The sequence below is a fragment of the Alternaria triticimaculans genome, assembly GCF_023758025.1.
Source record: "Alternaria triticimaculans strain BMP 0046 chromosome Unknown scaffold_1, whole genome shotgun sequence".
Taxonomy (NCBI): domain Eukaryota; kingdom Fungi; phylum Ascomycota; class Dothideomycetes; order Pleosporales; family Pleosporaceae; genus Alternaria; species Alternaria triticimaculans.
In genome coordinates this window covers 1,337,488-1,446,580 of record NW_026055958.1, presented here as the reverse complement: position 1 = coordinate 1,446,580, position 109,093 = coordinate 1,337,488, and the positions used below count along the sequence as shown (strand labels likewise).

Sequence of the window (109,093 nt, the reverse complement as noted above, 5' to 3'; positions counted from 1 at the left end):
CACGAGTGATTCACCCGCCTATAGGTTTTCAGATACACTCACTTCCACCAACGCTCACAAAACCCCGTCGTCTTACTTCTTCTAAACCCTTCATCCAACACCCACCACCCACGCCTAGCATCTCAGCTAAGCTCATCTCACCTCACTCACGTTTCTCGCGAAACGTTCGCCTCGGGCCAGGCACGGGACATGGCCCGAGCAGAACACCAACCGACCGTGCGATGCGTAGTAAGCATTTTCCCTCAAGTACAAGTACCGCTCCGGCTGATTGGGCTAGCATGTGAGTCATGGGTGCTGACGAGACGGTGTTGGATGGGTGATGACGTTGGAGTGGGATGGAGGATTCGATAATGAATCTAGATCACATCTGGTGTAAGATCCAGGGAAGATAGTGTGGCGGTAGTTGGGGTGCTTGGTTCACATAGTGTGGAGGTAGTCCGTGTAGTGTGGGGGTAGTGCGAGGTTATGATGTGGGGTAGCGTGGTATCATGATGTCGGATGTAAGCTACTATGACCAGTATGATGTCGTAGCGTGCCGGATACAAGCTGAGTTTGAGTATGGAATTCAGGGTTGAATGCTTGTAGTGGAAGAGACGTGCCTGACTGTTTCGGGTGTGGGGACTAGTGAAGTTTGTTGTCGAGACTGGGACATCGTGGTATGGGAGTGGGAAGGGGTTGATGAAGCTGTCTGGGGGATAGGTTGTGTTGTGAGTGAGCTTGATAGTTTGTGGTGACGTCGTTTGATGGATGCATTGTTTTGCGTGTATACCGGGTAGTTTTTTTTGACGACGGTGTTCCAAGGACACGTTGTGTTTGACGTGCAATTAAAAGTATTCAATACTGTCATTGGAGAAATAGGAACGGGTCGAAAATGAATATAGAGTTGGGTATATATTTAATTGATGCATATCTCATTACCGAATAGTAAAAGCCAGCCAGCCTCGCGGCTATGTAGCCGTCTGCACCGGAGCCCACATCTAAACCCTCCTCCAGGAAAAAGTGCCAAAATACAGTATAGTATTGCAAGTCGCAAAATTCAACAGGGAATAAGAAGCAAAACAAAGAGTGGTGAAGAATACTGTGAAACCGAGAATCAAGACACGCAGCGATCAACGCGCAAAAGAGCCATACCAATGTACAACCCGAAGCATACAACGCCACATCAAGTACCCAAACCAAGCCCGCTAAGTGCAAAGAAGTAAGAAGATGGAAGAGGAGAGCGAGGCGCTCTAGTTCGAGCCTGAGCTACCCCTCCGGCTGTCGGCTGGTGTGCTGGGGAAGCTGAAGTCGACGGGCGATGGCGGTGGTGCAGGGGTCTCGTTGACCTCCATGGAGCGCGAGCTCAGGCTTGATGATGCCTTGAAAGCTGCGCTGACATCGTGACCGAGAGTTGAGTTTGTGAAGATGGAGAGGCGCTGGCGGGGGTTCAATGCGGAGGCTGCTGAGGCGGGCATCTTGTTGGTTGTTTGTGTGGTTTTGTGAAGGTGAAGGTTTGTTTGTTTATGTAGATCGATGTACTCGGTACGTAGACGACGATGAATCTTGTAGGGAGTAACAAGGAAGACTGGCGGGTGAAATGGAGGGTGTCCGGAACAGTCGATTAAATAGTTCGCAGCGGAAGCCGAAAAGCTGGTACGGGCCGGAAGTATCGATGCGCTGGTGCAATGCAAGGTAGGAAGTGCAAGTTTCGCTCGGGGGAAGGCGCAAAAGATATGTGATGTGCTGTCTCGGGCTGTGACAACAACTAAAACTTCGGGGGGCTGACTCGGTTACGAAGACGGGGGTGTGAGCCTAAGGAAGGGTGAGTCAGATTTAATATATCAGGGTAGAATGCGCTGAGGGCGAGGGGCTGTTTGCGACAGGGCTGATGTGTGGTTTGTGCGTTGGCCATGCAGGGCCGCCATATTTGGCGGAGCCCCGGACTTGAGGTGCTCGGGTATGGGGAAGAGTGTTGCGTAGGGGGCTGGGCTTACTTTTTGGTAGGTGCGTGTCACTGGGCGAGGCGTGTTACACAAGTTCGGTGTTGTAGAAGGCTCGTGTGTGAGGAATGCTTTGGTGGTGTGTTTGAAGAAAGCAAAGAGGTTTGACGTAGATGTGGTTTTTGAGTATCAAGTAGTATTGGGCTTTGGGCTGAGTTGTGCTTTGCGATGTGTTGGAGAGGGCGATACCGCGCCGAAGGGGGTAGCTCTCTTATACAAGACGGAGTACAAGACCAAAGTACTGATACGATCGCTATTCACCGCCGAAAAGACAAACCCTGACTCGCATCATTAGCCAGGGTAGTAACGGAATCTCGGAAGGGCCATACGTTTTGAGCTAAAAGCAAAAGTATAATCAGCAATCAAATGCGGCGGCAACACGGGGAAGCGGACGGTTGCAACTCCTTGCTTCGCAACCATCGTTGCACCTGGCGCGCAGAGTCCACCCCACGCCCTGATCCTGTTCCAGGGTCGCAGAATCAAGGCTGTTCTGGGGCGTCCTGTCATCATCGACGTGTCTGAGACGATGTTCTCGAAGCGAGGATGCGACAAACAAGGCGCACAAGCCCTCAGGCCCTTCTGCAGCCTCCTACGCATTCCTCGACAGCATCAGGAGCTTGCTGGGTAAAGAAAGGGTGCCTATCGCTGTATCGTAGACGGCCCGAACCAGCAAACCAATACCTTGCGATACACGGCGGCGGTCCGCGGGTAGGAGCCGACAAGCGTATGACGTGGGCCAGCAAGACACCACAGTGTCCTTTGGGCGGCTGTCGCAAGCAAGGCATCATCAAAGCCGGACCGAACAAGTCAATTCTCTGACCGCTTGTCCGATATGCAAGTGTATGCACATCCCACGCGAGGGCTTGCGGCAGAGCAAGATGGGGTAAGTGGAGCTTCCGGGCTGCATTCCCCGGATACCAGCAGGCTGGGATTCGCCCACTCGAAAAGGAAGACGAGGCGTCTGGAACTTTGTCTCTCCACCTTTGATCAGCGGGATGCGCATTACTGCTTGATTTCTTGATGCCCATCCAGGCACAGCCTTTCGCATTCGCAACGGCTTTTTCTACCGCTTATCATCGACTCATGCTCCCTGTGAGTCGGACGCACCCAGATAGGCAAGCCGTTTTGGGTTGCGACGCGGAAAATAATCTCTGCAATGCAACGGTTGCCCGGCTGGAATGAGCCTTCGAGAACGCTGTTGGAAGGACGCTCGAGCCGACAGGTGTCACGACCAAGGCGTCACTGACATTTGTGCCATCGTGCCGCCCCTTTTCTACCGGTCGAAATTGCGGCAGAAGAGTGACATCTCAGATCTCAGACCTCTCTCCGTCCTGCGTTGGCCGCCCTGCGCAAGGCTAATCCAAGTTGTTCTCGCCAAAGGTCCAAGGAATCGCTGATCGAAGACTGATCGAACAGGTTTGGCGCCGCAAAAACTCGTGTCAGCGCCAGTCGCGTTGCGATCTCGATGCGCGACGCGTCCTCTGCAAACAGTCTTCTCTCCGCATCATCCGAACCATGAGTCCATGTTGTCGTTGAATATATCGACATTATTACCGGGCGACTATTCCTGGCGCGAACTTTCTTTGCTTCTTCGTGTCTAGCAATAGCCTGAGCCAAGCTCGCCTGTCATGGCATCATATTGTCGAGACGCCGAATAGGAAGCCATGGAAGCCGCGGGTTAGACGCGAGCTAACGCGACCTCAACGTCGTTTCATCGTTGGTAATACGACGTAGCCATTGCTCTTTGGCAACATCCGACATGTTTCGTCCAAGCCTTATCCTCGCCGCCCGCTTTCCCCGGACTGGCGTATAGCCTGATCTGGGGAAATTGATCCTCGTCCTTGCCTTAGCCCTTGGTGGATCAAACTTCCCCCCGCTATACTGCGCAACGTTGCTTACCGGGACCACGGAGGGCAGGTCGTACGATGCCGCGCCGCGTCGCGCATACGTAAATTTGTGTCGCATCCGAAAGCGGGTTGTGCCATTAGCGAGATGGTGATTCTGAGATGTCGCTGTGGTTTCCCGATCGTCTGCAGCGTCCCGACGATATTCCGCGCGTTATCTGACCGACTGTTGAAGGGCTTTCACCGCAACTTGATCGACGACGCGACGGGAAAAAAGTGAGAGAAAGTGGAGTGGGCCGTAGACGAGGTGTAAAGAGAGGGGAATGAGGCTTCGCGTCAATAGGCGCACCTTCCTTGGGTGGTTTTGATAGTTGAGGGAAGCGACACCTACAGGGACCACAACCGACCTACACGCTGGACTCACTTCAATAGCCAAACGTCAATAGTGAACGATTCTGGTATGTTTGCCCCGTTAGACGACATCAGGTAGGCACATGTCGTTTTGCGCAATTAGTTCAGCAGCATGGTCTTTGTCGCTGATGCAAGCCTATGTCGTCGCGTTGGTGAACGCGGGGATGTAGCGGTATGAGAGCGCTCGCCTGACGACCGTTTGCTGTCGCGATTTGGGGGGAATTCCTCTCACTTGCGCCTGTTTGCGAAAACCGGCGCTGCAGCTAGAGTCATTTTCTTCTACGTCTGCGCACAACGATGCAATCTTTTCTCAATTTCCTCGCCTCTCTTTTGAAGCTCTGAATCTGTCATCATCATCGCCAATCGAACCAGACATGGAGTCGGCCGATCAGTACCGGCAGCGGCTGCAATCACTCCAATCTCTGCCCGAACCCGAAGCATCTGAGGCACTGCGCCAAGCGCTACTCAAAGGTACAAGGTCTGGCGGTCTTACATTCACAAGAGCAACTATCTTCACTACTTCGAGCACGTACACCATTACTTCGGCTGCCCAGAAGACGACCCATGCGACAAGGACATACAGAAGGAACCATTATGTTGGGAGAAAGCCCTCATGATCCCGGTGAAGCACATCATCGATGAGAACGCCAAGTGCGATGCCCTGGTGGCCAACCTTATGGTTTGGTCAACTCTTTGTTATATCGTAATGAAGTTCGAAGGCGACATTCGCGCGCGTTGGCTCAAGAAGTCTAAGGCGCAGCGGAAGGCCATCCTCGAAAAGGCTTGGCCATCACAGCTACCAAAGAATCATCGCCCCGATATCGACAGGTCCGTTCTTAATGCGTGCCCGCACCAGAGGCATTCGCATGGCCTGGCGCAGTACGCCTTTCCCCATCTCAACCTTGAGGATCTCACCAAGCCGCATCCGTTGCTCATCCTTCTTAACGCACGTGGCCGACACGCAATGTGGAAATTCGCCCTTCTGGATTACGAGTTGGCTCCTCTGGTTCATATACGATCAGCACTTCTCGAGAAGACAAAGTACACTATGCAGCTGAACTTAGGAGGATATGGGCAGATAGTTCAGTGGAATACGGAAGAGGACGCCGCTGAATCGATGAGCAGAGGGGATACCATACATCCTTTGCCTGGCTCACACATTATGGCGATGCAGAACATGGTATACCAATTCCTTCAACTCTGTGTTGGCGAAATCTTGTCAGATAACGCTATGGTGCGACTAGCCATCACCGAGCAATCGTGCGTAAATCTACCTCAGTTCGACGAACCTGCTCCTGATTCACCCGAGCCTCCAGCTCTCACTTGCAGCGACCAGGACTTCACCTCGCTCAATGCTATCGTACGCGAAGCATGCTATCGTGTACCCACATTGGAAGATCTCGGTCGACTCGAAACACTGGTGTCGGCATGTCAGAATGCGACGGAAGACCACATCTGGTTGCTCCGAGAGGATCCAGGATACTTTCGAGAGTCTACACTTGAATGCAAAGAACATCGGCCTGAGCTACTGCCAGGTATTCGTTGCAAACAAACACACAGGAGTGCGCGCAACGAAGTTCTTTGGCCTCGTGTGTTACATAGTATGGCCACCGACTGCTACATTGATCTGTTCATGTGGAACGAACTACGTCAACGTATATCTGAGCTCAATCGTCTTTCCTTGCTATACAAAGACGGGCTTGGGTTTGGGACGCTTGGTGGCAAAGAAGAGCTCCCGAAAGACTTCTCAGAGTCACTCGTTGAAGCATGGTCTTTTCTAGAATTCTTCCAATTGGAAATCATACAAGAGCTGAGGGCAGCCTGGTCATCCTCTTTAGAAATTCGCGCCTATTTCTCCCAAGAATGCGATCACAGTGTGGAAGATATGGTGGTGGGTATCAAATTCACCGGCAAAGGTAGTCGCAAACGAGACAAAGAACTGGAGCGCGTCTTCACTCTTTTCAAGTATCTTTGGGAGCCACCCGTCCGACAGTCGTTAAAGGTGCACACTCTGGTGGAGGCACTGGACAACCTCCTGCAAAATAACGAGCGAGCGAGGGACTTGACTTCCCCATTCGCAGCTTCCCTCCTTTCAAAGCTTTCCATAGTCTCGGAATGTCTTCGTCAACTCAGCTTCTTCCTACCATGGGCAAAGCGAGTTCATTATCTAGCCAAACAGCGACAGACAGAGCTCATGACAGCCTATGCTATCAACCTCTCTTGGTGGCACTCAACTTTGAGCACAACCTTCGAGGGAACCAACCTCGCTGATCTTGGGAAGCCAGGCGCAAGGTTTCGCTATCCAGTCAACAAGCGACGAAGCAGGATGACCGTCGAAAATCTCAGGAGTGCAGAGGCGGCCCTGGACGCGTTCTGGCATGCTGCAGATGTTCGATTTAGAGAATGTACTGGTACTACGCCTCGCGACATAGTCTCCGGTCTTATCAAGGAGCGTACTCTACAGCGCACGCCGCTTTGGGTCGAGCCCGAGGAGGCTTCAAACTCCTCTGCGCCAATTGAATACGTATACGTTCCAGTCTCCAATGACTTCCACGACCCTACAAAGCAGATCACCGGCGCATTTGACAAGATCAATCTGAGCAATACCAACAAAGCAAAGTCTCATGGTCTGGCAGCCCTCAACACCGAGGATGGTCATGAGAACAACCCGAACGTGCCAGAAGCCCCCACCAACATCGACGAACAACCGACTTTCCGTCTCGATAAGCGCGCGCACAAAGTCTTCAAGGTCTTTTCCATTCACCACTTTCGCGCGACCATCCTGGTGATATCCCCTGGCACGACTTCCTATACGCCATGGTAGCTACTGGATTCGCCGCACAGAAGCTGCAAGGCTCCGCCTGGCAGTTCACCCCGCGAGACCTAGATGTAGAGCAGCCCATCCAGTTCCATGAGCCTCACCCGACACACAAGCTGCCTTTCACATGGGCTCGACGCTTCGGTCGGCGTCTTGTGAGGACGTACGGCTGGAGAGGTGATATGTTTCAGCTCGCTTGAATATCTCTTCCTGAGGGACGATGTAGGGGAAACCCTATTCGTCGCACTTGTGTTGGGGTGTCATTCACGGTTACGGCGTTCATAGACTCTGGGTCTAAGAACTTCACTCAAGATGTAGACTGATGATAGACGGGTCGATGGGTCGATGGGTCGGCGCTGGATGGGTGCAAGGTCAAACATTATGCTAGAAGAAATTACGTAGGCATGTAATCATCTGTGGAGATATCGGACGTAAGTAGCTCAATGTTATCCCTTCCATTATTTGGCCAGTTCTCGGTGACTACCTGCATTGCGATGGCTCTAAACGCCCCGGAAATGTGATCTCGATTTACCTGAAGTACCATTCATGGTGACTGCCATCGGACTGACTTCGTACTACCTTGATGAGTGCCAGCGCCAGCGGCACATTGCTGACGGCATTAGTCCGTTTCATATTGACACTGCCATCGAGTTCAACGCACGCGAGGCTGCTGTGCCATGCACCTGAAATCTCTCTACGCAAGGCGGAGAGAAGGATTCAGATGCAGGTGCAAACGAGTGAGCCTACTCTATTTTGGGGCGTGTCAGAGTGGGGCCACAGTGGGCCAATCACGTCGGTCTTGCTGTCTGACATAATCGCCTAGCGCTCTCACGGGTAAAATGAGCTCACATTACGGCACAGAACCACATCACTTTCCCCCCACTTCTTCGTCGACAGTAGGTGCCGCCGCCACAAGTTTGCATCGGTTGTCGTCGATTCCGGTCGCAGATTCATTGTGCTTCATTCGAATCAGGTCCAAAGCGACCTCATCATGGATAGTGCTCAAGACAGGTATGCTGTCATAGCTTCTAGGCGCCGACTTCTACGTTTGAACATGGTCTTTCTTTGGACATCAAGACGGCGAAGTAAAACTCCAAGTATAGCAGGATCGTAATCTCGAGCGTCGCAATATGTCTATAAGAGCGGGCACACACTGAACTGTTGCTATCTTCCATTGAGCCATCTCACATCTAAAAGATCCCACAATCTTTTTACTACCAAACTCCTCCATACATTTTGTCCCAAGAACTTTGTTCCATCAATTTCACATCATGCGCTTTCGCTTCTTGTTCCTTGCGTTGATACCAGCGGTCATTGCAAGTCCGTCTCCTGACGGGAACAACAGGGAGGTCGACATCTCTTCAAACGTGGAACCAATTACAGCCACTGTCTTCGTATACCCATCCACCGATGAATTCAGTCGTGATCGCCAGGATGAAGAGACTGAGTGCAACTTAGAGGCTTTCTACGGAGATCGTGTCGAAAAAACCCACGATTCCAATGGAAAGCCGTGTTGGAAGTTGTCCCTGATCGAAGGCGAGACGATTGATGATCTCCGGGGTTGGAGAGACATCGATATCCCCGGTGTGAGCTACGAGGAGCGGAAACTGAGATTCACGAAGAGGAAGGTACCTCCAAAACCGCCAACATATTGGGCAGTAGCCAAGGATCCGGATGCCACCGAGGAGAATGCAAAGATTTTCGCGTACCTCAAGACCAAGACCAAGCCTGGGGAGGATATCTATGAGCTCACGTGTTACGGAGGACTGAGATGGGGCCCGCTGGATTTGAGTCCAGAGGGCGTTTTGGAAGTTACGCAGCATCCCGGCATCCTCCCAGAATTACATGTATCGCTGCCGCTCATCAAATGCCGAGCTGTTTCTAGAGATACATCGCACTATTCCAATCTCACTGGCAACGACGAGTTATCATCATCATTGTACGACCCAACAAAGATGATCGCGAAGAGATCGATCACTTGGAAGAGACAACAAAGAGCCACGAAGGATTTGATGGAGGACAGCAGGTACGAGTAAGTGTGGTAAAACCTTGAAATCACTGCGACAGCTGACTAAGCTTCCTAGTGGCTTGGGTGGTAACCTGAAAAGCTTCATCTACGATGCCAACGCCGGAAAGGGCACTTGGATATACGTCATTGACCAGGGTGTGGCAGTTGGCGTAACTAATGTTCGTGGCTCTGCTGTGTGCCTCTAGACTACGCTGACTCAGACGCGCCAGGGCAACCTCAAGGATAAACACGAACTCGTCGTTGATGTAGAGGACATTCTACAGACCGAAGCCTCCAAGTTGAAGGGGCAGTCGAGAGACACAGATGACGACGCACCACCTGAAGGCACTCCTGCGGAAGGCTCACACGGTACAATGATGGCTTGTAAAGCTGCGGGGAAACGATATGGCATAGCTAAGCAAGCCAAGATTGTCCCTGTCAAGATACTCCATACCGCCGATGATCTCCTCGTAGGGTTGAAAATCGCTTTCGCCGACATACGCGACAAAGGTCGAGCTCTCAAGAGTGTTGTCGTGGTTTCTCAAGCCGTTCCTGGGTCCACTACGCGCGACCAGGCTTTGAAAACCGAGAGAAGAAGAGATTTCTTGAACGCAATCAACGATATCATTGCACTTGGCACACCAGTCGTCCTTGCAGCGGGCAATGAGCGTGATGCAGATGAGGGCACACGCGAGGACATCGATTTGCTGCCGCAGGTTTTGGAACATCCGGATATGACGCCCATCATCAATGTCGGTGCCGCGACAATCTCGGGAGATCGAGTCGAAGACTCGCAGGGGGGACCTCAGCTATCTATTTACGCGCCTGGCAACCTGGTCTTTTCTCTTACGAGGGACAGCAGAAGTGAAATCTTCCAGGGCACCTCCGTCGGTAAGCTACTTTGCCCGTACCCATGATAGGATCGCTAACTATACATATAGCTGCTCCTGCTGTTGGAGGACTTATTGCGACATACTTAGGAATGGAGGATATCCCTTCCGAGTTCCGTGACTCAACCGGAATTGAGCGAGTCAAAGCGATTCGTGAATACCTCAAGTCCGACAAGTCAAGCTGGGTGCATAAACCAGGGACCGAGGTTCGCATGATCTGGAACGGAGCAGACGAAGACGCACATCGCGTCAGATTCGATTGTTACCCGGAGGTCAGTAGCGAGGATGATGGTACCGGATCCAGTGACTGTCTTGAATACATGCCTGCAACCCCGCCAGTTGTTCCGGCTCCCGAGCCAGAGTCCGTATCGGCTGGCTGCAGCGTCAAACCGTCGTTCGGTGGTGGGGAGTATACTGTATGGGGGGCAGGGTGGGCAGACGACGATGGCGCGAGACTAAAGCAAGACCTTGGTGGTGCCGGCGGCGGAGTCCAAGACTTCGTCTTCAATCGAGGTGCCGGAGATGGAGGACGTGAGTGGACGGCTACATTCGTCGGCTTGTTTGAAGCTTTGGCTGCTGAGGGTGTCATCGATGCTGTTGCAGGTCATGGAGTCAACGTGGTGTGTGCTGCTGCTTGAGCATACGATTGCTCGACCCAGCTGCTCCGTTTTGGAAAGTTGGCAAGCACTTTTCTTTCTGTCTTGCTTTGATCGGTCTTTTCTTCGGTCATTATCTTGGGTATCTGGGGCGATTGCTTTCATTCTAAGAGAGACAATTTACCTGTTCATGTCATGCCTAGCAGCGCTTGCACTGCGATTGCTGTTGCCAGGGTATCTGCCTTCGTCCTTGTTTGCCACCTCTGTAAGAATGACTGAACACTTCTCTTTGGCGTGTTCTTCTCGATTATACACAAGCGCCAATAACTGTAGAACTAGTCCAAGATCAGTTAAATTGTCCACCCCCTCCGAGCAGCGGGTCGCCCTCAGGAGGGGTAGACGGCGCTGTTGTCGTAATGCAAGGCCGCCACCTCTTTGCTGCCTGTCGAATTCACTATCACCCACAATGTATATATCTACTCGCTTTAAGAGTCTTGGTATTATATACATAACGATCATCAGAAAATCTATCCGGTCATTGCCAGAAGATATCTCCCACTGCCACTGGCCTTCACGAAAGGCAAATAGTCACTCTCAACATGCCCACTTCCGCCCCAACCAGGAGCCTGAACGAGATCCTCGCTATCATTCACAACCCCAACTTGACAACTGGCTACCCCATCGGCGAAATCACGTACTACGCTAAGAACCTTGGAGCCGAAATCGTTCACAAACAAATCCAGCTACGCAACATCCTGTCGCCACAGTCAGGGGTTTTCGCAACACGCTGGGCTACGAAAAGAGCGCACCAACGAGTTGGAATACTCCAGCGAGTATACCCCGATATTCCCAGATGTCATCGTCCAGAGTGCTTCGGCGAGGACGGCTACCACTCCCTGGTGGCCTTTTCTGGCGTACCTTCTTTGGAACGAACTCTACCGTTCATCAACCTTGAGGACTTGGGCGACAAGACAACACTCTCAGCTCTAGTCGAGGCTCGCAGTCGTCAGCCGCCTCATACTTTTGCCACAACCGAGCGCTTATTCATGCCTTTGGGCTTTACGGACGATCATCGCGCGCTCTCACATGTGATTCGCCTCTGCGATAGGGACGGATACGGCGAATCGGAAGGATTTGAGAGTGTCACTGAGGCTGTAGACTTTGTAGACGATGGATTTGGCTTAGACCTTGGCAATGGTCTTCAAGTTCTACACGCTCAACAGTTCCTCTACTCTTTCTTGCTCCAGTGCGTTCGAATCGTCTTGTCGGATCATTTGGAACTATTCGAGACTGAGATCGATGACCCAGAGCCTGACGCGCTGGACATCGTTGATGAAGAGGATAAGGACATTGCGTTCTCCGAGGCTACTGCCATGACACCTTACCGTGGTCGCCATGGTCTTCATCTACACAGACTACGTCGCTGGACGTCGAACGCAGCCAATACGGCCAAGGATGAGATCTGGCAACTTCGCGAAGATCCATCGCAGTTCGAAAAAGCCTACAACAGTGCTGTCGACCATGACGTTGCTCAGGTGGCCGATCGCCACGGGAAAGCGCATCCTAATATCAAGAGCAAAGGCTTCGTCGCTAGCACCCTGAACATTCTAGTGGCTCGTCGTCACCGACGGTTGGTATGTTGGGATCAACTTGACGCTTATGCTTGGCGTATCGGTGAGCTTTTCTCTCTCCACCCGGAAGGTGTGCGCGCTTGGTCACTCGAACCCGAAGAACTCGTGGAGGCTATCCAGTCGTTCCACGTGCTACTCGAGCTCATGAAGCGAGACGTTCTCGAAGAAATGAGTCGATATTCGGCTAGCGAAGAACTTCGATCGCAGTTTGTGAGGCTTCCGCTGTCAACCGGATCACACCTGTCAGCACACAAGAACTTCATGAAAGATCAGAACAAGAAGGAGATTTGCCTTCTTCTTCAAGAGTTATGTGGTGAACTCAACAACAAGAGCGAGCATACAACGTCTTTTCTTGAAATCCGAGTACGTCTTGATATCTTAGAGACTTTCCTTCAAAAGAAGCCCAAATTACGAGACCTGCTTAGCACGACGATCAAAGAGGCAATTGCACGGCTCTCGGTTCTGACGGAGTGCTCACATCTCCTTGAACTTCAACCGTGGAACTTCAAAGTCTGGAAGATGCTAGCAGTGACCGAAAGCGTCAAAGCCAGGGTCAACTCACGTGTGGCTGAGCCCTTGCAGGTGTGGGACCGTGTCCTCATAGCGGCCATGGATACTGGGTTTATCACTTCCCCAGAACTTGGTGATCCTTCCGATGGAAAGTTCACGTACCCTTACGAAGAAAGCAGACGGAAGAAGAAGGTAATTGATGCGCTGCGTAAAGCAGAGGCCAATTTAGACAGGTTCTGGAGAAGCTTTGATACGGATTTTCGGAACCGATCTGGAGGAGAGGACCAGGAGACCCTCCGCCGCCTTCTCGAAGAGCGTGGTGCTATGCGGCGAACAAAAGCGTGGGTAAACGATCGTCCCGAGAAAGAGACCGGTCACCTCTCTGCGGAAGATGTTTTCGAACCTCAGCCGGTATCTCAGATCTTCCACGACCCATCGAAAGAAATTACGGGAAACCTGGATAAATTTGCCATAGCAAAGAAAGCAAAAGACAAAACCCGTGGAACAGCTGCCGCCGTGCCCGCCGACGAGCCTGACATTGAAGATGAGCCCGCTCCCGATACGTTTGTCGATCCTCTTCGGCCGTGGACCCGTCTCGGAGACAATTCATATAAGGTTCTCAAAGCGCTTTTCTTCATCCCAGATGAAGACAAAGTACCAGGAGTGACCAAGTGGGCTGCTTTCCGTACGACGATGACCCATCTTGGCTTCTCCGCTGAACAAATGCAAGGTTCTGCGTGGCAGTTCACTCCATCGGAGCAGCTCAGACAGGACAGAAGTCTTGACAGGGGCATCTGTTTCCATGAGCCTCATCCGGGCAACGAGATGTCGCTTGCCATGATGCGGACGTTGGGTGCAAGGCTGACTCGCGCGTATGGTTGGGATGGCTCGATGTTCAACCAACAATAAGGTTGTCGATATAAACAACACGCGGTTCACTATCTTACACCAGCGAGATGTACGCTATCATCAATCTCGCGCGAATAACGAGTTGCCGCTAAAGAGAGCGAGGATCCTTGGTCGGAGGCTGACGCGGGCTTGCAATCGGGATAGCATCATGTTCGTACTATCGCGAGTGGAAAAACGCAGCGTCCATCTCGCGAGACAATTCTGAAAAACAGGATTGCGGGTAGTAGTAGGTTACATTCGCACAATAGGTTTGACAATGTCTAGCATCTAGTCGCGCTGGAACGCGTCGGAGCCAATGAGATCAGCGCAATATAAATGTGCAGCATGCATTTGGCTGGCGATGTGACAGCTGCTGTTGTAGTGTTTAGCTTACCCAAAACCTTTAACGGTCCTTCATGAGTGCAGATAGCCGATAGTCGATAGAAGCTTTCGAAGTCGTGTTTTGTATATCGTTCACGAGATCGTCGATCGACAATTCCGCCCCCAAACGCTTTCCCCTTTGGGCTCTAGCGCTGACGCTGACCCCCTGTGGAACCTTGGCATCTCCTCCGCACTTCGCGACTTCCGTCTTATCGCATACAAACAGATCTCTCTCGCATTATTACTGGGCAAACACAGCCCGCGTCTTATATGTCTAACGGCTCTCAAGACTAAGAGGCTCTGCCAGGTAACCAGCGGAGATCGGGCCGCCATGAGTGGGTCGCCGGGCGTAACGAGGCTATGCTGCTGTTTGTGACCGCTGCATCCGCAGCGCGTAACATGGAGCCAAGTCTTCCTGGGGTTACTATGGTTGCCTGAATGCACTCAGCCTCTAGATATGTCTTCCCCAAATACCTAGGTACTCTGCGCGATCTACAATTCCAGTCAGACTGCCTAATGACCTGCGTGGGAGCCGCAATCCGGAGTTTAATGCGCAAACAGCATGTCGCATTCAAACACTAGTCCATCGTCAGAACCGCGCGAACGTTATTCATGGATATCGCTTCCTGAGAGCGATACCTTAAGCGGCATCACGCAGCATGAACACGCCGAACAGGGCGACGGCGTCGACCGCACTCGCAGGCCTGAAACCCGAGCTCAAGAGCAACGCGAACACACCGATTCGTCTCCTCATGCTGCTCAGGAAAACGAGACGCTTCTCTCCAGCCGAGCATCTACCGCACTCAGTGGAGCAATCGATGACCACTCGCTGGATGAGCCGCAAACAAGGAACTTCGATGATACCCATGAGCGTGAGTGCAACGCCGAGTACCCCAAGTTACTATGTCCGACATCTTCTGACGAGCTTAAAGCAAAGTTTCAAGATCAAAGCCTGCGGACATCCACAGATTGGGTGCCATACACGCTGCGGCGCCCATACCTGATCACTCTTAGCCTAGCATCACTCATACTCTCGACCGTATTAGCAGCCCTTAGCTGGCACTCTTATAAAAACCATGGACTCGGAGATGAGGATGGGTCTACTGGACTACTCATTGGATGGAGATATACGCCTACTATCGTCGCCATTTTCTTCACGCAGGCTGTTGTACAGGTTGCAGAGGATGTAAAGAGGACTGAAGCATACGCACGCATGGCCGGCCCCGAATCTATCGAAGCCAAGTTCACCCTATTCTATCTGCCCAAGGTCTGGTGGAAAAGCATCTTTGTAGGTTTCTCTCGAAAGCGGAGCGGCGGCCACCGGAGATGGAATCTGGCCTTGTCTTCGCTCGCAGCTGGTATCAGTGTGCTCAGCATTTCAACCTTCTCGTCGTCCGTATTCGTTGCGAAAGAAATCTTGTATGAGGAGGATGTGCAGCTTCAACGGTATGCCGCTGGCCAGACAATTGGCGAAGACTTGTCACCCATTCAGCTTTCACCTCGAAGGGATACGTATCTCCGAACTATAAGTGGATATCTCTTCAACGTATCTACATCTATCTGGTCGTCGAATTCGCAAGTCATTGTACCTTTTGGAGCATCAAATGGCGACAAGCGCCATGCAACGCTTCCGAACGGTATATGGCAAGCAGATACTGAGGTGTTCCATCTAAACTACAGTTGCACATCGATGGCTCTGGTCGAGAAGGACATAATCGATATTACCTACAAGTATACAGACATCCCGATAACGTCATGTCCAAACGACACATGTACTGTCTCCTCAAAGGGTTTCAAAGTTCGATCAGAGGATGGTTGTGAGGTCCAAATCCAAGGTCCAATCGCTCAATGGGATGCTTTGGGAGCCGAGTTGAACTCCGATGGCTTCATTAGCGATACCTTTACAGATGATGGTGGCTTGCTCTGGACCAACATGTCTTCCAATTACGTGTCGTGGGAGACACTTATTCGAGATTACGGTCAGCCTCCAGCAATTCGCTCCATTGGAGAGAAGGTCCTCGAGCAATGGTCTCGCACGTTCATTTATGGTTTCTCCGATCAATGCATTGGGCGTGACCTGCTACTTGTATCGCCTCAATGGATTGTCCGGCCGTCACCTGTCGATGTGCCCGTGGGTGTATGGGAGAAAGAATCATGGGACAACCTCACGATACGGGCACAAGTATGCACTCCGGAATATCATACAGCTAGCCTCCCAGTCTCTGCATCCATCGACGGCGCTGAAACTTCCATGTCCTTCGATGTATCAGAGTTTGAGCGACGCAGGCAGCCTGTGTCGAAACAAGCCATCGATTTCGACTTATTGGATGATCTCACTTTTCGCAGTGACAGTTGGGACAAGGTAAGTTCTGACTGTACGAAGTGCATGCGAGACATATACTGACATCGTACCTCTACCTCCAGTACATGGCCGTACCTCGTAATGTTCATGGTTCTTTTGAGGGTATATCGTTGCTTCTTGCTTCAACTTTCGCTCACAACGTATCCAATATTTTGGAGAACGTCACGTTAGAGGAAGAAGCTAGCAAACTTCGGATGCACTTCACAAAAGAGCTTTTGCTCTCTTCTCTCATAGAAGCCGACAACCCACAATTGGAAGATACAAAAGGGCTTGCTACACGCGTTAGGAGACGGATTCTGGTCGTCACTGAGGTTGCAATAACACTCGCAGTATTGTTCATGCTCTTGGCAGGCTACATTGCAGTAGCTGTATTCTACACATCGCCCAGGAAAAGACCACTCAACCTCCATTCAGATCCTACCACCGTTGCTGGAACATCATCCCTCCTTGGCAGTACTTCGCTTTCTTCTACCACGTTCAGTACATTCCTTGGATATGAAAGATCGCGCACGCAAGGTCTTATCCAATCACGGGTATATCATCTACAAGGCGGCATCATTTCAGAGAAGGAAACGACAGGGGAGTCGATTGAAGGTAGAAAGCCGAATGTACTCGGCAAGACAAGCGAGCTTTCAGTAAGCCATCCCAGATCAAAAGATGGCTCTCAAGATGACTGGAGGCCTTCAATGCTCCTCAAACGATGGCTTCTTACACTACTGGCTACTCTGATCGCTGTCGCAACAACCATGTTCGTTCTTCGCAGATATGCACGAGAAGATAAGCTTTCCCAGACTGCTTTTACCTACCAGGTCGATTTGGGTTTATTCGACACGTCGTTCTCTCCTCACTCTGTCGTTGCAACGCTAATCGCCGTTTGTATTGGATTGAGTTGGGATGGTATCGATAAACCTATGCGAATTCTGCAGCCATATCTCTCGTTGTCGCGGAAACCCGTTGTCCCAATACGAGGAGCATCGTTGACTTATCAGTCTTCATACTGGATATGGGCCGCGGCAAAATCAGCGTCGCGGAAACATTGGATGCTTTGTCTAATAACTACTGGTACAACCTTAACACAAATCCGTAAGCATTTTCTCGCTCCGTTGAGTCGTGTAGCTAACCGTGTAGTCATTATCTCCATGGCAGCCGTCTTCGAAAGACAGACCGCATTGATTAGTCGGGAAACTTGGGACCCATCACATATTGATACACTTTGGGTGACAGCACCTTTTGAGCTTCTACAAGAGCCTATCGACTTTTCCAACCCAGGCGAACGGACGCGCAATTTCGACTTAGACGAGCATATGTTGGACTCATCCAATATTCAGTGGCTCAACCACGCGTTGGACGAGATCCTTCTAGAAGCACCGCAACTGGCGTGGACTAAGGACGAATGGACGTTTACCCCACTTGATATGCAAGAGCTGCCAAACGTCACAGTGTCCTCGAAATCGCGTTCCGGTTCTGGTAGACATACAAGCTCCAATTCTATAGCGTCACCCGCAAACGCGTCTTTCATCACTTCCGCTATCCGAAGTCGATTAGAGTGCTCTCCGATCGCCGTACCAGACTCCGGCTGGCTTGACCAAGCCGCAGACGTTTTCCCCAATCGTACCAATGAAGCGCTACAAGGATTTGCATTACCAACTACTCTATTCGACGGCGAATCGTACAACACCTCTGTCTTCTCGGCCCGGAGACGGTTATCATGCTGTGCCAATGGCACAGATCCTGGTCAGCAAGCTGTCGTTGCGTATTGGAGCAGCAACAGCTCGATGATTGAACGTGTGGATCCCAATTTCTTCATACAAGAATGCACTTATGAACAACTTACCAATGGCAACTGCACGAGTGCCAATGCGCCGTCTGATTCCCTCAGCGAGGATGGACCAGAGGATGTCATCGTTCAAGGCTCTTGGTGCCGTAACTTTACCATCAAGTGGATCGTGGGGCCAGGTGTGACTGCGAAGATATCTGGAGCTAATCCAGCTGCGAACCCGAAGGTACAACAAATTAGCGCACCGTACGGCTCTGCAGATGAAGAGCTTCTCTACTTCACGGAAGAGCCCAAGATGGCTATAATGGACTGTATCATGGTCATCGAAAATACATCCGCCAGTGTTACTGTAGCTAGGAGTTCTGGGAACGTTTTGGACTACAGCTTGGTGGCGGACCCACAGCCTGCTCTGGACGCATGGGATTACGCCTGGGATATCCTGTACCCTAGTCCAACATCCTACACAGGAAGAGGAAATGTCAGGTAAGGCATCCATCCAGTTGAGTCGCTATCTCGAGCGTGTTCACCACAAATCAAGTGCTGACCACCACCGCTACTAGTTACGGCCATCTATTCATGACGCAGCTCCTCACCGCCCCACACATCATCACACCTCACATAGCACATTCCTGGCTATCCTATAACCGCAGCATCGAAGAAACAGCAAGCGAACGCTTCAACATTCGCGACCGGGATCGTGGCCTCAACGTCGACTTCATGTCCTACGCAAACTGGAACCTTGCCAACAAAGACACCGAATCCCTGCTAAATGCAACAACGCTATTGCGACATTCCGAGAAGACTTTACAAATCTTCTTCAAACACTTTGTCAATAGCGGGTCGTCGAGTCTCAGCGGGCGCTGGTCATCTTCAGGGCCTGAGAGAGCAGCCTACCAGCGGGCCTCGTCACAGCCTGTGAATGGGACGTTTACGAAACGGGTTGAAGTTCTTGCTATGAATGAGACAGCAACGTGGCTCTCGCTTACCATACTCATCCTACTTATCGTTATCCTGGTTGTTCTCATTGTGAGCTTGCAGATCGTATATCCGAGCTCATGCATGCAACATCGCGTCGAGTGCTTGGCAGACGCACTGGCTATGGTTGCTGGAAGCGAGGGGCTGATCGGTTTGATTGAAGAGCAGGGTGTTGAAGGCTTTGCTAAGAGTGGTAGACTGACTAAATTGGGTTGGTTCAGAGACGCGCGGGGAGATGTTAGGTGGGGTGTTGAACTCGTGGATGCAGAGGGTGTGGAATGGGTTGACGGACCCGAGAAGGTTGTCTCGACTGGACACGATGAGGAGTCATCAATTCAGTCCGGGGAAGTAGTCGATGCGAATAGTGCGCTTCTGGAAAGCGAACGAAGGTCACCTTCCCTACGGCATTCCGTTCAGGAGCAACAGACAGAGCCAATGCTGGAACCCAGCGATGTCGCCAACAACGCATCGAGGCTTTAGAGCAATGAGACCCTTGACTCTTGACTAACTGGCCATATCTATTCCGGTGCTGTCTACGTGTATCCCAAGCCCTACCCCGACACGTGTCCATCGACCTACCATACATGCATTCACTCGCCCAGCACAAGTGAGGCAAGCGAGGCGGACAGGCCAGCCACACCGGAAACACTCGGCAGCCAGGCCCACGCCAACGCGTACAGTACCGGCACTTTCCATTTTCCTTACCGTACCGAGGCCACGGTATGGAATCTTGGGAAAAAGGAACGGTGGGTAGCGTCATGCCCGCAGTTGTAGTGTGGGGGTGAAACGACTACGTGCTGTAGCCCGAATTTGGATGTCGCCCTATGCGGTCAGACAAAAGCATACACGCAAGCTCAGGTCAGTGCTGGCGTCCTGCATCACATTTGCGGTGAACCGGTACAGGGTAACGGTGAGGAGGGTAGAAGAGATGTGATTGTGATCATATCCTACACGATACCAGCAGGCTAGCTGCCGTATCCGATCTGAATAAATCCCATCATGCCATCCACCCATCCCAACTCAGCTATTTAGATAAAGAATAGAGAAAGAAAGATCCATCGCTGCGTAGTTCATGATCCATACGTCCATCATCATAAGCGTCGTAGCCGTTGCCAACACATCGACCTCTTGCTTACTTTTTTTGCGAAATAGCGGAACGAAAAAAAGGAAACCCCACCAAACATTTCTGCCACGTACATGATCCAGCCATAACAAGTAGAAAAGGAGATAAGGGTATTACATCCGCCAAAATCGAGAAAAAAAGTGCCGAAAAGCCTCCGCGAGGAGCAGGTATAGTGCAGGGTAAAGAAGAAGTAAGAAGAAGGGGGGAATAATGTGGGGAACGCTCAAAAAAGGGCGCGACGAAAGGCAGGAAGAAGATAACCGTACAATCTGATCGGTCCAAACAAGAAGTTCAATGGCGGTGGCCGCCCTTACGCATTAGATGTTGGTGTGCGTGAGCGTCCCAGTCTAGCAAACCATAGTAATGTGACCTGCACTGTCGCAGGGAACGCAGCAAACATACAAACATGAAATGCGAGTGGACAATAATGCCAAAATCGAACTTTCGATGAAGAAACCGATCCGAACTTTTTTGTTGAGCAGGTCTGCCAGAAAGGCCTGTCCGCGCTCGTAGAAAGCTTTTGATAGGAAATCATCCACCCAACGAAGATATGAAGAAAGGAAAGAGATCTGCCGCGCGGGACTGAGGATAGGGATGTACGTGTGGCCTGCAGAGAAGATAATCAAAGTCGAGCTGCGCACCTTCGTTTCGCGCGCGAGTGTTGGACGTTCGGAGATTCTCAGTTGTAATACGAACTGGTGTTGGCGCGGCGACGCAAAGGTCGCTGAACCTCAACAATCCGATCGTCGTAAGGATCTCGTACTGGTCGGCTTTCGCGCCTTCTACGGTCGCTGCGCATGCTTGCTTTGGTCATCTCCTCTAGCTGGCTCCGGGTTACAAGTGCCTGTCCGTCACCTGCGTTGCTGCCCCTTTCACTGCTGTGATAATTGCTTTCGTTGTCACGACTTCCACTGATGACGAGTTCTGCCATACCGTCCTCGGTCGGGATGAGTTGCATGGTGCGACCCTCCATGTCGCCGTTGAATTGCAGGCTGAGTGGGGCGTTCGCATCAACTCGGAGGCGAATCTCGTTGTTACCGTTGCTAGTGACAGCAGTGCGGTTAGACTGGCTTTGCCTATCGCTTCCAGAGGAGCCGGAATGAGAGGGCATTGACGGCACCCTCGAAGCTCTCTTTGCAGCACGATGGATGTGATCGTTCAACGGGGCATCCGTACCACGTTGGTTGTTCATGTAATCTATCGCCTGAACTTCTTTGGGTCTGCGTCCCCCAGCATCAGTAGGACGACGGCGGGGAGCAATTGGGGCTTCGGGGACGACGGGAGCGACGGGTTCGTCAGATTCGTACTCCGACTCGCTATCATCGAACGCCGCAGGAGGCTGGTAGTAGACCTTGGAGTTGCGCTTTTCACGTTTGCGCTCCTTCTCGGCCCTTGCAGCCTGCTCAGCCTGGAAGCGATCCTCGAGAAGCTGTTTCTCGGCTTTTCTTTGACGCCTGGCGGCCTTTTCCTCTTGCCTGGCTTGCTCTTCGGCTGCGAGGCGTGTCTCCTCCCGCCTCACCAGGGCATACTCCGCATATGCCTTTTCTTGGGCAGAGTGTCCGTAGTGAGCGGATCGACGCCGCTCAGCCTTGGTGCTATCACCAACATAGACCGAACCACGCCGTGCGGGGTATTCAGTCTGGGTATGAGCTGGTGGAGGAGGTCGGCTGACAGACGCTCGGCGGGATGGCTCGTTTGTGCTTTTTGTAGATCGGTGACGGGGGCGGTCGTCGACGACAACAGGAGTCGACACCGAATGGCGGTGGTTGCGAACTTGCTCCACAGTTGTGATTGTGTGAGCGTGAGGCAAAGGGGGCCGTTCCGTCTTCTTGGGCTTAGTCTTTGACTTGGATTTGGTCCGCGAAAGCTTGGAAGGGGGTGGGGGCATGAGCGCACGGCGGGCACGTGGGTCCTCGGGATTGATCTCAGGCTCTGGCTCATAATCATCTTCTCCATCAGACGATCCAGTCTCGGATTCACCCTCGCTTGTATAGGCTTCATCCTGGATCTGGAGTTGATTAGGGTATGTACCTTGAGGATGGTTGCGCCTCGTTGAGTATTGCTGCTGATCGCGGGGAGCTTGGATGACAGCGGCTTGAGGTGCTGTGCGTGCGGTATTGAATGACTGCCGTGGCACCATTCCCGGCCTCTGCATTGCGTCGTAGGATTGAGGCATCTGCTGCAAGTAATGAGGAGGGTAGCCAGGCGACGTCCCATAGGGCATGGACGGATGAGCCATCTGGGGATAAGGTTGCCGGAATTGAGCAGATTGGGAAAGAGGCGGACCATGCTCGAGGTGTTGTGGTGGGTATCCAGGCCCACCATGGGCCCAGTGGTGGTACTGAGCCCCGGGCTCACCGCTGTAGCTCATGGGTCGAGTAGCGGCTGACGGGCGACGAGGTCGTGTCGTGGCTGGCTGGATCACGGCGGCTCCTGCGTGGTAGGACTGGCGATAGTGCGTAGGGGAGGGCGGAGCCTGCTGGTAGGAAGCGGGATCAGAATGCATTGAGCGTGTGTCTTGTGGGATTGGACGCACGTCGCGAGCGGATTGAGATGGCAGTATGTCAGGGCGACGACGGACAGCTGAGGCAGGGGCGTTGGGGTCGTACTTGGTGCGTCTAGGCTCGGCACCATCCGGTTCAACTCTGCTGTCACGACGATCTCTACGCTCCGGGCGGGACTCCTGGGTAACGGTCGGCCGGCGTTTACGTTCAGGTGGCTGTTGTTGGACGATGGCGGGAGTCTTGGACGAAGCAGTGCGAGCGCTGGGCTTGGGTCGTGAAGATGAAGAAGACTTGGAAGTCTTCTCTGTCTGGTCCGTCGGGCGTCGTCGGGCCTTTGGAGCCTCAGGCTGGGGAGGCGCTGGGGCAGCGGCGGCAGGCACCTGGGGCGGGCTGCGCTGGGGAGGAGCACTTTGAGCGGAATTAGTGCTGCTGACGGTGGCGGTGGTGTAGCTGCTGTACCCTGAGTCGGAGCGAAGGTCGATGTTGGTCGGCGCCCTCTCCTGCGCGGGCGGCATTTGTTTATCCAAGTCGGAAGGGTGCGAGCGCTTGGTGGAGACGTTAGCGGCATTGGGCGACCGGCGGCCCTGGAAGGGGATAGAGCCGCCTTCGCTGTCATCCGAGTAGCAGTCCTCGACAGTAGGCTGCAGTTCCGCCATGGTGGCAGCAGCAGTAGCAGTAGTAGCAGCGTTTGTTTTGGGGGAGAGAAGACAGGAGTCGGCAAAATATCTAGCGGCTCCAGCAGCGCGCTCTATCGATAATAAAGCGTCGCGGGGCGATCCTGGACAAGCAATCAATCAGGCGAGACGGCGAAAGCGCATTATTCGCACGGGCATAGGGCTGGCTGCTACCGTCTCATCAAGGCGGCGGGGCGTGGTGTGGGTGAAGGGGAAAGAAGATCAGAGCGGAGGGACGAGGGAGGCAGAGGGATGAGGGATATGCGAGGCGCTGCAGAGTATGACGGGCGACTTGGTGTGCAGCAGACAGGCATGCAGGCGTTGTTCGGGCTTCGACACACGAAAGTTTTCCCCCGCCCGTAAAATTCAAAACGGCGTGGTACTATAAACTGCCTTATAGCGGGCTAGCTCTTTCATGCAATGCGTCTAATCGTTGGGCGCGCACCGCATCCGTCGCTGCCCAGTCAACCTCCAACACCTAGTGGTTGGCCGAGGGGCTGCTCTGCCGCCCTCAAGCTCCTGGCTGTCGTCAAGTGGTCGCTGTCGTGGTGACGCAGCCTCCACACCATACTTTGGGTGGCTGCATGCAGACGCCCTCGTTGCCAGCCGCAACACTGCCATTGCCATGCTGCTGTCTGCACCGCGACCGCGACCACGTCCAAGTAGTCTGCTGGGAAGGCCTGCTCTCCGAGGCCGAGTCTGCGACAGTTTCGCCATGCGTCCACACTGCTTCACCCTGCCGCCATGCCACCCTGATGCTGATCACGTCGTCCGGGTCGTAATAATAGCCAGCCGCCTGGCCATTGGCTGCCTCAGATGCGCAACATCCATCGGTTTGAGTGGTCGTGGATCGTCTCCGTTCGAACGACATGAAACCGGGATTGCCCGGCCCTCGTAGCTGCGAGCCGTTCGCCTGGAGGGCTGAATGGGCGAATCCACCTCAACGCACCACCTCACCGCCCTCTCGCGCGTCACGACATTTCGTCAAAACCACAGTTCAACGCGCTCCACGCTCGATCCAGCCCTCATGAAAGCTTGTCGCCCGCCTGCTAGACGGAATTGGCGGCCGCTGCTGCTGATCACACTCCGCCTTGGCACTGTCTATCGTGTATTACCACGACGCCCTCGATGCTCTGCAGCATCACACGGTGAACGGTTGCAGGGCAGAATTTCCTAGCTCCATCGAACTTTTTCCTTGCGCTTCCTCGCTTCCTCACGGTTCACGTCATGGAGCCTCAGCACTGCGTCGTTTATTAACAGCTAACTCGTTTGCTCCTGGCTCGGCCACGTCAATCACGCTTACCATGCAGGAACAACAGAGCACTCTCACCATCGTTACCTTCATTAATCTCCAGGACGCGACGCATAACATGTGTCCTTTCGCCACTGCGAGTCCTCATTGTCCGGTGTCAAGCATGGCTGGCGTTGCGTCCTCAGAACCACGCAAATCACAGCCTCCCAGCTCTTGCCCTGCCCGGCACTAACGCACTTGCCAGCAAGACAGCGTATCGGTGTAACAATCCCATCGAATCGCCTCGGACGCAGCTCTCATCACGCGGCCCGTCAAGCGTTGCTTACTCGCCTAGTCATCGACACTACCCCACCAAAGCTTCCGGTGAACAGACGCACCGCATCGAGCAGCGCAATGCCCTCAACAATTCTGGCCAGAACCAGAACAAATGATGCGCCCTCGAATACGCCCAATCCGGCAACCTGCGGCTTCCACGGCACCGCGACTCCAAACGTCACACGCACGACGACCGTTATCGTATTCCGAGGTATTCGCCACTGCTCTCCTCCCTCATGTCCCTCATGCTGTGTTCGACCGGCGTCATGGTACACAGTCTGCAGACAAAGTGCAGCGTCTTGACTTTTCGTCGTTGCTAGATCAAGCTTCAGACATCCGCCATAAACACCCCACCACCAGCTACCATGTGGTGCATCCTTGACAGCTTTGCCATTCGCTCGTCCCGGTCCTGTAAGACGAAATAGTGCAGTGGTCCGTAACGGAAGGGTGGCCGCTCATCCAATGCTCCTACACCACCAGGCATGACGTTGAGTTTCGTGCAACTGTGGCTACCCTTCATCCACGCCTGCGCCAGATATGTGCTGTGATGCTTGATAAATGCCACTCAGAACCATTCGCTTCGGCTCAGATGCAGCACTCTGCGCGACACCAATTTGTGCCGACCGCCAGGTCTTGCAAAGCTCTCGTTGCACACATTGAGTGATCAGCCAACCTTCTACGTGACCTCCAGCAAATCTGCGGCGGGGTAGCGGACAGATACGGCATGACAACACGCTCGAAAGGGTCTCCGCATACAGTCGTCTTCCACTGACGTCCGTTTAGACTCTTGGTGTGACCGGCAGAGCATCGGGGCTGAATCATTTCGGCACATCGCACACGCCCTGCAGACATCAAGATCTTTGGCTTGAAGCCTGTGTCAGATTGATGCGATATCGGCAGCTCTTGTGCCACAGTGACACAGTCATGTGCATGGGAACTGTAAAACGCCATCATTCTTCTCAAGAAAGGATGGTGGGAGTCGATGCTCGAGAACTTGCGATTGATCGTCGACGTAAAGACGCGATGGGCGTTCGATGCCGCCATGCGCAATGGATGTGTGATGGATGTCAGTATCACTTGCCTTAAGCATCATGCAGGTAATGTACCCACAATCTCAGAATAATCTACGCCACAGCCCCTCTTACATGAACTCCTGCAAACTCCTTATTTCTTATTGTCAGATATTCAGATTGCACTTTTCGTTATATCAAAATCGTGGTCGCGCCTTCCTAACCATTGTCGTCTCCGCCGTTTGGCTAGCGCTGGTTGGGTGGAGGAACGCGTGGGAACTCGCTAAGCGCAGCCCACCACAAATCCACCATCTCGTTGGAACCCGAGCGAAATTCAGCAATGGCATTCTAAACGCTTTCATTTCACCGCGCTATCCAGCTTCAGTTCGTTCGCGCGAGCAATTCCTCTCTAGAGACTACGTTTCGATCAGGACGTGTGACTCACATGCGGCATGTCACTTCGTCTCAGCAATGAATCCTTCGCTGCCCAAAGTGTCTCCAATTGGATCCCGAACACTTGGTCTTGCGGCTCTCGCTGCCCTACGGACCCACTTCTGGCGCTGACGCCATGGACTTTTGGATCTAGGATGCCCAAAAGACCCACCCAGCGGCTATTGTGGGCGAAAATTCATACCCTCCGCTGTCAACTACAGGTACCACGCGACGGGGGAGCGAAAAGCAATAGTAACAATCCCGAGCTTTTCCATCATGATCTACGAATGGAAGCTTTGAATGAGGACGTCTCGTCGGAATATGTCTCAGCTCAACAGCATTTGGTCCAAATTTTGCTGTACACGTGGGGGATCACCTGTCTGGTCAGGCGTCAGTCCTGGTCTTGTCCAGCTGACGTCACTTGCTCCCCAGATACTCCAGGTGTTTAGTGTCCGTTGAGGCCTGAATGGAGACCCTCATACAGGTCTACGGGAGTAGGCCCAGTCATCCCGTGGTGCGTGCGGCAGCCTCGTCAGCCATGGAATGCCTACTGCTGAACACTGGCCTCACTAACTACCTCGTCCAATCCACGTCAACTATCGTGCCGTAAGGGAGGACACATTTTGGGATCTTTCTTCCGTAATGGGAACCGTAGCCTTTACGCAGCAAAAGCACACCTCATGTATCTGGCTCACTCATTGTCCGAGGCCGATGAAGCGTGGTGCAAAAGTTCAGACGTGACTGAAACGGAAAACTCGGCATCATACAGACTCACAAAGAAGCTTTACACTTGCTTCTCGAGATCTTCCACACTCCGGCATAGACAAAAACGGGGTGCGGGGTGCTTGGTGTCGCGACTTCTGTCACCAAGCCTGTCACCCAGGTAGCTGACTCGAGCCGCAGAGTCACGTGATTCTGTCACGACTCAAGTGCGGCTCGGCACGAACATGGGGATCACTGATCAGCGACGCCGGCAACCGCAACACACCCTCGGATCTGACCCCAGCTTTCGGTAAACTAACTACATAGACCTGCACAGACGACATCTTCTTTTTCCACCTCGCTTCTCACACCTGTTCATCCTGATACTCATCTTCACAAGCAGACTCGTCCTGCCTCGGTACGGCTTTGGGCAGCACCCGCCCAGCTCAGCTAGAAAAAGCGCACTGGTTGGTCTTCCAGTAGCGACAGGCTAGAGCCATACGATGACCGCCACACTTTGGATGAGAAACATTTGCATCGATACCCTTTTCGCATGTCGACACGCTATGCAAGACGAAGTATCCACCAAAGAAAAATTCCATCACCAGACGACACCCTACACCGGAGTAACAACAGTAGATGCTGTTTGCAAGACGCGTGACAACCACACGAAAATTCAAACAACAATATGGCTGCTGATACCTTTGGCGTTTGGCGAATCTAAGAGACCATGCGAACGGAGAATCCCGTCAAAGATTGTGCTAGTACAAGAAACTTTGAAACAACATCCTACAATATCCGCCATTGAAAGTGTCAAATCGTGGAGACATGAGAGCTACGAACCGGAAGAAGGGCCGGTGAGACACATGATCAGATCACGACCATGGACAGTTCCGCTTCTTGCGCAAAACCCAGATGAGTTCAGACGACAATAACACAGTGGCGAAGCTGAAGGCCTACTGGTCCAGCTATACGAACGGTTGTATTAAAGTACAGCGGCAGCGTATGTGTAGCTATACGAAGTACAGCCTCATGCACTTACTTTCACCGCTCGACCAGAAGGCATCGTCTTCACATGTATCTAGGCATCGTGGAACGCTTCCGCTCGTAGTACATCAACACCTCGATAATCAGTCGATGAGCCAGCGGAAGATGTCCTGCCAATGTTGGATGGCAATGGCTGTCGGCAATTTGTCTAACAAAAGGCCTTGGTTTGAGAGTCTGGGCCCACGCCACGTGCTGGTAGCGCACAGCGGACACCCCGCTAAGTGCTTGCCCAGGCCCCAAACCACCAACAGCCTACCCCATTTGTCGCAGCCACCTCCGGATTTCCATCATCACAATGGCTGTTCACGCGGGGTATAGGCTGGGCGTGACTGTCGGAAACGCCTTGACATGCGCCTGCGCGCTGTACCGGAGTCAAGACCGCCAGACTGCCGGGTCCAGACAGCACTATCGCGGATGCTATGCTGCTTGGAGCTCCTTGGTATGAGTACTGCTAACCGCTGTGGTGAATCGTCTCCGGAGCTATGGGCTTGAGGCTCCGTGCCAGTGTCAATTCGATAGGTTGTAGGCGAGATAGCTTGGAGAGCTTGTCAGTGTCCAATGCAAATTGCTAAGTTTTGGAGAGTCTGGGGTACGGTGGAGCCGACGCCGCAAAGAATCTGGGGAAGGCGAGATCAGTAGTCTGGGGAAGCCAATGTGTATATGAGGTCGAGTATCCTGCAGTTGTGGATTTGGTTCTCTCTCATCCTTCTCCACCACAAGTCAGATCTTCTTTTCTCTTCTCCCTTACGCCTTGTTGATCTTCTCGTCGTTCATCAAGGTCTACATCTTACCCCCTTGACGGGCCTCAGAGGACTCCGAGAGTCTCCAATAGCTACCATGGCATCTTACGCTGAAGAGAAGGGCAACGTCGCCACCCTAGAACGCATCGAGTCCGACACAACCGCCAGCAATGCCGCCATCAGTCGTTTCACACCCGAGGAGCAGAAGAAGATTGTCCGCAAGGTCGATTTTCGTCTTATCCCCACACTCGGCTGCATGTACTGTGTCTCTCTCATGGATAGAACCAACCTAGGTGTCGCCATGGTTGCCGGTATGGGTGTCGATCTCAAGCTCACTGGCGAGAGATACAGCATCATCGTGCTACTCTTTTTCATCACATACGTCGCACTCCAGCCACCAGCTACCGTTGTGCTGAGGAAGCTTGGTCCAAGACTCTTCCTGCCATCTATCGTCATCATCTGGGGAGCAGTCATGATTGGCTTCGGTTTCGTCAAGGAATGGCACACACTCATCCCACTCCGTCTACTCCTCGGTATCTTCGAGGCTGGTTTCTTCCCCGGTTCTGCATACCTCCTCTCATGCTGGTACAAGCGATTCGAACTCCAGAAGCGCAACACCGTCTTCTTCCTCATCGGTATGCTGTCGTCTGCCTTCTCAGGTATCCTCGGCTACCTCTTCTCTCTTCTCAACGGCAAGGGCGTACAAGCGGCATACTGGCTTGGTCCCCACTACGGACCCACCAAGAAGGCGCCCACCACACCCGTCAGCTTCGGACCTGGTCTCTCAGGATGGTAAGTCCTAACTATACGAAGTGCATGTGAGACATATACTGACTTCGTACTTTCACCTCTTTAGGAGATGGATCTTCATCATGCAAGGAGTCATCACCGTTCTGATCGGTGTCGTTGGATGGTACTTCATCGTTGACTTCCCCGAGCTAGCAGCCAAGCCCAGTGCGACCCAAAAGAAGTTCCTTGAGCAAGACGAAGTGGACTTCATCGTCGCCCGCATCGAAGAAGACCGCCACGATGTCATCGCTGAGGAGTTTAACCTCAAGAGCTACCTCGCGGGCGCCATGGACCTCAAAGTTTGGGGCTTTGCTCTCATCTTCATGTTCACAACCACCATCACCTACGCCATCGCCTACTTCCTGCCCATCATCCTAAAGGACGGTATGGGCTTCAGCCCCGCCGCAGCAAACTGCCTCATCGCACCTCCTTACGTCTTCGCCGCTTTCGTCATGGTTGGCTTTGCCTGGGCAGGAGACAAGTACCACATCCGCAGCCCATGGGTCATCGCCAACGGTGTCCTCGCTCTCATCGGTCTTCCCATGATCGGCTTCAGCACCAACGTCGGTGTCCGATACTTTGGTAAGTCATTCATCCCCATTGCCCTCTCTGTACATGCACTAACAACCCCTCTCAGGCGTCTTCCTCGCTACCGCCGCTGCAAACGCAAACGTCCCCTGCATCCTCACCTGGCAAGCCAACAACATCCGCGGCCAATGGAAGCGCGCTCTCTGCAGCGCTACACTCGTCGGCGCCGGCGGTATCGGTGGTATCATCGGTGGAACTGTCTTCCGTACCCAGGACGCACCTTCCTACGTCCCTGGTATCGTTGCTTGCATGATTGCGTCGGGTATGATCATTATCATCTCGCTGTTGCTCAACTTGAAGTTCTGGATGGCGAACAAGCGTGCCAACAACGGAGGCAAGATCATTGAGGGCCTTGAGGGCTTCAGGTACACTCTGTAGATACCCATTGTGTTTATGTGGGAGGGGATGATGATATGAGTAATGAATTATTATGTGTTCAAACGGTCTCTCAAACTATCTTGCAACTCGTGAAATCCGCAAAACTCAACTACCCTCCCTTCCTTTCGCGGAAACCCAAGCCAGCGTCGACGTCATTCCTTAGCCACGGCGACGCCCAAGCGGGATCAACCATCCATGCCGCTCGCCCGTCTTGGCCCTTACTTCCCCCCTACCTATCCCGTGACGAGCAGCATGGTTTGGAAACGTACCTAAATATTCCTTCTTGGAAGACGGACACGTCCTCTTGGTATACTTTACGTTATGAGCCGGGATGAGGTAGGGGAGCGATAACCGAGGCGGCGCGGGGATGACGCAGGTACGCAGTCAGACCGTGAGTGAAGAATGATGTGTGAGCGCTCTTTGGTCATAGATGACATAAAAGACCGACCTTCCCTCTACATCAAGCACAAGATCACACCGCGCAAACATCGACTATTTCTTCAGCCACAACTGCGACCAAGATGCACAACACCATCGCCGCCGGCCTCGTTACCCTCATTTTGCCTTCTCTAGGCCACGACGTCCAATTCTATACCGGCATCCATTGCCGAGGCGAACGTCTTGGTGGAGTAGTCGGCTTGACGCCAGATGATGGTTGTCAGGACGGCAGCTTATACAGCACCAACGCTCAATCTGTCTACATCGCCCAAGGAGATACCGATGAAGACCTTATGATCGCCTTCTATAAGGGTGACAACTGTCCTCTCGATAACGCTGTCGCAAAAGGAAACGACGGTGCGTGCCTGAGCGTCGGCGGGGCCTACCAGCAGTTCGGTTCCTACAACGCTCTTCCCATCATCTCGGCTCAGTCCCAAGTGAATGATATTCCTTCGAAGCTCCAGCATGGGGCTTTGTTTGAAGATGATGGTGGTGTAAGTTGCAAGACGAGAGCCATGATGCTGTTCTCTATTTCGGGATGCGATCGCTAATACTGTATGTGGAAAGGTCCAATGGCGCCTGCAGCAGATAGCAGAGAACGCTTTTAGAGGCGTTCGTGCAGATGAGTGGTCTTCCACCATGCGCACTGCCAACACGCAGCCTCTGCCCGAGTTTGACGACATGCACACCAAGTCGCAGAAGACCCCAATAAGAACTCCGCCGAAAACGCAAGAGTGAGCGCTGTCGCATCGTTTCGAAGTCCAACCCGAGCGCACGAGGTCGAACTTGCGCTTTTGCTGCTCCTTACCATTCAGCTCATCCTAACCGCGATCTCTTCATGCTTCGTTGCTATCGGTGGCCTTCATGGATAGTACTTTCCTCGAACAACCCAGACTGTGACTGCCCAGATCCAGCGTCGCTTCCAAGGTTTTCGGGAATGATCAACCGTGCCGAGCGGGCTTTGCTGGGCAACGTGCCGGTTCCGGTCGCTTATTGAGATGCACGTGACTGGCCTGAGAGTAATCACCTAGGTAGTCTCCGGTCTTTGTTTTTAGTGTAAGGCAGACCACTGAATATGGTTTAGGTAATGAAGATGAAGTGGTGAGAACACGAGCAGGATGGCTCAGTACGAAGCTCTGGTTGGCAGTCCATACTGCACGCGTGCTTCAGAATGCCAAGAATTCAGCCTTGTCCAGGGCTGTGCCACTGCCTTGACGTAAGAACCAACGCCGATCATCAAGCTCTGCTCAGGTAGTTGATTAGAACCACCGTCGCTGTGTTTCCTTCTCTTGAGGTGAGCGAGGACTTATCTCATTTTGCTTAGAAAACATGTCAACGAATTCGTTCCAAGACCACGGTGACCGCGAGGAAAAGGCACCACTGTACGCGCTTTCGCAGCCTGTCATCCCAGAATCTGACGCTCTTCCGACCGATATTCGCGAGTTCTTGACCGAAGTTCTATCTGTCTCTCGCGGACTCTCTCGTGAACATGCAAGCGCCATAGCGGACAAGTGGAGGCTTGGCACTGGACGCGAATTGCGCGACTACCCTCCGAAGATGTATCTCGAGATCTTCGGTCCGGAGGAGGGATGGTGTGTGTATAGAGAGGTTAAGACCAGACTCCTCAGCCAGAAAAACCAACGTGCATTACCTCGTGAAAGTCGCGCTATCTCAAGTATGTTCCACATGTCGGCATGACTACGACCATGCGCTGACCAATGTTCTAGTTGGCATAGGTGTTTTCTTCCTGGTAACAGCCTACTACCTGATTCCTGCGTTCTGGTCGTCATCACGTGCGCTACCTCTGCGGGTGATGGCTTTTGTGGCATTCTCTTTATTTGGTGGTGGCGGCTTGATCTTGTGCATGGCGGCCGTGTCATCACCACCCACTGTTGATGAGCAGGTCGAGCAGGAGCTTATGAAGGCGTTCGTGGGAGAAAATCTAACTTCCAAGAAGTAGCAGAGCTTGGAGTAGTCATGGGTTGATAGAGAGAGAGAGCAGCTCCGAGAATTGGACGACCTCTGCATGGATGCGATCATAGGGGCGACCGGGCTGTCTCGGTTAATACGCGGCTTCCATTCAAACCTTCAACTTTCTTTTCCTCAGTGTGAGACAACATCATGTCTGACCCCGCGGAGCAATATATCTCGCATGACGCCCCTGGACTAACGGACCCTTAGAAAGTTTTCGTCGCAGCCTCGAGTTCTGGACAATGGACGGGTGAGCGGCGTGTTGCGTCGCGCGGAACCGTGCCTGCCGGCACTCGCAACGTCATGCTTACCAGCCCTATGAACGGACCGGACCACCAACAGAGGCCATCAGAACCCGAGAGCTCGAACACCAGAAGGCGCCTGCACTCATTCGTCCGTAAAGCGTATCCGAAGTCATTCGGGCCTTTATCATCCATCTCAGCCGCAGCCTAGCAGGTGAGCGTTTGTGGATGTTATCGCGACAACAATCTGTCCGTCGCAGCTTCCCGACAGTCCTCGCGCCGCGGAAACTACCAAAGTCATTGGAGGAACAACTCTTTTCTCTCGCCCGAAGTACTACGAATAGCGAGCTGAATCACAACGCCTCCTAAACGCGTTATCGCAGCTACCGAGCGCCAGGAACTGAGTTACCAAGCTTTCCGGCGCGCCACTTTTGCCCGCTAGTCGTAGAGCTTGTCCCACCTGGTACCAGATCCGATGCCCAGAACACTGGATAGGCCTTCCAACCCCAAAATGTCGACTCTGGACGCTTATCTGGGAAACGCTGGGTTTTCGCGATGCCCTCGTGGTCTAACACAGGTGCATGGGTCCTTCTCCAGAAAGATTTCCATATCCACATCACCCTGGTCCTTAGAGCTCCAGACTGCCGATGCATGGGTGGATCGTATGTACAACACACCACTTAGTCGATCAACGCCGGGATGAGACCTGCCTTCTCAGTACCAACTCTGTTTACTCATGAGTACCGCCGCGGCTCGATGTTGAAGTCCCGCCTTCAAAATGTTCGGGTTAGGGGCTCTTTCGCGCGGTGAAATTGGCCGGACCGACACTGAACCCAAGCCACGTCGCGCTAACACGCGTGGAAATTCGTCAAGCAACGGGCGACGCTTCTAAGATTGTTCCTACCCAGACGAACGCCATGCAGGAACGCTCTTAGCTTCCCATAGTTCTTTGGGATCTTACTTTCGTTCCTGCATCCTACGCCCATTAGTAGGTACCGCTTGGCTCTAAAGCCGGCACCATCAATATTGATGGACAAGACTATCTTCCCAACAGCGGCATCTCATCAGCGATGGGGGTTCGATCAAAACGGATTGCCACCGTGAGGATCTCACACGGCAGCAGCTATCGATTGTGGCTTTTGTCCCCTGGCCTCTCTGAAGAGACCCACCGGCTATCTACCCTGTCAGATGTACCTACGAGTCGGGCGACAAGCGTGAAAGCGGATTTAACGAGATGTCAGATTGTAATCGGGATCCAGACCACGTTGTCGTAGTATACCCAATTCGGTGTCAGCCCCGTGAACCCTTGGTGAGGATCTTCGAGCTTAAGTACCATCTAATATCATGTACTTCCGATCTCCATCGCTCGCTTCTCATCCTCGTCGATTGATCGTCATTCGTTATGCGCTCGTTCGCTGTTGCCGCCCTGCTCGGGCTTGCGGCTGCTCAGAGTAGTGCCTCTAATGCCACTCTGAGTATTGCGAGTCGTTCTTCGACATCGTCGACGCCTCTCACAACTACTTCGGCTACCTTGACAGGCCCCAGATCGGTCATCACTGTCGCCACCGATGGATCTGGGGATTACACCGCCATCAATGTAGCCGTAAAGGCTGCACAAGATAGCGGTATCGCCACTGTCTCCGTTCTTCCTGGAACCTACTCCGAGGCTGTCACTGTCATCGGACAGGCTACTGTTACGATCGCCGGACCCTTTCCTACAGCTGCGGATGATTGGTCCGAGAACAAAGTTACAATCGCTGCTACTACTGTTCCATTCAGCATTGGTACGGACAAGATCAAGGGTGTGACCGTCCGCAACATCAACATCGTCAATTCAGCTGCCGTTGGCCCAGGAGCCAATGCGGCAACCATTTCGCTCAGAGGAAGCAATGTTGCTTTCTATGGGTGCTCCATCATCTCGCCTGGTGGCACTGTAGTCTCCGCTACCTACGGAACGGCCTTCTTCGCCAATTCGTACATCGAGGGCTCGAACTATCTCTTCTACAACTACCCGACTATCTATCTGTACAAGTCCACCATCGTTCCTCTCAGTTCGAGTGCTCTTATCGTGTACAGCAAGGGTGGAACCCCTAACGGAGGTACCTTTGCGAACTCCACGGTCGTATTCGATTCGAGCTCGATACAGCAGAAGACAGGATATACAAACAACAATGTATTCTTGGCGGCGCCAGCTGCCAACGGTTCAGTGGCAATCTACAGGAACACAGCAATGGGAAATTTGATTGCCCCTGCTGGATTTCACCCTTCAGCGGCTACCACTCCATCTTTCTACGGCGAGTTCGCCACTACCGGTGCCGGTTCTTATAGCAAGAACGCCGCAGCTCGCCCTAGCTACGATGTTCTTCTCTCGGCTGATCAGGTGTCTCAATTCACCATCGACAAGGTCTTCGGAAATGCTTTCTACCCTTACGCTAGCTCTTCGCTTGCATGGGTCGATCAAAACGTTATTGCGTCATTGAAAGCATCGAATGATGCTCAGATTGCTTCCGCTTCATCTGCTGCGTCGACTGTTTCTTCTACAGTGTCTTCATCAGCTTCATCGATGGCTTCGCTGGCCAGTACCGCCAGCTCCATCTCGAACGCTACTATTACTGCTTCCACAATGACCAGTGCTACCCCAGTAGCCTCTTGCACGATCGCAGCCGCAGCCCCGACTCTGATAGTCTCCAAGACACCCGGACCATGCGAGTTCTCGAACGTCACGTCAGCTATCAGCGCCCTCCCCAACGACGGAAACCCATATACGATCAAGATTGGCGCGGGTACATACGTTGAGCAGCTTTCCATCACTCGCAAGGGGAAGGTCACTTTGAGGGGCTTCACCGACTTCACCAATGACTACACTATGAACAAGGTCCGCATTGAATTCTCCAGGGGCGAGCTTACCAGTGTTGGCAAGAACGAGCAAACACCTGTAGTATACTCCAAGCCCAGCGGCGATTCGGGAATGGCTTTGTACAACATCGACTTTGTCAACACCTACCCTCAGACTTCCAACACCGCAGCACTGGCTGCCGACTTCTACGGAGCGAACATTGCTGCCTATGGATGTTCCTTTGTTGGTTTCCAGGACACCCTACTTGCTAACAAGGGTACACAAGTGTTCAGCAACTGCTATGTTGAAGGTAGTGTTGACTTCATTTGGGGTTTCTCCACCGCATACTTCCATCAGTGCATGATCGTTAGCAACACGCCTGGCGCTTTCATCTCAGCACAATACAGGGCCACCGCAGACGCCCCCGGTGGATATGTGTTCGATTCTTCAGTCATCACATACAGTGCTACCTACGGCAACACCTTCGGTACGACCTACCTTGGCAGGCCTTACAGCCAATTCTCTATCGCTATCTACACGAACTCGTACATCGACAAGCATATCTCTAGCGCTGGCTGGACCGTATGGCAGACAAACAACCCTCAGACATCAGGAGTCACATTCGGCGAATACAACAACACGGGCCCTGGCAGCTGGACGGACACAGCCAAGCGGGCCGACTTTGCCACAAAGTTGACAGCGTCCCAGGCTGAGAAGTACACGCTTGCTGCATGGATCGGCAGCACGGCATGGTTGGACATGGATGCGTACAATGCGATTCCTTCGTACAGCCTTACAGGCCCCACGACCACCTCGCCATCACCATCTCCGTCCCCTTCTACTAACGGTACCGTGACTGGACCGACTACCACTGCAACTGTCAATGCCCACCCTGACAGCGGTACTGTGCCGCCCCTAGGCGCTGTGGTCGTTTCCAAGGATGGTAGCAACGGCGCTGCGTACACCAACATCACTGCCGCACTCGCTTCGCTCCCGCAAGATAAGACCAACCAAACCATCTTCATCTACCCGGGTACCTACAACGAGCAGATCCCATCGGTCAACCGTCCTGGTGCCGTAAGGATCATCGGGTACACCGCTGGTAATCCAGGTCAGGCCTACAAGGATAATCAGGTCACCGTCTCCTTCGCTCGTGGTTTATCCGTCTCCCCATTACCCGTCGGACACTCAAACGCGGAAACATCAGTCTTTTCTACCGCATCAAGCAGGATTAGCATGTACAACGTCAACATGATCAACACTGATAACCTCGATGGTGCCGAGCCTAACTACGTGACTCTCGCGGGCTCAATATACGGCAATGACATCGCCTTCTATGCTTGTTCGTTCGACGGCTGGCAAGATACCCTTCTGAACGGAGCTACCGCTGGTTATCAATACTATGAGTCGTGCTACATTGGAGGTGCCATCGACTTCATTTGGGGCTACTCCAAAGCATACTTCAAGGGATGTACGATCGGTGCCAAGCGCAAGTCATCGGCCATCACGGCGCATAGCAGGAAGTCGAGCACCGAAATTGGTGGCTACATCTTCGATCAGTGCCTGTTCACTGCGGCTCCCAATGCAGTCGATGATCTTACCGGAAAAGTTTACCTCGGTCGGCCCTACTCCCAGTACGCGCTTGTTGTCGTGAAGAACTCGTATCTCGACGCTACGATTATTCCTGCGGCGTGGAAAATATGGTCCGCAACCGACCCACGTACCGATCACATCACCTTCGCCGAGTTCAACAACTCGGGTCCTTCAAACTGGGAGCAGAACGTTGCTGCCCGTCAGTCATTCGGGTATGCTACGCTACTCACTTCCGACACGTACTCTTTAGCTTCTGTCATGGACTCAACAGAGTGGATTGACATGACTTACTTCAACTCGATCGTCACTCCACTACCTTCCGCGCCCGTTGTCATTCCTCCTGGACCCATCGTTGTCGGCGGCAACTCGACTTTCAACGGCACGACCCCACCGACCGATGCTCTTATCGTCTCCAAGACACCGATTGCTGGCGTCGTGACGTACGATACTATTCAAGCGGCTCTCAACGCTGCGCCAACTACGAGCAAGACGAATGCCACGATTTTCATCTACCCTGGTACCTACGAGGAGCAGCTCATCATCGCCAAGTCCGGTCACACCATCTTCCGTGGCTACTCCGATTCAACCGATGATTACACCAAGAACCAAGTTACCATTCAATTTAGCCGTGGCGTGGATACTCAAGGTACCTCTGGTAGCAACACCGACGGAGCGACTGTCTACGTAAAGGGCAACTACTTCCATGGTTTCAACATAAACTTCCGAAACAACAACGGCACGCAGCAGAACATTGCTTCGCTCGGCTTTGCTGTTCAAAGCAGCAAGTTTGCTGCGCTGTACGGATGCCAGATCTATGGTAACCAGGATACTCTCAGTGTGTCTGGCAATCTATTCACCTTCAAGACCTACATTGAGGGTAATGTGGATTTTATATATGGTAGTGGATCTGCCTACTTTCTGGATTCGACGATCGCCTCCAACGAAGACGGCATCAGCATCACAGCTCACAAGCGTACTACCAACACAACTGCTGCGGGCTTCGTGTTCGATCAGTCAAGGATCGTGCCTGCACCCGGATCTGGGAAGTTTAGCAGCGTCAGCCTTGGTCGTCCATGGAATAGCTTCTCGCGTGTCGCTTATGTTGGCTGCTACCTCGATGCCATGATCAGCCCGGCTGGATGGTCGCAGTGGTCAAAGACCAACCCGCAAACTGATGGTGTCACATACGGAGAGTACCATAACACTGGCCCAGGTTCTGATATCTGCAAGCGCGCTGCGTTCTCCCAGCAGCTTTCGGACAACGATGTTGCTCAGTTCCAGCTTGCTTCTTTCTTCGCCACGACTGCGTTCATCGATTTCCGATTCGTCGATACCCAGCCTTTCGCAATTGGTATGGGCTCGCCCCAGGTTTGCAGCACTGCATCCTCGTCCCTCATATCATCGTCAACAATGTCTGCCAGTGTTTCGGTATCTACTATGAGTCTCACCTCTTCGAGTAGTCTACCGTTGGTCACAGCATACACCACGACTACCGTGATCGCCCCACTTACTGCGAGCACCTTTGTCACCGCCCCTGAAGTCACTTCGACTACTGTGGTGAAAAGCACAGAGACGCTCTCGATCAGTGCCATCGACGTCATCAAGACCAGCACATTAAAGGTCACTGCCACCACCTCGATCGTTTCTCCTGACGTAACCTCCACTGCCACTTCGGTAGTAACTGAGGATGTTGGCCTTACTGTTACCCCGGAACCTGTTACCAAGACCAGCGTCGTCAAGGGTACCGTGACCGAAGCTGGAGTGACAACCAAGGGCGCTACGACTTCGACGGTCAAGGGCACCACGACTGTTACCGTTCTGTCCACCTCTTCGCCCAAGCCAACATCAATCACCGTCAGCGAGGGATCCACAGTCTTCATCACGAGCTCGAAGACTCAGAAGGCAGCTTCCACAATAGTCAAGACTACCATCTCGATCGAGCCGACCACCACCAAGACGACTACCGTGCAACCCAAAGACTCAGTCACGATCAGTAGCACGTCCATCAAGACAACTACCAAGAAGTCCACTACCACGCTCTCTTGCATTCCCACTCGCAGCGCGGAGAAGCTGGTCCGCCGAGGTGCCGTCCTTCCTCGCGCTGTGGCTAGCACTACGACGGTCACCGTCAGCACTACCGTGAGCAGCTACGTAGCCACAGCTACCGCAACTCAAGCTGGCTCGACCGCCTTTGTCACAGAGTTGTCCATCGCTACCAAGACTACTTCCCTGAAGGCCAGCACCAGCACAGTTACAGTCACATCCGTGGTGAAGACATCGACGATGGCTCAGGCAGGCTCTACCTACTACACGACAATCGTTTCAACGGAGAAGATTGGCAAGACCACCACGCTGAAGGCCTCCACCAACACAGTCTACTCCACCGACCTCGTCACCAAGACTGTCCTTTCAACAGTCACTGAGCCAGCGGTCACAGTCAGCTCTCTCAAGACCGCTTCAAAGACTTCGACTATCCTCGCAGCACAGGAAACCATCGTCGTAACCCAGTCGAGCGACGTGACTTCCAAGACAACGATTACGCTGCCTGTCTCTACGAGCACCAAGTTTGAGACGGTGACTCTAGGTGGCGGAGTAAAGACGGAGACGGTTACTGGGGCCCCCAAAACCAAGACGGTAGTTGCGAAGAGTACTGTGACGGTTGTCAGTCTGGTGACGAAGACGTCGAAGGGTGCGGCGGCTTGCACGGCATCGTAGATGATGTCAGAGACGTGCGTTTCAATTCTTGTACATATGTAGTGTGTAATGCTTAATGAAGAGACGCTTCAGTTTGAATGTGCTTCCACCTGAGATGTGTCGTGCTGAGTAATCGGGGCTGCGTGGGCGGTTCTCGTGGTGGAGACGAATGAGGCTAGCGCAAGCGAGGGGTCCTAGGAGCTTCAGCCCACCAAGCCTCGTGCAGCCCACGTTAGAGGCGCGTCATGGCACCAAAAGTCATCGGAGCCGTCTCCTGCTCCGGCGCGCGGGATGGCGGGGGCCAGCTCAACAGCTACCGTTTTTACGCTCGTGCCCCCCGATTGCGCATCGTCTCCCCATATCATCCGACGCCTGTCCTGACGACTACACCGCTTACTGAACAAGCCCGCGAGCCATTGGCAGACTCAACAGCGGGGGTCCGTTACTACACTATCTTGGTAAGCCGCCGCACCCCCGACGTACGTCCAAAAGCAACCTGGGCGGGTGGAGAAGCAAATATCGTGTACAAAAGTGGGATTGGCCGCTGGGCATGGCCATTGAGCTGTTTTCTAGTGTTCTAGCCTCTTCGTCATACAGAGACTAACACCCTACGTCAAGGTCCCCACCTGTCGTCCTGAACCCTCGATTTCAGCGACACCACCGCTTCTCTCGCGATAACACTAACCCTACCTAAACCACCCTCACAACCGCAATCATGGTTCTACTCGGCGCAAGGAAACCGCCCTCCCGCAGGGGTATGCTCCGACCTCGCTATCGTACACAAGGACAGATGGGATAACACCGTGCTAGGCTCCATGGCGGACATGCCCAAGGATCTGAAGGAGCAGATCGACAGGCTCGAGGAGATGTTCGTGGTGAACACAGACAAGCTCAAGGCTATCTCGAACCACTTCGTCAAGGAGCTTGAGAAGGGCTTGTCGGAGGAGGGCGGAAGCATTGTGAGTCGCAATTTGCTTTGCGCTCTTCAGGATAGAGCTGACTGTGATAGCCCATGATTCCCACCTGGTGCATGGCCTTCCCCGACGGTAACGAGACCGGCAGCTACCTCGCGCTCGACATGGGTGGCACCAACCTGCGTGTCTGCGAGGTCACCCTGACAGAGGAGAAGGGCGAGTTCGAGATCATACAATCCAAGTACCGCATGCCCGAGGAGCTCAAGACGGGAACCGCCGAAGAGCTTTGGGGCTACGTTGCCGACTGTCTCCAGCAGTTCATCGAATACCACCACGAGGGCGAGCAGCTCAACCACCTGCCTCTCGGCTTCACCTTCTCATACCCCGTCTCGCAAGACGCCATCGACCACGGAGTTCTTCAGCGATGGACAAAGGGCTTCGACGTCGCCGGCATGGAGGGCGTGGATGTTGTTCCAGGCTTCAAGGCGGCTCTTGAGGAGCGCGGTGTACCCATCAAGCTTGCGGCTCTGGTCAACGACACGACCGGTACCATGATTGCCTCCGCGTATACCAACACCAAGATCAAGATCGGTTGCATCTTCGGCACCGGCTGCAACGCCGCCTACATGGAGGATTGCGGCTCCATCCCCAAGTTGAAGCATATGAAGCTCGACCCCAGCCTGCCAATGGCCATCAACTGCGAATGGGGCGCATTCGACAACGAACACCAGATCCTCCCAAGAACAAAGTACGATGTCATCGTTGACAAGGAATCACCACGACCCGGTCAGCAATCTTTCGAGAAGATGGTCGCCGGTCTCTACCTCGGCGAGATCTTCCGTCTCGTCCTCCAGGATCTGCACAAGGGTAGCGAATGCCACATGTTTGAGGGTCAGAACGCCAGCAAGCTCGACAAGCCTTACTCTCTCGACGCCGGATTCCTGTCTCAGATCGAGGAGGACCGCTTCGAGAACTTGCAAGACACAGGGGATCTCTTCCAAGAGAAACTCGGCATCACCTGCACGAAGCCCGAACTCGAGCTCATCCGCCGTCTTGCCGAACTCATTGGCACACGTGCTGCTCGTCTCACCGCATGTGGTGTAGGTGCCATCTGCAAGCACAAGAAGTGGGATGAAGTGCACGTCGGTGCCGATGGCTCCGTCTTCACAAAGTACCCCCACTTCAAGATCCGCCAAGCCCAGGCGCTCAAGGAGATCATGGACTGGCCCGCCAAGTACGGCAAGGGCAAGAACGACCCTGTCGAGGTGCTTCCTGCTGAGGATGGCTCTGGTGTTGGTGCTGCTCTGATTGCTGCGCTTACCGTTAAGCGTGCGCAGCAGGGTCAATTGGCTGGCATCCGGGATCCGGACACGCTTCTGGCTATGGCCCCTAAGGATGCGAAGAAGGCCTGATAACGGATGTCTTATTCTGGCAAATGAATGAATGATAGAATGTATATACGAAATGTGTCACATTTACCAAATATTTGGTCTTTGCAGAGTGAAATTGGTAAACGTTATGGGCGTATCTTGAGGCAGATGATGCACTGAAGACCAGAGAACTGATAAATACAGAACGCAACGTCATTCAAACACCTCAAATACCCTCAAGCATACTGCTCCACCTGCTTCTCACTCCACTCCCAAAACGCACTTGCCGTCTTCTTCCCAGTCTCGGACCAATAGTCCTTCCTCAGCGTCCCAACCCTTCCAAACGGCATAACCCACTCGCCCGTCTTGAGCTTCGCAGCCCCCGGTGCGAGGCCAGCGAACAACTCCGTGTACGCGCCATTAACAGTCGGGTACAACATGAAATTGGCGAAGAAATGATGCACAGCGTTCATGTTGCGTCCGAGCTCCGTTTTAAGGTTCCCCGGGTTGAGCGCCTGCAGTAGTTTTTCGTTAGTCGATCGACGCAGAGACCCTCAAAGAGGAGGAGCGTAAAGAAAAGGGGGGGGTGGGGAAACAAGAAAATTGATGGAACATACCACACTAACAACCCCCTCGCCCCCATACTTCCTCTGAAACTCCAAGGCGTGAAACACATTCCCACCTTTACTCATCCCATACTTTGTCCAATTATTCACATTCTTGGTATACTCCAGATTACTCATATCCACGCCGCCAGTTGGCGCGCTCATCTGCGACGCAATTGAACTCACCCAAATCACCCTCACACTGCCTTTTGCTTCTTTCTTCACGGTTTCCAGCAAGATTGGCGTGAGCAGCTTGGTGAAGAGGAAGGGCGCGACGCAATTCGTGCCGAGTTGCAGCTCATATCCTTGTTTTGTTGTGCTTCCGACTGGGGGGACCATGACACCTGCGTTGTTGAACAAAACATCTAAGCGTGATTCCTTTGCTAGGAATGACTCGGCGGAGGCTTTGATGCCGGAAAGGTCGTCGAGGTCGAGATGCAGGTAGTGCAGTGTGCCCTTGGAGTCTGGACATGCTTCTTTGATGTAGGATATCGCTGCGTGCGCTTTTTCGGCTGATCGCGCGGCGATGTAGACGGTGGCGTGGTGGGTGTAGAGGAGGCGCGAGAGCTCTTTTCCTATTCCTGCGGAGGCGCCAGTTACGATGTAGACTTTTCCGCTGAGGTTGGGCAGGGAGGTCTCGGTGAAGGCAGGGGCGGGTGGGAAGAATTGGCTGAATCGCTGGCCCATTTTGGAAGGGCGTGGTGGTTGTGGTAAGCTTTATTTTAATAATCGTGATTCTTTGATGGGGCAGCTCGTAGTAGTTTATAGATGTTCAGTAATCGCAAGAGGGCAAAAGACGTATATATACTCAGTTCCATCTTGAAAGCAAGTTCCCTCCATCCCGTTCAACTGGTACTTCGAACGGCCCGTTGTTCAAGACTCGGCTTCACCACGGCATTACCATTATACCAGCCACCCAGTCTCTAAGCCTATGAGAGGCCAGCAAACCCTGAATTAAAGTTGCACTATCACGATATACATTGGATACGTCGTAGTCCCCTCAAAGCACCGTGTTTGGTGCGTCCCGTGGTTGTGTTTCGGAGTTAGGACGATGTGCGCGGCGGAGTTAAATGACGTGGTAATCGGGCCGTATACTTCCAGGGTCGGTATGTTGGAGTGGGAGTGCGGAGTGGTGTTGTCGTTGACGACATGAGTTGTATCAATCAGGACTTGTGTTGTGGTACGGCTCTTCTTGCTACATCCACGGCTGGGTAATGTACGAGGTTTTACATGTCTCGCACCGGTTCGTACAAGATGTCACTTATTCTCATGCGAAGTACCTGGGTGGTTGAGATTCTCACATGAAGTTTTAGGCGTCCACGATAGGAAAAAACGCAGAACTGGTGACGGTGAGGTAGGGAAGAGAAGTCTTATCACTTTGGGCTTAGCTACCTAGATAACACCTTGATATGTGCCCAAAGGTCGCCGATGTCTTCCTCAACTCGTACATCTTCCTCGAGCAAACTCAGCACCGTCGTTCCCTTCATTCACTTCTCATTTCCACTCGAATTCGGTTTCAGATCGCCATCATATCCAAATCCCATGACTAGGTCTCAATACGGCAGCAAGCCCAGCAGTCCTGTACATGTCAGCCCGGTTCTGAGAAGTATCGCTGCGGATGAAAGAGTCGAAGGTTACTTACACCAAGCTGAGCAGGTTCCTGCCGGAAGTTAGCATATAGTCACATCTATATCAGAATCAGATCCACATACCCATCCCTCACCACAGTTGGTAGGCGGCCCTGCCTCGCATCTACGATCGCAAACCCTGGGTGGTGGGGTAGCAAGAGCAGCACGCGCTGATGGCGGCGGCTGCGTAGGACGGGTGTAGTGTTGCGGCTTTGCAGCTGCAAGGGCGGCGAGCAAAGTGATGGCGACAAAGGTCTTCATGGTGACGATTTTGATTAGGAATGTGGTTTGGGCGAGAGTGAAAGATGAGGACTGAAATCAAGGGGACACATGTAAGGATATATACAGACTCGCTACCAAAAAGGCGCCCAACGCCACCACAAACGGGATTGCTCGAAAGAGGATGGCATGAGAAGGCGCGCTCTAGACTCGCAAGAACACACCTGTTTGTGCGACTTCTCAGCTTATGGCTGACGTCCACTGCAAACATCGCTACGAATCTAAATCGAAAACGGAAAATGCGACCAACAAACGAAAAGGTACCTATGTAGACTCAGCGGAAGCTTGGCCAGTAACACAACGCGTAGCCACTGGGTCAGTAAGAGCTCAGAGAAAGATCGGATTTCGAGACTGCATGACATAGTAGTGTAGAGAGTGGGTAGGCGCCAAAGGCGACAATACAATCATTCACAGCTAGCGTTTGAGCATTGGCAATTAGTGGGCTCAAGGTGCAAGAATAGAGCAGTTGGGAACCAAAGGTTATGCTTGCGAAGGAGCAGGTATAGTATTGATTGGAAGACGGTATTCGTCGTATGACATCACATCTATCCCGCCTTCCGTGCGTTCCAGAATTTCATGAAATGATAGTCCAAATCCCACTAATCTCCATCCAAATCTTTTCTAAGCAGTGCAGCAAGACCATCTCAATGATCTGCCTAAGCTAAGACCAGGCTCAAATCTGAGTAAAGCGCACTCTATTCCCTGGTGCAGCAGGACCAGCATTCCTACATCACGTTAGCTCACATACTAGCCTCGCCAATCGAAGAGCACATATGTAGCATGATACTTACACCAGACTTGACAGCCACCTGTTCCACGTTAGCACAATACTCATGTTGAATCTGGAAATTTGATAACATACCCCACCTGGGCAGTCTGGCTCTTCAAAGAGACAGATCTTCGTGCAAATTTGAGCAGGTACGACAGGAGATGCCGCTGCGAAAGCGGCAAGAACGGCGATGAGGACAAAAGACTTCATTTTGGTGATGATGTTGGAGGCTTGTTGGTCTGTACGAGAGATAGAAGGGATGTGTAATTGCTGTAAAGAATGCAGCTGAACACGGGCGTACACGAGGGTAATATATACACCGTAACCCACTCAAACACCCACCAAAAGCTTCACCGGGGAACACGGTCCACAAAGATCCTCAGCCGTCGCCGTCGCATATACGCCGACAGACAGCTTCACTACTACGGCTTACATGCGAACTAAATCCCACACATACCAAATCTATACATTTGGCGCGAGTACAAACGCCACAAATGCTCCTTCCACGTGCTAAGCAAATTGACGGGGCTGATCTACCATAAACAGCAAATGAGCATGATGACGTTGAGGGAGAAGCGGGTGAAACGGCTGCGATGGCGGTGGTGGTCAAAGCGATAGGCTTTTCCAAGCCATCGAGATGATGTTGGGTGGCAGGAGGAAATGAAGTACAAACAGCCTTGGCGCAATATACTGCTTACCCGGTTTCGGGGACATGGGTTCCCCGCATTTTATGGTTTGCATGCGTAGGGCTTGCTGTTGTAAAAATAGACGTGTCTGGGGTGGAGGTGCGAAGGAATGAGTGGTCGTTTGTGAAGGAGGTGTCATAGAGACGGACGTGAAGGATATACGAGAGGATTGCGAAGTCCTCTGCGTTGATTGTTTGTACGGTAGAAATCGGCCCGTCGACGTTCGCGATGACGCTTCTGTGACAGCTTCGTGTGCTGGCCACTGGAGAGAACTCCGGGCGCGGAGAGGAGATGAGCGTAAGCACCGACTTGGCATTTCGTATTTCGTATCAATCTATCACCCGAGACTGATACTACAACACCATATCAGCGCGTTTCCATCTTCTCGTCATGTCATTTCGCCCCGGTGCCAAGTGCTACGAGAGACGCCTCGCAGCTAAAAGATGGCAACGGCATTCGGTGGACTCGCAACACCACCTGGTACCTATGCGACAATCAGCTCATGTCTTAGTATCAGCAACTTGGCAAGACATTACCTTCAACGGCACACTACTAACAAAGCAAGTACTCCGGCCCAACTCTTTACTCTTCTCACATAACCGCTCCAAATCCCACATCTCACCTATCATGACACCCCATCCACCCAACAGCCATTGATGTACTAAGCCGCCGCCCTGCATCTCGTTTTCCCAGGTTTCACCCGCGTTGATACCACCTGGGGCGCTGTGTGGGCCTACGAGCGGAGACATTTCGAATGACGGCGCGTCGGATGCTGCGAAATCGTTAGAAGTGTACCTTGAGTTGTGGTTGGAGGTGTTTGAGAAGAAGCCAAGGAGACGTTGGATCATGAGAAGATGAGATGAGGTAAGACGAGCGGATGCTTACCAACAGCAACGAAACCGTTTTCCCAAATCCATTGTAGCGTGTTCTTATCCGACTGTACGCCCAGGAACGTCGGTGGCTTGTCTTTTATCGCCCGTCTTTCTTCCTCGCCTAGCTTGGCGTAATCACGCGTGAATCCTGTTCGTAAGAGTAGCAGATCGCCTTCTCGCGTCTTTATACCTGTTTCTTGCACCATGTCTTTTAGTTCCTCGGCCGTGATGCTGTTGGCTTCGAGCGCGTACACTTCTTTCTTGCCTTTCTTTTCCAGATAGCGCGGATAATCTAAAATGATACCCCGAGCTGTGATACCGCCAGAGTTGGCAACACGATCAATGCCGATGACTTCCGAGGACTCGAGATCTTGCTGTGAGCGCCCACCGTAGTACTTCTTTGCACTCTGGTAACCGTAGTGGCGGAAGCCGTCCCACTGGCTACTTCCCTGTGTGTTGAAATCCAGATGGTCGTCGTTGACGGTTCTCTTGGCACCATTTGGATGTTCTTTGTTCTTCATCTTCCAGGAGAAAGATGGGCGGTTAAAGGATGGATGGGATGGTAGGTTGAGATACCAGTCAAGTGAGACCCGGTCACCGGTTTGTATCTCCTGGGCCGCTGCTTTGACGGCTGATGGTGTAATCATGTTTAGAGCACCGAGCTCGTCGTTTGGGCCGTACAGACCCCATGCGTTTCCGGGTGGACCATTCTTGTCGAGTGGGAGATCCTGGAATGGAGGACGCGATGGTGCCATAGCAGTGTCAAGTATATATGGAACGGTCTGTAAAGTGACAACTTCGAGGGCTTACTGATGAGTTCACTCTAGAGAAACCACGATGTAGAAATACTTGTCGGTCTTTTGAACACCATCTGGATACACTGCTGAAGCTATGTGACGTATGGTGGGGTAAAGGGCGGGGTAACTTCCGCTCGGTAGCTGACGAGGTGGAAGTGACGACCGCGAATCGGACAACGGAAACAGCATTCTTGCCAATACGTTGAAGCGCGAGCTTGATTGCTGTCTTTGGTCAGGAGTTCACTCTCCTTGATTCACCTTGTTAAACGACAACTTGTGTAGGCGCTGCGTACGTGCTTTGGTATTGCAATACCTACTGTGCTGCAGCAATTGATTCAGAAGTCGGGTCCCATCCCTACGCCACTTCCTCTTGAGCCTGTGTTCTTCAAATGCGCGCCACTGCCTTTGAATAGGCTTTGCCAAATGAAGGCTTCACTTAACAATAGTTCAATGTCCTTTTCGGTCCACTGACGCGTTGGCAATGATTGCAGAAACATCATGACCTCTTGAAAGTCCATCTTTCGTAGCTGATCGGACCACTTTACGAGGAACGCAGCGCATACGTAGAGGTGGAATGACGAAAACCCATCCTCTTCGGCCTAGACAATGTTAGTGATGCACTTAAGAGTGTGGTTACGTAGCTTACCAGGTATGTATCCCACATGCGTATCGTATTCTTTACAGATATCTCGCGCATCAAAAGACAGTTCATCCATCGGAAGCTGAACTGTATAAACTCTACACCCTCATTTTGGAGATGCTTCGCCAGTTGATCATCGATGCGCGTTGTGAGATCTCTAAGACTAGCCACTTGTCTTTGGATCCCTGGTTGATGCGCAATGTAGTTGTCTTGAATCCCATCAAGGAGTTTGGTAAGGCACCAAAAGGAGTCGGCCTCAACAGCGTCCAAAACTTGCTTTGGTAACTGTCCAGGATCCATGCCGAATTCAATATCCGGATCTGAAATGTAGGCGCCCAAGAAGACCTGCCAAAATGGGGTCACCAAGTCATTGATGCCCTGGACATATCCTGACGCAGGGTGCCGTATCGCCCACACGTATAGTATTCGCTCGAGAGACCGTTGCGTCGCTTCGTAGCTGTAGAGCTCGAGATGGGGGTTCGTCCGAGGCACGTCAATGCTGATCTGATGCCATATAGCTTCGTCCAAGCCACGTCCTCGTCCACGGTTTGTTGAAGGATAGCCCGCGCCACCTGCTATTCCAGATGCTACGGCGCTAGCACTACCAGATGTACCTCGTTCGAAGGCCTGTCGCACTCCCTCCAAGTACTCTTTCCGTTTGCGCTCGAGTGTCGCGACCCTCCGCTCGCTGCTAGTTGGCAGGTAGCCCAACAAGATTTGCCATGTCATTGCGCGTACTTCAGACGGGACTCCTGACCAGGCTGAGTCGCGAAGGTCTGATAGCGATATGGTGCTCGCCTGCAGTATCCTCTTGAACTTGTTGATCCTTGTTGTGCGCGCGGAGTGCTCTTCGACCTGCTTCGCGGAGGCGTTCGGGGGTAGACTAGGATGCGAAATGAGATGCAGAGAGTTTGCGGGATCTCGAAGAATTTCCTGGTACTGCGGCCGTAAGATCTTCCCTTCAATCTTCTTTGCGGTCGGGTAGTTGGGTATGCCTCGCTCCTCTGCAATATCACCACTGTCTATACCACGCCACGCCGTTGAGCCCAGACTTTCCCTGCTGACGTGTCCGGCGGTTTCCTTCGTCTTGGATGGCTGTTTCCGCCGGCCCTTCCTCCGCATGTTTGCGATGCTCGGGAGCCCAAACTCGTCTTCGTCATCCTCAAACATGTTGTCGGCATCGTCTTCGTCCCCCTCGTTCCAGTCTTGATGTGTGTCATTAAGAAAGTAGCTGTATGTGGCTCGCGCAGGACGGGGTGATATGGTCTTGCTAGACCGGCTCGGTGCAGCGCTTGACTCGCGACTGTGGGTTGCCGATGGCGGGGTTCGAGGTCGTGAGTTGGATCCGGAAACGCTCCTGTGACTATTAGCTACAGGCCATTAATAGCATACAAAACAACGTACAAAGAGCTGAAGTTGAGTATGTCGGCATGGGAATAGGATGCGCCGATAACCTTCTTGTTCGGCGGCGGCGAGGAAGCGGAATTGGACGTCGTTCGCCAGAAAGGAGAGCCAGAGCTGCGCATGGAATATCAGCAATCAGAACCGGTATGCGACTGCAGTGTGCAACGTACGAGGATCGGTCTGTATGCAGGGAAGCGATATGTTAGCTACCCCGGATACTATGACGCTCTCTGTGACTTGGATGGGCACACACCGACCTGGACCATTTCCTGGCAACTTGTTAGCAAACACACAGATTGCGCGTACAACTGAGTAGACAAACCTGCTGCTGTTTCTTGGACGCCATGTTGGAATATGTGAATGCTTGTTCCGTGCCTCGAGGCGGCCCCGCTGCGAACCTGAGCTCCGAATCGCTCGACCCGGAAAGTACGAAGGAGCCTGTAGGTTTTGTGCCGTAATGAAGAACTCTGGATATCCCCAAGATAACAGCCTGTTCTTGAATCACCGCACCATCAATAGTACAGCTATTCTATACAACATGGCTGTACTGGGTATGTCGTAGGGCTCGTGCATGTATCCGTCGCGCCTGCCACGCCAAGCCCGATGCTAGCGCGCCTGCCCATTGCTCTGCTCTCATCTCCTCACTCCGGCGACAGACTCTTCCTTCTATCACCTCCCTTCCTTCTAAATAATCCGACAGTCCCGCCCCACTAATCGCGACTCTACTTTCGCGCGCTTGCTCCTTCCTCGTTCCCGACATACCTTTTAGGAAGCTCTTCTTCAAGACTACACCATGGCCGACGAGAACTACGAGGATGACATCTTCGACGATCTGTCAGTATCTCCAGCGCAACGTAGCTTCGCGCGTGTAATGCGACACTTACTAACGGTCCACCAGCTACGATGATGAGCCCGCACAGAAGCCCGCGGCTGCCGCACCCGCACCAGCCCCCAAGACCGAACCTGAGCCTACTCCAGCCGAGCCCGTAAGCGCGCCTCCTCAGGATACCGCACAAAACAACGGTCAAGATAGCGCGCCCTCTTGGCCAGCCCAAGGCGCGGCAGACGGCGACTCGCACATGGACCAATCCGGTTACAACGCTGGCGGCGAGCAGTCGTACGACAATGCGCCCATGGATGATGACAACTATGGGCCAATTAACGTGAAAGAAGACGGGTAAGTCGTGCAATGACTAACATGATCCCCATCTATCCGAGGCGCATCACAAGGTAAAAGAGCATATATCTTCCGTATCAGGGCATCCGCCGAGGACATGTTGTTACCAGGACCAAAGTCATCAACCACCGCATAAGACATTCTGCTAGAGCATCAGGCACCATGAGCGATACCAGCTCTCGTATGACACTTTACATGTACAATCAAGGAACAAGCTTTGGACACGGAGTGTGTCTTACCTTCAAAAGCACCTGGGGTCATGATTGGCGCAGAGTCTGGGATGAAGGTCGAGGAGCTAGACACCTTGCGAAAGATTGTGGTCCATATCGCCCATTGGCGAGGCGTTCGATGCATGGCGGAATGGGCCACCAGTGTTGGTTGTTAGAAGAAGCTGGAAGACACAAGTCAACCGCTCAGCGATACTCAGAGCAACCATCAACGCGCCTCACGCAGGGACTATCGCGGCTTGCCCGAACTTTGGCAGCGCCTCATGTCGATATATACCTAGGTACTTGATAGCGCGTACCAGCAACGCAAGCAGAGGATAGCTACCGAGTCGTGAGATAGTCTGAGACTTCCACACTCGAATTCATAGCAGAACACAGACGTTTCATCCGAATCAAACTGTGCCTTTGCAAGGGCTACTTTTGCACCTCGAAACTTGGACATGAGTACGTGGAGTGCGTTCTTGGTCGATATGATTGGTGTACGCCACGAAGTCGACACGTCCAGGGTCGGATGCGGCGCAGGAGTTGGTGTCGCTTAGCCATTCGTCAGCGGCTGCGGTCTTCCTCGCGAGCGGCAAGGGAACCTCACGATACCAACATACATGTTCCTGTCGGTCATCAATCAACCACGACAAGCTATGGAACACGAACTTTTCGACACTGCAACTTGCGAAATCACTTTCGATAGCCCCGCTGGCGAACAACAATCAGCGGTGCAGTGCGATCAACTCGACAAAGACTGCGACGCCAGCCTACACCAATCACTGATCCACTGAGATTGTGTCCTGCTATATCTCGCCAAAGATGACAACTGGAGATACGGTGGACTGTATGCGAGGATGCTGTACTTGCGACTTTCTGCATCTTTAGCCTTACCAATATGGTTTCGACGGCATCATGATGACGGCCAACGCCAGCCTTCACGTCAAAGGCCACCCAACTATATACCTACGGATGCTCTATGATGCGCCTCATCAATCTCGCCTGCTCTTCCTGGAGTTGATGATATGGAGCAACATCTTGCTAACTTCAACCATAGTAAAATGTTCATTGGCGGTCTGAATTGGGAGACAACAGAAGGTACGTGATGACACCTTAGTAGAGCAAGGCATACCCCAGTCTTACTACACAACTATGCGCTCAAACGTAGGGACTTACTAAATCCCCACAACAGATTCACTCAAGGGTTACTTCTCACAATTTGGCGAAGTCAGCGAATGCACCGTAATGCGCGATGCTGCTACCGGACGCTCGAGAGGATTCGGCTTCCTTACATTCAAGGACCCCAAGTGTGTGAACATCGTCATGGTCAAGGAGCATTACCTCGATGGTAAAATCGTATGTCTACTCCCATCGACGGCGAGCTGCCAGCTGATACCATGCAGATTGACCCCAAGCGTGCTATCCCACGAGAGGAGCAGGAACGCACCAGCAAGATTTTCGTCGGTGGTGTGAGCCAAGAAGCAACCGAGGAAGACTTCACCAACTTCTTCAAGCAATTCGGTCGCGTTGTCGATGCCACACTCATGATGGACAAGGAGACCGGTCGACCCCGTGGTTTCGGTTTCGTTACTTTCGACGGCGACGCAGCCGTAGATGCCACCCTACGCGGACCTCTCCAGATTCTCGGCAAGCAGATTGAGGTCAAGCGCGCTCAGCCCCGTGGCAACATGCGCGACGACGATGGCGGCGATGGCAACAAGAAGTTCGGTCGCAACAACAAGTTCAACAAGTTCAACGACGGCGGTAACGGTAACCAAGGTGGCGGCAACAACTACGACAACGGCGGCGGAAACATGCAAGGTCAAGGCGGCAACAGCGCCATGTCTCCTGCCATGATGGCTCAGTACTGGCAACGAATGCAACAGTACTTCCAGTCCATGCAGCAAACTCTCGCTCAGCAGCAAGCCGGTGGTGGTATGCCCGGCAACCCCATGGCTGCCATGGGCGGCATGAACCCGATGCAAATGCAGCAGATGCAACAGCAGATGATGAACCAAGGTATGAACCGCGGCAACGGCTCCCCGAATCCTCAAATGATGGGTGGCCCAGGTGGTATGAACCCGATGCAGATGCAGCAAATGCAGCAGATGCAAATGGCACAGATGCAAGGTGGAGGAGGCCCAGGAGGTCAAGGTGGTCCGGGTATGATGAATCCTCAAGGTGGCCAGAGTGCCGGTGCACGCCCAGCTTACACCGCTCAAGATCAACTCGCTTTCGAACAGCAGAAATACGAACAACAACAGGCTCGCCGCCAGCAGCAACTCTCCGGCCCCGCCGGCTTCGGTAACCCCCAGGGCGGCCCTCAGAGCTGGGACGGCATGTACGAGGACGCGCCTCAGCCGAACATTCCTTCCGGTCCCGGTGGTGGCCGCGGCGGCTTTAGGAACAACCGCTCTCGCCAGGGCTCTAGCCAGCCCCCTGCTGGTGGTGGTCAGGCTCCCATCAACGCTCCCACTGGCCCCAAGAACGCGGGTGTTAGGGGTGCAAACTACCGTGGTGGAGGTCACCGTGGTGGCGGTGGTTTCAGGCACCAGCCCTACGGCGGCCGTGGTGGTTAGACGTGGATTCAAGAAGATTCAAGAGATGATGCCCGAGAGATAGGTCGAAGTCAAAACGGAGATGTGTTTACTCTTTTGGGTGGAGTCGGGTTTGTACATGGTGGAATAATTTCAGTTCGTGATATGCATGGCCGAGATCTTGATTTTGCGCTTCCTTTTCTTCCTCTTTAGGATGGGATGGGAGGGTAATGACATGGTATTGGGATTTGCTGCATGAACAGGCTGGAGGTGGTCTTCTTCTTTCTGTATACTAGCATTTTCAAAAACAAAAAAGTCTATTTCGGCGTTGTTGGTGTTCTCATCTTCTCGATGCATGAATACGATTGGATTCCCATGACCACGTGCACACTCCCTTTCGCAAATACAGTCTGATTCGCATATGGGAACAATTGTAGTAGATTTGGGGAGAGAAGATCATGAGCCAAACTTTTCGAGAGTTTTGGAGAAACGAATCCAGCAGGGCTCATAGACCTCGTAGTTCCATGATTTGGTAAACAGGTTTTGAGTGTAAGGACAAGAACACAGCTGACTCCAGAGCCGTTTAAATATTGAGGCACTCAACATGGAGGGCGTTTGACATGAGTACCTGCAGGCTAAGACATTGACAATACAATCCACAGTGAACGACAGCAAGCATAAACTTGCAATTCTGTTCTTTCGTCGGATGCATTTAGGCCGGTGTATTCATGACCAGCAAATTTTGGTTATGAAATCCACAATACCAGGGGAACATGTCGTCTTGCAATCGAATTTTGGCTGGTCTCTCATAGCAATGAATTCTCGTAGGTTGAAGAAGAGGCGCACAATACCCGACATAGATCTTGCCGCGTTCTGTTTGAATGAATTCAACCGCAGACGACATGTATCATCTCTGGTCTTGTTTTGGAACGACCTCGAGCCTTTGGGGTTTTCGGTTTTCCAAAGCGTGATGGACAAATCCACTCACTCACTTTTTGTGAGCATGCCCTCCCAGGATAAGAGAGTGATATAGTACTTTAGGAAGACAAGGTCATGAAGACTGTGTACGGCCTTTTTGGGAATACGACGAGGATAGATGTACATCGAGGCACTTTTGGGGGAGGAGCAGCACATCGCGTCCACGAAGTAGCGCTGAAAAGCGGGAAAGCAACATGTAGATCTTCTCTCGCAGTTTTGACAGAACACATGCAGCCTTTGTGTCAACGTTTTGTTACAGAGGCTCTCAAGGTTGAGTTTGTAAGTGAAGAAACACAGTGGTGACAGATGCTTTTTATATCCATGCGCTTACTGAGAGGCCTGCTAATCGCGAGTAGAGTCAGGCTAAGGCATGTATGCCACGATCTGCAAGCCAGGCACAAGGCCATGCGTTCTCCTTGTCTTCTATTTTCTCTGGCGAACAGATATGCAGAGGTTTCCCTATCATCGATGGAGACGCAAAACACTGAGCAAGACATAGATTGCGTGCCTGCATTTTTTGGAGAAACATGCAGTCTGGGGTCCAGTGTTTCAGTGTTCTACGCATGCGGTAGATAGTTTTTGGAATTTGGAAAGGAGGCGCACACCACCTAACATAACGCGCATTTTACGTCTTTTTGAAGGAACGCAAATGCCGACCAGCTCATTTTCTTTTCTGCTTGGCTCTTTTTGTTTTGGAATCGCCAGTCTGTGGGCGTAATGAGAGAAGAGAAGGTTGAGGAGTAGAACAGAGGTATTTATACCTGGCTAGAATGCGATAGCCTTCATTTTCCAGTCCAGGGCAACAAGCAACATAGTACATGATCAAAACATTTTCTGGTCGTTCCAGGAAAACAAAACGGGCAAAGACATGAGCCATGTCTTCATTGTTTTTGGAAGTCATCTCAAGGTTCATACGAACCGAGATGTCGAAGTGTAATCTGCAAAGAAGGACTTTGATAGGGTTCGCGGTAGAGACTTCGGCGGAAGGAACGAACACATGTACAGGATATCAAACCAGTTTTGGAACCAGACTACCCACAAACATGCTTACTCAGTGCGTTGATTTGGATATCGGAGTTCCGGAGTATAGCTAAAGAAGGAGAGTGTGACTCAGCAGACGACATTGTTTATATATGTGTAGCCTACGAGCGTTTGCATAGCTCATAGATGGTTTTTGATTCACCGTCTTTGGTTACCGTTGCATGCTTCTCGAAATAAGAACGGTATGGTACATGTGTTGGCGAAGAAACGCGAACCACGCACCCAGCATCGCGATATAGTACGCATAGATTTTGCCCTTCCCAGTACCTCTGAAATTCTCAGCTTGTTAACGACACATGAACACGAATTTTCTCGTTTGAGAATGAGGAGTGAGGGAGAAAGCGGCTCGAGGAGGACATGAATGTTGCTCTACAATTTTTGAAAGGACCACAGCGCCACACATGCACGCAATTTCCAGTGGATTTTGTTTTTTCGAAGATTGACATGTGTGTCTTTGGAAGTAATGGAGCTGATGAACCGGAGGCTTTTATGCGCGATAGCCAAATCGCGGAAGATGCTATGCAGGTAGTTCATGTTTACATGCAGGCGACGCACATCCGAAAGAAGTCGATGTCTTTTTGCATTCCGCAGCTCAATAGATCGCTTTCCGGTGTTTTAATAAACATTGAGAAGGTCTATGCAGTCTTTTGTACCTAGGTATTTGTGGATTGAGGAAAGCCCATGACTCCTGCGCGAACGATTTTTGGATAACATGGAAGATGGGATGGTGTCAACAAGAGGCATTGGTGATGCGTTTGTGTTTTTGAAGAGACAGACGGCGCCAGTCATTCTTCGGGTCTATGCGGCTTTTGTTTTAGAGTGTCCATCTGGGTGTGTTGAAGAGTTGCAGAGAAGATGAAGTTGAGGTCCTTTTTATACGTTGAGAAGACGGAGTCCTTAGTCACACTAAGCACCTGCGTTTATTTTACGCAAAACCATGTACTGATTCTCGCGTAGGTTTCGATCCACGCAGCTCATCGCAGATTGCCTTGCGTTTTCGAAAACCGATCCGATGAGAAAGGCCTGGCAACACATCGTGCCTACAAGGACTGCTTTTGAAAAGTGACTGGAACTTCGAACAGCGAAAGACATGTGGCCATTTTTGATGTCGTTTGGTGATCTGCTCAGGAGCGACAGCAGACCATGGGTAGCCGTAGCCATATTTTAGATTTTGGCTATGCAAAACGGAAGGTTGATACAGAAGAGAAGGAAGTGCAGTGATGAGTATTTATATGCAGCTACTTGATCACAAGGGCCGCTAGCGAGAGCGTTTGGTACGAAGACGCCCGCGTTCTCTTAGGCTTGAACTGCATGCTGTTATGGAGACCACAGGTTTGATCTGAGATCTGACTCGGTAACAAGCAAGCCTTTGCGTCTTCGACGTCAGAGACATGGTGATAGCGTTGAAACATTTGGTGATGTAGTAATTCATTACGACATAGTCGTCATTAGTCTAATATTCAAAAGAGCTTGAGCTCGTATCTAAACTCCACCCATGCGATGCCATGCTGATGTTATACAACAACTATCCCAAACCCAACCCAACGCTATGCAATTCAAAATCCAAACAGTAGCCGAAGCCAGTTCCAAAAACCTATATACTCCCTTCTGCTCCCTCTGGAGCCTTTATTCTGGTAGCTCAACTTCCAAGTTGCAGATGGCCAAGGTGCAGCCCATAACTTGATCGAGACTTTGAAACCGACATATCCTTTCGTAAAACATTTCCTGACACATGCACTCATCGCGACGATGCCAGCGACTACGGTGTAGAACGCTGGACCGAAGACCATCGTATCCCATAAGTTGGTCCAGCCCGCCTAGAGGCCGACACATCCGGGCATGTGGATGAGGACGATGGCCCATGGAAGTATGGAGGAGACCATGAGCTTCCACGACGCGCCTTGTGCAGGCGCAGCAGGGACGGCGTCCTTAGCAGCATTGTTCTCCAGCCCGTTGGCAGTCGGCGCTGGTGTTGTGGCAGGGTATATCGTACGGATAGTGGTGAAGCCGCGATCGTCGTAGCCGGTGACTGTCTTAGGCCCATTGTCGGATGAACCCGTAGGCAAAGCTTGCGGCGATGAGGTATAGGAACCTTGAGGGAACATCTACAGGTGATTGTTAGCATTTCGTCACTAAAGTAGACAGGGGCTCGAAAAAGGCTTACTGACAGTGGCTGAGCTGGGTGGAACAACCTTTCCGGAATCCGAAACGGTCCACCCGCTCGGGAGCCCGGGGTAGTTCGCAAACGTAGGCTGCGCAGTGGGAGTCGCCGACGGGTCGGGGATCCAGGGGTAGACGCTGGGACGTGTGTAGTCGGAGGTCTGGTGAGGAGTGAAGGGCAGAGGCTGTCCGGTGGCAGTCGCAGTGATGGCGGGTGCGTCTGCGATGGGAGCGTTACCGCCAGAGAAGACGGTACCTCCAACAGACTTGATAGATCCCGAGGTGCCAGATTGATCGCCATAGACGTATTGAGTACCGGTGGAGTAGTCCTGAACCATGAGAGACTTGACCTTCATGCTGAAGGGGCCTTGAGAGTAGTCGGTAGGTCCACGGGCCCAAGAGATGGTACCTGCAGGGTTGGCGGAGTCACCACCGCTCCATGCACCGAACTTGATCTGCATGGGGGTCTGGGGGTACTGGTTATTGGCGTTGGCAGGCTCGAGAGTGCGGACAGTCACGTCATTAATCTGCCATACGATCTGTTCTGGGGTCCATTCGATGGTGTACTTCTTGAAGCCTGACTGGCTGCCCGGGTCGTCGTGGAAAGCACCACGGTTGTAGTCTGTGGTTTGTCCCTTGCCGAAGTAGTTGCTCTGAACCTCGTCGGGGTCTGCTCCGAGCCACTCCCAGTCGATTTCGTCCAAAGTGTCGGATTGCAGTACGAAACTGCTGACGATACCCGCGCCTGGTGCGGCTTGAACCTCAATATCCACCTTTCCGAACATAATGTACCACAACGAAGTAAGCTGAGGAGCATCGCCGGACTGTCTTATGGTGAAAGACACGCCGTCGTCGCCGTATGTCGGGTTGCCTTGGGGTGTGAAACTCTCAGATTCAGACGAGAAGTCGATGTTGACAGTCCTTCCGAGTGCCGAATCTGGGGGGCAGTCGCTTCGTAGTGTGGGGTTGCAGTTGGACCATGTCTGAGCGGCGGCAGGGGCAATGAGGGCGACCGAGGCCAGAGCAGTGAGTGCTCGCATGGTGGTGCGCATCTTGAGTGCGATGTGACGGCGGAGATGGCAGGTAGCGAGCGTTGCCGACGGGATGCGCCGGTGGTTGTGGTACAGCGACGTGATGTGATGTGATGTCCAAGATGTGCTGTGATATCAAACGAGTACTAGCGAGTAACACGTGTGAGTATCGTGGTGAAGAGAGAAGTTTGGTTGGGTACCCGCTCAGCACTTGAGAGGCAGTGGTAGAGGTGTGTAATGGTGACAGACACAGCTGCCGGCCAGCATATGTAGTGTACCAGCCATCTCTGAGCAATGACCTACATGATGAGGTGTCGCGCGGGCTAGCAGAGCGGGCCAGGGCTTGTCGCGATACAGGATTCGGTGGAATTGGGCGAGGTTGGCTGAGCGACGCCGGGAGGCTGGTAGACGATGTTTCCCAGCCACACCAAGACCCCTGCCTCAGCCGAGCGCAGCTGCCAACACCGCGCCCAGTCAGGGATGCATCTCGAATATGACGCAATCGAATTTCTTCTCCTCAACAACGTCCGTGGTAGTTTACACAGTGAACAGGTATTGCGCAAGGTGCAAAACACGGTGTAGGTGACATGGCGGTATCCCAGACCTCAACTCGGGTGTGGCGTCGAAAAGTGGCGCAACGCATCCAGCATCCAGACCCCGCAACACCAGATCCTGCACCTATCTTTAGACACAACGCGCACTCCGCATACGATCCGCTTCTAGTCTCCAATAGCACCTGCAGCGGCACAAGACCCTGCATACGATCCTTCCGAGAACACCGTGGAAGACTTTGTCCCTTTCTAGGCGAATCTGAGTCACACGTCCATCAAGAATTTATCGACGTTACGAGGTCTCACCACCTCACGAAGTAACCCAAGTGACAATGTCTCTCACCAACGCCACGCCGCTCGAGGTCGCCCAGGCGGCCAGACTCGGATCCCGGAAACTTGCTGTCTTGTCTACCGAGGAGCGGAATGCCGCACTGACTGCTATCCATGCTGCACTAGCAACTGGAAAAGAGGAGGTTCTAGCGGCCAATGCGCGGGATCTGGAAGCTGCGAACAAGGCCGCAGCGGGAGGCACGCTAAGTGCAAGCTTGGTCAAAAGACTGGATCTGGGGAAGCCAGGGAAGTATGAAGATATGCTGCAGGGTATACTGGACGTGAAGGAGTTGGAGGATCCTATCAACAAGACCACCGCGAAGACCCTACTGGATGATGACCTGGTACTATCGAGGATAACATGTCCGATCGGAGTACTTCTCATCATCTTCGAAGCTAGACCTGAAGTTATCGCGAACATCTCCGCGCTCGCTATCAAGTCTGGAAACGCAGCTATCCTCAAAGGTGGCCGAGAGTCCAGCAACAGCTTCGCGGCCATTGCATCCATCATTTCCAAGGCTCTTACGTCAACAGCGGTCCCATCAGACTGCCTGCAACTAGTCCAGACACACGATGTCATCGCCGACTTGCTGAAGCAGGATACATATATCGATCTTTGTATTCCTCGTGGTGGTAACAAGCTAGTCCGTTATGTAAAAGACACGACCACCATCCCTGTCCTCGGCCATGCAGATGGAATATGTTCAACATACCTCTGCGCAGACTACCCCGCCGAAAAGGCCACCAAGATAGTCCTGGACGCAAAGACGAATTACCCAGCTGGCTGCAACGCCCTCGAGCAACTCATCGTTGAAGAAGCAGCCCTAAGCACCACTCTTCCCACCGTCGCAGAAGCACTGTTACAAAAGGGCGTATCACTCCGCTGTGATCATACCTCGCTCCTCGCCCTCAAAGGCAAACTAGACCCGCACTCCGCTACGCTTCTCCAAGAAGCTGGACCGGAAGACTACGACACCGAGTTCCTAGACTACATACTCGCCATCAAGACAGTTACCAACGTCGACGAAGCCATTAGCCACATCAACGCTCACGGCTCCCACCACACCGACGCCATACTCACTACCTCGGAAATCACAGCAAAGACCTTCCTCGCAGCCGTCGACTCATCCTCCGTTTACTGGAACACCAGCACGCGCATGGCGGATGGCCAGCGATATGGTTTCGGTACCGAAGTCGGCATCTCAACGAACAAAATCCATTCTAGAGGACCTGTTGGACTAGAGGGCTTGACGATTTACAAATGGGTCATTGTAGGTGACGCGCAGGTTAGCGCGGACTATGGCGCTGGAGGAAAGCAGTGGAAACATCAGCGCCTGCCAGTTGGTGACGAAGAGAGTGTAGCGAGGAATGAGGAGGAGAGGGAGGTATTGAGGAAGTTCAGGGCAAGCAAGGCTTGATCGCGTCGGACTGAGCATGCAGGTGTGTCGACAGAAGAAAACCACGTGATCAATACAACACCCAATATACGCAACGTATGTGCACGTTACAACCCCACCAAATACACCGACTTGCAACCCGCAGACACACATCACCAAGAATGCCACGTTACAAACACCTTCCCCATGCACCTACCTCCTCGCTCCACCTACCCCATACCCACCACTGTACTCTCTACCTACCTGCCCGCGGTTAAAGAAAAATCTTCACACCTCGTCACGCATTCCTATCTACATCCCTCCATTTACCTCTTGATCCCGGATCGTCTCCGTAGTACAACCGTAGTTATCGAATGTTGTACGCGTCTTCTTCCAAGCATTGCATGTACTGTACTCCACCGCAGCCGCTGTGGTGTAACGAGGGCAGATTACTTTCGGTTGGCATGCCGTACCTAATCGGCCCGTTGGACACTTGGGGTGGGGGTCGTTACCCACTTTCACGCTTGTTGGTGTGTACGAATGTAATTGCTGCCGACTCGCGCAACCTTGGTGCGCGGGAAAATGAGATGACGATGTGACGGTGTAAATGTCCGTGGTTTGATTAGGGCTAGTCATGTAGAGTGAGGTGGGTTGTTGTTGGGATCGATCGATCGGAATGCGAATGCGATTGTTTGGTGGTATCGAAGGGCATTGTCTCGTGGAAATGTAGGTGATGCGCCAGGAAAGCGTTCAGAGAAGCGATGACAGAAGTTGATGCACTAAGTGGGAAGACAACATGTGTTGGAGTGCAAGTCTAAATGTATGATTTTTGCTCAACACCTTCTCAAGATGCAAACTGTATGCAACTATCTATCTAGAGTCTCCGCACAAATGCGCCGACTCCATGTCTTCCCATCCCTTCTCATAACATAACGTGGTATCCCATAAACATTCCCGAAACTACACATATCGAACATTTCATGTGTCTGCGCTTACTCAACACCCTTGTTCCTCAGAGCCAAGGGGCTCTGGCTGAAGATCTGGGCACCGTCCTTGAGACGACGCTCCTCGTTCTTGCGGCCGTTGACGAAGTCGGGGTGGTTGAGAGTAAGCTCAACAGCACCGTTGACAACGTGGTCGACGGCCTCTACACCCAACATGAACGAGTGGTCCTGGTTACCGACCTCGTAGCGCCATGAGCCGAAGCGGCCACGAGACAGGATGTCTTTGGCCTGGAGGGCAGGGAGAAGCTTGGTGAGGACGCCCTCACGCTCGAGGGATGGGGTGGGGTATCCATGGTCGAAGCGGCGGTGGTAGGTGGAGACGATCTCGTCATCCGACTTGATCATCTCGGTGTTGATGAGACCCTGAATGCAGTCCTTGAGCATGTTCTTCTCATCGACGGGCTTCATGCTGGACTCGGAGACCTCCAACATGATGGACCAGTATGGGCCCTCCTTGGGCTCAGTGGAGCTGGGCTTGGAGCCATCTGCCATCTGCTGAGTGGCGAGCTTGACGTCCTTCTGGGGCTGGTTGTATGGCGAGTAGTTGGAGAAGATGGTGGCACGGTAGAATGGGCAGTCATCCTCGGGGAAGTACAACCAGCACTTGTCGCCAATGCGCTCTGGTCGCTCGCCGCGGAGACCAACGCCAATGACGTGGGTGGTGGAGTAGAAGAGACCCTTGCTGAGGTCGATGAGCTCCTTGTCGCCCATGAACTCGACGAGCTGATCGACAGCCATGGTGTTGACGAGCTTCTTGTAGTTGACAACTGTGCCGTCGTTCAGGTGTACCTTGTGGCCGTCGGCATCAACCTTGTTGACCTTGCCGTGGTCACCGTATCTTGTCTTGGAGTCTGGCAGTGTCTTTGCAACAGCCTTCCAGATACCACCGGTACCGTCTCGCGCGGGGAAGCGGAAGGTGGCGTTGGGGCCCCAGTTTCCTGCGGTCTTGTTGTGGATGATGTTGTTGATGACACCCTTGACGTTGGGGGCGGCGACACGCTCTCCAAGCCATTGGCACTGCATCTTGGTGGTGGGCACAGCCCAGACCTTGAAGTTGTATGGTCGCATGAAGAGGTCAGCGATGCCGACACCCATCTGGCGCATGATCCACTCGTCAAAGTCCTTGGGCTTGGTGTTGGCCACGCGGGCCTCGAGTGCGGCGTCAATCAAGCCGTCGACACACTTGGCCTGGTCGTCCTTGTCCAAGATGGACAGGTTGTTCTGGAATGGGTAGGGGACCCAGTTGCGCTTGCAGCGGACGTACGACACACGCTCGTGGGTGAACCAGTCGTCATCGTTGGGGAGGGCCTCGTCGATGCAGTCGTCGAAGTACTTGTAGTGGGAGAAGATGACATGGCCACCAACGTCGTAGAGCTGGGGAGGTGTTAGAGGCGGGCAGTCAATTGGCGGTGGAGGTACTCACGAAGCCCTCTGGAGTGACGTCGGTCGAAGCCAGACCACCAGGCGTCTCATTGGAGTCGACAATCATCCATGAGGGGCCATCCTGTTGTTGTTAGCATGTGCCCCGCCACTTGGACTCTGTGTTGAGCATACAATCTGGTGGAGGCGCTTTGCTGCTCCCAGACCGGTCGGGCCAGCACCGATAACGAGCACGTCGACCGAACTATGGCATTGTCAGCTCGTGCTCAGCAGGATGCCGTGTGGGTGGGCAGGCGGTGAACATACATTTCTTCCTTGGCGGATCCCATCTTGCCCTGTAGTATTTCCTGGAAACTCGGAACGCGCTTCAAAGTCTGGCGGGCGTAGTTGAGCATGTACTCTGCGGGCGAGCAGCACTTGTAGTTATAGAGAGGGTGTGGAGCAGAGGCCAGACGTTTGGGGCGTGGTGAGGAATATAGCTGGCGATAAACTAAGGACGCCAAGGCGATGCTGCGTTAAGTGGGTCCAGGGTAACAGAGGGCCAGCCGCCGAAGGAGTCGGCTGGGGAGAGCTTGGGGGCTTCAGACGGCCGCGCTGCAACGGCGAGAAAAGGGGCAGGCCGCCATGGGGACCGGCGATCGGGCTTGACACAGGCTCACACAGCTGCTCGTGGGCGCCTTGATTGGTGCCGGCCGTCTGCTTCACCACTCGTGCGTGCAACATGTTCATTGCCATTGCCCGTGGCCTCGAGTTGCGTGTGTCACCATGGCCTCTGCACGTTCCCGCGGGTGGAGCCTCAATCTGGCGGGCTGCAGCACATGGTGAAGCTTGACCGACTCTATCTCTGGGGGACTACAGCCTCAGATCAACGACGCGTCGACTTGGTGTCGTGCTAGTGCCACGGTGCAACGACGCCTGTGTGCGAAGTACTCTGCATACCCCTAACGGTGCGCCTCACCCTGCGCTCCAGCGACGCGGCACAGCTCCTGCAATGTAAACCGCTGCGCGTGGCAGCAGCGAGAGTGCGCGATGTGCATGAAGCTGTCACTTTTCTACATATATGTGGGACCGGTGTCTTCGGCGCCTCTCTGCAGGGTGCCAGTACGCGTACACACCTACACAAGCAAGTGCAAGAGGCGGCTCAAAATTTCGGCGCCATTGATGGGAGTCCTCGCCGCTGTGGTCGATTGCGCGTCCACTCAGGGCTCCACGGGCGATCAGTTTCACCTCATCGAGCACTTGCAAAATCCCGCGCGGCTCCTGGCAAATCTTCATCTGGCCTCATATCAGCTCTAGTACATAGTCGGCCGTTGCCCAGTGATAGCACGCCTAAACCAGAACCCCCCCTGTGCACCGGCTCTAGAAGGTCGTCTGGCTGATTCCCGCTCCGCCCCTCCCCTTCCCTAGCGCAGTCGAGGTATTAGTACCGTCACATTTACTGTACAAGTGCTCTCAACACTTCTCGTCGCTCTTTATCTCCTCATTGCTCCAGCGCTGTTACAGCTGCTTCGTGTTGCTTGTGCCACGCTTGTCCCTTGACGCGCAACACCCGCCATCAGTCAGCAGCGCTAGCCCACTGCTACTGCAACCTTGCAACTTGCATTCCCAGCGCCGCAACCACCTCCTTTGACCTTCACTCAACACCTTTACCGTCCCTCGTTAGCCACCACCCGCAAATATGTCCGACGAGAAGATGAGATCCTCGGTCGAGGCCTCGCGCGACACAGCCCTGCCTGTGCTGCCGACCGTCAACCCAGATGCGCAGAAGCCAGCCCCCGAGGCGCCATCTTTCCATCCTGCAGTATACATTGCAACATGGATCTCGCTCAGTTCCAGCACAATTGTCTTCAACAAGTACATCTTAGACACAGCCAAGTTCCGTACGTTCACTCTGCTCCGCCGCACCTCCGCATTCTAACACACCGGCAGACTACCCCATCTTCCTCACAACATGGCATTTGGTTTTTGCGACCGTCATGACCCAGATCCTCGCTCGCTTCACCACCGTCCTCGACTCCCGGAAAAAGGTGCCCATGACCGGACGCGTATACCTGCGAGCCATCGTCCCCATCGGTATCTTCTTCAGTATGAGCTTGATCTGCGGTAACCAGGCATATCTGTACCTGAGTGTGGCTTTCATTCAGATGCTGAAGGTATGTTATCCACGAATACGGACTTGTAGCAGCTACTGACCTCAACAGGCTACTATGCCCGTCGCTGTCCTCATCACCACATGGAGTCTCGGAGTTGCGCCTGTCAACCTCAAGACTCTCGGAAACGTCTCCTTCATCGTCATCGGTGTAGTCATTGCCTCGTTGGGAGAGATCAAGTTCGTCATGGTCGGTTTCCTCTTCCAGGCTGCTGGTATCGTCTTCGAGGCTGTCCGTCTGGTCATGGTTCAGCGCCTTCTCAGCGGTGCCGACTTCAAGATGGACCCGCTCGTCTCCCTCTACTACTACGCCCCTGCTTGCGCCTTCATCAACGGTGTCATTCTCATGTTCACTGAGCTCCCCAAGATGTCTATGGCTGACATCGACCGCGTTGGTCTGACCACTCTGCTGGCCAACGCATCCGTCGCTTTCTTGCTCAACGTCTCCGTTGTTTTCCTGGTACGTTCCTTCTACACAGTCCACAAACATTCACTAACACATCTTCAGATTGGCAAGACCTCCTCGCTCGTCCTTACCCTCTCCGGTGTACTCAAGGACATCCTCCTTGTCTTTGCGTCCATGTTCCTTTTCAAGGACCCCGTCTCTCCTCTCCAGGCTTTCGGTTACGCCATCGCGCTTGGCGGTCTCGTCTACTACAAGCTCGGCGGAGAGAAGCTGAAGGAGTACCTCGGCCAGGGCAGCATGAAGTGGCAAGAGTTTGGCCACACCCGCCCCGTGCTTCGCAAGTTGATGGTCTTCGCCGCCGTCATCATTGGCATGTTCCTGGTCCTTGGCTCTCTCGGACCCCGCTACGCCCCCGACTCGACCAACCAGGTCTACAACGGCATCGGCAAGCTCATTGGCGACAAGGCTGTATGAAGAACTGGTTCCTTCTAAGATCGGTCTTCGCCATTTTCTAGCTGGGAGTAGGCCTACTTGCAGTACGCTGGTCTACCTCGATTTCCCTTCCCCCTTGTCGTTTTATCTGTAGCTTGGAGCGGGCTTGGAGTGTACGGTGACCGGTGTTTATACGCATAGACGAGCAGGAGCTTTCATGCCGACGGAGCCTTCTTTGATGCTTTTTGTGGTTCGGTACGCGACTGGTGTCAATCGCATGTCAGGGAGCAATGACAGGAAATGATTAAGTAACACGTTTTTGGCACATAGATCTTGCAGGCATTCACAGAACTGCGAGCGAAAGTATATACTTGTAGCTATATAATTGGTAATGCCGTGGAGCATCCGATGCATTTCTTCTACTGCACTTGTGATGTATTTGAAGACGGATAACAAGGGCAAACAATAATAAAGCAGATACGGCTACTAGGATGAGATTGCATATAGAATACGCTCACGTACGTGGACAATAATTATCGATTGTGATGCTCTATGTCGTCGTGCTGTGATGCATGCGCGGCCTTCGCTCCTGCCGAGTGGAGTTCTGGAGTTCTCGCTTCGCACGGGCCACACCACGCCAAGCTGCCCTTTCCTGCCAAATTCGAATCGCGAACTTCAGCTTCCTCCCTCAGTCGTTACTAACCCACAGCACAACACGCTCAAAATCAGTCAAGATGGGAATCGACCTCGACCGCCACCATGTTCGAGACGGGCACCGCAGTATGTGATCCCCCGTCGAGTCGGCGCAGCAATGCGCTGGCGACAGCTGTCTTTTAGACGCAACATGAAGCCTTCGAAGGAGAGAGATTGACGAGTATACAGAGGTCCCTAAGTCCACCAACCCCTACGTCAGGCTGTTGGTGCGCCTTTACAAGTTCCTGGCTCGTAAGTACTTCACCGGACAAATGCGCACATTGTTTGTGCTAACAGTGAACAGGCCGTACCGATGCCAACTTCAACAAGACCGTTCTGCGACGCCTCATGATGTCGAAGACCAACCGTCCCGTAAGACGAACGATCGCATATTCGACAGAACAGAGTAACTAACACAGTCCAGCCGGTCTCTGTTTCCAAGATCGTCGCGAACGCCGCCAACAAGCACTCCGCCAAGGAGCACGCCGGCAAGACCGTCGTTGTTGTACGTCAAGCGACACGCATAGCGAAGATCAACGGCTAACATATTGTCAGGTCGGTACCGTCACTGACGACAACCGCATGCTCGAGGTCCCCAAGCTCTCCGTTGCGGCTCTCCGCTTCACCGCCTCTGCCCGCGCCCGCATCGAGAAGGCCGGTGGTGAGTGCCTCACCATCGACGAGGTCGCTACCCGCTTCCCCACTGGATCCAACACCCTCCTCCTCCGTGGACCCAAGAACGCCCGTGAGGCCTTCAAGCATTTCGGCTTTGGTCCCCACTCCCACAAGAAGCCTTACGTCGAGAGCAAGGGCCGCAAGTTCGAGCGTGCCCGTGGACGCAGAAGGTCGCGTGGTTTCAAGGTTTAAGCGTGTGCTTACAGCACTCTTGGTTTCTCTGGGTTGGCGTGGTCATGGTCATGGGAATTCTTACGAGGCGCGCTTCATGACTGGCAAAGGCTCTTCGAAAGCCTGCAAAAAGATACTCAATGCTCAACATGAAATGAAAGCATACACATGGGCTCTCCCGAGCTCATGGTTAAATCATGAACAACCATCTTCTATGAACGTGCATGTCGTCACTATTCAACTGTCGGTATGAGCATTCGTGAATTTCACATGCAGGATAATTTGCCCGCAACAGGTAATACTGTATAGCGATGTTGAACGACGAAGTTTTTCGCGTGCTAAATTTTCTGCGGCTCCCCCACATTCAGCCAACCAGCGCTAGCCAATCTAAACCACCCGACGTAATACCCCGACTAGTCACTGCATCACTTGAATGACTTGACATTGACAACAACTCTGGCAAAATGGTCGACAGTCGAAAAGTAGGAGTGCTAGGCGGCGGCCAACTGGGCCGTATGCTAATCGAGGCTGCCAACCGATTGAACGTTCAAGTCAATGTCCTGGACGTCGGGGCATCACCAGCAAAGCAGATATCAGCGCACGACGGCCATATCGAGGGATCTTTCAAGGATGCAGCGGCTGTAAAGAAACTCGCAGAATCATCCGATGTCGTCACTGTCGAGATCGAACATGTTGATACCCATATGCTCGAAGAGGTAGCGGGGCAGGTCGTTGTTGAACCCAGCTGGAAAACACTACGGACCATCAAAGACAAATACGCCCAAAAGCAATACCTGAAAGAGCATGGAGTGGATGTCGCAGATAGCATCGATCTCGAAGGAAAGGGTGTTGCGGGATTGAAGGAAGTAGGTTCGTCATATGGCTATCCGTTCATGCTCAAGAGCAAGACAGAGGCGTATGACGGCAAGGGCAACTTTGTGGTGAAGACGGAGGCGGACGTTGATGCAGCATTTGAGGCCTTAGGAAAGAGGCCGTTGTATGCAGAGCGCTGGGCGGACTTCAGGATGGAGCTCGCAGTCATGGTCGTCAAGACAAAGGACGGCGTGCTCACATTCCCCACTGTCGAGACTGTTCACGAGGACAGCATCTGCAAGCTTACATACGCGCCGCCCAGGAACGTAGCAGAGGAGACGACACAACGAGCGCAGGAACTCGCCAAGAAAGCGATCGGTGCTTTCGAAGGCAAGGGTGTTTTCGGTGTTGAGATGTTCTTGCTCAAAGACGACAGCCTGCTCATCAACGAGATTGCGCCTCGTCCGCACAACTCGGGACATTACACCATCGAAGCCTGCCCCATCTCACAATACGATGCGCATCTCCGAGCCATCCTCGACCTACCCATCTCCCAGTCTAGCCTCCGCCTCCGCGAACCCTCCATTATGCTGAACATCCTTGGCGGCAAGACGCCAGACTCCCACGTCCAAGTCGCGAAGAGGGCTCTTGAGTCACCAAATGCATCAATTCACCTCTACGGAAAAGGCGATGCGCGTCCCGGCCGCAAGATGGGGCACATCACCCTCACAGCCCCCACACTCGCAGCCGCAGAACGCGAGATCCAGCCCCTCGTCGACTTTGTCGACGCTCAAAAGGGAAAGACCGTCGAATCACGCAGCTCAAAAAGCTCCACAGAAGAGCCTCTCGTCGCTGTAATCATGGGCTCAGACTCCGATCTCCCCGTCCTCCGCGCCGGTCTGGAGATCCTCACTAAACTGCAAATCCCCTTCACCACGCGCATCACTAGCGCCCACCGCACCCCCGACTGGCTCCGCGAGTTCTCCAAGACCGCTTCTCAGACGTCTCTGAAAGTCATCATCGGCGCTGCGGGTGGCGCTGCCCATCTACCCGGTATGTGTGCGTCGTGGACCACACTTCCGGTGATTGGTCTGCCCGTCAAGGCGAGTGTGATGGATGGCTGGGATAGTCTTGTCAGCATGACTCAGATGCCGCGTGGCGAGCCTGTTGCTACTGTTGGTATCAATAACTCGACCAATGCTGCGCTGCTTGCTGTGCGTATCCTTGGCGCGGAGGATAAGACGATTCGCGAGAGGTTGAGAGTTTGGATGGAGGGGAATGAGAAGGAGGTTATGCGCAAGGATAAGGCGTTGTTGGAGGATGGGTGGGAGGCTTATCTCAAGGGTATGGGAAAATAGACGGTGATGGGAAGGTGGTGGACTGAGGGGCTGAGGAAGCATGTGATGTGTTTGTGGAAACTGAGTGGTGGGATATGCAGGGAGTAGAACACCTCTTTCTGGTCGAGGAAATGTCATTTCCCTCCATCGATGTCTTGAATGCAATGAACATGCGATGTTACGGAAGTCGTTTCATATCGAAGCTCATTACGATGACGATCATCATCATCACACTTCATTCCAAGCTCAACAGCGACCGCCTCTCGACCAAAACATGAGAGCATCCCTGACTCGTTTTGGTACCATGCGCTCCCCGCTGGCTCTGTCGTAAGAACATGACCAGTTCCAACATGCTCTCCTCACACGAAGACATTTCCTCATCCGCTGTGCCATTTGAACACATCAGAAACATCTGCATGTCTTTTGGAACACACCGCGAGCCCACGTTCATGTTGAGAACAGAACGCCATTTTTGTAGAATGGCTTTGGAATGTGCGGATAAGAGAAGAAGGAAGAGCAAAAAGCGCAAATTCAGTAGCTGAGGCGAGGAGAGTGACAGCACATCGATTTGCGGATCCATTCTTTTGGACAGCTTCTCTTCCTCTCCACATAACGGTTCTGGCTTTTCTATTTTGAGAGTAGCTCTTCAAAGAACAGAGGCGAGGGGATAGCGACATACCGGCTGGCGGAACCGCTTTCAAACTACAAAGCTTCGGTATCTTACCTGGTCAGACATGATCTGTCCGCTGGGAGTTTTTGGAAGTAAGATTGAACACATGAATAACTCATGTATATTAATATGGGAGAAGGCGGAGGAAAGAGGAGGACCATATGCTTATCTCTTTCAAGTTTTGGTGAGGAACGAAGCAAGTGTTGTGTGTAGGAAGAAAGAAGGTAGGAAAGGAAGAGGCGGCTTTATATGCGTCCAGAGTCGTCCGGAGGGCGCACTCATCGCGAGGAACCGACATGTTTTGAACCAGGAAGCACGGTCTTTCCATGTTCTGCTGCTTCAGCACTTTTTGAATGCCGCCGTATATGTTTAAAATCGGTACATGAGGTTTCTCATTCCGTGGCTAGAGAAGCGGCGAGACGACAGGCGCATCAATTGGTAATTGGTGTTTTTGGAAAGGGGAAGACGCGGGAATAGCACGTCCGTGACGTATTTTTGAAGAATCGTATACAAGCTTGGTATGATAGAAGGAAGGCAGAGGTGGCAGACTACAGATATTTATATACGTGTCTTCCTATGCGGACGGAGACATGTCGTACTCTAGAAGGCTTTTTATGCCGCGTTTTTTGCTCCCATTCGTCAACATCTCCATCATCAGTCATCGTCGATTCTTTGGATGTTTTATAGCCGCGAGTTTTGAGCAAAACGCGGCATGTTTTGTATCGAGTCAACTTTTCTTTTCGAGAGGCTTAGAAGGAGGGATTCGCATGAACCGATGAGCAGTACGATTTTTGTGACACAATCACATGTAATGATATATTGGCCGTTTTTGAAATAGGAGGAGAAGGAAGACAGCAAACTCGCATAGATCATTGACAACGTCATTTTGGAAAAATGCTGGAGGAAGGTGCTGAGTAGGAAGTAAGACAAAGTGGAGAAGTGGCACTTTATATACCTCCATTGAAAGCACTGCACAGACGTCTGTGGGGAGCGAGTCTCGCTTTTATACCCCTCATCGATTTTTGACGTTGGGTTTTCAAAGGCTTTCTGGTGAGACTGATGATGTGCGATGTGCGAGCTTTAAAAACGTCAATTCCAAGTGTTGAACCTTCGAGGACTCAAAGGTCAGTGTAGATAGCCCGATGTTCCAGACAGCCCTACATGGCGCTTACCCTCCTCTTAACAGCCATACTATATCGAGATCATAGCTTCCTCTATACTCGCAAATGGTTCGTTCCATCCGGAGTCGCCAGTCCAGTTCTCTCACCCGTTGCTCCGCTATTCCGCGCACGTATGTCCGCACGATCTCGAGTCGCTTTAAGCCAAGGAGCCCACTGAACCAAGTCCCTTTGCCGCCTGAAGGGGCACTTACTAAAGCATCCATCTCATAATCGCGTAGCTGAATTGTTCGAACTGCCAGCATTTGTGCGGATGTGCGAAACATATACGCTTCGGGATTCAACATTGAGCCCTTTAATACAAAGGTGTTGAGTTGGTACACTAAGGTAGCTGTCTCGTTGTAGATCTGGCGGCAGGTCTCGGGGAGGTGTAGCGCTGATTCGAGTGGCATGTAGCTTGTTCGTTCCTTGGGGCCCGCGTAGGTGTATGCCCATCCATGTGATCCAGGAAATTCGGGCGAGGAGTTGGCGCGCAAGTGCAGGGCGATGTAGGGATTGCTTAACGTGTACTGTGGAGATAGAGAGGCGATGTCAGAGAATATCACAGACAGATTGTGTGTATCCAGGTCTTACCTCCCATATCTGATTCCGGAGTTCGCCAGGGAGTTGTAAAAGGCGAGAGGTTGTCGTGTTACGATGAGCACTGCTTGCGTCAGTAATGTGGTAAAACTCAAAGCGGAGAAATACTGACATTGCGGCAATATGTTCAGACATGTGCGTGACATCTACCAGCCCACTTGCTAGGATGACTGCCTTGCTGCTGTTGTTTTGCTGTAGCGACATTGACGCAGAATTACCGGGTTCTGGATGATGTTCCATGTTGAAGCGTTGGAGCGTTGGAGCGCGATAAAGGTGGAAATGCGATAGCCCGAAATGTGATTTTCGAGGTTGATTGCAGTTTTGTCGATAGAGCTTGTATGGTGGGGTGGATCAACTGAGCAGCGGTCTGCAATATACTTGACCTGAAAGGAGAGCGCCCATTTCACTTGCTCGTGTAATCGGTGCGCCGTTAGTGCCCAAGGCTCCTGTTTCTATTTTGTTCCTGTTTCATTGATCTGTTCCGGTAGCGACTGTTGTTCGATTCTGTATCCATTACATTTTAGCTACCATGTGCTCATGACAGAGCCTCTTCTTCCAAACCCTATGGAATTGTTGTCTTCGGAGCCTCATATGACGTTAAAAATTGACGTAGCGAGCTCGAGTATCGAGGCTCACAAGCATAGCGATCTTTTGCAGCTATCGAAAGCGCCAGCTGCTCTATAGATCATTTCCAACTGAAAGTCAGCCAAGGTCTGCCCTCTCGCTCCCGTATCCGCTGCTCCAGTAGCCTACGGTAAAACTCGGCTCCTTTCATTGTGCGGGTTTCCTCGTCCTCTGGATCAAGGTGGTCGAAATCGTGCAAGCCGTCCGCAGTGCGGGGAGCGAGTTCCAAAAGTACCAGACGTGGGAACGATTCAGTGAGATAACCACTTTTAGAATGGGGTACTTTATTGAAGATTTGACCATCGATGGAGGTTCGATATCTTAATCTGAAGTGCCACAAGCCTGCGTTGGATATACGGAGGGATTGAATGTTTCGTAGATACGCGTGATCGGAGACCCATCGAGCCTGGTAAAATTGAGGAATCTTGAAAGTTGTGAGGGCGAAGATCAGCAACCGGGTCTCCGCGTGGATCTGCCTCGAGGTCGCTGGTAGGCGGAGGGCAACATCTTTTGCGGGGGTGCCATCATCGTTCAACGGGATCCCATGGTGCTTGGAATGTGCTCCGCTCCTGCGAATGCGATATCTGATTTTTACATAGGCGCAACTCATGGAGTATTCCCAGATCTGGATTCGGAGTTCGGCTGGTAAGCGTAGTAAAGGTGAAACGGATGCGTTGCGTTGTGAGCTGTTCAGTTAGCAATGCCCGACTGCAGTGAGTTGATATCTTACATGGCTAGCTTGTCTTCCGGCACCGGCATCGGGGCAGGCTCTCCATCGCCTTGATGCAAAGAAGACGATTGGTTCTCTGACTGCACGCGCATCTGGTTTTCGTTGGTCACCTGCATCGTCATTCCGTGGCTATGTGTTCGCGAGCGGTTAGGTAGCCTTCAGGCGTCGTTGTCGCGTAATGGGGAAGCTGCGATATTGCGAATTTGTAGATGTAGAGCTCTAGCAGGTGTTTGCCGTTGGTTTCTAGAGAGTTTTCGGTACATAAGCTGAGTGGTATAGGGAAATCGGCAAGCTTAAATCGTGTGCTAGCTCCAAAGGTGTACTTTGGTTGAGAGATCCGAGGTTTTGCCCGGAACCAACCGAAGCTGAGGCTTACCATCAAAACGCTTCGGGGTAGGTGTATATGTGTGATGCTCTAGGTATCTTGTCCGGGAGTCGCCTCTTTGTCGTTCTCTTCCCTAGACTTCGCCTCTGTACTTCCCTCTTCCTCTGCATCCTCGTCACTCTTCTTCAGATAAACCACCATCCCATTCAGCGCATTCCCATGCTTTTCAAACTCTCTTAGCGCCACCTTTTCCCTGCCTTTTATCCACTTCTTGCCCACCTCATTGCACTCCTCCAATCGCTCTTTCTTCTCCTTCGTTTGCGCATACACACTATAGTCATCCAGAATCTCGTTGCCTACATACAACACCGGGTCTTTCGATTTGAGGAAAGTTGGTAGGAGAAGGAACCAGTCAACGAAGGGCGAGTAGACAAAGGATTTGGACGTAATGTGGGTCTGGAGATCGGAGTCAAGGACCGTGATGGAGAGGTGCGATAGAAATTCGATGTCGAAAGGTGTGAAGGCTGGATCTTGGGCGAAACACTGTATCTTGAGGTCCTTATTTTCGTCTTTAACTATCCTGTAATCAGTTCGGGTACATGCAAGAGATAGAGACGATGACATACGTCGCCCGACTACATCGACAAACAGTACAAGCTGCCAGAGACTCCTCCATCTATGCGCCCAGTCTCGACTGAAACTGCCGATGCCAATGCATGCCGCTTCTTCAACACCCCATTTGCCATCAGCGCTTCTCGTCTCGACAATCTCTTCAACTTGTTTCGCGAGCAGCGTATCTTCCCACCGCTCTTGAAGCAGGCGAAAATCGTCCAACAGTTTCTCTGCCGTCAAACCCTCTACTATTTTGGTAGGCAAGGACCCAGCATCCGCCTCCTTCCCTTTGCCATCGAGCGAAATACTCGCCAAGCCATGGGTAATGACGGTCCATCCATCATCACTTTGCACCTCCTTCCTCTTAACGCGGCCTCTTCCTTTCTTACTCATCTCTTCTCTACCTCTTCACACACCACTCTTAGCTATCAGTCTTGGCAAAAACCAAAGCGCATACTCCCTTCACCACAAGCGCACCTCAAACCCACAATGACGCACACCGCACAAAAAAGGTACACCGATCGTCACGTCGTCGACTTAAGGTGCGGCTTGCATGGGCGCGTAAGTAAGGCGTGGCCAAAGTATCGAGGGCGAGGCGATGACGGGGAAGGGACCACCTGGGCGCGTAGAAAATCATCGTGAGAGGCCAGGGTCTGGTTGGGTTTTAGTGGGGAAAGGGAGGCTCGGAACGGGATTTCCGAGGCGGAATGGCGGCGACCTTGGCTGTGGCCCGCAGACTACAGTAAAAACCGAGTGGGAACTGTGCCTCCCTTGATTAGGGGTCTGCTATCTAGCCTGCAGCTGTAGTTCAAGCCATCCGCTCATGTCGGGGTTGCGCATGCGGATCAGGCCTCCTGCTGACGGCTTATATACACAAGCTATTCTTTGTTGCAGTCGGTATAAGCATGACAGCATATAGCTTACAAGTAAGCGACTAGTGGAAATGCAAGTATTGGGATTATGAATGGTATTGTATGTGTAGCTTCTGTACATCATACCGCACAGTAACGTGTTATGTGCCCCTAAGAAAGACCGTCATAGCTGCTGCACAGCTGGTCCACCAACCACCCAGATCAAACCACCGCGTACGCTCCAAATCGAGATCGTCGCTTCAAAAGAGACCGGATATCTTTCGCGCCAAAACTCCTTGCCCATAAAAAGACTACATTCGCAGATCAAAGTCAGGTTCGTGCACTAGACGACCCATGTGATCCACGACGCCGCTGCAAGCATTGCCGGCACTATGATCGATGCATAGGTGTTGACGACCATGTTGTGTGGCGCTGGCGATGATGTTGTCGAGTATACGATTTGGAAGCCAATGTGGTCGTCGACGTTTGTTGTGTTAACGCAGTTTGAGCTGTTGACTTCGGGAACATCCTCTGGTTCGGCGAAAGTGATGTCGGCACACTATTGGAATCTATTAGCAACTATACGGCTGCTATGGTCAGACGCTTGCACTCACGTTGTAAAGAGCAGCGCCGTGTTGCGCAAGCTCAATAATCTGGATAGTCGCATTGTCTCCAACCTGGGGTGTGTAGTTGGCAGGTAATGGGACTTGCGGTAGACAGAAGGAACCGGGGTATTCTTGGTTTGTAGGCCCTGTAATCTGGAAGACTGGGACCATCGTGTGCGAGTAGTTTAGCGGTTCGTTGCCGTAACCCATGTTGACGTAGAACATGGCGAGCGAGTGGCCTGGGAACCATCCGGGTTGGATTGCGACAGCGCCACCGTTAACCGGCCACTTTGTGCGATTTTGCGACATTGGCATGCCACCACCTAGAAGTTCATGTTAGTTATCTTCTCCTGCACGGAATACCCAATCGGGAAAACGTACATGGGTACATCCATTGCATGCCGTATGGAAATCCATATGTGCCGGTGTCTTCGTGGTAGTTGATACCGATCGAGCCATCTGGAATCGATGGGTCTGTGTCAGACTTGGTTCCGTTGGTGTGGATGTTGTTTCCTCTCCATCCTGGGTAGACGATAACGGTATGTGCAGTAGCGAGCGACCAGGTAGCGGCGATAAAAACGAGCTCGGTAAAACGAAACATTTTGGCGGTGCGATGTGGAAAGCAAAGACTGTTGCGTAGCGGAAGTCCTTGTCTTTAACGATTCAGTGACCCGTCAGCTTTGGGGTACACGATTTGATGGTAGTCGACGCAGAACGGGCAGCGTGCGGTGGCGGGGGGCATCAGCACTTATGGAGTACGGACTTGGCCTCGAGGGCCTCGTGCAACCATGGCATTGCTCGCCAAAGAGACGCTTCAGGCGAATGAACAGAGCAAAACGGGCCCGCCAGCATGGCCAGCCTTTGCATGTCAGCCCTCGAAGCATTGAGTAGGCAGCGAATAGGCACGTCGCTAGCATATTGAATCTACAGGGGCCAGCGACCACTGAGCTTCGCGTATGCAGGTCTTGTCGGGCGGGAGGGAAAGCCTCTGTCGGCGGAGCGAATAGCGTCCGAGGTGGCCATGCGCATGGCGCTTCTGATTTGCAGAGGCGTGTGATGACTTTGCAGAGTCTCGGCAGTCCGGCCAGGCACCTCTAAGCGCCCAACTACTCCAGAGTCCACATGCCCACCAGCAGACAGCGAGGAAGGTTTCCGGATCTGAAAAATGCCCTCATCCGCGCGACTCGGCCGTGATAGTGTGACCAAGGCGTGATGCAGAATCTTGAAACGCCGCAGCTACACCGCGTAGGCGACGTCTGTGTTCGTGGGAGAAGAATGCTGAAAGACGCAGACAATCGCGCGCACAGTCAGCTAGCCGCCACTGGCCCCCAACGAACGGCGATCAACGCCCTCGCCGCAATATAATCCCCAGCCGTCAACATGCGCATGTTTCTATCCTCATATCGCTGCATGAAGGCTGCAGTGCGACAGCTGGGGAAGGCCGAGTGTCGAGGATGCTGATTGGGAGCTTGTTTCGCCGCCCCTGGTCGCTTGGAAGTGTCCGCTGCGCCGGGACGAACGAAGCCTCCATTCGCAATAACCAATTGCTTGAAAAGGCATCTCTTCTGGGCCCGCGTCGTGCCGAGCGCACCAGCACACCATCCGCGCAGTGCCATCTTTCCTGCGGTTCGCTGCTAGTGCCTGTCTGTACGGCGCGAGGTACCGCATTCGTACTCCCCTTGCTTGAGTCAAACGAACATCTTTGCGCACTGGAGTTAGCAGCGAACAAGCATCGCTTTAGCCAAGCGCCATGAGATTGTCGATCGTGTTGGACGCAGGGTGCACGGGTTCGTTGATTCTGGCGTCCTGGATAGCGGTTGCGTGAGGTACGACCGCAGTTGATGCTGCCAGGTGTGGTGCCATGAGCGCCTTCCTCGAGCACTGAGAGACCACGGCCACCTTCCTGCGATGGGGCTTCTTGCCTCGTCACTCAAGTCATGCCTTCCAATATCGCAGGTGTAAACAGTATACACCTTACAGGTCCTTTCGGGCTCTGCTTGTCACCAACCGTCCTGCATCGATATTCTTCGATGACCGCGGCGTTCATCGAACATTATTACTCAATTCGATTTTAACTTCGATCACCACCCGACACCAGAGCTACTGACATGTTGTCGCTTGTCCCAGCGCGGAAGAGAAAGGAAGCCCATAACGCGATACAACTATCTCGTGATAAAGGCAAGGTCCGCGTCATCGAGCGATCAGCAGAAGGGTACTCCAGCGGCTCCACGAAGAACCTGCAGGGGCGCAACAGCACCCCTGCTAGCCGTACCTTTACTACACTTCGTCGTGGAAGCATCAGAATCTTCTCAATCTTCCGCAATGGCAAGAGTTGCTACCCATTTCTGCCTGGTACCTCTTGGCTTCTACTGATAGTACCAACAGGTTCCGCTCCCAGCTCCGGCGAGGCTACCTTTGGTAGCACTGGGTCAACGGTCAACAAACTAGCAGACGTACCACGTGTCGATAACATCAATTCCTACTCCAACTCTCCGCTACAATGCCCTGTCGTTCCCGATGTACCTATGACTCTACCAGCTCTCTCCCTAGATCCGGACTCTTCATCGTTACTCCAACTCACAAACGCTGCCGTCTTCGATGGCGAATCAGAACCTATACCAAGAACCCGCACTCCGCCTCCTACACCCATGACAACAAGCTGGTCGACACCAAGTCTCTCCCAGCAACTCACCGCCAAGATCTCCAACGCCCTAATGAACAACGATACGGTGGTGCGTCGACCCAAGCTGAGCTCTCGGCCAATGGTTCGAACAGACCATTTCAAACATCCAAGCGATGACCAGCGAACTACCACCTCGCCCAAAAGCGCCATGTCAGAGGTCCCTTCGCTTCCATCAAGTGTCCTGAGCCCGTCCAGCAGCGTCGCACCGCTGAGCCAGTCCACTGCACCGACATCGTTGGTCTCATCAGGCGCGCCGCTATCTGCTGAAACCACGTACCGAAGTCAGAACGGTCGCCATATAACCGACAATCAACCTGCGCTCTATTGTGAGGCGACCCCAGAACGTTTGCCTCCAAGATTCCTTGTCTTTCCACGTCAAGACGCTCCGCGACTGTGTGAGCCTTCCGTTGCGACTATTGAGAATGCAGCAGCGGCGAAGATCTTCTTCGAGTCACACTTCAATCAGCTTCTCGGTACCAAGGTTACACCACGATCTATGCGTCGCCGCCAAATGGAGCGGAAGGTATTCACCATGGCCATACCGAACGAGCAACGTCACTCCAAAAGGCGAGAATAGTATCTTGCAGAGACACATCATCTGCGTCAAACCCGTGTCATGAAGTCGAATACTATAGCGCGTCAGACGATGAAAGGCGTGCACATCTCCAATTACGACATCGTAAGAGTCCTCGGGAAAGGTAGCTTCGGTGTTGTGCGTCTCGTTCGCGAGAAGAGTGACAATTGCGGCAGTCTACGCGGAAGCAGCTGCAGTATGGGATACCTCGATGGCTCATTGACGCCAAAAACTGATAGGCCTTCCCCGACCATCCGTAGACAAAAGCAAGTCTTCGCCATGAAGGTCATCAGAAAGTCGGATATGCTTCGCAATAGCCAAGAGGGACATTTGCGAGCAGAGCGAGACTTTCTAGTCGCGTCGGAGAACTCGCGATGGGTGGTTCCCCTCATTTCTGCTTTCCAGGACAACAACAATCTCTATCTCGTTATGGAATACATGATGGGCGGCGACTTCCTGGGCCTCCTTCTTCGCGAAGACATCCTCGATGAAAACGTCGCGAAGTGGTATCTCGCAGAGATGATACTGTGCATCGAGGAGGCACACAAGATGAACTGGATCCATCGCGATGTCAAGCCCGACAACTTCTTGATCACGTCGTCTGGCCATCTCAAGATCTCCGACTTTGGCCTCGCCTTTGATGGACATTGGGCTCACAACCAGACGTACTACAACGAGCAACGATACGGTCTACTCCGCGACTTGGATCTACATGTCATAGGCGACGCACAAGACGTCGAAGAAGACAAGGATCGATCAGACGCTCGCAAGACCATGAATCTCGTCAATGGGAGTGCAGCGGCCCGCGGTCGTTACCATACCAGACAAGACTCAACGCATGGACCCATCATCGACTGGTTAAACCGAGAGCAGAGGCGTGAATTTGCCAAGAGTGTCGTTGGGACGAGCCAATATATGGCACCAGAGGTCATACGAGGAGAAAGCTACGACGGTCGCTGTGACTGGTGGAGCATTGGTATCATATTATACGAGGTATGTGGGCATGAGATGTTGTACGTGTTTACACTGACAACTTCGTAGTGTCTTTACGGTTGTACACCCTTCTTCTGCGATAACCGCCAAGCTACGAAGATGCGCATACTTGTATGTTTGACTATGATAAGCCGCGTTCTGGTGCTAACTCGTGCAGGATCATAGGAGGTGGCTGCGATTCCCATCTGATCAACGTTATGCCCGTCCCAACATCGACCGCGTCCCACTCATGCCAGTTTCACGCAACGCAATCGACCTCATGATGCGACTGCTCGAGGACAGACAAGATCGTCTCTCAGCTAAGCGATACCGTGAGAACGACTGGGTCCTCCGCGACAAAGCTGCTGGTGCGCGCCGCAATCGTAACGTCAACACCACCGGTCATATTGTTTACCCCAACGACGCCGAAGACATTAAGTCGCACCCGTTCTTCCGCAACATTCAGTGGTCACAACTGCATCTGACTCGTCCACCATTCGTACCACGCGTTCACGGCGGTCAGCCAATCACCAAATACTTCGACGATGAGGCCGAGATCATGAGCGCGTCTGATCATCTCGACTCTTCAAGCTACGAAGCTCTCGGGGGGCTGGCAGACCCTGCGGTAGAAGTTCAAGATGGTGAGGATGATGTCATGTCCCCGGTCCCGCCGACTACCCAGCATGATGGTGCAGCTACGCCCGCTCAAGAAGGGTTCGCTAAGTCATTGCGAGACATGAAGAGACGCAAACGAGAAAAGAAACGACCGCGCGACAAGCTTCTTCGAGATCCAGATGTCAGCCAAACTGTTCTGGAGATCAGGAAGAAAGGTGCTTTCGTGGGCTACACTTATCGCAGGCCTAGGTTCTCATTGCTAGACTTGGAAGACAAGATCGCTGCAAGACCTCACATCACACGCGGTGGGATAGTTGCTGCGAGTGCTTAGTGATGTAGATTCTTTGTGCTCTCTGCGGAGGGTAAGGCTTTTTCGAAATGGATTGTTAAGCTCTTGAGCCCATCGGGATGCGCATGGTCCTGTAATTGCTGTTCGATTATCACTAGAAGATGTAATCTCTCTCACCTTGACCGCCATCTCAGTCTCCCACCTCAGCGGTCAGCATCACATTGAAGATACTACTAGCGCCGTCTGGAGCACAGGTGAGATCTATATCATGGTCGTCTTTCTCAGTAACAAACCTTCCTACACCACACTTTCCGTCTCAGCCTTATCACACAACGATTACAATCAATTAAATACTTCACATATCCCCATCATGATGCTCTCCAGAGCCATTCTGCTATGCCTTACCGCGCTCACCAGCATGGCCGTCGGTACAGCCCCCGCAAGAGAGTCCAACGACCCGATGCCAGACTTTCTCAGCCACAAGGACAAGCCCAAACCCGTCGACAAGCCCACTCTCAATCCTCCAGTCTTGGACGTGAGCGAGTACCTGGTCAAACAGCTGGCGCACCCGACAGTAAACGAGGTCAAAATGTGGAACGACAGCAAGATTAACTACGCGTGCAAGAAGATATTTACTAAAGAAGGCTACGAAGTCGAGGCTATTGAGATGTTCGAGGTTACGTATGAAGATGTGAGTTTGAAATGATGTCTGTTGTTGTTAAATGACGATGTGCTAACGAGTCTGCAGTGCGACGAGACACCATGGGTCATGTGCCGCCACAAAGACGCCTGGTATCAACCTGACCTCATGGAATTCTACATCGGCCTGATTCCCGTCAACATGCGTCGATTCAACCGCCACTTCATCGCGCTGCCGGCCGACGACAAAGGTGGCCGGGATGCTTACAATGACTACGACACCATAGTCTGGAAAGGGCAAGCCAGTCTGCACAGTATCATCGCCGAATCCGCAAAGTCATTGGGCCAGTATGTAGGCGGAGGCTTTCCAATATGGAGTAAGTCACCTCGCGCTCTCCACCATCACTCTTTTTGCTTCTACTGACCACTCGCTATAGGTTCTGGTACTCTCGCTTGGTCCGATCAGACGTGGGCTGACCTCGTTGAGCACAACGCCACAGCAGTGATGAACCCTACGTCTCAGATTTCTCTCGAAGAGGCATTCGCTCAGACTATGGTGCTTGCCATTGCGGAGATGCAGGACGTACCTTTGGGTGCTTTCATCCCCGAGTATAAGAAGATTTCGGTGTTGGTCACCAGCTTGTGGGAGAGCTTCATGTGGGTCTTACTTGTTAGTAACCTGTTATTTTGCCATGAGAGGATTTTGGAGGATAGCCCTGTGGGTTTGCCGGGACAGCTGCCAGACATTAAGGTCTAGATCGGCATGCCTGATGGATCTGGTGGTAGCTAGGGAATGATTGAGTCGGCTTCACAAATGGGTCAAGTCAAGGCTGAGCTTGGAAGGAAATCGGGTTCTTCATGTCTTTGGTGGAGGTATGAACACCTATCCAAATACACCCAATCAACATTAAAAACTATCCCGTCTCCCTCTCTTCCACCACCTCCTCTCACCCGTCCCACCAGCCCCACGTCCGGAATTCCTCCACATATTCTTCAGAGACCGGCCGTATATCGCATACAACACACTGGCTATCACACAAATCGCAATAACGCCCGTAGAAACACCCAGGCCGATCGATGCTGGTACACTAAGACCGCGGTCAGGCTCCGATGTAATTAAAGGTAGTGCGGTGGGTGATGAGGGAGTTGCATCAGACGAAGACGAAAAGGGAGTTGTCTGTAGACTGGACGATGGGTCTGGAGCAGGCGTTGTAGAATCAGATGTAGTGGGAATCACTGAAGAGGACTTGTCATCTCCGGTCTCAGTAGTCGACGTTGTCGTTCCGGCGTCAGTCGTCGAGGGTACTATAGTGGCAGGATCCGGTCTCGTGACTATGGGGAAAGTCTCCAGATCAGTTGGGGTTGTAGGTGTCGCGTTCACGGTAGTCACGATAGTAGGTGCGTCCATGGTCGTCACGATAGTAGTTGCGGGACCCATCGATATGATTATCGGAGGGTCGCCACCGGTTTTCGTGGATGCCGACATTGTCACTAACGTTGCTTGTCGGTGTTGTGATGGGCCTAGGTAGTCTCGTGGCTATGTGAAGGGGTATGATGGGGGTGAAGTGCGGTGACATGGTGGAGAATTGCGGGAGAGTAGGAGCGACAGAGTACCTAGGTTGTTAGATGCTTGCTTTGGAAACGGGATGCGACATATCGTTTGCTTGGTGGTGTGACGGGTGAGTGTGCTGGCGTGGAGTTGTTGGGGTCGCGTGGTGGTGGGTTGTTTGCTTGGTCGATATAGAGCAGATTCCTAAATGGAGTCTAGGATTAGATAGATGCGAGGAGTTCACGAAGCATGATGAGTATGTATATCTTGATGGGGGCTGAATGTATCGCAAAGCCTACTCAGGTAAGAGCCCTAGAGACAGTGGTTGGCAGCTGATATGTGTAATTTACCCCTACGCTCATTTGTATAAGTCAAATCTCATATCTCTTACAACGCGCAAATCACCTAATTAGTCGTAGTGGTAGTTCTTTTGTTTGCATCGGCCTGTTGGTGTTCGGGCAGGGCAGCGAGCTCGGTGCGGAAGTGATGAAGGTCCGACGACCGAACTCGGTCGTCACCCTACAATATCCGGACTCACTCAACGACCGTTTGTTTCAAGACTTTCCTTTTGCATATACCCCACAGCTGCAATAACGGAACTGCATCATGTCAGCCTCGGACGACCTCACGGACCTTGCGACCCCGCCAGCGTGCATTGCAGACTTTTGTCTGATCCCCCTGGGCACCCCCACAGCATCGGTGTCCAAGGAAGTCGCGGAAGTGCAGCGGCTCCTCAAGAAAAGCGGCTTGGATTATTCGATGCATTCGGCGGGGACAACAGTTGGTATGTGCCTGCACACACCCCACCTTCTGAATTCTGTACGCTCTCGCGTGCGAGCCAACCCTCTTCTCGGCCGGTATGCGGGCCTGGTGGCTTGGAAGGTGGAGGGGTATATGGAACATTCTTGAATGTGCATGCTAATTATGGTTAGAGGGCTCGTGGGACGACGTTATGCGGGTTATAGGGCAATGCCATGCGATGTTGCATCAGAATGGGATTGTGAGGATTCAGAGCGATATTCGTGTGGGGAGCAGGACCGACAAGAAGCAAGGATTCAAGGACAAGGTGGACGCTGTGGAGAAGCTGCTCAAGGAGGATCAAGGCGCAGCGTTGTAATGGGCCGAGTATCAGGATGCGCGTGACTGAAGGAATGTGTGTGCTGTCTCAGTTCCAAGGTCGCCAGGTCATCCACGTGTACCAACCACCTGCGATAACGACGGATGCATGAAAACAAATTTCACGACTACAGATGATGTACCCGCGCACGGCAGATCTGCCTGCCAAAGCTCGGATGGTGATTCAAACAATCGGCCGCTGCTATTATTGGGCAATTTCCTACTCGACGGCGTGGAGCTGCTGGGGTAGCTGGGCTATAGCGAAGATGGGGAAATTAGTACCTGACAGGCCAAACGGCAGCCATGGAAGCATATTGTGTTGACATGTGGCTAGACGTAGGGCTTTTTGAAACTTGTCGATCAAGGTGGCAGTGGTGGCAGCGAATCACTCGCAGCGGGATGCTAGTCTGTAACGTAGACGTGCATACAACGGCTCCAGGCTCTTCACCGCCAGTCGCGATGTTCAGGTAGACTAAACCAGATGCGAGGGGCGGGTGCTGTCTGCGCACGGCCGACGAGCGGTTGTGTAAAAAGTTGGCGGCATCATCCTTGACGTCGGTACCTTTCACCCGGAAAATCCCCTCGAGCGCCGCATGTGCTCCCACGCTCTCTCCACCACGACACGCCCATCTATACCTGCCCACACCGCCCGCAATATTCACTGCCCGCCCGTCACCCCGCCCGTCCCGTCCGAAATACGCCCAACCCCCAGAATTGGCCTCGTGTGATCGCATGGCGAATGCACGCGACAGCAGCATCATCTGCCAATCCCCAACACCCGCGCGGTAACCACGTCGACGCTCCACGCATCAACCACCCACCATGGCCTTCAACTTCAACTGGTCGCCGCTGATAGCCGACACGTCGAGGGCGCGCGACATGCTGACGACGGCCCTCAACAAGTCGCCCAAGCCGCCCATCATCGTCGACGACATCATCGTCACCGAGCTCAATCTCGGCACCACCCCGCCCGAGCTCGAGATACTGGAGATTGGAGACCTGGCTGAGGACCGGTTCAGGGGCATCTTCAAGATGTCGTATGCGGGCGACGCGTTTCTGACGCTCAAAACAAAAGTCCAGGCAAATCCGCTGAAGACGTATCTCTCCAACAAGCCAGACTTTGCGTCACCGCAGCCGCTGGCAGCGTCATCGGGCTTGACTATACCGTTGCAAATTACACTGTCTAATATCCGACTGTCTGGTTTCGTCATCTTGGTCTTCTCCAAACAAAAGGGCTTGACGCTGGTCTTCAGGAACGACCCTCTGGATTCGCTCAAGGTCTCGTCGACGTTTGACTCCATCCCCTTTGTGCGCGACTACCTGCAAAAGGAGATTGAAGGCCAATTGCGTGTGCTGTTCATGGAAGATTTGCCAGCTATCATTCACAGGTTGTCACTCCGCATGCTGTCGCCCGAGTACCAGGAAATCGAAACAGAAGAGCGGCTAGAGAGCGCCAACGATACCACCGCAGCCATCGATCCCCTCGCATCGCCGCCACAAGACGCTGTCGATGCGTTCGGCAATCCATTAGACGAAGCCCAAATCTCGGCCTTGTCGCTCGACTCTGGCGAGATCCACGCCTCCTTCTCCCAGAAGAACATCCTTCGCCTAGCCGCCCTCTCCGAATCGCAACGAACCCTCTCCCTCTTCACACCCGGCATTCGCGATGCCGTCTTCCGAGCATGGGCAGGTCACCCAGACAGGCCCGAGTCTGGTGCTGCGACGCCCGCACTCACACAAGGCAGTTTGTCAAGGATACAGTCGACGTTTGGCAGTCTCAAGTCTGGTGCTTCGTCAGTCGCGTCTGGCAGCACAGGCAACGAGACGCTGAGCTCGCGACCCACCATGGCATCGGCGTACTCGACATCGGCGGGGCTCAGTCTTGGCTCAAGTCGCTCACGCACAGGTGGCATGCGGAAACGGAAGAAGCGTGTTGTTGATCTACGTAAAAAGGACGGCGTCGACTCTGGCGTCTCTACAGGCGCCAACACACCGTTGCCCAGCGCATACGCCTCCGAGACATCGAGCGTCATACCCGAGGAAAGAGAGGCAGAGGAGGAACTCGCTACCCCACCAACGAGCCCCGCACAACCTGGCATGCGCTTTGAGAGTAGACGTGGCAGTCTGGACATCGGTACGCCAAAACGGATACCAGAAGAACCTCCTGCATTTGGCCCTCTTCTCGCCCCTGCGCCAGTCCTCTCAGAGTCATCGAAGCATGGCAAATCGAAGCAAAAGACCCCACCAGCCGCTCACCTCGAAGACCCATTCATATCCCACACCTCTTCCAGGCGTCCGCCGCTGTCGCGCAATAAGCTACGCCAAGCACAGCAATCCACCTCGCCGCTCCTCCGCTCCCTGTCGTTTGACAAAGTCTCATCGCTCTCAGCCCTCTGCTCGCCGCCGCGCACATCTTCCCCACCGAACGCTGACGTCATGGCCAGCTCCGGCGGCATCCTCGAACAAGCATGGATGACGAAGATGGCGCAGGAGATTGCTCGGAAAGTCCAAGAAGAGAAGGACCGATCGTCTCGGCGACCATCACACACCCGGACGAAGACAGCACCCACAGGAGGCTTTTGGCAGAGCGACGATGAGATCGAAGCACCGCCCGCTTACGTTGCGTAAGCAATGATGAAGTTATGAGCCATGAAGATTTTCACGACGTACCGTCTTCGTACATATTAGTTCTTGCATGTTATTTTTGTCCATCACTTGTTGTTTCTTTTGTCCATTAAACTGCTTGTTAGCATTGGCGTATCAGGATTGGGAAAAGCTCGTTGTCGTTGGATCAACTTGAGTATATAACTTAGGGGGTTAGTGGGGCTCTAAACATAATGAGCGGTGCATAGAAGAGCCATGGAGAACGAAGGGGCAAGCGCGATATAGTGTCGTCGCTTTTACATATCAGACTACTAATCTCATTACCGAAGGCGACGTATGCGTCGCTACGAAGAGTATATATCAAATCACTCTCATCTTCACAAGACAATATTCGGTCTACTTGACATCTTTTCCATTATTCTATCTCACAATCTTCAAGGACCTGGCACAGGGATAGCACCAATCTGCACCATCAGTCCAAAGATATCCGGCTGTCCCAACTCCTCCACAATCTGGCCATTCTCAAATCGATAGATGTTGAGCGCTGTCATGCAAATGCTCTTTCCTGTAGGAGCAACACCCATAAAGGGTCCATTATGTGTACCGCGCGTTTCAAAGCGACATACGATTTTGTCGCCCTCGGCAATGGTTTCTTTGATTGTCCATTGGATGTCGGGGAAGGCGCTGCGCATCATGCCCAGGATTTGGAGGTAGCCGTCAAGACCTTGGAGAGGAGGCCCGCCGAAGGGGACGTGGAAGGTCGCGTTAGGTGAGATGACTTCTTTTCCGATGGCGACGTCGCCGCTGTTTATGAACTCCGTAAAGCGGGTCAGGTGGGGGAGGAGGGCGGAGGACATTGTCTGTGAGGTGAGTGATTAGAATTGGTGGGTGCTGAGAGAGTGTGGGATGGGGTTCGTTACATTGTTTGGAGTTGGTGTAGGTTCCTTGCTGGATGGAAATGTTTCTCTTTGCGCACAAAAAGACGATGTAGATTGCAACTACGATCTAAGGGTAGAATTGATAACCTCGAAATTGATGTTGTAGTGAGGAGATGTGAATAACGATCGCGAGCAGCTACGTCTTTGTATCACAACTGTTCTACTGTAGTAACCACCCGACAGAAAGCTGAATAATCGCCACTAGACTGCCTTACCAAATCACACGTCTGTATCGCCTATTCATCATCTAGTGAGTTACCGTCGGTTACTACCGGTTGATTTCGAAAGCTATGGGTCCTAATCGTGGAAGGTTCCAAGATTATCCTTAGAGCGTCACCTACGCCGCTATAGGGCCGACGACGGTCTAGCGTGGTAAAGATCGAGGCAAAAGTCGCATGTACTGATACGTGTATTGGGGAGAGATGACGAGGGCTGAGTCGTGTTGCTGTAGTAGAAGGTTGCTGTGACGTTTGATATGGCACGAGGACCTGTAGGTAGACGCGACGGCGACTGCTGTTGGGTGATAGACCACCCCAGTACTACCTACCTAGGTACGTACGTACGCGCATGTGAAGATGCGATAACCAGGACAGTAGCGGCTATATAACTGGAGCATACCAGCCTCAGAAAAGTCGGTGCCTTGCATGCGTTGTTCGGATGTTGTGCCTTTCGGATGATGTTTCTTCGGATGGTGTACCACCGGATGTTGTACGAAATAAAAAGAAGGGAACGCTGATGTACACTGATTCACCTAGAAACAAGACGTCAGACTCACTGCGAAAGTGCAACCGTTCTTTCACGTCCAACCAGTCTCCAACGTCCGAGAAGAAGAGTGCAATAATGGAGACTACAGGATATAGTTCTAGGCAGTACCAACGTGTGTCCTACAATGAACTTTGTATACAGCATGTTCCCGCTGTCAGCTAGAAACAGGCAAAAAGTTCGCTGATTCGCAATGCCCCAACTGCGAAAGCTTGAACTGGCCAAAAAGAATAGCCCTGCGCGAACGCAGAACTAATACACTGAAACCCTTGGGCTTTGACTCATCGGAGGTTTGAACTCCGGACCTTCAGTGTACTAACGGGCTTTTGAAGGCCTTTGTTAGACTGACGTGATAACCAACTACACCAACGAGCCTTGCTTGATGAACCTTGGCCAAAAAGACCAAAATATGTACCAAGCCAGAAAACACACTTTTGCGTGGTCTGAATTTTACAAGACGCCACGACGAGGATGAAGAAGTGGTTTTCGATCTTTGGGCCAGAGAGCTAAGCGTTCTACGGTCAAAGTGGGGAATTACATGTCACTGAGCAGACGTGGTTGGGTCAGGGGCCGGCGATGCGCGATCACGAACCTACCTTTACCCGGGCGGACAGGAACACCAAACGCCAACATTACCATGATAATCACTACGTTTCCAGTGCAGCTGGATCTTGAAGATCAGCAAAACATGACCAACCCTTGCCACGATCCGCAAACCATGGGATGACCTTGAGAACTGAAAAATCCATGTCTGCTCAAGACTTCGGCCCGATACCAGCAATAACCGATGCCAGCGTTGCCGTCCCCGCGTTTTGTTAAGGTGCCCACAATTCCCGACAGCTTCAAACACCGACACGACGCATTGCTTCGAGATGAGGCATGGAAGCAAATGCCCCACAACAGCCTGCTGGCGCGCAGGCGGCCACCAACCCGGATGAGGACGAAGCTTCGAAGATCAAGAGGACGCAGATTGCGTGTTTGAACTGCAGGAAGAGGAAGAGTCGGTGTTTGCTGTAAGTGGCTGAGGTTTCTTGTTTGTTTGCGCGCGTCGGTGGTTTCAAGCTGGCTAGGATTGAAGTTTGCGCGTGGACAGCTCTTGTCGCGACACCGAATGTGCGTGCATATCGTATGTAGTTCTAACGTGGCGTTGCAGCGACTCCGACAACTCGATACCATGCCTAAGGTGCAAGCGCGACAACCTCGAATGCGTACTAGGCGGCAGCAACCGCGGCGGAAGACGCGAGCGCAAGAAGAAACGCGTCGATGAATCGCAGTCGCAATCTGAATCGCTACCACAACAGCCGCTCCCATCGCTGGCGAATACCGCACCCGAAGGAAGCTTTCACACGCTGGGAAATCTCGGAACAACATGGTCGCAAGACCCAGGCGTACAGCCTTTCGGCGAAGAGCTCCAAGCATCACGCTCAGGCTCTTCGAATACCGATGAACTACCCTTTTCAAACCTGCAGAACCCGTCGGATGCGCTGGGCATACTGGCGAGAGTTGCTGGGGAGTCGAGCTCAAATGACGAGATCAATGGGACGGGTAGAAACAACAGCATAGGACATGCGCGAGGGTCATCTCTCAGCATGCCTGCGCCGCTGTCCTTCTCATACCCGTTGTTAGACCGCGGAATACTCACCGTGCATTCTCTATGCCAGCTGCTCGTACGCTTCCAACAGCAGTACCATCCATACTACCCACTCGCGCCAGCGCACGCCTTCGAAACATCGCGCCTATCCGACATGGTGAACAACGAGAAACACCTCCTCACAGCCATCCTCCTCATCGCTTCCAAAGACCTCGTCGACGAACCGCACATCTACGAAGCCTGTTCCGAGCACATGAAGAGCCTTGTCTCGACGTTGGCAGCGGGAGGCGATGCCGGAATCGAAGCAGTAGAGGCTCTACTACTGCTCGCTGAGTGGGCACCGTATACGCAGCGTGGCTCTGGCAAGGTTGGAAAGGGAGAGGAAGATAAAGAGAGCTGGATGCATGTTGGTCTTGCTCTGAGGATCGCGTACTTCCTTGCTCTCGATCGGTACTCGTTCCGCTTCGTGGATCAGGGCAAGGATCCGGACCATCATCGCAAGCGCCTCATCTGGACGGCGGCATATGTGTCTGATCGCCATATCAGCATCAGAATCGGGAAGGCGTTCTGGTCGCGTGGACCGGGGCCTTTGACAACGCTGCGAAGAGAGGATTACCCATCGTTGATCCCCAAGAGCCCGAACGAAGAGGACCATGCTTCCATCTTCCAAGCGAATCTTGAACTCACGCAACTCTTCAGCAATGTCCACGATACTTTGTATTCGAACCCGAGCTCAAGCTTTCGATCGCAGATGAGCGGCAGCTACATCAAATTCATCGACGATTTCCGGTCAGCGATCTACGGGTGGAAGAGCGTCTGGGGTACATTGACATGCTCTCCACCGCTCAAAGCATGTCTACTTATGTCATACGACTACCTGCGTCTCTACACCAATGCCTTCGCCTTCCAAGCCACCGTCCTGCGCGCACTACCCTCCTCATCCACATCCACCGACCCCGTAGTGGGCACACCAGCCACCATGGCAAACGGGCGCATGCAAGTCCCCCAGCGCGTCTTCGTAAACAACGTCGGCGCAGTAGGCGACGCGCGCTTCATCTACGAAGGCCTCGACGCCGCAAAAGCGATTCTCACAACCGTAAACAACTTTGTCGATCCAGAGCGCTCCCTCCGTTTCATGCCACTGAGATACTACCTCTACCTCATCTACGCCGGCGTCTTCCTCTACCGCGCACGCTGCACCGGCGTCATAAGTGCAGACGAAGACCGCGCCATCCGCGCCATGATCAACGAAACCGTCGCCCGCCTCGAGCGCAGCGCCGTTGGAGCCGGCGCTGGCATCCAGCACCCCGGCTCCCGCTACTCACAACTCCTCAAGCTCCTCTGGGCAAAAGTACCAAAGAAGGACAAAGCGAGTCGTTCTTCTTTCCGCCACCCAGGCACGCATATTGCCAGTAATCCGGTTGACCAGAATGGGTTCCCTCAACATCCTATTGTGGGCGCGAGTCCGCAGGCGAGTAGTAATGGGACAGGGGAGAGTCCGGCGCTTACGGAGCAGATGGGCGATTTTGGGTGGACGGATCTGGGCGCTGTGAATGAGTTTGCGGTGGGTGGGGGTGGGGGGAATGCGCCGGCGGATGATGCGGCGTTGTGGAATGGGTTTTTGCCGCTGGATATGGGGTGGAATGCTCAGGGGCTTGGGTTTGAGGGTATGGGGTTTGATTCTAATGAGCTGGGGATGTTGTTCTAGATGAGGTGTTTTAATCGTTGAAAGGCGAATGATTGTGTAACATGAAGTATAGGTGCATATGAGAAACAGCAATTCCTATCTTGTTAGATTGTTCAAAACCTCTGTGAAAGCCTCCGGTGAAGTTTGATACTCGAAGGTCAAAATTCTCACTCAAACGGAAAGTCAATAGGATACTCATCGGCGGGGTCTCATGCCATTTTGTGAGAAAGTTAGCCTATGCTATCCATACGTGCAAGCGACATGCCTTGCATACCGCAAACGAAAATAGCCAGCCAATTCCTCCGTATCTCGTGTCATCTCGTCCATCGTGGAAGTAATATACAAATGTGGTATGCAAGAAAGAAAGAAATGAAGATCCGTAATCAAACATATGCTGGTAACGCAAGCTCGCGCTTCCGCTGTCAGTGATTAACCACACACGCCGTGCTCACTTGCGCTTCCCAGCTTTCGATCGTGTCGTTGGTCGCGATGGAGCGGCTTTGGCTTGACTTGCTGCTGTGGGCGCATCAAAAGACCGTGTTGCCTTCTTCTTGAGCACCTTCGTAGAGCCTTCGACTGTGGGCTCGTCTTCTGCCTTCCGCTTAAGAGAGGATTTGTTTGTATTGGTCTCGGCGACGCGGACGCTGCGTTTGAGGTCGGATGAAGGCGGTGACGGGGGCTGTTGCGTTGTTCCTTCCATCGTGTCGTCCTCTTCTTCCGCAGGGGTCTCTCCGTTCTTCCCGTTGCGCTGTTGGGCTACCCACGAGAGAAGCTTCTCTTCTGCCTCTGCGTCGTCTTTGTCCTCTTCCCCACCTAACATTGCCTCTGCCATCTCGCCTGCGATATCGTCACCCGCGTCGTTGTCTGTTGCCATGCGCATGGCAAACTCGAGCAGCTGTTGGGGGTCCATGCCGGTGAGCGGTCCGCCAGTAGCAGCGAGTTGCCGTTGCAATGCTGCCAATAGCGCGTCCTGTGGTATGCCGCCTTCTCCCTGGTCCATGCCGTCGTCACCTTCGTCGTCGATGTCTTCGTCATCGTCGTATGGGGGCGATGCGGGCTCGGTGACAAAGGCCATCTTTGCCTTTCCTTTGCCTGGCCGCGAAGATAGCGCTCCTGGTGAGCTTGGTGGTGAGCCTTTCGCCCATTCTGGTATGTCTGCGAGCTTCTCCCTCCAGTTCTTGAACAAAGCATATGGTTGCGCGTTGTCGTCGAGGGTCTTGGGCTTAGTTCCACGGCTCGCCTGTGAGCGCCAAACTATAGGCGAATGTCCCAGCGGTGTTGCCTCTGAATGTGTGTTCACGCTATCCTTGGCCAATCTCTTCCTGGCTGGTGCGCTCTTCACTGTCCGCTTCCTCTTCAAGCCTGCTTTTGCGCCCTTGACATCAAGCGCTTGAAACTTGGTATCATCGTAGCCGTCCGACGCGTACTCGAGGTCGTTGAAGTAGTCGAAGCGGTCCCAGTCGTCTTCCATGTCCTCGTCGCCGCATGTCGCTGGTGGTGGTGAGGCGACGGCGTGCTCTGCAAGGTCGTCGGCGGCCATGTATTCGTCTTCGACGTAGAAGAAGTCGCCTTCGTAATCATCGTAGTCATCGTCGTAATCGCTCATGTTGGGTAGGACCGGTGGTCGTGTATGCGATCACATGCGCTGAGTGCGGTCGAGGACGTCGTTTGCGATGCGATGCGCGACCGTACAGGTTCGTGGCGCGAAAGGCGGGGTGATGACAGAGGTGATGGCAGAGGTGACGACGTGATTGCGCTTCTGCGTGGTTGGGGCGTAGGGTCGAGTCGAGGTCGCGCAGTCGGGGTGAGTAAGGGTATGACGCGGGCGTGCAGAGCGCTCCTCTCCTCCCTGAGTGCACGGTGGTCATCAGCGCAACCCCAAGCCACCAATTCAAGGGAGTCAAGACCAGCGGAGAGAAGGCAACTCGGCATGTGTGACTGCCCGTGCAACTTCAGATGCCGCCATGTGCTCCTTCCCCATCGAGGGGCCCGAGATGCCACTTCCGCAACTGTTTGCTACAGTAAACACGAAGCGCGCCTTCCCCGCGAACGGCTCCACGCGGCTTAACAACACCGAGGCTCCCCAAACTTCCTTCCGCCATGCCACGAACAAAGTGCTTCTGTAGCTGTTCAATCAATCTTTTTGCTCCATATACCCATTTGTGACCATGCGTGCCTTTAGAAAGTCCACTCACCTCTCGCGCCAGCTTCTTGCTACCAATGGCGCCCGCTACAACTCTACCATTGCGCCCGCTGCCAAACCGCTTACTTCTGTCCTCATAGCGAATCGCGGAGAGATTGCACTGTGAGATCCCCGACGGAATTTCACGCTTTCATAACTAACACGATTTCAGACGAGTTGGAAGAACAGCTTCAGAATACGGCATCAAGACCACGACCCTCTTTACCGACCCAGATGCTCGATCGCAACATGCGCTGAGCTCACCCTACGCCGTAAACCTCGGGGACCCCTCCGCATATCTTGATGGAGACCGTATAATACAAATCGCGAAAGACCAAGGATGCCAGGGCATACATCCGGGCTACGGCTTTGTAAGAGCTCATGTACACGACGAGGTAGAATAAGGCTAACAGAAAGATAGCTGAGCGAGAACCCTACATTCGCAAGGAAATGTACAGACGCCGGTCTCACATTCATCGGACCACCATGGCAAGCAATCGAGTCCATGGGGAGCAAGAGGTAGGTGACCAGCATATACTCAAGCCATCGTAACTAACAAATAAAAGTGAGTCGAAAGACATCATGACCAAAGCTGGCGTTCCCTGTATCCCAGGCTACCACGGTTCCGAACAAGACCCAGCGTACCTCAAAGAACAGGCCGCGAGCATCGGCTACCCCGTACTCCTCAAAGCCGTCAAGGGCGGCGGCGGCAAGGGCATGCGCATCGTCAACACCGAAGCCGAGTTCTTCGACCAACTCGCGTCGGCAAAATCAGAGGCACGGAACTCTTTCGGCGACGAAGTCATGCTAGTGGAGAAGTACATCACCACGCCACGTCACATCGAAGTCCAGGTCTTCGCCGACAAGCATGGCAACTGCGTTGCGCTTGGAGAGAGGGACTGCAGCATACAACGCCGGCATCAGAAGATCCTGGAAGAGTCACCAGCACCGCATCTGGATGAGGCCATCAGGCAGGACATCTGGGAGAAGGCTAGACAAGCTGCACTTGCAGTTGGATACGAAGGAGCGGGCACAGTCGAGTTCATCTTTGACAACGAGACGGGCGAATTCTTCTTCATGGAGATGAACACAAGATTGCAAGTCGAACACCCTGTCACAGAGATGGTAACGGGTGAGGACCTTGTGAGATGGCAACTTATCGTTGCCGAGGGCGGGAAGCTACCTCTTACCCAACAGGAGACTGAACAGAGGATCAAGGAGAGGGGTCATGCCATCGAAGCGCGCATCTACGCCGAGAACCCAGACATGAACTTCATTCCTGACTCTGGTCTCTTGCTCCACCTGAAGACACCGACCCCCACGTCCACCGTTCGTATCGACTCAGGTTTTATTGCTGGTGACGAAGTATCCTCTCACTACGACCCAATGATCTCCAAACTCATCGTCCAAGGCCCGACCCGCGAGGCTGCAATCCAGAAGCTGCGAGCCGCCCTAGAGGAATACGAAGTCGCGGGCCCTATAACAAACATCGAGTTCATCAAGCGCATGTGTGTATCACCAGACTTCGTCGCCGGCGACGTAGAAACAGGATACATTCAAAAGCACCACGCCGAGCTGTTCACACCCGAAGCACCAGCACCAGAAGTCTACGCACAAGCCGCCCTTGGCCTTGCGCTACAAGAGATCTCAGCATCGAGAGGAGACGTATGGACCGGACCGCCCGTGACAGCCGTAGGATTCGGCTTCAGTAGCTCGTACCAGCAGCGCGAGTTCAACCTCGTCGAGACCCCCGCCGACGGCAAGGGCGAAGCCACAGCAACAAAAGTCAGCATCCGACAAGCCAGCCCCCAGCAATTCGACATCAGCGTCGGCGACAAGACATACAACAACGTCACATCTACCTTCTCCCCGTCCAACAACACACTCACATCCTTCTACCCCCACACCCGCCTAGCAACAACCTTCATCCGCGACGAAGACCGCCTCACCCTCTTCCACCTCGGCCGCCAGTACCGCCTCAAACTCGCCATGCCGGAGTGGACAAAGAAGGCGCTCGGCGTCAAGGACGTGGCCAACAGCGTCCTCGCCCCCATGCCCTGCAAGGTCCTCAGAGTGGAAGTCGAAGAGGGTCAGGAGGTCAAGAAGGACCAGGCGCTTGTTGTTATCGAGAGTATGAAGATGGAGACTGTGATCAGGAGTCCGAGTCATGGGATAGTGAAGCGCATTGTTCATGGCAAGGGCGATTTGTGTAAGGCGGGGACTGCGTTGGTGGAGTTTGAGGAGCCGGAGGGGGAGGCGAAGGAGTGATTTTTGTTTACAGAAAAAAGTCGAGATGTATATATGAGCGCGAAAATATGAGAACTTATGAGTTACGATGCTCTGTTCAGGGTGTGGTGTTGAGGCGGAATATTTTTTCAAGTGTGATTGTGGTTGCAATGTGTAAAATCTCAGGGCAAGTACAATAACAGAAATGCCGCAACCACAAGGCTTTACACGACATCACAAGCACTTTTAGTGACCATTCTGACATTGGTCATCTCACTTTGATGTATACGCCTTCTTCCTGCGACACGTTGTTGCGCCGTGCCATTTAATTGCATCTAGTATGCGTCAACTATCCGCGCCGATACCCATACACAATTTCGCTCGCAGTATACCGTCGAGTTCCGGAAGGCTTTTGCAGCGCGTTATCACCAGATATGAGAGGAGAACAAATAATGTTGCAAGATGCCAGTGTCACATACATGTACTAAATTGTGGTGTTTTATGTCTCCATACGGAGTAGTCCACGAGGAAAAGGAGGAAAATAAGCAGCTGCGCAACAAGTATTTCATCATGGCAGTAGAAGTTTTCAAGGTTGTTCACAAGCTAGTTTATTGTTCGTACACGTGCTCAAGACATCGATCTTCAACCAGTGCACTCTAGACGATGGGGAGATATGCCGTAAAGACGACCAAGCTCAGACTTATCGATGTATGGGCATTGGGATGTTATAGAGGCAGACGTCTCGCATAACGCACAACACATGCGAGACGTCTGTCTCTACAACATCCTAATGCCCATACAGCGACAAGTGGAGCGCGAGCTATACAGCGTATGACCCCACCGTCTAGATTTTCTACGTATCAAAGTATCGTAGCAGCCTCGCATACTTGAGGTAGCTGCACCGTTTGTGTACGCACTGCGCGGCACCCTCAATTCGCTTCTCATTTCACAAGAGAGACCGTGGTACTGTGCGTAGCACGAGCCTGTCCATCGTTGTCGTCTACCTCCTTGCCCAGTTATCAACTTCATATTCGTCTAACCAAGGTGTTGAGCTCGGCGGAGCAATTGCACCAAAGTCGATGGTAGGCGCGAGGGAAGTGTGGAAGACGGACGAGGAAGGTGTGGGACGCAGATACGGCGGCCATGAGGTGTTGTGAGCGGCCCCATGGTAGGATCTCCTGTGTGATAAGCATGTACGGATGTAGATGTCCAAGTGCTAAGACCGTAGGAAGACGATGATCTGGTCTTGCCCTTAGTTCGTAGAAACGTACTCGATCTCCCGTTCGTGCTGATCGTAGGCATTGGGCCGTGATGGGATAGCTGGTCTGGTACCCGGCGAGAGAGAATGCTCCAGAGAACAAGAGTAGTGACTAGGGAGACGTGGCCATGACCTCAGTAAACATCAGGATGTCCTCCAGACGAGACAGGACACGTCCTTGTACGTCAACAGCTGGCACTGCTGGTACTCATGATCTCTCTGATCAAGGCATCGCTGTGCAGAGCATCTCGACTCCCAGTGCGGATCGGATGGACACTTACTGGGCCTCCCTTCCGCCTTGGATTCTGCGATCAGTCATCGATCCTGAGCACCATTGTATGGGGAAGCCCTCCGCGGCCCACATTAAGCTGACACCCAGCGAGTCTGATCTTCACCAGGTCTGGCGAGACCACAAAAGGTTCGCGGAGCCGGTCATGGCTGCACGCATCAGCTGTTCATACTGACGACTCTGTAACGGGGCAATGAGGCCGACGACTGTAATGACGAGGCTTCCCCTCCAGTGCATCGCAATGCAGTCCGTGACTTCGAAACGCCCAAGGCAGTAACTCCCCCACCTCAACACTGCAGTAGTCTGTGGCGAAGAAAGTTTCCAATCAGGTATTCTAGTCATCTCTGGTGCCGGACTTGCGGTTTACTACCCTTGCCCAACCTGTGACTGGCTGGAGGCGCAAGTTGGGCTTGCTTCAGAACAAGTTGCTTTAGGCCACTGGCAATCCCGGTAGTTGGCCTCCCTTGCTCCTCCCGTGGACCAGGAACATCCTGTGAGCAAAATTGGCCAACGGGATGACTGCCAGCTCATCTATGTTCCCCGCACACTTGCGTTTCGCTTCACGCCTCACTTGCTTTTGAGTAGTCGTTACGAGGCCTGGATCTCTCTCGGATCAAGGCGGACAGTTAGAACAACGGCAGGTTGATGCTGATCTTGGGTAGCAATCGCATGTATAGTAAGCCGCAGTGTGACGCGTCAATAGGTGGGCCGATAGGGTAAAGAGCGTTGAGATCTGATGAGAACTACACTACAGTGTATGTTGGGGTTTGACTGTACCGACTGTGAGGGTCGATGATGAGATGGTTTGAGCCGTTAAAGGTTATCAAGCTACACAGGTGGTTGGGAGCGGGCGATGGTGTTGTCAGTCGAAATCAGGCAATCACTGACGACTACTCTTCCGATTCATCATCCAGAATGGAGCAAGCGGTCCGAGTATCTCGAAACGTTCAAACTTCATGCGGCGCAATGCGAGGTTTCCAACCCGGGGCATTCCTCCGCTGCGCATGTCAAGAGTGGCACACCGGTTGTTGTTATCAATGAGGGCGTTCTCAGCGGCACGCGCATGCGACGTGCTTTTAATCAGAAAACCCTGATCTTAAGCCTGATGCGTTCCCACCAACGGCATTCCAGAAGGATGTTGCAGCTTGTAGAGACTGTATTGTGACATCTTTGACTGGCAAGATGCTCCCAGCGCGACAACCGGTCGATAATTGCCAGGTCGTACGACCAGGTTGAAACAAGACGAGGGAGCCCAGGCAACCAGATCCTAGGTGAAATACAAGGCTGTTGGCGAGAGAGATGTTAGCCTCGATCGTTTGAGTTTGGAGGCGCCCGGCTGTCAATGCGGGACGCGATCTTGAAACACCAGTCTGAGCATCTTCTCGAACATGTCAACGTTTCATGAGATCTCGGTATCTTCGAACCGACAATTGCATCGCATACACTACAACTATGCGCTATGCGTCGGCTCGCAGGTCTTCGCATGTTCCGAAGGCGCAGAAGTATCAGCGGTACGTGGTGGTCCCAAAGCTATTTCGAGTGACGAAATATCTGTGTAAGTTTCGGGGCTGCTGTACTAGGTTCAATGTCGTGAAACCAGTCCTTTGGGATTATTCGAGTCCGATCTGCTGTTACACGCTACACGTGGCGCATGGGGATGTAGTTCCGGTTCTCGTTTGTGGTCGCGTTCAGCGCTCTGGATGTGCTATGCGCAGCAAGGAGAAGGACGTGAAGAAGATGCAACCAAAAGGAGGCTGAGCTCGGCGCTTTGTTCACTTCACGTGCACCGAACGGGCTTACGGAGGAGATTGCAGATCGTGATCAGTTAATTCTGCCATCAATCGACACTCGGTCGCGCCGAGATGACTTGATGAGGGTCCTCCAGTCAGACTTGAAATGACGATATGGGAAACTGCGCATGAACAGAGCAAGCGTATCCGGTGTACATGCAGTTGCAAGGCTGTTGCGTCAGAGCTCTTGACTCGAGTTCGCGAAAAAGCATGGAGCATAGGGCGAGCACAATGGTCACCGCTTCCTTCCAGAAGGCCGCTAGAAGGTTACTAAGATCGTGAAACGTGACCCAGGGCCAATTACAAGTCGTATCGCGACTGGAGTACGCACACAGCTCCAGTTAGGCAAGCCTCAAAGTTATTTTTTTCTGCAGCGTAGGGCGGACTGCATCTGACAGAAGGGCCGACTTCGCATGGTCCCAATCTCTAATGCAATGCATCTCATGCAGTGCTGATTCTAGGACCAAATATGGGTGCACGTACTGATGCCTTCCAAGAGCAATCTCTCGACCAGCTTGTGGACCGAAAATTCATGTACGAGTATCGTGAGCCAAATCGGCGCCAGTAACAATGGCATGTAAGATCCGGAAAAAGGTGAATGTATGACCGAGCGCATTTGAGCCGAGATAGAGCCAGCAGTACGCACCGGCATGATATCGACAACCCAGCCACCAAGAATTCCACCGAGAAGGCCATCTCCTGATACTTTGCCAAGCGCATATCAAGAAGGCTCGGTTGTGGGTCGCATATGGAACTGGCTGTTTCTATTCCAGTCACGCGCTTCGGAGAGATGCGTTGTTGAAATAAAACATACGCGTCATTAAATCAATGTGTTACAAGCTGCTTGGATAACGGCAACAGATATACATAGAACGCGGGATCACACCGTCCTTCGATGTGTTTGTTGTTGTGGCTTCTCCATCGAGAATATCGAAGAGGCTGGGCCTAGATGGCTGATAAGCCGAGGCGGCCCATTCGCACAGTAGGGTGGTAGCTTGATGCAGTGCATCGGGAGCTAGCGCTGACTGACATCATGGAAAACAGCGGTTAACGTGACGCTGCATCCATCAGCCCATGTCGAATCCTTTCCACAAGTGTCCGCTCGAATCAGTGCCGCCGCAAGGCCTGGTGAGAGAACAGGGAAAGGACGGGAGACCGGCCGGACCTTGTTGCAGCTCGATGATATCGACTGGGATGGCACGGATCACTCCGTCTCATGATTAAAGCCGGCAGAAGGAGAGTACTCCTTGAGCCAATGAGCACAAAGCTGTCGCCTGTCAGAAATGCCGCTTATGCAGTAACGTTCGCAAGTGAAGGCTCGGCTGGAGAAATAGCGATTTCAAAGCAGGACGAGAAGGTCTAGTCCTTCACTCCCAAATTGCGAAACTTGTGGCACTGCGGCATCTTGGGCGCGTACTCGTGTTCGGCACAATGCTTGCCTGGAGCCCACTCATGATATACCCCGGGAAACAGATGTCGGATAGGCACCCAAGCTGCACCACGACCCTCAAGGGATGCGGGAAGCAAGGTCGAGGGGGCCTGGAGATCTTCCAAGCGGGTGGGTGACTGGAGCTCGCATCACCAGCATCAAGATCTTATCGCACAATCTGATAGACATTCCTGCATCGCTTTTTTGGATGTGACTGATATCTGCCGATAGAGTTGCAATAAGCAAATGCAGGCCTAGGCCCATCAAAGCTGCCTAGCCTATTTCACACGACAGCTGCCGCGAGCGGAGAAAACTTGATAATGTAAAAATGGTCGATATGATGGGGCTCACCTGCCGATCGCTCCCCGGTCAGTCAATAAGCAGAGAACCTTCGGTAGATGAACCATCGGGGCCTGCAACCGCACTTCGCATGTCATGGTAGCTTTATGTGACGTTATTTCCACGCGCGAAATCACGAATCGGGGATACGCGGTAGTGGTAGCGGTGGTTTGCAGCATCATCCAGTGTGCAATGCTGGTGGTGGGCGAGAGACTTGCGGGACGAGTCGGATCCATGTACGGTAGCGTCGCGCACCTTGTCCCTTGTGATCGTCGACCGTTGATGCCCAGGCATGTATCCCTGCTTCCCGCGAGCGGACAACGGTGTGCAAAATGTGGTTGGCCAAAACGATGGCCTGTCAACCAAATAACCGTACGCGAAGGCAACAACCATGACGCCCTCGCGATATTGGGCGTAACAGAGCTTTCTTGTTTAACGGTTATCATGGAAGCGACACCACGAACGGAGTTGGAGGCTGTTGTAGAACCAGGCGGCGGGCGACGCGCGAGAATGTCGACGAGCCACCCCAGCTGACCTTGGCCGTCATGCACGTCGCCGCCAGCCGTGTTTGCACCACGTTGCGGAGACACACAGCTAATCATTACATATGGGTGGAGTGAAAAGAGCAACCCGATGTAACACGGCATCGTTTTCGCTGACGAGATCGACATGGCTATGTCCACATCTTGTGCAACTAGTGCAAGCGTGGCTAATCGTCAAAGCGTGAAGAGGCGCCGCCTGAGGGTGTTCAGGAGGAGTTCGGCTTGCACAAAGTTGGCAGTGAAGATTTTGAATTGCCAAATCCGCAGTGGATGCGCATGCTGACGGTGAGAGACTGAATGCGCGCGCCCTTGTGCGCCGCGAGTTGGGCGGCGGAGGTAGTCACCAAGTGCTGTGTTGTATCGAAATGTAGCGGGCGGCGTCAGAATAGAGTTGATGGTCGCTCGGTACCTGACCTATCTCCCTTGTCGTGAACAAGGCCAGCAAGCGTGCTCCCAGGGTTTCTCCGCACTGCGAACGCCTCGCTCGGAACTTTTACAAGCCCAGGTCCCATGGCACGATCTTGACAGGGAGGGTAATGCTCACAACATGGAACGGCGCGCTGTTTCCAACGCGATCTTCTCGAAGCCTGGCAACGAGACATGCCGAACAGAACAAGAGTATTTGTGTTGGTCGCGTCTCGTGTTTCAGTGCGCATGTGATACGTGAGGACAAGCGCGCAGAAGCAGGCTTGAGACGTCCGAGAAGGGCACGGCATTACAGCATTGAATTGACGCCGGAAGCGATGGAGCAAATGCACCGAGACGGCTGCAGACGTGTATTGCTATCGCGATGGGCTAAGCGGCTATTCGCCCGGATGTTGTCGCGGAGGTTATCGACGCGTGTTGCTCGCGTTGAGCATGAGGGCAATTTTACTAGGAATAGCCACAGCAGCAATTGGATGGCAGGGCTGACTGGCGCATTGAAGGCGGTCCTGCCACGATGCGGCCCCTGAAGCAGCAGTTTGCTCGGTGGCATGGCTCCGCAGAGGTTGCGAACCCGACGTCCCAGGGCCGATCAGCGGCGATTTGAGCAGGCAGCCCATGACCCGTTTCCCGAGAAGCATCTCCGTGTGGCAGCATCAGGCATGGCGGTGCCGATCAGGCCTCGATGGCGATTGGAGGCTGCGGGCGTGCATCGGCCAGTCACAGCGGGCGACGTTGGAGGCACAAAGAGACATGCTGGTGAGCCGTTTTGGGCGTCTGCTCACCGGCGCCACGGGCCAATGGCGTGCAAGACGGCGGGGCGCTGGGCTGGGTGGTGCAACTGCTAAAACGGTCGACTAGCGGCGGTGAATTGGACTCGAAGGACGCGTCAGAGCAGCGGCGGGCGGAGCACTGTGTGCCCTGGGCGAGATGAAATGGCAGAAGCAGCAGGTGGCATCGTGTGCGAGCTATAGCAGGTCGGATTAAGACGCCAGGTGTGCCATGGGTGCGAGGGAGGTACCGCGGGGTCGCGACTGCCATGTCGAGGATTTAGCCGAGCGAGGCAGGGGCGACGAGCATGCGACGGGCAGGCGCGATGGGCGATGACGGCAGCTGCTATCAGTCTCACGTCGCGAAGGAACCGCTAGCTCGTCCTCGAGCTGTCTCTTGCGCTGGCTCTGGCTCGACTCTTGCTCTGGGCAGCAAAGCCCCACCCGCCGAAACCTGACCGTCACGTGCTCCACCGGACGCGACAGCGGGCAGCAAGAAGAGTCTAAGACGACGCGCCTTTTCCATCAAACAGCAGCTCCATCCTCGCAGTAGCAGCACCCACCCTCCGCGACGACATCGCCATCGACCAGGGCTATTCCGCCGGCGATCCCTGATCCCGGCCCCTTCGCATCCGCGGCTTGGGCGCTCGAAACAGCTGCTCCGTCCGAGCGTGCAGCAGAGCAGGGAGGTGGCTGTTCCAGGTTGATTTAACGACCGACTCCACCCTCGGCCCTCCCACCGCCTTTGCAGACTCTCCTCGCTGCCTTTCCCTAGACGTCGCTAGCGCCACCTGCTCTGCGCGTGAAATTGCGCAGGCCACGCTACTGCATCGCTCCCCAACCCTCGTCCACCGCTGCGCCCGGACCCTCGCAGCCCGGATCCTTCGACGTCTACCACCGCGCAATAATAACAATGTCGCAGCCAAAAATCCCAGATAGGGCCCGCAAGTATAAGGAAGACCCGGCGCCTGTAGCGTCGCAAAAGATGGTGAGTTGCCTCTGCTTCCTTGCACCCCCTACCACGCACGCTCGACCACCTGCATCATCCCATACACTCGCTACCCTCCGCTCGCTCCCATCTTGATCGGCCCTGCCGCACCCTCGACCGTTGGAGTTTCGTCGTGCGCGTCGCAGAACCCTTCCCTAAACCCGTCACCGCCGCTGGTAGCTTCACCCTCGCGCTTTTTGCATGCTGCAGCAGCCACTGCACGTCGCGGCCACACACAACGAGTTACCCCAGCTCCGGCGCGTCTCTGCCTACATGGTATGCCCTTCCCGCCAAGCAGCCCTGCTACCCAAAACCCGCCTCCCCTGTCGCACTTGCCAAAGCTTTCCTTGTCTCCTCTGAAGCCAGTCCAAGCCTCTTGTCACGCAGCCTACCAGCAGCGGAATCCCTGCCATCCTAGCAGCCTTCCGCTCCCACCGCTGGTCCGCTCTGTGTTGTCAACGTTGCGAAGTCCCGCCCTGCTTTCTTTAGTCTGCCCTTCCCATCCTATAAACTATACCCTACCGTCCTGTCTTTTTCCAGACCCTGCCCCTCGCCTACCACGCTGCTGCTGCACATCCGTCGCTACACCCTAGCCGCCCAGCCAACCACAGCGACCCGCACCCCCACCTCTCACTTGCTTGCACCCCCAGCCCCGATCACCACCACAGCACCGAGAGTCGACGCTTGCTTTTTATCTTTTGTTTGCCCCCAGCAGCCTTACTGACTGGCTGTCTTCTTAGCATCATCCCCACTCGGCTCAGGGCTTGCCACCGCCTAGTCACCTTCCTGTTCACCACCCTAGGCCTGGTGTAGTCCATCAACAACATCAACACCAGCACCATCCCGACTCTCCCCACCAGTCGGTGCCTTCTCAGAGTCCTGCACAGGGCCACTACCCATCACCACAGCACCCAAACCCCCAGGGCCCGCCGCAGCACCAATCGCCCTACATCCAGCAGATCCAAGGCCCCCCACCGCCGCAACAGCAGCAAGAGGTTCCCTACTACTCCCAGCACCACCAGAGCCCCTACAGCACCAACAGTGCGCCGAGTAACTACTCGTCCTCAGGTATGTTTTGTTTTTGTGTACACAAATCACCACGCCTTTGTCCATGCGCCCAGCGCATTAATGACGCCTCGACTTGGATGCCCCGGTCGTATATACCCCCGCGCAAAATGGAATTCTAACAATTCGCAGAAACCCCAGAGCTCATGGCGGCCGCAACAATGAACAGGGGCGGTTATCCTCCGATCTCATACCACACCCCGCAGTCAAACTCACCAGCATCTGTTCAGTCTCCACAGCACGACCAGCACGGCCGGCCAATCTATGGACAACCGCCCAGCCAGATGCCTCAATCAATGTACTACACACCCTATGCTTCGGCGCCAGTTCCCCAACAGTCACCCTACCAGCAGCATCCTTCAAGCGCGCCACAGCAACCAATGGCGACGCAATCGCTGCTCATGTCCCACCAGCAAAACCAGCAGATGCAGCATCAGCAACAGCAACAACATCAGCAGCATCATCCCCAAACTCCTGGAATGACCGGAAGCCCCAAGTCGCGCATGTCGCAGACGCCACTTCAACGGCCACCGTCAGGACTCGGCCCGCCTCAAGCTCCGCCTCAAGGCCCTCCCGTCGGCACCCCCAACATGCACGCTGGCCCTCCCGGAGGACCCAATGTCAACCCTAATGCCGCGCCTGGTCCCATTCCTGCCACCACTCCCCTTGTTGTGCGACAAGACCAGAATGGTGTGCAATGGATCGCGTTTGAGTACTCTCGCGACAGGGTCAAGATGGAGTACACCATCCGCTGCGATGTCGAGTCTATCAATGTTGACGAGCTGCCGCAAGACTTCAAGACCGAGAACTGTGTATACCCTCGCGCCTGCTGCGCCAAGGATCAATACAAGGGCAACCGTCTTCACTACGAGACTGAATGCAACACCGTCGGCTGGGCTCTAGCGCAGTTGAACCCTTGCCTGCGCGGAAAGCGTGGTCTCATCCAGCGCGCCGTCGACAGCTGGAGGAACAGCAACCAAGACCCCCGACTAAGGAGCCGACGCGTGCGCAGAATGGCCAAGATGACCACAAGGAAAGCCCAATCGGCTAACCATGGTAACCACATGGCTGGACCAGGTGGACCAGGTGCTCCCGGTGTTCCCAACTCTGCCGGATTAGCAGCACCGCCCCGACAACCGAACATGGGCATGGGCGGCCCTCAGATGCACCATCACCATGATGGACCTGGAGGGCCCCACGGAGGACCAGATGACGTTAGCGGTATGTTTCACCAGATGTGATGTGATAAGGCGCAATTGTTGTTGGCTGTTAAATGATACCTTTGTCGTTCTTTCTCCATGTACATTACATACTCCTTGATGTAATACCCCTTCGATACCACTGCCCCATGCATGCTTGCATATATACCCACCCCATAGTTACACATGTTTTTGGTTCAGCAGCGCGGGACGGGAAGTAGAGACATGTTTGGACGTGCAAGCTAACTCTCTTTGTGTACAGCCAATGAATACGGTGAATCACACACTCACCATCACCAAGCGCCAAACGGTCAATCATCATCACCTACCGACGGGCGGCCCGCTCAGAGCTTCTACCCGAATTACCCATCGAGCGACTCCGTCGCAGGCTCCAGCGGCATGCCGCCGATCCACGACAGCCTGAGCCACCCTCCGCCTCCATCGCACGCAGCGGGTGTGCCCGTTTCAAAGCAGCAAGAGCAAGACGAAGAAGAGCGAAAGTTAGCCATGTTTGGCGACTTACCTGACTCGAAGCGCCGCAAGTTCATCCTTGTAGATGATGCGCAACGAGGAACTAGGGTTCGCGTGCGAGTTACTCTCGACACGGTCAAGATGGAGGAGATGCCTGATTCTTACCGCAAGTCCAACTCGGTATTCCCTCGTAGCTATTTCGCCATGCAAATGACCTCTCCACCTGCCAGCCCTCGTGGCAGCAAGGTCTTTGCTGACGAGCCCGATGTTGAGAGCGACCCGAGCTTCCCTCTGGCTGGCTCTACTGTTGTGCCTGTTCCAACGCTGGATGGCGAGACTCGTGTGCCGAAGCCCCGTCTTACTCGTGCGAAGCGGTCGAAGGAGATTACGCTCAACGATCTTGGTTACCGCATGAGCTGGAGCCAGAGTCGTGTTTTCGCAGGAAGGACATTGTTTCTGCAAAAGTCTCGTAAGTCAATGGCTCGGTACGAAGAAGAACGTTTTACTAACCTTATCAACAGTTGATGCCTACCGCAACAAGATGAGAAGTAGCATGATGGGCCAAGGTCAAGATGTGACCCAAGTAGCCCCACATTTCGAGACTCGTGTTGGAAAGAGGCGGTGGAACGAGAGAATCGAGAAGAGCAAGAAGGCGAGGCGCGATGGCTCTCCTTAAGAAGTCTCAGGCCACATGCTCCAAACGGATGCCCTGGTTGCAGGCAGCCGCCCCGTTGACCCACTTTCTCGGCACTTGCAGGGAGCCCCTACGAACGACCGGGGTTGACAACCCTTTTCGACTCGGCACCAAATCCTTCGCGACAGGCCCGGCTGTTGCTTACACCCATGTTTCATCGTGGCTGTATTGGGTTTCAGACTGGTCGTTCATCTGCCGATGACTGCTTCTCTCTCTTTTCGATACTTCTCGGCCACCCACCACCGTCTTGATACCCGTCGGCAAGTTATGATCTCTTGCGACATACTCGGTCGGTTTTCGGTCTGTTCTTTCCTGTCTGTTTATAGCGTGTTGAGCGATCATCCCTTGTGCGAATGGACTTTGGCGTCTGCGGTAAAAAGAGACAAGGAAGCATCTAAAAGCATGACTCAGGACGCTGTCTAT

The 109,093-nt window shown here is 53.2% G+C and overlaps 30 protein-coding genes and 1 non-coding gene across 31 annotated transcripts; 20 read left to right on the top strand and 11 right to left on the bottom strand.

The window, feature by feature from the left end:
- Positions 1-4,608: 4,608 nt before the first annotated feature.
- Positions 4,609-7,058, top strand: J4E78_000491 (uncharacterized protein; the record flags this gene model as incomplete). Its single annotated transcript, XM_049361154.1, has 2 exons — positions 4,609-4,705; positions 4,789-7,058. The coding sequence occupies 2 exons, from the start codon at positions 4,609-4,611 to the stop codon at positions 7,056-7,058; spliced, it is 2,367 nt and encodes a 788-aa protein (XP_049226437.1).
- Positions 7,059-8,323: 1,265 nt separating this feature from the next.
- J4E78_000490 (uncharacterized protein) lies at positions 8,324-10,588 on the top strand (the record flags this gene model as incomplete). The annotated part of the gene is made up of 4 exons (XM_049361153.1): positions 8,324-9,084; positions 9,137-9,239; positions 9,282-9,951; positions 10,002-10,588. The coding sequence occupies 4 exons, from the start codon at positions 8,324-8,326 to the stop codon at positions 10,586-10,588; spliced, it is 2,121 nt and encodes a 706-aa protein (XP_049226436.1).
- Positions 10,589-11,145: 557 nt separating this feature from the next.
- Positions 11,146-13,596, top strand: J4E78_000489 (uncharacterized protein; the record flags this gene model as incomplete). The annotated part of the gene is made up of 1 exon (XM_049361152.1): positions 11,146-13,596. The coding sequence occupies one exon, from the start codon at positions 11,146-11,148 to the stop codon at positions 13,594-13,596; it is 2,451 nt and encodes an 816-aa protein (XP_049226435.1).
- A 922-nt stretch (positions 13,597-14,518) lies between these two features.
- On the top strand, positions 14,519-19,550 carry J4E78_000488 (uncharacterized protein; the record flags this gene model as incomplete). Its single annotated transcript, XM_049361151.1, has 4 exons — positions 14,519-16,318; positions 17,308-17,401; positions 17,447-18,578; positions 18,656-19,550. The coding sequence occupies 4 exons, from the start codon at positions 14,519-14,521 to the stop codon at positions 19,548-19,550; spliced, it is 3,921 nt and encodes a 1,306-aa protein (XP_049226434.1).
- A 1,322-nt stretch (positions 19,551-20,872) lies between these two features.
- J4E78_000487 (uncharacterized protein) lies at positions 20,873-23,353 on the bottom strand (the record flags this gene model as incomplete). Its single annotated transcript, XM_049361150.1, has 1 exon — positions 20,873-23,353. The coding sequence occupies one exon, from the start codon at positions 23,351-23,353 to the stop codon at positions 20,873-20,875; it is 2,481 nt and encodes an 826-aa protein (XP_049226433.1).
- A 5,613-nt stretch (positions 23,354-28,966) lies between these two features.
- On the top strand, positions 28,967-30,624 carry J4E78_000486 (uncharacterized protein; the record flags this gene model as incomplete). The annotated part of the gene is made up of 3 exons (XM_049361149.1): positions 28,967-29,661; positions 29,726-30,240; positions 30,296-30,624. 3 exons carry the CDS (start codon positions 28,967-28,969, stop codon positions 30,622-30,624), a joined length of 1,539 nt encoding a protein of 512 aa, XP_049226432.1.
- A 521-nt stretch (positions 30,625-31,145) lies between these two features.
- On the top strand, positions 31,146-31,800 carry J4E78_000485 (uncharacterized protein; the record flags this gene model as incomplete). Its single annotated transcript, XM_049361148.1, has 2 exons — positions 31,146-31,556; positions 31,630-31,800. The coding sequence occupies 2 exons, from the start codon at positions 31,146-31,148 to the stop codon at positions 31,798-31,800; spliced, it is 582 nt and encodes a 193-aa protein (XP_049226431.1).
- Positions 31,801-34,677: 2,877 nt separating this feature from the next.
- J4E78_000484 (uncharacterized protein) lies at positions 34,678-40,419 on the top strand (the record flags this gene model as incomplete). Its single annotated transcript, XM_049361147.1, has 1 exon — positions 34,678-40,419. The coding sequence occupies one exon, from the start codon at positions 34,678-34,680 to the stop codon at positions 40,417-40,419; it is 5,742 nt and encodes a 1,913-aa protein (XP_049226430.1).
- A 694-nt stretch (positions 40,420-41,113) lies between these two features.
- On the top strand, positions 41,114-42,724 carry J4E78_000483 (uncharacterized protein; the record flags this gene model as incomplete). The annotated part of the gene is made up of 3 exons (XM_049361146.1): positions 41,114-41,153; positions 41,209-41,357; positions 41,408-42,724. The coding sequence occupies 3 exons, from the start codon at positions 41,114-41,116 to the stop codon at positions 42,722-42,724; spliced, it is 1,506 nt and encodes a 501-aa protein (XP_049226429.1).
- A 194-nt stretch (positions 42,725-42,918) lies between these two features.
- On the bottom strand, positions 42,919-43,974 carry J4E78_000482 (uncharacterized protein; the record flags this gene model as incomplete). The annotated part of the gene is made up of 2 exons (XM_049361145.1): positions 42,919-43,197; positions 43,474-43,974. 2 exons carry the CDS (start codon positions 43,972-43,974, stop codon positions 42,919-42,921), a joined length of 780 nt encoding a protein of 259 aa, XP_049226428.1.
- A 3,111-nt stretch (positions 43,975-47,085) lies between these two features.
- Positions 47,086-48,276, bottom strand: J4E78_000481 (uncharacterized protein; the record flags this gene model as incomplete). Its single annotated transcript, XM_049361144.1, has 3 exons — positions 47,086-47,133; positions 47,186-47,421; positions 47,535-48,276. 3 exons carry the CDS (start codon positions 48,274-48,276, stop codon positions 47,086-47,088), a joined length of 1,026 nt encoding a protein of 341 aa, XP_049226427.1.
- A 377-nt stretch (positions 48,277-48,653) lies between these two features.
- On the bottom strand, positions 48,654-50,484 carry J4E78_000480 (uncharacterized protein; the record flags this gene model as incomplete). Its single annotated transcript, XM_049361143.1, has 3 exons — positions 48,654-48,917; positions 48,965-50,315; positions 50,363-50,484. 3 exons carry the CDS (start codon positions 50,482-50,484, stop codon positions 48,654-48,656), a joined length of 1,737 nt encoding a protein of 578 aa, XP_049226426.1.
- Positions 50,485-51,155: 671 nt separating this feature from the next.
- On the top strand, positions 51,156-54,327 carry J4E78_000479 (uncharacterized protein; the record flags this gene model as incomplete). The annotated part of the gene is made up of 5 exons (XM_049361142.1): positions 51,156-51,196; positions 51,261-51,539; positions 52,806-52,846; positions 52,941-53,104; positions 53,152-54,327. The coding sequence occupies 5 exons, from the start codon at positions 51,156-51,158 to the stop codon at positions 54,325-54,327; spliced, it is 1,701 nt and encodes a 566-aa protein (XP_049226425.1).
- Positions 54,328-58,121: 3,794 nt separating this feature from the next.
- Positions 58,122-59,516, bottom strand: J4E78_000478 (uncharacterized protein; the record flags this gene model as incomplete). Its single annotated transcript, XM_049361141.1, has 2 exons — positions 58,122-58,409; positions 58,473-59,516. The coding sequence occupies 2 exons, from the start codon at positions 59,514-59,516 to the stop codon at positions 58,122-58,124; spliced, it is 1,332 nt and encodes a 443-aa protein (XP_049226424.1).
- Positions 59,517-60,378: 862 nt separating this feature from the next.
- On the top strand, positions 60,379-61,794 carry J4E78_000477 (uncharacterized protein; the record flags this gene model as incomplete). Its single annotated transcript, XM_049361140.1, has 1 exon — positions 60,379-61,794. The coding sequence occupies one exon, from the start codon at positions 60,379-60,381 to the stop codon at positions 61,792-61,794; it is 1,416 nt and encodes a 471-aa protein (XP_049226423.1).
- A 950-nt stretch (positions 61,795-62,744) lies between these two features.
- J4E78_000476 (uncharacterized protein) lies at positions 62,745-64,531 on the bottom strand (the record flags this gene model as incomplete). Its single annotated transcript, XM_049361139.1, has 4 exons — positions 62,745-64,130; positions 64,180-64,260; positions 64,311-64,380; positions 64,443-64,531. The coding sequence occupies 4 exons, from the start codon at positions 64,529-64,531 to the stop codon at positions 62,745-62,747; spliced, it is 1,626 nt and encodes a 541-aa protein (XP_049226422.1).
- A 1,283-nt stretch (positions 64,532-65,814) lies between these two features.
- Positions 65,815-67,165, top strand: J4E78_000475 (uncharacterized protein; the record flags this gene model as incomplete). The annotated part of the gene is made up of 4 exons (XM_049361138.1): positions 65,815-66,016; positions 66,066-66,289; positions 66,338-66,745; positions 66,794-67,165. 4 exons carry the CDS (start codon positions 65,815-65,817, stop codon positions 67,163-67,165), a joined length of 1,206 nt encoding a protein of 401 aa, XP_049226421.1.
- A 692-nt stretch (positions 67,166-67,857) lies between these two features.
- On the top strand, positions 67,858-68,683 carry J4E78_000474 (uncharacterized protein; the record flags this gene model as incomplete). Its single annotated transcript, XM_049361137.1, has 5 exons — positions 67,858-67,903; positions 68,006-68,068; positions 68,121-68,188; positions 68,241-68,321; positions 68,372-68,683. 5 exons carry the CDS (start codon positions 67,858-67,860, stop codon positions 68,681-68,683), a joined length of 570 nt encoding a protein of 189 aa, XP_049226420.1.
- A 443-nt stretch (positions 68,684-69,126) lies between these two features.
- Positions 69,127-70,833, top strand: J4E78_000473 (uncharacterized protein; the record flags this gene model as incomplete). Its single annotated transcript, XM_049361136.1, has 1 exon — positions 69,127-70,833. One exon carries the CDS (start codon positions 69,127-69,129, stop codon positions 70,831-70,833), a length of 1,707 nt encoding a protein of 568 aa, XP_049226419.1.
- A 4,175-nt stretch (positions 70,834-75,008) lies between these two features.
- J4E78_000472 (uncharacterized protein) lies at positions 75,009-75,923 on the bottom strand (the record flags this gene model as incomplete). Its single annotated transcript, XM_049361135.1, has 2 exons — positions 75,009-75,493; positions 75,545-75,923. 2 exons carry the CDS (start codon positions 75,921-75,923, stop codon positions 75,009-75,011), a joined length of 864 nt encoding a protein of 287 aa, XP_049226418.1.
- An 801-nt stretch (positions 75,924-76,724) lies between these two features.
- J4E78_000471 (uncharacterized protein) lies at positions 76,725-77,587 on the bottom strand (the record flags this gene model as incomplete). Its single annotated transcript, XM_049361134.1, has 3 exons — positions 76,725-76,940; positions 76,996-77,309; positions 77,368-77,587. The coding sequence occupies 3 exons, from the start codon at positions 77,585-77,587 to the stop codon at positions 76,725-76,727; spliced, it is 750 nt and encodes a 249-aa protein (XP_049226417.1).
- Positions 77,588-79,094: 1,507 nt separating this feature from the next.
- On the top strand, positions 79,095-80,246 carry J4E78_000470 (uncharacterized protein; the record flags this gene model as incomplete). The annotated part of the gene is made up of 2 exons (XM_049361133.1): positions 79,095-79,317; positions 79,372-80,246. The coding sequence occupies 2 exons, from the start codon at positions 79,095-79,097 to the stop codon at positions 80,244-80,246; spliced, it is 1,098 nt and encodes a 365-aa protein (XP_049226416.1).
- A 39-nt stretch (positions 80,247-80,285) lies between these two features.
- J4E78_000469 (uncharacterized protein) lies at positions 80,286-82,161 on the top strand (the record flags this gene model as incomplete). Its single annotated transcript, XM_049361132.1, has 3 exons — positions 80,286-81,236; positions 81,285-81,347; positions 81,394-82,161. 3 exons carry the CDS (start codon positions 80,286-80,288, stop codon positions 82,159-82,161), a joined length of 1,782 nt encoding a protein of 593 aa, XP_049226415.1.
- Positions 82,162-82,489: 328 nt separating this feature from the next.
- J4E78_000468 (uncharacterized protein) lies at positions 82,490-83,515 on the top strand (the record flags this gene model as incomplete). The annotated part of the gene is made up of 3 exons (XM_049361131.1): positions 82,490-82,810; positions 82,868-83,135; positions 83,196-83,515. The coding sequence occupies 3 exons, from the start codon at positions 82,490-82,492 to the stop codon at positions 83,513-83,515; spliced, it is 909 nt and encodes a 302-aa protein (XP_049226414.1).
- Positions 83,516-84,913: 1,398 nt separating this feature from the next.
- Positions 84,914-85,424, top strand: J4E78_000467 (uncharacterized protein; the record flags this gene model as incomplete). The annotated part of the gene is made up of 2 exons (XM_049361130.1): positions 84,914-85,091; positions 85,240-85,424. 2 exons carry the CDS (start codon positions 84,914-84,916, stop codon positions 85,422-85,424), a joined length of 363 nt encoding a protein of 120 aa, XP_049226413.1.
- Positions 85,425-86,245: 821 nt separating this feature from the next.
- On the top strand, positions 86,246-88,051 carry MDM34 (ERMES complex subunit; the record flags this gene model as incomplete). Its single annotated transcript, XM_049361129.1, has 1 exon — positions 86,246-88,051. One exon carries the CDS (start codon positions 86,246-86,248, stop codon positions 88,049-88,051), a length of 1,806 nt encoding a protein of 601 aa, XP_049226412.1.
- Positions 88,052-88,461: 410 nt separating this feature from the next.
- Positions 88,462-88,884, bottom strand: J4E78_000465 (uncharacterized protein; the record flags this gene model as incomplete). Its single annotated transcript, XM_049361128.1, has 1 exon — positions 88,462-88,884. One exon carries the CDS (start codon positions 88,882-88,884, stop codon positions 88,462-88,464), a length of 423 nt encoding a protein of 140 aa, XP_049226411.1.
- Positions 88,885-90,004: 1,120 nt separating this feature from the next.
- On the bottom strand, positions 90,005-90,102 carry J4E78_000464. Its single transcript has one exon. It is a non-coding gene; the product is annotated as a tRNA-Val (tRNA).
- A 3,351-nt stretch (positions 90,103-93,453) lies between these two features.
- J4E78_000463 (uncharacterized protein) lies at positions 93,454-94,611 on the bottom strand (the record flags this gene model as incomplete). The annotated part of the gene is made up of 1 exon (XM_049361127.1): positions 93,454-94,611. One exon carries the CDS (start codon positions 94,609-94,611, stop codon positions 93,454-93,456), a length of 1,158 nt encoding a protein of 385 aa, XP_049226410.1.
- Positions 94,612-95,173: 562 nt separating this feature from the next.
- On the top strand, positions 95,174-97,455 carry J4E78_000462 (uncharacterized protein; the record flags this gene model as incomplete). The annotated part of the gene is made up of 4 exons (XM_049361126.1): positions 95,174-95,310; positions 95,360-95,558; positions 95,609-95,706; positions 95,754-97,455. 4 exons carry the CDS (start codon positions 95,174-95,176, stop codon positions 97,453-97,455), a joined length of 2,136 nt encoding a protein of 711 aa, XP_049226409.1.
- Positions 97,456-106,311: 8,856 nt separating this feature from the next.
- J4E78_000461 (uncharacterized protein) lies at positions 106,312-108,652 on the top strand (the record flags this gene model as incomplete). The annotated part of the gene is made up of 4 exons (XM_049361125.1): positions 106,312-106,318; positions 106,526-107,527; positions 107,768-108,445; positions 108,498-108,652. The coding sequence occupies 4 exons, from the start codon at positions 106,312-106,314 to the stop codon at positions 108,650-108,652; spliced, it is 1,842 nt and encodes a 613-aa protein (XP_049226408.1).
- Between the last annotated feature and the right edge of the window lie 441 nt (positions 108,653-109,093).